The following is a 144179-nucleotide window of genomic DNA, read 5'->3' on the forward strand; positions in this document are numbered from 1 at the left end:
AAAGTCATCAGAGGCAACAGGACCAACCATTGCACAGGCTGTCTTCACCCCTGCTGCAGATGTCAGGGCAACACCTGGAAGTCTAAGGCATAGAAAAGCTAAGAGATTCTGATCACATGGGTGAACACATTTTGTCACTTTACAATCTGAAAATATATTCACTTTTACTGAATAATGTGCAATGGTGTCTTTCAGCTTCATTTACAGGCTTCATTAGTCGGCCCCCTGCATTCCCTTCCTCCCACTACCCCTACTAGCAGTTCAGCTGCATGCAGCCAGCTCACAAGTCATCCTGGAGGGAGAAATGTGTGTGTGTGTGTGTGTGTGTGTGTGTCTGTGTGAGACATGGCCTTTTGGTGCTTCGTGCGAGCACACTCTCATGCACGTGGATCTTTACCTCTCACACTCAGCTCAACGTCCTGAGCATTTTCAGTGCTGCCTGCTGGGGTTCTCTTTCAGTTGACCATCTGAGCTGACCTGCATCTCCGCCCACCCACAGGTAACATTCCAATGCAGTAACTGTTCTCACCCACCACAAGTCTCATTTCACTTTTGATTGAACAATTATGATACTGGTACAGCTTTTCTTCAGATCCCCTGTCCTTTCCCCTCCCCAAACACACATTTCATTTCCCCTATCACTGTTGACACCCCTGGCATCACCTTCCACAACCCCACCGTCACCTTCCAGCCACAACCCTTTTCTTTCAGGGATGTTCAGATGAATATGTATGTTCCCTACCTTCCCGAAAACCCCACTCCCATCAACATCAACCTCCCCGACCCCCTCCTTCCCAACCCCAGGATCCATATCTCCCTCTGAGTCCCCACCAACCAGCCTAGCTGTCCCTTCTACTGCTGCCGTTGGAACCTCAGCTTCCCACCCGACCGCCTCACGCTGCCCTCGGTCATTCTCACCAATCCCACGCTCAGTTCGTTCCCCAGGAGGCAGTCATCAACTCCACAGGCCCCTTCCTTGTATGTTCACCTGGACATCACCCCCTACGGACTCTTCCCCCTTTGGAACTCCTTCCCCCCTTGGCAGTCCTTCCCCTCTTAGGACTTGTCCCCCTGCCCCAAACTCCATCACCCCCTCCTTTGTTCTTCCCTCTTCCTGATTCCTTCCTCCACCCCTACTCTTACCCCTCTCTGGACTCCACATTTACTTCTTCCTCCAGCCTTACTTCTTCCCCTCCCTGGACCCCTCCCCTTCTCCGGAATCTTTCCTCCCCCTGGGGTCCTTCCCCTCTTTGGAATCTTTCCCCGCTATGAACTCCTATGAGCTCCCCACTTACACCTACCTCTCCAGTTGCCTTTTTCTCCTCCATTATCCCCTTCTCCCCCCGTAATCTCTAATCCCAACCTCACCTCTTGATGCTTTGTTTTCCCCCCCCCTCCCAACCTCACCCTCTGACACTTTTGTTTCCCCTCCCCACAAACTCACCCTACCTTGGCATAGCTTCCATTCCCAACCAAACACAGCTGGACCTTCCTCTCCATCCCCTTGATGATCATCCATTGCACACCATGGCCAAGACACTGAGCAGACTTTCCACCTTTCGTGAGCTGCTTCTCGGCAGAACCATGTCCATCAGAATTCAGCCAGCATGCGATGGGCATTCCTCCAGGGTCCAGTTGCTGTCAGACTCCAGCATCTTCTGCTTCTCCAATGTCCGCGATGTGAACAAGATACTGATGGTAAGTCCCGACTTACACACGTCACACCTGTCAAGATGTATTGGGCACCGACGTGTTTTCCCACCAACGTGGGTGGTAAATTTGAGGTGGGGGGAATGATGCGGTGAGCTAGGCTTATAATGATGTGCGGATGTATTACAATGTAGTTTCTGATGTCCGACAAGAGAAAATGTGGCCTGCCATTAATGGACGGAGTGGACGATTGCGAAATGTTTCACAAAGTTGTGAAACCGATTTTTGGTTTTCTCGCCATATTGTCTGCTCACACCGCTGAACGTGCCCGCTGCTAAAGGACATGGAAGATTCCTCCAAATATTTAAATTGAGAAAGTTTCTGCTCATCCAGTACTGGATGTCGAACAAGCAGTCTGATAACTTGACAACAGCGGATGAGCCCAGAGAGAAGATGGTGAAGGATAACTGTCAGAAGTGTACATCTGAAAACTCACAGTGTGTTTTCAGATGATGTCACAGCAGGGCAATATAGATGAGAGATAATTAAGAGGGAGCCAAGAATAGATCCTTGGGGAGCGCAAGATGTAAAAGTGCAGAGTGGGAAGTGGAGCCATTTCAAATGATTCGCTGGCTATAGAAATTAGATAGAAAGAATGATATCAGGCAAATGCAGTCCTACTCAACTGGACAACAGTGGAGAAATTGATGAAAGATGCTGTGGTGAACTGTGTGGAAGGCTGCAGATGGATCAAGAAGGATGAACAAGGATAGTTTACCTTTGTCACAATCACATAGGATGTCATTTGTGGCTTTGATAAGAGCTGTTCAGTAACTGTGGCAGGAACTTAATTGGAGGAATTCAAACATGGAATTGCTGGAAAGATGAGCACAGATTTGGGAGGTTGTGACAAGGGCTTTGGAGGGAAAGCAAGTTTGGAGATGTGATGGTAGACTGCAAGGGCAGTGGGACCAAGGGCTTGTTTTTTGGGGTACAGGGGTGGTGACAGCTGATTTTATTATTGTTTCATGGGATGTGAGCATTGCTGGCAACAACAGCATTTGTTGCCGATCACTACTTGCCCTTGAGAAAGTAGTGGTCCACTGCCTTCTTGAATCACTGCAGCCCATGTGGTGTAGGTACACCCATTGTGCTTTTAGGGAGGGAGCTCCAGGATTTTGACCCAGCCACTGTGCTGCAAGAGCAAGTCAGGATGATGTGCAGCTTGGAGGGGAACTTCCAGATGCTGGTGTTCCCATGCATCCGTCGCCCTTGTCCTTCTAGGTGGTTGACCTAGAAGGGCCGCTTGGAAGGTGCTTTTGAAGAAGGCTTGGTGATTGCTGCAGTGCATCTTGTATATGGTTCACACTGCTACTACTACTGAACCGATGGCAGAGGGAATGAATGATTAAGGTGGTGGATGGGGTACCAATCAAGCAGGCTGGTTTATCCTGGATGGTGTTGAGCTTCTTGAAATTTGTTGGAGCTGCACTCATCAAGGCAAATAGAGGATATTTCATAACATTCCTGACTTTTGCCTTTGAGATGATAGACAGGATTTGGGGAGTCATGACATAAATTACTGACCACAGAATTCCCAGCCTCTGACCTCTCTTGCAGCCTCAGCATTTATATGCCTGGCCCAGTTAAGATTCTGGTCAAAAGTAAACCCCAGGATGTCGATGGTGCAGGATTCAGTGATGGTAATGCCACTGAACATCAACATCATGGTTAGGTTCTCTCTTCTAGGAAATGGTCACTACCTGATATTTGTGTGGCACAACGTTACTTGCTGCTTATCAGCCCAAGCCTGAATATCGTTCATTTGATCATGGACTGCTGCAGTATCTGAGGAATCAAGAATGAAACTGAACATTGTGCAATCATCAGCGAGCATCCCCACTTCTGACCTTATAATGGAGGGAAGGTCATTGATGAAGCAGCTGAAGATGGTTGTGCCTAGGGCACTCACTTGAGGAATCCCTGCAGCAATGTCTTGGGCCAAGATGATTGGCCTCCAACAGTCACAACCATCATTCTTTGTGCTAGGTATGACTCCAACGAGTGAAGATTTTCCGCCCGATTCTCATTGACTCCAGCTTTGCTAGGGCACCTTAAAAACATACATTGTCAAATGCTGCCTTGTTGTCAAGGCAGTCACTCTTGCCTTACCTCTGGAATACCATTTTTTTGCCCAAGCTTGGACTAAGGCTGTAGTGAGGTCTAAAGCCAACTGGCTCCGAAGGAACCTTTCGGTGAGTAGGTTATTGCTGAGTAAGTGCTGCCACTGTCGATGACACCTTCCATCAGTTTGCAGATGATCGAGAGAAGCCTGATGGGATGGTAATTGTCTGGATTGGATTTGTCCTGCTTTTTGGGGAAATGATTAAAAGGGGAAAGGGTGTTGTGCCTGAAGTGAGACAACTAATACTAACATCAGCCAACATGAGCATCAGGAAGGAGAATTGGTTGGTCAACAGTTTAGTGGAGATAAGGTCTCAGAGATAAATGGACTTAGTGAGAGCATGAGAGGAAATAGAAAAGGAGCTGAAGAAGGAAGTAATTCAGGGCCAGGACAGTGCAGACTAGTGGAAAGAGAAGTGGCAGAAGCAGCTGATTGGATGATCTCAATCTTAGTGACAAAGATGTTCATGAGCTCCTCACACTTGTTGTTGGAAAGAGCAGCTGTCACAATAAACGATTCTGATTCACAGCTGCTGTGCATAACATAGAACAACACTGGCTAAAAACTGATAATTTACCCACATCTGACATTGTTTAGCTCAGTGCATTTCTGTGTGAGCTCCTACACATATGCCTGCTGTAAAATGAACAGGTTAATTGCTCAGACAGCAGATGATGTTTGAAAGCATGACAAGCTGTGCCATTTAGGGGGGGAGCCCATATTCATTTTCATCGCATCTGAGCAGTTAAATTAATGAGTTAAACTATCTTGTACAAATAACATATGGCACCCATTGGACTCTTGTTTTTTCACTATACCTCTCAGATCCTCCCCTCCAGAAAGCCACCAACTGCCTGTTGAAGTTATTCATACTTAATCATCTTCCATAGTCACGTATTTTACAACTGTCCAGAATGGGAAACTGTATTATAGAAGACACACCAGCTCTTTAACTGGAACTATCTACTCTAATTTTGTTTTCTCCCCTTTCCTGTATCCTTTTTATATTTGTACTATTCAACTTAGTAACTGGCTTCTCTTTTAAATACAAACATACGAACATACAAAATAGGAGCAGAAGTCGGCCATTCATTCCCCTGAGCCTGCTCCACCGTTCAGTAAGATCATGGCTGATCTGCTTGTGTTTCAAGTTCCACACTCCCATCTACCTCTGATAACCTTTAATTCCTTTGCCTAACAAAACTCTATCTACCTCTGCCTTAAAAATATTCAGTGACCCCACTTCCATCACCTTCTGAGGCAGAAAGTTCCAAAGTCGCACAACCCTTTGAGGCAAAAAAACTCCTCATCTCTGTCCTATAAGGGCCACCCCTAATTTTAAAACAGTACGCCCTAGTTCTGGACTCACCCACAAAAGGAAACATCCTTTCAACGTCCACCTTATCAAAACCATTCAGGATCTCATATCAATCAAGTCACCCCTCACTCTTCTAAACTCCAGCCTGTCCAACCTATCCTCATAAGACAACCCACTCATTCTTTAATAAAAATTATAATATGACAAAAATTATTATTCATAAGCATCGCTCGGCATAGAAGGAGACAATTCGGCCCATTAGACCTGTGTTGGGTCTTTGAAAGAGCTAAATTAGCTCTTAGTTAGTTCCACTCTCTTGTTGTTCACCATAGCCCTGCAACTGTCTACTTCTCAATTATGTATACAGCTCTCTTTTGAAAGTTACTGACCAAGGCAAATGGAGAGTATTTCATCACACCCCTGACTTTTGCCTTTGAGATGGTAGACAGGATTTGGGAGTCATGGCATGAATTACTGACCACAGAATTCCCAGCCTCCCAACAATTCATTGTACAAAAACAAAATCCTCACTTGCACCCTGGAACTTTTGCCAATTATCTGGTTACTGATCCTCCTTTAATATTTATTAATGTTTCTTTCCCTTAGTACTTGATCCCTTTGTCACACTAACCTATCCAGTTGGGTGTTACAGATGTTTTGTACACCTGTGCTTACATGATTTAAAAGCAAAGGGGAAAAAAATGGATATTATTAAAACTATTCAGCTGTTTAAGCCCGGTCCATCCATTATATCACAGCCTCTGCCAAGTAAACTCAGAACGTTCTCCCTCTGGCTGTTAAAACAGCACAATAAGACTTTCAGACAAAAGATTGACCATCTGAAATGTTAACTCTTTTTATCTCTTCGTATATAATGTTGAGTATTTCTAGCATTCTCTATTTTTACAACAAAACTAATTATATTGGGGTAATTCTACAAGGCTTCTTTCTGGGAACTTATCTGGAGGAGCACAAGTCACCAAATTGACTTTATAGTGGAAAGTCCTAACTTCCACCGACATTCCCATTTAGGATGCTCTGTGCCAGGAACAAAGACTTGAAAAATTACTCTCTTTATATATGTTGTAGAATTAAGGGTGGAAAGCGAGTGGTTATAGATTGACCATCCATTATATGTTTACCCAATTTTTCTTTCCATAGACTTCAATATAAATGAGAATCAGATTGGTTTTATAATGGCCGACTGATCCATAAATGCCAATTTAACTACTGTGGCCAAAATGAAAATTTATCCCCATTGACAAATAATATGGACAGTATTTTAGAGGTGTAATTACAACTGAATTTGTTGAAAAATAGCATTGACAGTCCCTGTTTTTTATTCTTTATATTTGCAGGAAATGGAGTGCATTAGCATAGAGGGCATAGAAAATAATGGAATAAGTAGGCCGAATACTGTCTGTGCTTTGGGTGACCTTTCAACTTTGATGCCACAATGGAAAATCTTAGCTTTGATATGCCAGCCAGTCTGATGTTTCATTAAATCTTAGGACAAAGTAATATGCATATTGAAGTATGCACTTAGCTCCTTTTTATTCATGGTTGATCTGCAACCTAAAGCCAAACATTTAATTTTGCCTCATATGGCTTAATATCTTTGCTTAATAGACCTATCAATGTCAGATTTGGACAGTGAAGACCATCCCCATGGAACTCTGGTTTTGCGATGTGGTCAGCTGGGGTTCAGACTAAATCCTAGAAGACGAGGAGCTGAAATTCTTCCTGAGGAAGACAGCATTTTGAAGGGCTTTGTGACAGAGGTTGCTGATGTCTATGCTGACTGGACTGCCCAGTCAACTTGTAAGATCTGTGTTAGTTGTATCTGCCATTAAGTGTGTAATTTATAGTTTATAGTCCATCGCAATTAGTCTGTTTAATTCACGTTTAACTTACATTGATTCTGGCTGTTAGAGTATAAGTGGTACCCAAGACAGCATTTAATGTTTGCTTTGCTTGATTCTTGCATAGTTAAAAAAAATTGGTTAAAACTATGGAATCTTGTAGCTTCATTCTTTAATTAAAGAACTGGGATTTCAGATATTTATTTTCTTAAAAAAAAAGCTACTGGTCTCAACCAAGATCATGGCATTATTTTCTACATCTATTCATGGCATTTTAATGATTGAAATACATGGATTGTCAAGTCTCTTTAAATCTCAACCATTTCTAGTTTTTCACAATGTAGAAACTATTCTGTTCTATCATTTCTAGCTTCAAATTGGATGACCTCACATTTAACCAGATTGAAATTAATTTGATACAACTTTGCCCATCCACTTAGTCTATTAATTTCTCTCCGTAATGTTATGCTTCCGTTAAACTGCTTACAATGCCAGCTATTTTTTGGCATTGGCCAACTTGGATATGCAGCTTTCTATCTTATCATTTTAAGTTGTTAATAAATACAGTGAAAAGTTAAGGCCCCAACAGATCCTTGCGGGTCACCACAAATCACATGACACCAATTTGAGTACCTGCCCATTGTCCCTACTCTGTGGGTAGAATTATCCATGCCCGCTGGCATCGGGTATGCTCGGTGGTGTGAACAGACATTATAGCGAGAAGGCCAAAAACCGGTTTCATGATGTCATGAAACTGGTTTGCAATCGTCTGCTCAGCCTGTTGATGGTGGGCTGCGTTTCCCGCATCGGACGTTGGGAACCTCATTGTAATGCATCAACATATCATTATAAGGCTAGCCCACCAGACTCATCTCCCCCTCCCCTAGAGCCCCGGATTGTCCGTCTATGTCGGCGTGATTGCATGCTGACATGCTTCAAAACAGCATATAAAAGGCGTGTGCTTGGTGGGCTGCACTTTGAAGAGTCTTGGAGGTGAGTGCACAGTAATGTTGGGGAGGACTCATGAGGGAGGCCTGTTGGACTTCAAGGCTGAGGCGCGTTGTGAGGGACAAAGTCTGCTCTGTGGTTTTGTGGACTTTGGAGGGGGAGGTGTGGGGGGGAAGGCTACCCTGAGGTTGAAGATAGCACACAAGCATGTGCGGGGTGGGGGGAGTAGGTGGGTGGGGGGAAGCGGCCAGGTATTAAGGACACTTGTATAAAGTAACCATTCCTCTGCACTTGAGACATTTCAGGTGCAGCTATATTGATATGCATGAAGTCGGGCCTCTAGATTATCTGCCCACTCAGACAATGCAGGGACATCAAAGCGCCACCAAGTGCTCCACAGCTTATCACCCCCCTGGCACAGACTGCAAAGTAATTTTAGCAGACTGCAGAACAGTTGGATGGCTGGACACATTGTTTAACCTCCTTGCTAAAGCTGCCCATGGAGCAGTCACTGGTGAAGGCTTCACAGCCCTTTATAATGTCACCATTCTGGTTTAGACCAGTCTCCCCATGGTTCAAGCTAACAGTGCAGAATCACATTAAGGGTTAGGAGAATACTTGTGCCTGAGCTGAGAGCACAGTATGCAGTCCAATGGGCAAAGCTGCCACCAATGTGTCAGGTGCAGTGTGGCAGAGGTGGTGGGGTTTCAGGTAGACTTGCAGCACACTAAACTCTGGCCATCCAAGTTGTGGCCAGCACTCTCCGAGATGTGTTAAGGGGCCTTCAGGCTTAACCAAAAGAGATTCTTAGTGCACCCATGCTAACCACATGTTTATCTCTTTCGTGCTGCAGTAGGAGTACTTCAGGATCTTGGTAACCTAGCTGTGTGCCTCATGGCTAAGAGAGTGAAGTGGAGAAGAGAGCAACTGAGGCACCTGACTGCACATTCCACTTGACCGATTGGCAACAGCCTCCCCATTGGACTGCATGCTGTGCTCTCAGCTCAGGTGCAGGCGTTCTCCTAACCCACACTGCAAGGCTGTGCTGTTAGCTTGAACCATGGGGGACACTGACCCAACAGGAATGATGACCTTGCAAGGGGCTGTGAGCAGCTCCACCAGTGACTGCACCATAGCTAGCTTTAGTAAGGAAATTAAACAATGAGGAGCAGGACGCTCTGGAACAAGGGGTGGCTGGGGCTTCCGCACATGCTGCCAAAGAGCCACAGCGAGCTGTCGCTGGTCAGCACCTAGCTTGAGCCAGGGTCTACAGACTTTCATTCCTGCAGATGACCAAGAACCAGTGTTGCTGAAGACTGCGCATGTCTAGGGAACTGTTTGGACACATCTGCCAGCTACTGCAGAATTTGGCGCCATGGGGACATGGAGGACATCCACTGCCAGTGGCCATGAAAGTGACCATCGCAGTCAATTTCTATGCCAGTGGTCCTTTCAGGGCTCCACAGGTGATCTCTGTGGGATATCACAAACCTCCACCCACAAATGCATCCATGAGGTCACGGATGCCATCTTCATAAGGGCACACAAGGGCATTTTGCCCAGGACCGGAACAGCCAGGATGGAAGAACAATTGGATTAGTCCAGATCTCTGGTTTCCCACAGGTGCAGGTCATTGGCTGCACTTATCTGGCACTCTTATCTCCATCGCAACACGTGGTCAACTATGTCAACCACAAGGGATTCCACTTGCTGAATGTTCAGCTGGTGTGCGACCACATCAAACACATCCTGCAGGTCTGTGCATGGTTTCCAGGGAATTTCCATGACTGTTACATTCTCAGTTGGTCACGGTGCCCTGATGTCTTCCAGGGTCCACAAAAGCTGCAGGGTTGGCCCCTTGGGGACAAGGGCTACCCGCAGAGGACGTGGCTGATGATACCCATGCGGTGGCCTCAGACTGCAGCAGAGTGACACTATAATGAGGCTCATGCTGCAACTCACAGTTTGGTAGAGCAAACCCTCAAGGTGTAGAAAACGCAATTCCGGTGCCTGGAACGGTCTGGTGGAGCTCTGCAATGCAGTCCGCAGAGGGTGTCATGCATCGTTGTCACCTGCTGCGGCCTTTACAGCCTGGCACTGCAACAGGGAGAGGAGCTGGCTGAGGAGGGGATGTAGGAGCTGGATGTCTCCTCCGATGAGGAGGACGCCTATGGTGATGAGGGCGAGGAGGCCCTTGAAGGCGAATATGACGGCAATGAGGCCTTCACATGGGCCAGGTGAAGCAGGTGCGCTCTGAAGGCACTCTTGGCTGCTAGATTTGTGGAGAATGATGATGACATGCAGTGAGGAGACATCAAAAGATCTTCACATTGCAGCTGTGAACATTTAACTCAATTCTGGCTTATGGTAGCACACATACCCTCTGTGATAATGCTCCTGTCATGGAGACGCAGTGGAGGCCTCAAGAGTCGCTCAATTGCAGGAGGATGGTGACGACCTGCAGTGAGAACACTCCATAGATCTTCACATAGCCTGTGAGAATGTCTAACTCCTGTCTGGTCAAGGGCAGCTCGCTTGTGCTCTGTGATCAAGGCCATATCATCGACACGCAGCTATGAAATTTTTGACCCCTTCAGGAGCACAGCTTCACCAGTCACAGGTGCTGAAGATATCGGGGCCAGCCCCACCTAAAAGGTGCTGAGAGCATACAGAGAGAATGACAAAACTCTGTGATGCCTGCCACTACATTTTGGCAGCAATGACAAGCACCATCGAGGTGCAGACATCAATAATGAGGCCGGACCATCAGATTGGTGTGAAGGCTGCACAAAGCATAGGGAAGAGGCCCTGGACTGAGACACCTGCCTTTATCTTGTGCAGAAAAGTTTCACATCTGAGTGACATGAATACTGCTCATCAGAACAAGGAGGCATAGGCAGGGAGACATTCTTGGGAGTTTATTGACAATAATGAACATTATGTACAATGATTAACACCTGTCCCCAGGCTGCGCAACTAATTCTCCTTCACATTACTAACCCTGCTGCTACGTCTTGCTGCTCCCCGAATATTCACAGTGGTGGTGGAGGCAGCCTGCTGCCTGCTTCACCTTGTCTGAGATTAATTTGACAGGTGTCCTATGGAAGGCAGGGACCTGAAGGGCCCCGGCCTGCCTTCGGTGTCCTGCTGTGTGGCAGTGGCACCCTCTTTGAGCTGTGGAGCTGGAGCTGCTGGGGTCACAGGAAGTGGGGATGTGGATGGGCTGGACACTCCCAGAGTCACCTAGGTGGATGGCCCCGGTGTGTGCACCTACTGATACTCCTCCCAATGGGCGCCCAAGAACCTCTGGCTGACTCCCTGACGAAAAAGGGTAGCTGGAGTGAGATCAAGATGCTCCACTCCCCTCTCATGTACATACTGTTGAAGGCCAACTATGACATTAGCAATGGAGTTCAGCCTGCATAACAGTGCAGGAGGGACGTTCTGGACAAAGGTCTCCATGGAAGTCGCCATCCTACCAGTGTTGAACTTGGTGCATTGGCATACCGGTATTATTGCTCAGTCTGAAGCGGATGGACACCTCCATTGTGCCTTGCAGTCTGAGGAATGCAGCGGACATCCCTTCCTGATGTTCCTGAGCTTGCCTTTGCAGCTCCAGCAACTGTGATGGGACCAAGTCCAGAGGCTCAGTATAAGTACTCTGAGTGCCGGACTCCTTGGGAAGTCCCTGCCCTCACCTGTAGTGGATCAGACAGTGTGATGTGCTCATCATCTTGTGATCCCAAGGCTATTCTAAAGTTAGGTCCCACCGATGTGTGTGTCTCAGTGCCGGTGGAGGGTGTGAATGAGCACTGTGACAGGACTTCATGGAGGGTGCCTTCAGATTCCTCTTCAGAGGTTTCTTCGGGGCTTGATTGGAGGCCCTGGGTCATGGACTCCGTGGACTGTTTGGCAGATGTGCCTGTGAAAGCAAGGAAGGATAATTAGTGCATGGCAGTGGCCTGTGAAACAGGACACATCACTCACAGCATGGTTGACTTATGGATATTGCACTGCTGGATCCTCACTTGGTAGACCAGAGCCGACCTCACCATCAGCACAGGAACTGTCCAGGTCATCGACGGCCAGCTGGATGACTCTGTTTACAAAGTCCGTGGGGACCTAGATTTCAGGCATTCTTCCACTGGTAAGCGACCTCTCCATCTTATTATGTGTCAGCTTGTCCTGCATGAATAGAGATGGAGAGAGTGTAAGCAGGGTGCCTGCCAGGCTAGTTGATAAGTATGCCTGGCATGTGTGGGTGGTGAGTGGTCCAATGGATGGGATGAGGACAATGAAGGTGTGTGTGAGAAAGTGAATGCTGATGTCCCTTGTACTGGCAGTGAGTGAAGGCCCTGTGGATGTGTGATGGGTTTGTGAGTGTGTGCATTGAGAGTGCTGAAAAGAGTGACTTACCCTGGCAGAACGGAGGAGATCATTCATCCTCTTGCGGCACTGGGTGGCTGTCCTCTTTTGCAGTGCATTTTCACTGACCACCATTGCCACCACCTCCCAAGCCAGATTAGTGATGTTGCTGCCCATCCTGCGGCCAGAACTGGGGTAGAGGACATCACGGTGAGCCTCCACTGCATTCAAAAGGCGTTCAAGGGACACGTCATTGAATCTGGGGCATGCAGTTTTCTTGCCTTTCAGGGTCATGTCTTCTTTGCAGCAATCCTGGGCTGGAAGCACAGATAGGTGTGCACCCAGCTGCACTTTAAAAAGGGGCCCAGCGTGATGAAGCAGCGAGGCGATGGCATGGCGGACGAATGAGAACCTGCCCACCATGGAAATGGCGTGTTTCCTGGGAATGCATAATGCCCACCCTGCGGCGGGTTTGGGACCAATCTGATATGAAAAGCCGTCATTTTGGCCGATGGGTAAAACATCATTTTACCCGTCTCTACCGCACTTAATGCAAATCTGGGACGATTCTGCCCTGTGCCTTCTGCCACTCAGCCAATTTCCTAACCGAGGGCGGGATTTTCTGTAGGGATCATCCAGCCTTGCTGCAAATCAATGGATTTCTGGCTGGGCCACCGAGTCTTGGCAGGTTCCATCACAACGGGGCCGAAAAATTCCGGCCCAGGTCACTAGCCTTCATTTGAGTCGGAGTGTGATTTTTGTTAAGTGGTATACCAATAAGATATCAAACTTGCAGCTTTCCTCCTGTATTGATGTTCCACTCTGGCTCTGAGTACAACCAGCTAAAGCAATCTGTTAAGGTCTGAGTACTAATTATCAAAATCATTGGAGAGCAGCTAACATTGATTTGTTTTCAAGCTAACTTTCACAATATGCATCAAATAAGTTCAATGTCTGCTTGTGCACCTTCCTCAGGAATTCTACCATGCTACACTATTTATCAGCTTTGTTAGCAACTGTTCAGTCATAGGGCGGAATCGTCCTAGATTTGCACAAGGTTTGGTAGGGGGCGGTAAAAAGTTGTGTTACCTGCTGGTCGCATTGGCGGGATTTTATGCTATATCATCCCATTCCCACCTCATTAATTATGCAGACACAGGAAATATGTTGTCTTGCTGGAGGGCAGCCTCCGGTTTGCCCGCTTCCTCATGCAGGGTGCCACCTTTAAACTGTAGCCACACGCAAACTTCTCAATGCTTGCAGCCCAGGGCTGTTCTGGTGAAGGCATGACCCCAAAAGCCAAGAAGAGTGCAGCACCCCGATTTAGTGACACATCCCTGGGACGCCTTCTGGACTCCGCGATGCCCCCTACCCCTGCTCTGGCCGCAGGAGGCCCATCAATCTCACCACTCCGGCTTGGGAGGCAGTGGCAGAGGCGGTCAGTGCCAATACTGCACACAAGAGGTTGGCCATCCAGTGCAGAAAACAGATGAATGATCTAATTCATGTCGCCAGTGTAATGCAACAATCTTATCATCCTAAACTCACACAATCTCGAGGCCATCACACATTCACTGGCATCTCATTCACTGCCAGCACAAGTGGCATCATCACACTCGCTCACATACACCCTCAGATTTCCATCTGGCCTCATTTCCTCTGGAGACTGCCTCCTCAGCCCCTACCCTGTGGAGGCCACTTCCACAGATCGACATGTGCCCCCACACACACCCTGGGATACCTCCCTTTCCCTGTACAGCCCTCACCCCGCAGCCTCTCCCTTTGCCTGAGGCCACTTCTTCCCCTTCCCCAAGCCAACCCTAGCCCTGCAGCCATTGAAAAACCATCCCCACCTTACGGCTAGTCTGGTAGGTAGAGACTTGCCTGTGAGCCTTTCTAAAAGTGATGTGGTGTTGCATGCGAAGCCTAGCGCTGATGACCGCAAGTGCTGCCCGAAGCAAGGTAGGCAAACAAACCTCGAAGTCCCAACTGAAGCGCAGCTCACCAGGTGCACGTCACTTATGTACAGTTGTGAGACACATTGGCTTGTGCTTGGATGATCCCGCGTAGGGGGATGATTCCAGTGAGCTGGGTTTATAATGAGATGCTAAAGTATTGAAATTATGTTCCAGGCGTGTGGCGACCGGAAAAGCGCCATTGAATGTGGAGCAGACAATCGCAAGCTTGTTTCATGATGGCGTGAAACCGATTTTGGCTATCTCACCATGTTGCTATCTCCCACCCCCCCCACACCCGCCATGATGCTCAACACCAACAGGGGCATGCAGCAAACACTGATTACTTCAATGAGTACTGTCAGCTGTTGGTTCTGTAATCTTCCCTAATTAACTGCAACCAAAAATGCCATCAGCCAGTAATGAGATCCAGGTCTTGCTAGAGCTGAACTATTAATTTGATAAGTAGGTAGCTACAATGATATGAACAATCAATGTGCTAAAGAATGCTAAAAAAAGTTAAGAGAAATATCAGCAGAAATGTTAAAATTAATTCACTGTGAGACCAGGAATGATTTACTGGACTTAATGGCCAACTGGATTAAGGCTTTGAGAACCACCAAGCAGTGAATCGTGGAGACCAACAGGACTTCTTGTTCAGGTTGTTTGGTCTCCTTTGGTTCTGAACAGAAGAGCCACAATAGCAGAGAAGTTTAAAAAATGAGCCAAGGATAGTGTTCATGACTCTGCTCTCATAGCTCCTATTTAGAAGAGTGTTCACACACACTGGGTGAGAAAAGAATCAAGCTTAGCCTTCAATGGCCCCCATGGTTGAGCAACATTTCAAAGCCCTTTTCAAGCTTCACACGTGAAGAAGGCCATAAAAGATGGCAAGAGTGGGGCTAGAGGAATATTTGAAACCACATTCCGTCACAAATGAGAACTTCAACAGAAGTTGGGAGTGAAAATAAATACTCAAGGCTGTGAGAGGAACAACTGCTATTCAAAATGGTTGCACATAATGATATTCAAATACCCTGAAGAAAGGAAAACCCACTGAATATGAAGATTGGAATAAGATTATTCCATATGTACTGGATGAGGTTTTCTATTAAGTAATCCTGAATCACTTGAGAAAGTAACGCAATTTGTATTAACAGGAGGGCAGTCAGACATTTCAGAACCTTCACTCATGCAAAGAACAAATTTTAAGGTTGCATAATACCCTGAAATAAATGGATTTTCATCAATTTTTAAATGCTGAAATTCATTAAATTTATAATGACTTTCAAAAACATCCACAGGCTAGTTCATAAAATGATGTGCACATTTCATGGTGCGTTGATTCCATAGGATGGATGATAAAAAGAAAAATACTTAACTGGTGAAGTTGTGAAGCCCAGAGTTTACAGAATTCTTCCAGAAAGAAAATAAGCCAAGCTAAAGATCATTTTAGAGGAGAAAAAAAGCACAAGCAGTACAAACTTGAAACAGAACAGGAAGTTCAGACGTACATTTCTCACATTGAACTGTGTTAGGACTTCAAATGAAAGAAAACTTAAAAGGAGCAACTCATTTTATTAAGGTTGGAAATGAGGTGGCAATTCACTCTGACAGGCTGGGTGCATTGGGAAATTGAGTTACAATATTGTAGCCCTTTTATTTGCAGGACCTGAATTTTCACCCCATCAGTGGGGAAATTCAGGAATGGGCGTGTGGAGGCACTTCTCCGATCGGCGCCCCCTATCGGGGCCGCGCCACCATTTTACATGGGCCGGCCAGTTAAGGCCCGCCCAGCGTGGCATCCGCAAGGAAGTGCTATGCACTCCCTGTGCGGGCAGGGGGAGGGGATTCCATGAGCTGAGAGTGCGCTCTTTTGCGCATGCACACGAAAGAGAGCACTCATCTCCCTGAGGCTAAGCGCTGCCTCAGGGAGATCAGCTCCACATTGAAAAATGTTAAAAATAGGAAAATTAATTCCCTGACATGTCCCGTCATGTGACACTGTCACATGAGTTGGGACATGTCCATCACTTTTCGTTACTTTCTTATTAAAAATTTAAAAACCTACATGAAACCTCATCCCGCCTGTGGATGAGGTTTCGTGCTTTATCTTAAGCCCGCCAGGGCTACCAATCTGCCCGCCAACCTTATGGTTGGACCGGCAGGTCTGTTAATAACGTTAAGTACTTTGTCAGTGGCCTTAATTGGCCATTGACAGGTTGGCGGGTGCACAGCTGATTTGGCTGAGCCTCCGCTGACCTGAAAATTGAAATGAGTTCCGCCCGACATCATCCCGCGTCATTTTACACATCGGTAAGCGGGCCCCGCCCCCCCGCTCGCTGACTGGGAAATCCTGGCCCAGGTAAACCCTTTGATTTTTACAATACCAGCATGATTCTTAGTTCTCCCTCTAGTGTCTGGATGACTACGCTACAGGCCATATGTGGAATGAACCAGTAGCTTTAGGCTACTGGAAAGGTACAAGGTGTGGTTAAAGCAACAGATGGGAAATAGTATTGGTGTTGTGAATGTTAAATGACACTCAGAGCCACTCCCCAGTTGGAGTTTATCACAAAAGCCAATTAAGTGCATCAACATCACAAAAACATATCTGGTCATTGTCACTTTGCTGTTTGTAAGACCTTGGCTGGGATTTTCCAGCCCTGTCATGGACGGGACCTGCTGTGGATGAGGTGGCGCGCCTGCCAGAAGTCCATTGACTTGCGGCGGGACCAGAAGATCCCAATGGTAGGCGGGTGCGGAAAATCTCGCCCATTGCTATGTGCAAATTGGCTGCTGCATTTCCTACATTACAACAGTGACTACACTGCAAAGGTAATTAATTGGCTATAAAACCTTTTGGGATATTTAGAGGCTGAGAAAGAAGCTATACAAATGCAAGTCTTCCTTGTTATGTTGCATTTTCCAGAGCTATTTTTGCTATCAAGCAGGTATTATATAATCCTGCAGTTGCAGATATAAAGTTTCATATGAGGTAATGTGGAAATGGTGGGCTAGTAATCCAGAGGCCCAGGCAAATGGTCTAAGAACATGGGTTCAAATCCCACCATGGCAGCTGGTGGAATTTAAATTCCATTAATAAATCAGGAATATAAGGTTAGACATGATGGTGGTAGCCATGACAACCATCATCGATTGTTATGAAAACCCACCTGGTTCTCTAATGCCCTTTAGGGAAGGAAAACTACCATCCTTACCTGGTAGATAAGGGTGACTCCCACAGCAATGTGCTGTGAAATGTTCAGTTCAAGGGCAATTAGGGATGGGCAACAAATGCTGGCTTTGCCAGTGACGCCTGCACCTCATGAAAGAATGAAGGAGTAATTTCCCGCAAGGGAAAAGGACATTGAAACTACGTAAGTGATATTAGTGTATAAATTGCTTTTGTCTGAAATTTCTTTTTGTGCTATTTCTGCAGCGATGTCAACCCATTCATAATGAATGAGTTGAAAGCAGTTTTAAAATAGAAGCAGTGGGGGAAATTCCGATTGATGTATGATTTGCTTGCTGGTAACTTCAAGATCCATGCAAGTCATTTGACTGGATCAGCAGAAGTGGTCTTTCTATTCTTGAAGTGATTTCATTTGCAAATGCAGCAATTATGAGATTAATTAACACTGTGAATGAGAAGTTCGAGAGAAAACTTTAATATGTGGCAAAAAAAACTCATAATTGCTGTCTATGTAATATCCAAAACCACCATCTCTACAGTCAGCATAATATGCCAGACTTTTAATGTTTAATTTATTACTCCATATTGTGGGGCTGAATTAATATATTTACATATAATTTTTTAAAAATGATAGCAACAGCATTTTTCCTGAGTGGTTCACACTTTTGATGCTGGAAAAAAAAAAGCTGGAAGTTTAACACAACTGTCTGGAAATTTGTCCTGTCCTTCCTGTCACTTGCCTTTTCAATTCATCATCTTGCTCTCATGCTCAAATTTCTGTCCTCGGCCTGTTGCAATATTCCAGTGAAGCCAACACGAGCTGGAGGAACAGAACGTTATCTTCTGATTGAGCACTTTATAGCTTTCTGGACTCAACATTGAGTTCAACAACTTCATACAATGAAGTTTGTCCTCCATTTTAATTTTTTCCCCATGAGCTAGCCTGTATCTTGTTCTCATGCTTTGCTTGCAGACCCGGCTGACCTTTATTCTGCTGTTAACACCTACTCCGAACCAAAGTCTTACCCCTTAATATTATCATTATCACATCCTTTATCTTATGTTCCATGACATCTTTGCCATTTAATACCTCCTGCCCTCCAACCTATCCCTGACCTTCTATTTTGCTCCACCTGCCCCTCCTCACTCTTTCAACAGCATAAGACCCATCACATTTCTATCTCTCTGCAGTTCCAAAGAAGTGGCATATTGGAATCAAACATATGCTGTAACTTCCGATTTCCCCAGCATCAAATTTAGGAGGTACACTAAATGTGTGCTTGGGAATCTCTCTCGGAAGTTCCCAGGTAATGGTTTGCACAGCAATTGCTCAGAAGTGCACACTTCCTCTGGACAACCTGGGACAACCTACTCTGGGAACCATCCGAAAGTGTGGTTTAAATTGCCAACTTCAGATGATTCCGCAAGGGTTAACCAGTAGTTACTCAGAAAAAGTAAAAGAAAGAAAAGTAAAAGTAAAAGTTAAAAAAAAGGGAAGAAATAAAACCTTTTCTAACTTCTGGGTAGTTAGACCAATCCCACAGGACTCCCTCCACTCCAGTACCAGCCCCCCACAAAAGGGACTCCCGCCACATCCCCAACCTGTGACCCTCACCTCCCCCATCTCTGGCCTCCAACCCCACATGCCCCTGACCTCCAAACCCCCATCACCCACCCTGGGTCATCAATCCCCTCACCCCCCCAACCTCCAGTCCCACCTGTGCTTCAGCCCCTCCGACCTCTAACTCCTCCAATGCCCTGCCCCTGACCTCTGACCCCCCAATACCCCACTCACATGATCTCTAAACCCCCACCCCCAACCTTCGATCCACATAGCCCTCACCCTCCTGACATTCCCGACCGCCTCTACACATCTCAGACCTCTGAACCTTCCACCCCTCTGTGCTCCAAACTCCCCAAACCCCAACCCCCTGACTTCCAACCCCCCCTCACAACCTGATCCCCCCAAATCTGGTCCCTCTACCCACCCGCCCTGCAAACCCTCCACCCCACAAATTCTATCCATTTACTTTTAACACTAACCTTTTCCCTGGCCTGCCAATTTCACTGGCCCTTTAAACTTACCTGCTCTACAGCAACTGGTGCTGTAAAAAAGGGGGCGGGGGCATCCTTGAATCCACCAGAGCTGCAATTCGCTGGGGCCTGCGAGGGGCCTTTCATACAAACATACAAACAAACAAACTAAGAGCAGGAGTAGGCCACTCAGCCCCTCAAGCCTGCTCTGTCATTCAATAAGATCATGGCTGATCTGACTGTAACCTCCACTCCGCATTCCTGCTTACCCCCAATAACCTTTTACTCCCTTGTTAATCAAGAATATATCCAGCTCTGTTTTAAAAATACTCAAAGACTCTGCTTCCACACACCTTTGAGGAAGAGAGTTCCAAAGAGTCACTTACCCTCTGTGAGATAAACGTTCTCTTCATCTCTGTCTTAAATGAGCGACCCCTTATTTTTAAATGGTGACCCCCAGTTCTAGATTCCCCCACAAGAGGAAACAGCCCCTCCATTTCCATCCTGTCAAGATCCCTCAGGATCTTAAAGGTTTCACTTAAGTTGCCTCTTAATCTTCAAAATTCCATTGAATACAAGACTTGCCTGTCCAACCTTCTCTCATAAGACGACCAGACCTTTCCTGGTATTAGTTCCTTAAACCTTCTTTGAACTGTTTCTAATGTATTTACACCTTTCCTCAAATAAGGAGACCATTACTGTACACAGTCCTCCAGATGTGGTTTCCCCAGTGCCCTGTACAACTGAAGTATAACCTTTCTACATTTGTAATCAATTCCCCTCACAATAAACAATAACATTCTATTAGCTTTCCTAATTACTTGCTGTACCTGCATATTAACCTTTTGTGACTCATACACTGGGACACCTGGATCCCTCTGAATCTCAGCAACCTCTCACCATTTAGATAATAAGCATTTTTATTCTTCCTGCGAAAATGCAGGCCCCACGCAGCTCCGGCAAATGGAAGTGTCAGCGTAATTCTCAAGGGCAGGTAATTTCTCCTAATTCCTGCAGGCCATCTCTTTTCGATGCTTGTTGGAAGTTACAGCCCGTTAACTCTACTTTTCTATCCACAGATGCTGCCAGACCTGCTGAGTTTTTCCAGCATTTCCTGCTTTTATGTCTGGAAATTTGCGTTGTCTGTTAGTGTCAGTGAACTTCACTAAACAGGCATGTCTTTGAGCAGCAGTGACTCTCAGGAAGAGTAATATGTTAATATGCAAGCAAAACATTCTGGGCAACACAGATATTTTAACATTTGTAGCTGTGGATTTTGCAGCAAGGTTGCTCCAACTTGCCTGAAGAGTTTCTCTGCACTGTAGGGTTCCCTGTAAATTTCTACACTTGTCAGTAAGAAAACCTATTGGGTAATAAGTCATTAAAAGCAAGATATCCACTTCATGTAACACAGCTCCCCCATGGTTATAGCTGATTATGAAAATCAGGAAATGCAAGGTTCAAACCTGGCCTAAGCTGTCTGGCTGATCTCAGATTGGGCATATACAGGACAGTGCAGTCAGCTAAGGTACCACCCGGCTAGATCCTGAAAACTATCATGTGCATGTGTGCATGCACATGCATGTGTGGCTATTATGGCTGTCATGTTTGGGCTCAGCAGTGAAGGTTTTTACAGTCAAGCAGCCTGCTGACATAGAAGGCTGAGTTTTCATTCCTGAGTCCCAATCCTGCCATCCAAATGAAAAGTGGGTCGGGAGCCTTGACATACCAGTGGCTGGACTCTGAGGGGATAGCCATCATTCCCACTCCAGCCGGTTGTGCAAGATTGCTGGCACGTGCACCTCTGGTCTCGCCTCCTCTGCCCAATGAAAATTCAGCCCTCTGTGTGGAATATCTATTACCAATGCTGCTCTAAGGCCACCTCAGAACGGGGCTTGGAAAGCCCTTCTACTCATGTGTGGATTTTTCAGTCTGCTTGGTCACATGATCTGATGGCTTGGCACTTGCAAGCATCAATAAAGTTGACACACTTAGCAGGCTGTAATTTTACACGCCCCCACTGAGTGTGTATTGGGCAGGTGTGGTCACATAAAGTAGGGCTGGAGCCCACCCCACCATCTTCCTGCCCACTCCTGATCTCAGCACCATAATGTGCCATTGGTGTACAAAATTATGAGAGGAATAGATAGAGTGGACAGGATAAAATTGTTTCCCTTGATGGAGAATTCTAGAACCAGGGGACATAGATTCAAGATAAGTGGCAGAAGGTGTAGGGGGGACATGAAGAAGAACTTTTTTATGCAGAGAGTAGTGTCTGAAATTTGCTGCCCAAGTTGGTGGTAGAGGCAGAAACTTTAAACTCTTTTAAAAAGTACCTGGATCTGCACCTAAAGTGCTGTAAGCTGCAGGGCTATGGGCCAGGTGCAGGAAGATGAGATTAGAAAGGGTACCTAGGTGTCCTTGGGCTGGCATGGACAAGATGGACCAAATGGCCTCCTTCTGTGCTGTAACTTTTCTATGGTTCTAATATTGGAGGTGGACAGGCGCCAAAATCAGCAGCCCGCGCACCATATTGAAATAAGTAATCAAGGATCAATTAAGCTTGTTTGGCAAGAGCAGTTGGGTTGGAGTGGGCAGCCTGATTTTTTTAAAAGCTTCTTCAAAGGGCGAGAAGGGAGATGGGATTCACTCTTAGGGGGCTGCTCTTTGCCGATCACAGGGAGACCCCTATGATCAAACGCCCTCTTCCTTCCTACCCGCCCGCAGCCTCATACCCACTCCCCCACCTTGCTCCCATCCCTGACCACCCAAACCCTCCATGCCCAAAACCCTGGACTTATCTGCCCCAGGGTTCCATGGACCTTCTTCCTTCTTCCCCTACAGTCCCAGCTGCTGCCACTGACACGCCCTTGTCACTGCCGGGACTGATGGCACTTCAGAGGACCGGACCTCCTCCCCTGTGAAGGGTGTAAGTCATACCTAGCTCTCATTTAATGCCCTGCTATTCAGGTTGGCATGGAATGGGTCAGCTCCACAGCAACGTTGCTTCCAGGGGAGTGAGCCGTCCACACCCCCGAAGTATTCAGCCCAGTGTATAAGTACACTATTAGCTAGATGCTCCGTGGTTGGTCCTGAGTGTCTGTCTTCCTCTTCCCCATGTCTCTCTCTCTCTATTCCTTTGTCTATGCCAGTTTATCACATTAAACATTAATTTCCTGCACTGCTGGTTCACCACAACAGCCGTATGTAGCATCTACAGCAACACACCTAAGCTATTTTAACTGCACTTTTCAAACCCGTGACCTGTACCATTTAGAAGGACAAGGGAAGCTGCTCATGGAAACCTGCAAAGGACCCCAATCTGCCACATCGCATTCCATTCTGTCTTGGAAAATTCCACCTTTCCTACATCACTGTGATTAAAATCCTGGAACTCCCTCTCTAACAGGGAGTGCCTACACTGCACAGCCTGCAGTGGCTCCAGGAGTTGGCTTACCATCACCTTCTCAAGAACAATTAAAGAGGTGCAATAAAGGCTGACCTTGCCAGTGGTGCCCACTTTCATGAAAGAAAAATATCGTTGATGAGTGTTACGACCAGGGGTGAACTGGCTCCCTTCTATTCAACCTCTCCTATGGGTCACAACAAAGGTTTAAGTTTAATTTTCACAAGAATGTGCCCTTTCCAAATCAAAAATGTGTCTAAGTATTTGAGCTGTGAGCGATAAAGAGCAAATCAAACAAGTTTTTCTTGAGTTGAAGATTTACTAACCACTCAAACTGAGAAAAAAAAAATAAAAAAGCAACGTCAGGCATTCGGCCCTCATGTAGTCATTCAGGCCCACACACATACAAACACACACACTGTCTCAGAAATAAGGGGAGTAAGAGTCCAATAAAAAAAGGTAAAATAATATACAGTTCAGTGCCCTTTGATTATCCTTAGGATATAGATTTTAAATGCTGCGGCCCATTTAGATTAGCTGGTTTCCTGGGTGTGGTCAAATGTAGAAGATGCTACAATTATTATGAGATCTTTGTTCATTGTTAGGTTTCTGATAGAATTGGCTTCTCTAACCGGGCCACACTCTTATTCCATAAGAGAAAGAGAGGGAGAGGGAGCAGCCTCCTGCCTGTTTCCTCTGCTAAAGCCTTTTTGACAACTCCATAGCAAAGGTGCCGCTAGGTAGCAGCGATCTTAATATGATTGAATTTTACATTCAGTTTGAGGGAGAGAAGAGTGTGTCCAAGACTAGTATTTTAAATTTAAATAAGGCCAATTATGAGGGCATGAAAGCAGAGCTAGCTAAAGTGAACTGGTAAATGAGGTTAAGGGGTACGTCAACAGGGATGCAGTGGCAGTCTTTTAAAGGGATATTTCAGAATGCATAGATAAATTCCAATGAGAAAGAAAACTTCCAAGGTGAGGACCCAACTTCCGTGGTTAACTAAAAAAGTTAAAGACAGCATCAAACTTAATGAAAAAAGTATAAAATTGCACAAAGACGGCTGGCAGGTCAGAAGATTGGACAGAATATTAAAAAAACAAGCAAAGAATAACTAAAAGATTAATAAGGAGGGAAAAATTAGAGTATGAGAGGAAGACAGCTAGAAATATAAAGAGTTTCAATATATGTTTAAATAAGGAGAAAATTGTTAAAAAGTGAGCATTGATCCCAAAGAAAGTATTTCTAGGGAATTAATAATAGAAAGCAAGGAGATAGCAGATGAATTGAAATGTTATCTTGTGTGAGTTTTTGCTTTCTGAATATAAGCAACACCCCAGAAATCAGGAAATGGAAAGGAGGGAGGAACTCAGAAAAAATTATAATTATCAGAGAAGTGTTATTGAACAAATTATTGGAGCTGCAGGCTGTCAAATCACCAGGTCCTGATGGACTTCACCCTTGGATCTTGAGAACTGGCTGGTGAGATAGTTGATGCATTGTTTTACTCCTCCAAAGCTCTCTGGATTCGGGGAAGGTTCCATTAGATTGTAAAATAGCAAATGCAACTCCTTTATTCAAAAAGTTAGGGAAACAGAAAGCAGGAAACTATGGACTAGTTAGCTTAACATCTGTCATAGTGAAAATGTTAGAAGTTATTAGTAAAGATGTTATGGCAGGGCACTTAGAAAAATTCAAGGTAATCAGGCAAAGTCAGCATGGTTTTGTGGAAGGGAAATCATTTTTAACCAATTTATTGGAGCTCTTTGAAGGAGTCACATATGCTGTGGATAAAGGGGAAATGGTACTTAGTTTTCCAAAAGGCATTTGATAAGGTGGCACATCAAAGATTATTGTGTAAAATAAAAGCTCATGATGTAGGGATAACATATTGGCATGGATTCGTGATTGGCCAGCTAACAACAAACAGGGAGTAGGCATAAATGGGTATTTTTCTGGTGGGTGGGGTACAATGAGTAGTGTGCCATAGGTACCAGTGCTGGGGTCTCAACCTCTTACACTTTTTATAAATGACTTGGATGAAGGGACAAATGGTAGGGTTGCCAAACTTGCTAATGACACAAAATAAGTAGGAAAATAAGTCATGAGGGTAAGGAGGCTACAAAGTGTAATAGATAGGTTAATTGAGTCAGCAAAGATCTGACAAATGGAGTATAATGTGTACAAATGTGAAATTGTCCGTTTTAGCAAGAATAATATTTTTAAAAATCTTATTATCTAAATAGTAAGAGATTGCAGAGCTCTAAGATTCAGAGGGATATGGGTGTCCTAGTGTATGAATCACAAAAAGCTAGTATGCAGGTACAGCAAGTAATTAGGAAAGCCAATAGAATGTTATTGTTTATTGTGAGGGGAATTTATTACAAAAGTAGAGAGGTTATGCTTCACCTATACTGGTGAGATCACATCTGGAGTACTGTGCACCTTATTGGTCTCCTCATTTAAGGAAGGATGTAAATGCATTGGAAGCAGTTCAGAAAAGGTTTACTAGGCTAATACCTGGAATGAATGATTTGTCTTATAAGGAAAGGTCAGACAGTTTAGGCTTGTATCTACTGGATTTTGGAGATTAAGCGATGACTTGATTGAAACATTTAAGGTCCTGAGGGGCATTGATGGAGTGAATGTGGAGAAGATGTTTCCTCTTGTGGGAGAATCTAGGACTAGGCATCATGATTTACAAATAAGGGGTCGCTCATTTAAGACAGAGCTGAGGAGAAATGTTTTCCCTCAGAGGGTAGTGAGTCTTTGGAACTCTCTTTCTCAAAAGGCAGTGGAAGCAGAGTCTTTGGAACTCTTTTTCTCAAAAGGCAGTAGAAGCAGAGCCTTTGAATATTTTTAAGGCAGATCTTGATAGATTCTTGATAAACAAGGGTGTGAAAGGTGATCAGGAGTAGGCAGGAATGTGGATTGGAGTTACAACCAGATCAGCCATGATCTTATTGAATGATGGAGCAAGCCCGAGGGGCCGAGTGGCTTACTTTTGCTTCTAATTCTTCTGTTTGTATGTGTGTATCTTAATGCAGCCTTAAGCACTTTGTCCAGCAGTTACGAGCAACACTTTAATTTCAGATGATGGATTCCTGGGAATGTTGTTTCGTACAATGAGACCTGTCACCCTCATCCCTGATCTCCATCTAGAACACACTTGGATGCTGCTTCCCTCACAGCTGTTTGTTATTGGTTGGGGTGGTTATTCCGATTGGTTGAACTAACCATGGTGACTACTCCCCTCTCCATAGGTTGAAATTGTAATGCTTTCCCATGGTGCTGAAATCTAGAATTTTCATCTGTTTTAAACTCCCTTTCAGCAAGCAATCAATAAGCAATATCCAAGGAGGTAAAGCATACCCAATGATCAAAAACACTTGGACAATCTGGTTTTTGTCTCAACACTTTACCAACAAACACACATCCGTACACCAGTTGAATAAAAATATTGAAATCAAAAGCCCAATAATGGTGTCTATTCCGCAATTTTTATTTACAATGCTATGAGTCACACCTGGTTTCCAAATCTGCCACATGTAGCTATAATGGTTCATGTCTTGGAGAAAGAACACAGCACAAAACCATGTAGCGATTTACACTGCCCAACAAAAAAGTTTAACAAAACATTGCATTGAGATTCGCCCCTTTTGATAGACATCTTACATTTTCAGCTTGTTTCTGAGATAGGTTTTGCAGCTAAAAATTGGCATAAACATAAAGCTGTCACAATTTAAAAGTAACAGCAAACTAAACTGACAAAGTGTAAAAACTACAGAGCAGTGCTCTACTCCAAGTTGTCAGAGCATCAGTTAAAGCATTTCCAGCAAAGGTTGCTCATTCACATCAAACTGATGTTGTCTTTTAAGTGGTTATACCTTTCATTCCTGCAACAGCTCATTCAAACACTTTGGAACTCTTTTCCTCAGCACTTCTTTTCTGTCAGCTCCTCACCTTCACTGTGATTACTCCCTCCTTTTGCCCAACCCTCGTTTCTTTCTCCCTCCTGTTGTGTTCAACTTTTTATGCACTTTCACTTGAAGATAACTCTCAGTACATGAGAAAGATAGTAAAAATGTTAGTTGTTGTGCTAGAGAGAAGTTTCAAATTAAATGGGGTGTTTTCAGTTATCAAATAAACACAAAGATTAATGTCTTCCTTTATCTTGAACACATTCAGTATCTATTGGAGATTTTAGAGATTTTTTGTCTTTGGCTCTGTCTCAGAAGCAATAAAGATGAAGATTTATCTAAACATTTCTTCCCAACACTGGCCTTCTTTATTTAGTGCACATTCCTTGTCTACACACATTTTCCCCCACCTCAAGAAGTTGATGCAATTTAGGAGAAATTAAATAAGTGCATGAGGAAAAAGTGTTGGAAGTATATGTTAATAAGGAAAGATGAAGCAAGGTGGGAGGAGTCTCACATGGAGCATAAACACCGGCTTAGACCCATTGGCCCAAATAGTCTGGTTTTGTGCTGTCAAGTTCTATGTAATTCTATTCATGAATTACTCCTGTCCTTACCAGAAAGCTGGGGAAATATAAACTCAACCACTGAGAGTTGTTGAGTGTCTTGTCAATGTATCTTTCCAGCGTGAAGTAACATAGTGAGGTGGATTTTAACTGAAAATAATTGGCGGGTTTGGGTTAGATGGTGGGGGGAAGTGGGGACAGAAATTCTGCCACCTGACCCAAACTCATCTCCAACCTGACCACTTCAGGCTTTAACACAAGGACACAGGTTGGAGCTTTAATATGATAATGAGGCTGCTACATTTGCATAGAGCTTTTGTGAGTACAAACCTGCTGTACTGTGAGCAGTTTCATCTCTTAAGGTAGGATATACTTGCCTTGGAGGCAGTACAGCAAAGGTTACTGGATTGGTTTCTGAGATGAGAGGGCTATCCAAAGATAAAAAACTACTTCTATACTTTCTGGAGTTCTGAAGAATGAGAGGAGATCTCACTGACATAAATAAGATTTTGAAGGGGCTTGGCAGTCAAGACACTGAGAGGTTGTTCCCCTTGGCTGAGGAATCTTGAACATGGGGGCTTAGTCTCAGGACAAGGGATCAATCATTTAGAATTGAGATGAGGTGGAATTTCTTCACTCAGAGGGTTGTGACTTTTTTGAATTGTTTACCCCAGGGAGTTGTGAATGCTCCATTATTTTAAATATTCAACAGTGCTTTTCAAACTTATGACCTCTAACACCTAGAAATACAGGCCCAGCAATTGCAGGTTCCCCTTCAAGTTGCTTACTGTCCTGATGTGGAACTGTTCTGCAGAATCTAATAGACACTCAACAGAGAGTTGACTGTAGGTAGAATCAGCAGCAGTTCTTTATGTCGTACAAGTGTGCGCACATGGGAAATGCTCTTTCAGAATGTTGTAAAAGGCAATCAAAGTTATGTCGTTTCTGTTGGTTATATATACAATTTTTGGGATAACTAATCATTTACTTACAATGTTCTTATCTTGTATGTCTAATTGTTACATCCCTAATCACAAATGACTTTACAGCATAAACATGGAATGAGCTGTTCATCCACAGTTCCGGAGGAATTTGTAAAACAATCAGGGAATGACCTGACCATTAGCTAATCAATCTTGATATTTCACTGTAGTCTCCAGCATTCTGCATATCTTGACCCTGAGGTCAAGCTATCAATGTATTACACCACAACTCAGACCATTCATCAACTCTCTGGAACAAAAATAAAAATTGCTAGAAAAACTCAGCAGGTCTGACAGAATCTGTGGACAGAAAGACAGGGTTAATGTTCTGAGGACTCAAAACATGACAGATGCTGTCAGACCTGCTGAGTTTTCCCAGCAATTTTTGATTTTGTTTCAGATTTCCAGCATCTGCAGTATTTTGCTTTCATCAACTCTCTGGCCTGGCCAGAAGGTTACATTCATTCTAATCTTTTTTTGCTGCCAACACTTGTTAAAATTTACAATCACACTTGGCCAAGCTTGAGTAATCCCATGATGTATCCTAATATGTCCTGCCAGGAACTATAGCATAATTTCTTCACTTTCTCTGGGTCAAAACCCCAGAACTCTATCCTTAACAGCACAGTGGGTGCACCTACACAACATGGACTGCAGTGGTTTGAAATGGTGGCTTACCACCTTCTCAGGGACAATTAAGAATGGGAAATAAATGCTCGCCTAGACAGTCACACTCACACCCCAAAAATGAATATGTAAAAACCATTCAAGCCTGGGTAGATAAACATTTGCTCTCCCAGGAAACCACGAGATATGAAAAGCAGGCAGGAAATTGGAGTTGAAGCAGAAGATCAGCAATAATCTTATTGAATGGTGGAGCAGGCTAGATGGAGCATATGGTCTTGCTCACATGTTCATAAACTTGGCAGCTGAAAAGAAAGGAGAAGGATGGAACCCACAGGATAAATGCCTTTACAGCACAGCTTGTGGACCAGGAGGTGCAGGATTGTATTCTCCAGACCCACAAAACTACCCAAGAAATCCTCCCAACACTACACATCTGTCTCCTCTCAGCCCTTCACCATCTGACGCCATGACTACCATGGAGCCTACTGACAACAATTGGACCCTTCCAGGAAAGTTCTTGCCCCCATCCACCACACCCCCCCCCCCCACCCCCAGCATGATAAAGATTGGACAACTCCTTCCAGTGAGAAAATTAGAGTTTTTTTTGATAAAACCTAGTCAACTTTGCACTTACCTTGTAACTACACTTCAATGTTAAAGTAAAGTTTATTTCAGTTTCAGTCAGGGATAAATAAATTCACTGCTGGAGAGGCAGCTGCAAAGGGTTACTTAGTTCAAAAAAGCCATAACCCCCTGAGTGAAGCAACTGGTTTCTCCAGCCAACAGTGTCTGACTCAGCTCTATAGAATTTAAGCTAGTGTAAAAACAGATGGCCTTGCTAAGCACCCAAAGTAAGCAGCCATAAAGATAGCAGCTTGAGACTGAGTGCAGCTTGAGACAGAGTGTAAGCTTGGGAATTTGGTATTGAGGGAATTCGGTGCATCGCGGGAGGAGGTGCTCCTCTACAAAAAAAGGGGTGGTCTGATAGAGGGAGCCAGAGACCAGCAATGGGACATGAGGACTGAAGGGTGAAATGTCTAGCCCTGATTTGTGAAATAAAAGATTTTAAAGATGGAAGGGCAGGTAATGTGCAGTAGCTGTAGAATTGGGGTTCTGGTGGACACCTGTGTGATCCACAGCAACGACATTTGCAGTAAATATCTGCAGCTTGAGGAACTTTCATTCAGGGTTCATGTGCTGAAGTCTGAACTTCAGACACTGCGATACATCAGGGAGGAGGAATGCTACCTGAGCACTTTGTTCCAGGAGACAGTCACACCGCTTAGGCTAGGTGCTTCAGATTTGGTCTGTGGTCAGGGACAGGTGGGTATGACTGTAAGTTACACAGATATGGGGATCTAGAAGATAGCATTGGAGGAGCCACAGCCTTGCAATTGGATGAGAGCAGGGACTGCAGGGGTGATGTGCCAACTAACCATGCCATCATGGTCCAGGGTGCCATTCAAGTGGGAAGAGTTAAATAGAATATAAATGTGGAGGCGGCAATATAGTTACAAGGATAGGTACTGTTCTCTGCAGCCAAGAGTGTGAGTCCCTAGGGCTGCATTGTCTAACCGGTGCCAGGGTTAAAGATAGCTCCTCAGCTGGAGAAGAACTAGGAATGGGAGGGAAAGGCTCCATATATTGTAGTCCACATGGGTACCAATGACCTAAGTAAGACTAAAGAGTTCTGCTAAGGGAGTATGAACATTTAGGAGCTAAATTAAATAGCAGAACCACAAAGGCAATAATCTCTGATTACTACTTGAGCCATGAGCAAATTAGCATAGGGTAAATATGATTAGAGATTTGAATGCATAGCTCAAAGATTGATGTGGAAGAAATTGATTTTGATTCATGGGGTACTGGGGTGAGACAGAGCTTACCATTGGTATGGGCTTCACCTGAACTGCACTGGGACCAGAGTAATGGTGAATCATGTAACTAGGGCTGGAGAGAGGGCTTTAGACTAAATAGCGGGGGAGAAGGGTTTATGTGAGGGGAGATTTGGAAGGTTAAAGAGAAAGGACAACACAATAATGCAGGATGTTTTATATGGGTAATGATGACCAGACTGCAACAGAAAGGAAAAGAATGTAATCATAAGGGTAAGCCAGCAAATAAAGTCAGAGTAGACAAAAAACAGTAAAAAGACTGAATTAAATGTTCTTTATCGGAATGCTTGCAACATTCATAACATGGTTGATGAATTGTTAGTACAAATAAAACTAAATTAGTATGACATAGCCATTGCAGGGATGTGGTTGCAAGGTGACCAAGGCTGGCATCTGAATATTCAAGGGTATTTGATATTTTGGAAGGACAGCAGGAATTGAAAAAGAGATGGGGTAGCTCTTTTAATAAAGAATGGGATCAGTACAATAGTGAGTGTGATATTGATTCTAAAGATCAAAATGTAGAATCAGTTTGGGTTGAGATAAGAAATAGCAAAGGAAAATAAGCCACTAATGGGAGTAGTTTATCGGCTTGCTAACAGTAGCTACATAGTAAGACAAGCATACATCAAGAAATAATGGAGCCTTACAAGAAAATACTGCAATAATCAATGGTGACTTTAATCTTCACATCAATTGGACAAATCAAACTGGCAAAAGTAGCCTGGAGGCTAGAGTGTATTTGGGATAATTTCTTAGATTACTATGTTCTGGAACCTACCAGGGAACAGGCTGGTAATGTGTAATGATACAGGATTAATTAAAGGCATTATAGTAAAGGATCCCGTAGGTAAGGGTGATTATAAAATGATAAAATTTCCCATTCAGATTAAGAGTGAGAAATTTGGGTCCATAACTGATAAGTTTCCACAACCTGATGGCAATCAATAAAGTTATATTCCATTGAGGAAGAAAGACCTTTCCAGAAGCATGCAATATCTGTGGCTAACTAAGGAAGTTAGGGTGGTATCAAATTGAAATAAAAGGCGTACAATGCTGTGAAGATTAATGGTAGACCAGAAGATCAGGAAAGCTTTAGAAACCAGCAAAGGATGACTCAAGGAAAGGGGGAGAAATTGGAGTATGAGAGAAAACTAGCAAGAGATATAAAACAGAAAATAAAAACTTCTACAAGCGTGTAAAAAGGAAAAGAATAGTTAAATTGAGCATTGGTCCTTTAGAGGGTAAGCCTGGTAAATTAATAATGGAAATGAGGAAATGTCAGATGCTCTGAACAAGTATTTTGTATCTGTTTTCACAGTAGAAGACAGAAAAAACATTCCAAGAATAGTAGAAAATCAAAAGGCAAAAGGAAGGGAGGAACTTAGAACATTCACAATCACTAAATAAAAAGTAATGGAAAAAGTAATGGAACTTAAGGCTGACAAGTCCCTTCAACCTGATGGTCTTCAAATAAGTCACTGCAGAGATAGTGAATGCATTGATTGTAATCTTTCAAAATTTCCTAGATTCTGGAAATGTCCCAGCAGATAGAAAAATCACAAATGTAACAGCCCTGTTCAAGAAAGGAAGGCGACAGAAAGCAGGGTACTATAGATCAATTAGCCTAATGCCCATCATTGCCAAAATGCCTGAATCCATTATTAGAATGGTAGCAGCAGTGCATTTAGAAAACCATAATACTATCAGGCAGAGTCAAGATGGCTTTGTGAGAAGGAAATTATAACTGACAAATTTTGTTGGAGTTCTTTGAGGCTGTAACAAGTGGAGTGGATAAAGGGAAACCAGTGTATTTGGATTTCCAAAAGACATTTGGTGCACATAAAAGTTACTACACAGATAAGTGCTTAAAGTGTTAGGGGTAATATATTAGCTTAGAAAGACGACTGGCTAACTAACAGGAAATAGAGAGTCAGGATAAAGGGCTCATTTTCAGGATGGAAAACTAATTAATGAAGTGTCACAGGGATCAGTGCTGGGTCTCAATTACTTATCAACTACTTGAATGACTTGGATGAAAAGACCGACTGTATAGTAGCTGAATTTTCTGATGACACGAAGATAGGTAGGAAAGCAAGTTGTGACGAGGATACAAAGAGCCTCCAAAGGGATATATATAGGTTAAGTGAGTGGGCAAAAATTTGGCTGATGGGTTATAACCTGGGAAAATACGTGGCTGTCCACTTTGGCAAAAAGAATAGAAAAACATAATATTATTTAAATGGAGAGAGACTACAGAATGCAGCAGTACAGGGAGATCTGGGTGTCCTTGTAGAGCAGGTACAGCAAATAATTAGGAAGGCAAATGGAATATTGGTCTTTATTGCAAGGGGAATAGAGTATAGACATAGTGAAGTGTTGCTACAATTATACAGGGCATTTGTGAGACTACACCTAGAGTACTGAGCAGTTTTTGTCACCTTACTTAAGAAGGGACATACTTGCATTGTAAGCAGTTCCAAGAAGGTTCTCTAACCTGATTCCGGGGATGAGGGATTTGTCTAATACAGAAAGGTTGAGCAAGTTGAGCCTATACTCAAGAATGAGAGGTGACCTGCTGAACATATAAGATTCTGAGGGGGCTCCACAGGGTAGGCACTGAGGCGATATTTCCTCTGGTGGGGGAATCTAGAATTAGGGGGGTACAGTTTAAGAATAAGATAGAGATGAAGAGGGATTTCTTCTCTCAGATAGTTGTTACTCTTGGGAATTCTCTTTCCCTGCAATCAATGGAGGCTGGGCCATTGAATACTTTCAGGATTGAGCTGGACAGGTATTTGATGAACAAGGGAGTCAAAGGTTATGAGAGGCAGGCCACACTATGCTTACCTGATCTCCTAACTTGCAGCCTTGCACATACTTCTTCACCCAAAGGGCCTCTGGCCTACCAATCTGGCTGCCGGTGCGTCGGTATCCGACAGAAACAAATTTAAAGGAACTCTGTGATTGAAAGTCAATTCTTCCAGGTTTCCCAACATTAAAACAGTTGCCCACATGGAACTCAACTCTGGACTAAAATCCAGAAAGCAGACAGATTGACCAAAGAGATCAATTTAAATGGATGAGCCCATAATGGAGTTAAGCGTGCACTGGTATTTAAAAATTAATCAGCATGAGAACAGCAGTCATGCACCAGGGATCTGTCAGTTAGACTGAGATGAAAGCTGGCTCATTGCTAACCATGTGAGACACATTTAGGATCACCCCACTTTATATGGAATGGATAGAGTGATACTTCTCTTCCTAGCAACTTTGACATAACACCAAATGGCAGAGCCTGGATTATGTCTTTGTTTTGTCTGCAGCATGCATGAGTATTTGGTCACCTGTCTTGCCATTGGGATATTTTCTGGGAACAATAGCTTGCTTTTGGATATTCTCTGTCCAGCCTTTGCTGCAAATCATCATCTTTTCCCCCACATTTTACTGATGGCAGCAAAAATCTATGAAGCAGAAATTTGGATCTTGTACTTGTCAGTCTATGATTTCTGCTCCCTGTAAAGTGAATGAATGAAAAATTGTGTGCTGACAAGCGAAGAATTGGAATGTCCACCCATATCGATTGAAATTAAGGAACCATATATAAGCTCAAATCCAAACCAGCATTCAACTTGCTGCCTGAGTTTAAAACTGGTATTGTGGATTGGACTCATGTTATCGAAGCTGCCAGGTGTACTTTTCCATTGATGTCACTGAGAATGGTAATTGACAGTTTCTGTATTGGACTATGCTAGTTCTGCATTTGGGCAGATTGCGAGAAAAGTTCTATTATGATTCTCCAAAAACTCCAAAGATAATTGAGAACCACTCTAAGTTTAATTAGTATGTTATTCATCCTTGATCAATCGACAGCATCGCTAATTTCATTAACTAATTCCTTAGCTCCATATTCTTGATACCTTTACTTATCAAATATCTCTTGATTTTCCAATAGCTTAATCATCGAAAATCTGTATGGATATGACAATTTCCCCCTGAAAATGATGACTTAGTTGACATACATATGTCTGCTTGTGTTGTCAATATTTGATGAACACCGCCCCCACACACAATATGAATGCGTCAGATTTCAGGTGAACTGATTTGGGCTTAATTCCAGTACAGGGGGCGGTCCAGGGTTATCAAGCCTGCAACATAATGATACAATGAAAGAAATTACAAACCTATTGAAATGTATAGAACCTGTGTCTTTTTTTACAATCAGAAAGAAAAATATAGGTCAATGGGTCTCACTCACTTGGTGAGCAGCTTAACTTCATGTGCCATTTCAAGAGCACAGTCAGTTGCTATTAAGTGATCATAAAACATTAGAAAATTAATAATTAGTGTTTTTTTTATATTCATTCATGGCATGTGGGCATCACTGGCTAGGTCAGCATTCATTGCCCACACCTAATTGCCCTTGAGAAGCCGGTGGTGCCATTTCAGAAGGTATTTTGAAGTGTCAGCTACATTGCTATGGGTCTGGAATCACATGTAAGCTAGCAGATTTCCTTCCCTCAAGGACATTAGCAAACCAGATGTTTTTAATGACAGTCATGGTCATCATCATTAGACTAACAATTCCAGAGTTTTTTTTTTAAATTCAAATGTTACCATGATGGGATTTGAACTCAGAACCTTACCCAATATCACTCAATTACTAGCCCAACAACAATACCACCACACCACTTCCTCTCTTTTAAAGATAGTATGCTCTCACTGTGTGGCAAAAGTGAGTATAGGTTACTTGAGGATAAATGGAAATAAAAGCCTGAGCTCTCAGAATGATTTCAAAGTATTTTGCATGCAACAAATTCATTTGAAGTGCATTATTGTGGTTATGTAGGTGAACACAACAACCATTTTTCACCTAGAAACCCCTCCAAATGGAAATGTGATGAATTTTGTTGGTGTTGGTTGAGGAAACAAATGTTGGCTGAGACTCTGAGTGAACTCTTTGCTCTTCACATAACGTCTTGGGTTTTTTAATATTCACCTGAACCACTGGAATAGACAAACAGGCCATTTTGATTTGAAAGTTTCTTCCAAAGGACATCACCTCTGACAATACAGAACTCTGCCAGAAGTGCTCAGCCAGATTATGTGCTCACAAACTGGAGTGGCCTTAAACCACAATGTAAATGTGATAAAATGATGCATGGATTTTCTTCTTCCTCAATCATGAAACACCCAGCCCTCCCTAAATAACTAACCTAATTACCTGTAAGGGACATGATAAAGAATTTTGTTTATCACCTTGAACTTCTGGGTATTGAAGATAATGCCAAGTTACATTTATCATTGGACTTACTTTCTATTAATCTTTTCACTGAACTTTTCAGGGTGACATGCTTTTATCATTTTTTCTTATTTATTGTGTCAATTCAGAATGGTTCACAGTTGTCATAAAACTGCAATAAACTATGAATTAGAATAAAATCTAATTAAATTTAAAATTCAATTGAAGTGCACACTTATACTTAAGCATGAATTTTAGGGCAACTGGCAAATATTTTTCTTGCATTCTTTCTGAAATTGGTTGGGTTTGCTCAAGAAAGCATTGATTTTTGTGCATAGTCATGTTAAGTCTAGCCAGTTTCTCATGAACTACTCTCTATTTTGTTTGTTGATGATGCAAAATAGGGACAAAGTTGAGCAAAGTATGAAACAATCAAAATGTCAGCTAGCTCTTTGCTTAACAGATTGAGTAATGATATTTTAAATGGGATAATATATAATGGTTTGCATACTTATATGCTCATCTGATTTTTAAAACTCTTCTTGCAAAGCTTGTATAATCAATGTTCAATGTTCAATATAATCAACAGGTGTAGACATGAGTCATGAAGTTAAGCCCCAAGGCTGAATTTCAACATATTCTGACATACAAGAACACCAATGGAAACTCAGAGTCTTGTGTCAGATGGTGGCAGTCTGCCAGAAAAAGATTTGCTGCCAACTGCACCTGGTGTCCATGCTTTACCACTGGCTTCAAAGTCACCACTGCCTTCTACTAATGTTAATTGTATTGTTAAGGTTAGGGATAGACTGATGGAGCGTATTGATTAAGTATCTATAAAGGGGACTGCTGGGAACCTGGTTCAGTAGATAGGAATTAGACAAATGTAATTCTGCATTCATTATGTAAACAAACTATTAGTAGAAGGGTTTGTATCTAATTTCATACTTCACTATCTGGCGTGGGATCCATTTATCACCCTCAACATCTTTACTTCTGGACTCTGATAAAGTTCAGCCAGAGATATTTTCAGGGTCTCGCAATTGCCGGTCCATAAATGCATAAAGTAGGTAACTGATGGCCTGTTTGCCAGGGCGGGCAATTATGTCAATTTGGCACTTCAGAATCCACCCATAGTATGGGCAAAAGCCAGATAATGTTGTTGCTGCTTATCATTCCATGTGCCATTGAAGTGAGAATTACATCTATAAAACTAGAATTCAGATTAAAAGTATGTGCAAATATTAAGTTAAGCCATATGTAGTCATATGTAATTATTAAATTACCAAATAAAAAGGTATCATTATGGGTTGTACTGTGAATCGGCTACCTGCTGAAAAGTTAACACGTAATGATACACCTGCTACTTGTATTGGAAACAAAAACAGAATTACCTGGAAAAACTCAGCAGGTCTGGCAGCATCGGCGGAGAAGAAAAGAGTTGACGTTTCGAGTCCTCATGACCCTTCGACAGAACTGGAAATCAAGTCAGACCAGAAAGGATGTAAATTTAAGGAATGCACAACAAGGTTGTGCCAATTACCTGGACAAACTCAGCAGGTCTGGCAGCATCGGCGGAGAAGAAAAGAGTTGAAGTTTCGAGTCCTCATGACCCTTCAACAGAACTGATCTGTTCTGTTGAAGGGTCATGAGGACTCGAAACATCAACTCTTTTCTTCTCCGCCGATGCTGCCAGACCTGCTGAGTTTTTCCAGGTAATTCTGTTTTTGTTTTGGATTTCCAGCATCCGCAGTTTTTTTGTTTTTATCTTAAGTTTGTGTCAATGGTTGGCAGCACAGTAGGTGGTCAGAACTTCACGACAAGGTGTCATGCTGCTTTCCAGATATTTAAATGTCCTCCTTTTGTTGGTACTACAATTGGTGGCAATTCATAGCAAGCAATAGCCAACAGCCTGATTCTCTGCGAATATATCCTTTAATGTCTCTGGCATTGCAAATAAATTTGTCAAAAGATTTTGGAAAATACCAAAGCATTTTTTATTTCAGAGATCTACCTATTACTGAATGAGCTCCATATATAATATTATAATACATCTGTGAAAAACAAAAACTAATTGAAGAGGAAAATAAATAGATTTGCAGAATTTTAACATTTACACTTAAATGATTAGAAACTGGTACATAGGCCTGGATTTTTTGGAGAGGACAGGGGTCACGCCACCAGAGCCAAAAGCAGGGTGCCAGAGGTTGACCCTGCTTCAGCAGCTGGTGGAACCCCAGGCCGTATTTTATAGGTGGCAGTTAATTAAGTGGTTAATGCCAGGCCTGCCTTTCAATTAAGGATGGTGGCCCACTCCAAGAGCTACCGCTCCAATCAGAAGGGAGCCAGTAGCAAAGCCACCTCTGGTGGCAGCCATTCCTGAGGCTGCAACTGGAAGAGGAGAGCACGTCAATGAACATGCGCCCTCATAACCAGGTGTGGGCTCTGGGGGCAGGCAGGTCCAACGAGTGCAGGGGAAGGGAAACTGAGGGCAGGGGTTGCGATGTCAAGGGCGAGGCCATCGCTGCCAGTGGGCCCCTTCACGGGCCAAAGAATGCCCAAGAAGGAGCCCGCGCTATTCTGTAGCCTGCTGAGGGGATGCTAGAATTTACCTGTTGGTTGCCCTAAAAGTCAGAGGGCCCCACGCTGCTGGTAAAATGCAAATGGAGGTGGGAAGAAATCCTTAATTGGCCACTTATTTGGTTCAATTGAGCTCCAGGCAGATGGGCGGGTCATCAGCCACCTTTCCCATTGTTTGGAGATTGGTCCTCTTGTCTTGGACTCTAGGCATGGGACTTGGCTAATTGACAGACTGTAGACATACTCTGGTATCTGCTGAATACTTGTTTATTAGCACTACTTCTCAACAGATTACAGAGTAAGCAAAAGCAAAATACTCCAGATGCTGGAAATCTGAAACAAAAACAGAAAATGCTGGAAAAACTCAGCAGGTCAAACAACATCCGGGAGAGAAAAACAGAGTTAATGTTTCGGGTCTGTATGCTCTTCTTCAGAGTAGGCATGTTGTGCCTCGGCATCATTCCAACCTTTCTCTTGAAAGAGAGTCTAGATATGGTTGACTGGTGTCAAAAGTGAATCATCATTTACGTCATACATGAGCATATCCCATCTGTTAACCCTTTACATGACAACACCCCCAAATATGTTATCCTACTTTTTAACAACATGAAGCTATGGGCAGAATTTCCCATGCGCATTGTCATCGGGTGTGTTTGGCGGCATGAGAGGACAAAACGGCAAGAAGGCCAAAAATCAGTTTCACAGTGCCACAAAACCAGTTTGTGATCATTCAGTCTGCCTGTCACTGGGGGGCTGCATTTCCTGCCATCGGATGTTGGGAACTTCATTGTAATACCTCTGCATAACATTATATGCCCTGCTCATTGGAACTATCCCCCACACTGGATCATCCAAAGTGTACTTAAGTGATGTGCACCTGGTGAGCCACTTTTTGCTTGGGACTTCGAGGTTTGTTCGCTTACCTTGCTTCAGGCAGCACTTGCAGTCATCAGTGCCAGGTTTTGTAGACAGCACCACATCACTTTAAAGAGGTCTCATGGGCAGGTCTCTATCTACCAGACCAGCCATAAGATGTGAGTGGCTTTTCAATGGTTGCAGGGCTAGGGCTTGCTTGGTGAAGGGGGAGAAGTGGACTCAGGCAAGGGAAGAGGCTGCAAGGCGAGGGCTGTACTGGGGAAGGAGGGTAACCCAGGGAGTGTGTGGAGGCACATGTCGATCTGTGCAAGTGGCCTCAAGATGGTGAGGGCTGAGGAGGGATTTCCAGAGGAGGTGAGATCAGATGGAGGTGTGAGGGTGTGTGTGAGGGAGTGAGTGGTGATGTCAGCGAGTGAGATGTCAGTGAATGTGTGATGGGCTTGAATGTGTGAGCTTAGAGTAATGAGATGGTTGCCTTACCCCAGCAGCTTGGATGAGATCATTTGTCCTCTATCTGCATTGGATGGCCAAAATCTTCTGTGCAGCATTGGTACTGATCACCATTGCCATCGCCTACCAAGCTGGAGTGGTAATGTTGCTGGCACTCCTGCAGCCACAGTGGAGGTAGAGGATATCACAGTGGGCCTCTATGGTGTCCAAAAGGCACTTGCGGGACACAGCACTGAATCAGGGGCCTGCTGTCTTCTTGCCTTTCAGGGCTATGGGTCTTCTTGTGCAGGAGCCCTGAGCTGGAAGCATTGAGAGGTGTGCGTGCGGTTGCACTTTAAATGTGGCACATGGAGAGGTGACAGTGTAGCGAGTGAACTGGAACCCGCTCGCCATCGAAACAGCTTGTGTACCGGGAATGCATGATTACAGAGGCGGGATGGGGATGATATGGCGTGAGAAGCTGCCATTGTGGCTGGCATGTAAAACATTCTTATTTCTGCCAGCCACCGCACTTTGTGCAAATCAGGGATGATTCTGCCTTATGTCTTTAACTAATTGCATTACGTTTCTGTGACTCCAATTCTACAACTACTGATTCTAGCCAATTCCAACTCCTACTCTTCCCCTCCCCAAGCCACTGTCCTGGGTGGGGGGTTCAATCTCCCACAGTATTCCCGTTCCTTTGGGAAGACGTCTTGGAAACATGAGAACCTTCTTCTGCATCTGATAGGACATCATCATCTGCAGAATAGGATAACACTTTAGTAGCATTGCTGTCAGCATTGCTGGGAAGCAGATTGAAGTTGCAGGATGACTGAACTACATGGGCAATGAAGATTTGTCAATAAAAGACTGATCCAAAGGAAAAGACTGAAGAGATTAGACCTTTGGACCCTCTGGGACTAGAAGAGAAGGACTCAGGACACTCTGAGGAACCTGATGTTCCCTCAAAGGAATCTGGGAAGAAGATTCAGAAGAGGAATGATCTTCAACTCCAGGGAAGACTGTCACACCTGTATCAGAGACTGCCATATCAAAGACTGAAAAGGCATCGAAGGTCTGAGATTTCAATGAACTTAAACAATGAAGGAAGAAAATGGCAAACTTCCTGTAAGACTCTCAGGAAAATAAGAAGAAATGATTTCCCAATGACATTTCTAGAGGGCCATCTACTTTCTGTAGGCAGTGGTAAGAGAGTCACACTTCTCTCTGTATGAAGTTGCTCCACTATGGGCAATGGGAAGAATTGCTGAGAATATGGAGATAAGACAGCTTCATCTTTTGTAATGAAAAACATTTCCTACAGACATCCACTCAGGGAGAAAATTTTATTTTATTTTTTTAATTCATCCATGGGATGTGGGCTTTGTTGGCTGGGCCAGCATTTATTGCCCACCCTAGATTGCATACAGGATTCTGCAGCTTCCGAAGTGCTAAAGATTCTGGCACAACTTCTGTGCTGACCTCCAGCTCTGAAGTGAAGAAGACTTTCAGCTGAGATTGATGCATGGGTGTCAATTGACTTTCACCCTGGGAAGCTAATAGCTCTTTAGCAGTGCAATCCTCTGTGGACTCTAACTTGGACTCGGGCAATGCATTCACTGTGGAAGACTCTTCATGAATAACAGGAAATGGGCAAGGCAACACGTTAATAGATTCAGTGGAACTAAGATCTGAATGCTGATCAGCCACTAAAAGCACAGCTGAATCTTCAAAAAAAACAGAGACTTCATAAGGTGCATTCATCGATGAGAAAGATGACTCATTCTTTAGGACCTCAGTCTCCAAGAGGTAATTCAGTATAGCAAGGAATTCTTCCTCATCACTGTCTAGGAAGAACCAATTCAGGCCCAGCGGGTCATCATGTGGGTGATCTCCAACTGCTGCAGTGCCTTCTATATCTGTTACCTCTGGCCTTACTTTGTAAAGAACTGAGAGATTAATAACTTTCGTGTCTGCCCTGGGTCGTTGTGGTGTCTCTGTCTAAGAAAGGAACTCACTGCTGAGTGTATAGCTCCCTGAATTTTTGGAGGCTGAATTTCCATTGCTTCTAGGTAACGGGCAGAATTGTTGCAGATTTGCACAAAGTGTGGTAGTGGGCGAGAGAAAGGACATTTTACCTACCTGCTGCAATGGCGGCTTTCACACCGTATCATCCCATTCCCGGTGCATCCCACCTCATCAATAATGCATTCATGGTAAACACACTCGATCGCTGGCGGGCAGGCTGGGATTTGCCCACAATGCCGTGACCTCAGCACTTCATTACTCCGGGCGCCATATTTAAAGTGCGCCAGATTTATGTCTTCAGATGAGAACTGCTCCAGGGGACAGATGGCCCTGAAAGCAAAGAGGACGGCAACCCCCAAATTTAGTGACGCCTCCCTGGAGCGCCTGCTGGATGCAGAGGAAGGCCGCCACAATATCCTCTACCCCTGTTCTGACCGCAGGAGGTCCACCAGAGTCACCAATCCAGCCTGGGAGGCAGTGGCAGCAGCAGTCAGTGCCACTGGACCAAAGAGGAGGTCAGCAGGAAGAGGATGAAGGCACTCAACTGATCCGCCAGGATAAGTCAACCATTTCATCACTCTCAACTCATACACTTACAAACTCATCCAGATATTCACAAGGATCTCAAACCTCAAGGGACAACACCACTAACTCTCACACACGCCCTCATATCTCCATCAGGCTCATATCCTCTGGAGCTCATGTCCTCATCCCAGTCCAGGGCTCCACTCCCCACACAAACATTCCACTCAGTGCCATGCACCCTGCAAGAGGACTCCTCTTCTGTTGAAGTGCTAGAAATAAGCAGCCAGGAAGACCTGTCACAGCGCTTACCCACACCCTCCACCAGCACAGAGACACATACTTCGGTGGAACCTAGATCTAGAGCAAGATCAGGTTCACAATCTAGTGGTCACTGCACAGACTCGTGTCCACAGCAGGAAGAGACAGGTTCAGCCGAGCTTCCCGGTTCTAGGAGGCATCTATGGAAGTTCGAGTCAGATGACAAGCCTCTGGATTCGGCCTTCCAACTCATTGTGGAAAGTCAGCAAGAGGTGGGGGAACATCACGCAGAGCTGTTGGAAACCCTGAGAGGGGCACATAAGTTGGAGGAGTTTCTCTGCCTGCTCTTGGATGAAGTGGTGCCCAATTTTGTGGGTATGGTGGTCTCGATGAGAAGGATGGCAGACATCATGGAAACTCTGGTCAAGCAGAATGCTGAGGTGCACGTAGAGCTGCACTCTATCGCGGTAGCCATGTGTAAGCTCCTACAGTAGCAACACAAGAGGGAAACAGGGCACCACAACATCCCTCCAGGTGCTCTTTCCCCTCAAGGAGTCTGGCCGGGGCCTTTGGGCATCCAAAGGGAGGATGAGAGGCAGCTGGACACCCTTGTATCAATTACTCAGGAATCTCAGAGGACAACCTCTCCTTCCAAGTCCCCTTTGCATGTTATCCCTTAAATCTCATCCTCTGTCACCGCAGAGGGAGCAATTGGCCCACTAGGTGACAGCCAAAGCAAACCGGAGCCCTCAAGACCTTGACTCTCTAGAAGACACATGCCAAAGTCATCAAAGGCAACAGGGCCAAACAAGACTGTTTCCACCCTCACTGTGGATATCAGGGTAGACCTAGAAAAGTTAAGAAATTCTGATCACAAGTGGTTGCATGGGTGAACACTTTATAATCTGAAAATATATCCACTTTCACTGAATAATGTGTAATGTTGTGTTTCAGCTTCATTTAGAGGCTTTGCGAGTCCTCTCCCTGCACCCATCACCACCCACTAGCAGCTCAGATGCACGCGCGCAGTCAACATGTACATTCCCTAGCTTCTTGAGAACCCCATCCCCATCCACAGTGATCTCCCCGGCCTCCTCCTTCCCAGCCCCAAAGTCTTCGATATCCCACTAACCACTCTTGCCATCCCTTCTACTCGTTACCTCACTCTCCCACACTTCCAGTTCACTCTGCCCCATCTCACACTCATCATTCCCTCCTATCACGTTCACCCTCAGTTTGCTCCCCAGTAGGCAGTCATTGACTCCACAGAACCCTCCCTTGCATGTTCACCTGGATATCCCCCACTCATTCCTCCCTCCTCTACCTTTTTCCCTCCTTCACCCTTATTCTTTACCCCCTCCAAACTCCTTACCCCCTCTGAACACCTTCCTTTCCACTTTCCTCCTTACACCTACCTCCCCACTTGCCACATTATCCCCATTACACCCTTCTCCCCATACTGCCTCCTCCCCGCTCCCAACCTCACCCCACCCCGATACCATCGCCCCACCCCCAACCTCACCACACCTCTGACACCATTGCCCCACCCCCAACCTCACCTCACCCGTGACACCTTTGGTCCCTCCTCAACCTCACCCGTCCAAAACCTCTGTTTCCCCCCTCTCCCCAATCTCAATCCCCCGGTAAACCTTGTCTCCCAAACAAACCTAGACCTTCCTCTCCCACCACCCACCACCCTCCCCCCCAAGTACACCTTCCTCTCCTACTCACAGCTGGACCTCCCTCTCTCCCCTGCTCGGAACCATCCGTAGTAGCCCATAGCCAAGACCGTGATGTTCCGACGCAGACTTGATACATTAACGGAGACCCCCCCATCTTCTGAGGGCTGCTTCGTGACAGAGCCATGTCCATGAAAATCCACCCAGCGCATGATGCACGTGTTCCTCCAGGGTCTGGTAGCTGTAAGGCTCCAGCATCTTCTACTCCTCTGATGCCCATGATCTGAGCAAGGCTTTAACGGTATTTCCCAACTTCTGCATGTCACACTTGTTCGGACATGTTATGAGCCGACATGTTTTCATGCTGGCGTAACAAAAATCTGGCCTGGGGCGACGATTCTGGCCGGGCCCCTGGATGGCCGGATGCCATCAAATGATCCCATTGTGCTTTCACACTGGTGTGAAACCAATTTTGACCTTCTCGCTATTGTATCGCCCTCATCGCCCCCCCCCCCCACCCACCATGATGCCCGATGCCAACGGGGCTGGAAATTTCCGGTCAAAAGGTTGAAGATGTTTCGTGAAAGATAGTGAGTCATTCAAATGATGAGCATTATCTGTTTTTTCTAGGATTCCTAGAAGTATGTTAACTTCACCACTCAATAAGGATGTACGTTAAATGTGAAGAACAAAGTGAGAATCAATGATTTGTTACCCCTTGCCGCCACGGGGAACAACAATCCTACCTTTGATTGGAAGATCAATGCTGCTTGCTCCTTGTAATTTGATGCCTAATGGATGAAGGGTCATTGGTTGAAGCTAATCGAGGTCATCCCCTAATATGTTAACAGCCGCTTCAATATCCATTTTAAAAGTAGTATCGAAGCCTTTAACTAGGACTGTAACTGATCAGCAGCCTGAATTAAGATTATTTACTTGCCCTATGAATTCTGTAATTTTGGGCAGCATTTTTCTCTTGTCAATCAGGTGCGCGCCTGACCCAAACGAATGTAAAATGATGTGAGATGATGTCGGGCAAGTGTCCCAGCGTCATAATGCACTTCAGTGATACATTTATGTCAGCGGGCATGTGCGTGAGTCAGCAGCGCCTGCCAACAATTAAGCGCCCTTCATCAATTAATTGACTAGAATTTTTCACTCGCCATCCAACTGTTCTGTTGGTGAGTGGGCGAAAAGGCCAAGCGGCCTTTGCATTTTTGGCTAAACCTCATCCACGAGTTTCGACCAGTGATTTAAAAATAAATGAAACCTTTTAACATTCATATTTAGCATGATAAATATGAGTTTCAAATGAGGAGACATGTTTTCATTATTTTTAATATCTTTATTTTTTATTTTAAAAGTTTTCAGCTCCTTGAGGCAGCTCTGTGCTCGAACTTCAGCACTCGCACTCCTCCCGTCCCCACTCCGGCAGCGCTGAGTGTTGAAGTGTGTAATTCAAATTGACTGGCCGTTAATTAGCCAGCCAGTGTGAAATCTCGATCAGTGCCCGATCACGGGTGGCGGTCGGCTTCCCGACTGCTCCTGGGCTCACCCACTGAGCCCACCCAATGACTGCAAAACGTAAGGCTAAAGCATTTGCCACAATCTTCAGCCAGAAGTGCCGAGTGGATGATCCATCTCGGCCTCCTCTGGAGGTCCCCAGCATCACAGATGCCAGTCTTCAACCAATTTGATTCACTCCACGTGATATCAAGAAACAGCTGAAGGCACTGGATACTGCAAAGGCTATGGGCCCTGACAACATTTCAGCAATAATACTGAATACTTGTGCTCCAGAACTTGCCCGCCCCTAGCCAAACTTTTCCAGTACAGCTACAACACTGGCATCTACCCAGCTATGTGGAAAATTGCCCATTTATGCCCTGTACACAAAAAGCAGGACAAATCCAACCTGGCCATTTATCACCTAAGCAGTCTACTCTCGATCATCAGTAAGGTAATGGAAGGGGTCATCAACAGTGCTATCAAGCGGCATTGCTTAACAATAACCTGCTCATTGATGCCCAGGTTGGGTTCCGCCAAGGCCACTCAGCTCCTGACCTCATTACAGTGTTGGTTCAAACATGGACAAAAGAGCTGAACACTCAGGTGAAGTGAGAGTGACTGCCTTTGACATCAAGGCAGCATTTGATCGAGTGTGGCATCAAGAAACCCGAGCAAAACCAGAGTCAATGGGAATCAGGGGGAAAACTCTCTGCTGCTTGAAATCATACCTAGCACAAAGAAAGATGGTTGTGGTTGTTGGAGATTAGTCATCTCAGCTCCAGGACATCACTGCAGGAATTAACTACTACTCAGGGTAGTATACTAGGCCCAACCATCTTCAGCTGCTTCGTCAATGACCTTCTTTCCATCATGTCCAAATGCAGCAAGACCTGGACAATAACTAGGCTTGGACTGACAAGTGCCAAGTAACATTCGCACAACACAAGTGTCAGGCAATGACCATCTCCAACAAGAGATAATCCAACCATTGCCCATTGACATTCAATGACATAAAATAATGAAAACATGTCCCCTCATGTGCCATCAATGGAATCACCCATTATCAACATCTTGGGGGGTTACCATTGACCAGAAACTGAACTGGACTAGCCATATAAATACTGTGGCTACAAGAGCAGGTCAAATGCTAGGAATCGTGCAACGAGTAATTCACCTCCTGGCTCCGCAAGGCATGTCCACCATCTACAAGGCACAAGTCAGGAGTGTGATGGAATACTCCCCACTTTTCTGGATGAGTGCAGCTCCCACAACACTCAAGAAGCTTGACACTGTCCAGGACAAAGCAGCCCGCTTGATTAGCACCACATCCACAAACATTCACTCCCTCCACCGCCGACCAGAGTAGCAGCAGTGTGTACCATCTACAAGATACACTGCAGGAATTCACCAAGCCTCCTTTGACAGCACCTTCCAAACCTATGGCCACTTGCATCTAGAAGGACAAGGGCAGCAGATAGATGGGAGCACCACCACCTGGAAGTTCCCCTCCAAGTTACTCACCATCCTGACTTGGAAATATATAACCGTTCCTTCACTGTAGCTGGGTCAAAATCCTGGAAGCCCCTTCCTAACAGCACTGTGAATGTATCTACACCACATCGACTGCAGCATTTGAAGAAGGCTGCTCACCACCACCTTCTCAAGGGCAACTAGGGATGGGCAATAAATGCTGGCCTAGCTAGCAAATCCCACATTCTGTGAATGAATTTAAAAATAAGTTAAGATTGCGAAAGAGGCCATTCAGGCTAATTTGTCTACGCCAGCCATGAAAAGAGTAAAAAGAAGCTAGCTGCTTATTTTTAATCCCACTTTCCAGCACCTGGTCCATAGCCTTGCAGGTTTCAGAACTTCAAATGCAGATCCAGGTACTTTTAAATGAGTTGAGCATTTCAGCCTCAACCACCAAGTTACGTAGTGAACTCCGGATGCCCACTACCCCCTGGGTGAAAATGTTTTCCTCATGTCCCCTCTAATCCTTCTATCAATCACCTTAAATCTATACACCAGGTAATTGATCCCTCAGCTAGGGGAAACACTTCTTTCCTGTCTACCTCATCCTCTTAGGTTCTAAGGAAAACAGCCTATCCAATCTTTCTTCATAGCTGCAGTTTTCCAGCCCTGGAAACAATTTTTATAAATCTCCTTTGTAATCTCTCCAGAGAAATTATGCCCCTCCTATAATATGGTGACCAGAACTGTACACAAAAATCCAGCTGTGGTCTATCGAGCATTTTATACAGTTCCTTCATTACATCTCTGCTTTTCTATTCAATAACTCATCCAATAAAGGAAAGCATTTCATAAGCTTTTTATATCACCTTCTCCACCTGTCCTGCCACCTTCATGGGCCTGTGGACATGCACTCCAAGGTCTTTCACTACCTCAACCCATGTCAATATATTCCCACTTATTGAGTATTCCCTTGCTTTGTGTGTCCTCCCCAAATGCAAGGAAGCCATTCCTCCAGTACTTCCTCTATCATTATGCATATTGTATCTGATATCTCGCACTCTTCCTTTTTAACTAGGATCATTCCTCTCTGTAGTAAAGGCAGAGCCAAAGTACTCATTGAGAATCCTGCCCACATCTTCAGCATCAAAGTTACCATGTACATTTCTAATAGGCACTACCCTTTCCTTAGTTATCCTCTGGCTTTTTATGTACTCGTAACATATTTTTGGGTTTTCTTTGATTTTTACCTGCCAATATTTTTCATATCGTTTCTTTGCTTTCCTAATTTCCTTTTTAACTTCACCCCCATACTTTCTATGCTCCTCTAGGCTTTCTACAGTATTAAGATTTTTGTGGCTCCATAAATTGCCTTTTTCTGCTTTATCTTACCCTGTAAGCTTCTGGATAATCAGGGGGCTTTAGATTTGGCAGTTGCATCTTTTTTCTTTGTGGGCACATGTCTACACTGTGCCCATAGAGTCTTCCTTTTCAATAATTCCCACTGATTTGACACTGTTTTCCCTTCTAGTAGCTGTATCCAGTCCATTTTCACCAGTTCGCTTCTCAGCTTTGTAAAATCTGTCTTCCCCAATTTAGAACTTCTATCCCTGTTCTACCTTTGTCCTTTTCCAAAGTGATGTTAAATCTAACTGTATTATGATCATTATTTCCAAAATGGCCCCCCACTGCTACTTCATCCACTTGCCAAGCTTCATTTCCTAAGACTAAATAGAGAACTACAGCCTTTCTTGTAGGCTTGTTACATGCTGGCTGAAAAAGTTCTCTTGCATGCAGTTCAAGAATTTTGTGCCCTCTTTGTCCTTTACAATGTTTGTGGCTGCCATATTTTTTACTTTTGAGCTCCACCCATATGGCCTTATTTGGTACTTTATTTGGTATATCATCCCTTCTCACAGATGCAATTGTTTCTTTAACCAATAATGCTACGCCCCCAACTTTGTTATCCCCCTCTCTATCCTGCCTGAAAACTCTATATCCAGGGATGTTGAGCATCCGTTTTGACCCTCTGTAAGCTAGATTTCCATTATAGCGATGATATAATGCTGCCATTTATCTATCTGTGCCCTCAGCACATCGGCTTTATTTGCTGTACTCCTTGCACTTACATATACATCTTTTAACACTGCCAGATTTCTGTGCTATACACTTTTTAAATTGTGCTTCTTCTGACTTTTAGAGTCACTCACTAATTCTTCATCTCCTGTTCCCCCTTCAGAGTTTGCCCTCAGGTTCCAGTCCCCTGCCAATCTAGTTTAACCCCCTCCCACCACCAGCACCAGTAAAACTCCCTGCGAGAATATTTGTCCCAGTTCTTTTTAGGTGTAACCTGTCCAGCTTGTACAGGTCCCACCTTCCCCAGAATTGGTCCCAATGTCTCAGAAATCTGATGCCCTCCCTCTTACTTCAGCTTTCCAGTCACATGTTTAATTGCTCTATTCTCCTATCTCTATGGGCATGTGGGACTGGGAGTAATCCTGATATTACCGCATTTGAGGTCCTTCTTTTCAATCTCCTCCCTAGCTCCCCGAAATAGGCCTTCAGGACCACATCCCCTTTCCTATCTAAGACATTGGTACCAACGTGGACCATAATCTCTGGCTGATCACCCACACCCAGAAGAATTTCCTGCAGCTGCTCTGTGACATTCTTGACACTGGCACCAGGGAGGCAGCACACCATCCTGGATTCACGTCTATGGCCACAGAAACACCTGTTTGTTCCCCTAACTAACAAATGTAATGAGGCAGATTTGCTAAGGGAGCTTAAGGTGAAGGAACCCTTAGGTGGAAGTGACCATAATATGATAGAATTTACCCTGCAATTTGAGAGGAAAAAGCTGGAATCAGATGTAACGGTATTACAGTTGAATAAAGGCAACTAGAAAGGCATGAGGGAGGAGCTGGCCAGAATTGACTGGGAGATGAGCCTAGCAGGAAAGCCAGTGGAACAGCAATGGCAGGAATTTCTGGGAGTAATTTGGGAGACACAGCAAAAATTCACCCCGAGGAAGAAGAAGCATACTAAAGGGAGGATGAGGAAACAATGGCTCACAAGGGAAGTTCAGGGACAGCATAAAAGCTAAAGAGAAAGCAAACAACGGCAGAGAGCAGTGGGAAACCAGGGGATTGGAAAGCCTACAAAGAACAACAGAGGACAACTAAAAAAAATATAAGGAGGGAGAAGATTAAATATAAGGGTAAACTAGCCAGTAATATAAAAGAAGATTGCAAGAGTTATTTTAGATATATAAAGGGTAAGAGAGAGGCAAAGGTGGACATTGGGCCACTGGAAAATGATGCTGGAGAAGTAGTAGTGGCGGAGGAACTGAATAGGTATTTTGTGTCAGTCTTCACGGTGGAAGACATGAGTCACATTCCCAAAGTTCAAAAGAGTCGGGGGGCAGAGGTGAGTATAGTGGCCATTACCAAGGAGAAGCTGCTAGAAAAACTGAAAGGTCTGAAGGTGGATAAATCACCTGGACCAGATGGATTACACCCCAGAGTTCTGAAGGAGATAGCTGAAGAGATAGTGGAGGCGTTAGTGGTGATCTTTCAGGAATCACTGGAGTCATGGAGGGTCCCAGAGGACAGGAAAATCGCTAATGTAACCCCCTGTTTAAGAAGGGAGTGAGGCAAAAGACAGGAAATTACAGGCCGATTAGCCTGACCTCGGTTGTTGGTAAGATTTTAGAGTCCATTATTAAGGATGAGATTTCAGAATACTTGGAAGTGCATGGTAAAATAGGGCAAAGTCAGCATGGTATCATCAAGGGGAGGTCATGCCTGTTAAATCTGTTGGAATTCTTTGAGGAGGTAATGAATAGATTAGACAAAGGAGAGCCAATGGATGTTATCTACTTGGACTTCCAGAAGGTCTTTGACAAGATGCCACACAGGAGGCTGCTCAGTAAGATATGAGCCCATGGTGTTAGAGGCAAGGTACTAGCATGGATAGAAGATTGGCTGTCTGGCAGGAGGCAGAGAGTGGGGATAAGGGGGTCCTTCTCAAGATGGTGGCCAGTGACTAGTGGAGTTCCGCAGGGGTCAGCGTTGGGACCACAACTTTTCACTTTATACATTAATGATCTAGATGAAGGAACTGAGGGCATTCTGGCTAAGTTTGCAGATGATACAAAGATAGTTGGAGGGAAAAGTAGTATTGAGGAGGCGGGGAGGCTGCAGAAGGATTTGGACAGGTTAGGAGAATGGGCAAAGAAGTGGCAGATGGAATACAACATGGGGAAGTATGAGGTCATGCACTTTGATAGGAAGAATAGAAGCATAGACTATTTTGTAAATGGGGAGAGAATTCAGAAATCTGGAGTGCAAAGGGACTTGGGAGTCCTAGTCCAGGATTCTCTTAAGGTTAACTTGCAGGTTGAGTCGGTAATTAGGAAGCAAATGCAATGTTGGCATTTATTTCGAGAGGACTGGAATATAAAAGCAGGGATGTGCTGCTGACGCTTTATAAGGCTCTGGTCAGACCACATTTAGAATATTGTGAGCAATTTTGGGACCCGTATCTCAGGAATGATGTGCTGGCCCTGGAGAGGGTCCAGAGGAGGTCCACGAAAATGATCCCAGGAATGAAAGGCTTAACTTATGAGGAATGTTTGAGGACTCTGGGTCTATACTCGATGGAGTTTAGAAGGATGAGGGGGGGATCTGATTGAAACTTACAGAATACTGAAAGGCCTGGATAGAGTGGACGTGGGGAAGATGTTTCCATTAGTAGGAGAGACTAGGACCCGAGGGCACAGCCTCAGAGTAAAGGGAAGACCTTTTAGAACAGAGATGAGGAGAAACTTCTTTAGCCAGAGATTGGTGAATCTATGGAATTCATTGCCACAGAAGGTTGTGGAGGCCAGGTCATTGAGAGTATTTAAGACCGAGATAGATAGGTTCTTGTTTGGTAAGGGGATCAAAGGTCACGGGGAGAAGGTGGGAGAATGTGGTTGAGAAACCTATCAACCATGATTGAATGGTGGAGCAGTCTCGATGGGCCGAATGGCCTAATTTCTCCTCTTATGCCTTATGTTCTTATGGTCCCCTATCACTGCTGCTCTTCCCCTCTTCCCTCTAACAGTGCACTCCATGCACTTATCAGAATGACATTCAATTTTAACATTAGATTTGAAGATTGATTTTGGTGGCATGCTCAATAAAAATAATCATTCTATAAATATTGCAAGATGATTCATGATTGTTCAATATTTTATTGCTAACAATAGTAATTCAATAATTAATGTTTCACAAAATATTACCCAATGATTCAAGAAAAAGGAGCAAAATCTTTTTGATATGCAAAGAATAGTACTTTAGTTAAAACTTTATTTGTATGCCTGGCCTATCATTTTGAGTTAACTGATAGATAATGTGTGAATGCAGTTGTGAACTTATTGTGAGGCACTAAAATTAGCCATTTTTCTTCACCTCTGAAGAACTGATTCAGATAATCAGGTAAACAGAATCTTACTGATAACCATTGAAGAGGAAGTAGAATTGAGTCTGTTTTAATATTTTGCTATCAATGCTAAATCAAATGCAATATATTGGATTATAACCAGCTTCTTCTATGCCTTTCATTTTGCTGTGAATGGCACTGAGAGCATCTTCTGAATTATCAGTTTATCAAATTTATTCCAGCCAATAAGGACTTGGGAAAATGAAGAATATTGATAGCTGTGGTTGGGTGATCTATCATGGTGATACTCAATTCATAGCAATTTTTGAAAGAGCTCCAGCAGGGCAGCTCGAGAAAAAGTAATAGCCTGCATGCAGCCAAGGGCACTATGCATTAGATTCAAGTCAGCTAACTTTCAACAGTTCAGAAGGCTCAGCTCTGTATAACCAATGTTATAATGCTGTAAGTATAATGGGACAAAAGCCTCTTTTTTAAAAAAATTCACTCATGGGGTGTAGGCTTCACTGGCTGGGCCAGCATTTATTGCCAATCTTTAGTTGCCTTTGAGAGGGTGGTGGTGAGCTGCCTTCTTGAATCGCTGCAGTCCACATGGTGTGGGTACACCCACAGTGCTGGTAGGAAGGAAGTTCCAGGATTTTGTCCCAGATAAAGGAATGGTGATATATTCCCAAGTCAGGATGGTGAGTGAGTTGCAGAGGAACTTTTAGGTGGTACCTGTGTCCTTCGAGATGGTAGTGGTCGTGGGTCTGGAAGGTGCTGTCGAAGGAGCCTTGGTGAATTCCTGCAGTGCATCATGTAGACGGTACACACTGCTGCTACTGTGCATCAGTGGTGGAGGGAATGAATGTTTGTGGATGTGGTGCCAATCAAGCGGGCTGCTTTGTCCTGGATGGTGTCAAGCTTCTTGAGTATTGTGGGAGTTGCACTCATCCAGGAAAGTGGGGAGTATTCCATCACACTCCTGATTTGTGCCTTGTAGATGGTGGATAGGCATTGGGGAGTCAGAGGGTGGGTTACTTGTCATACTATTCCTAGCCTCTGACCTGCTCTTGTAGCCATAGCGTTTATATGACTGGTCCAGCTCAGTTTCTGGTCAATGGTAACCTTCAGGATATTGATAGTGGGGGATTCAGTGATGGTAATGCCATTGAACCTCAAGGGGCAATAGTTGGATTCTCTCTTATTGGGGATGGTCATTGCCTGATATTTGTGCAGTACAAATGTTACTTGCCACTTGTCAGTCCATGCCTGAACATTGCCCAGGTCTTGCTGCATTTGGACATAGACTGCTTCAGTATCTGAGGAGTTGTGAATGGTGCTGAACGTTGTGCAATTATCAGTGAATATCCCAACTACTGACCTTATGTTGGAAGGAAGGTCATTTGATGAAGCAGCTGAAGATGCTTGGACAGAGGACACTACCCTGAAGAACTCCTGAAGTGATGCTCTGGAGCTGAGGTGACTGACCTCCAACAACCACAACCATCTTCCTTAGTGCTAGGAATGACCCCAACCAGCAGAGAGTTTTCCCCCTGATTCCAATTGACTCCAGTTTTGCTCGGGCTCCTTGATGCCAACTCTGTCAAATGCTGCCTTAATGTCAAGGGCAGTCACTCTCACTTCACTTCAGGTGTTCAGCTCTTTTGTTGATGTTTGATCCAAGGCTGTAATGAGGTCAGGAGCTGAGTGGCCCTGGCGGAACCCAAATTGGGCGTCAACGAGCAGGTTATTGCTAAGGAAGTGCCGCTTGATGACCCCTTCCATTACCTTACTGATGAACAAGAATAGGCTGATGGAGCGGTACTTGGCCAAGTTGGATTTGTCCTGCTTTTTGTGTACACAGAGTTTTGGACAATTTTTCACATGGCTGGGTAGATACCAGTTTTGTAGCTGTACTGAAAAAGCTTGGCTAGGGGCTTGGCAAGTTCTGAAGAACAAGTCTTCAGCACTATTGTCGGAATACTGTTAGGGCCCATAGACTTTGCAGTATCCAGTGCCTTCAGCCATTTTTTGATATCACATGGAGTGAATTGAATTGGCTGAAGACTGGCATCTGTGATGCTGGGGACCTCCGGATGATGCCGAGAACAATCATCCTTTCGGCACTTCTGGCTGAAGATTGTAGCAAATTTTCAGCTTTATCTTTTGCGCTGATGTGCTGGGCACTTATATCTTTATTGACCCAAGATGTAACATGCCACTTCCCCTATTCTTCATATTGATCAATTGATTTTCATCAGTTCGTTGAGTTCCTGCCACCCTAAGCAGTCAATCACTTTTTTCTTCCATCCAACAAAAGTTTATCTTTCTAATTTGACCGAACAGAACAATCCTGCTTTGTAAACACATAGAATCATAGGCTGGAATTTTTCAGTACTGCCAGTGGCGGGCATCATCGTAGGCAGTATGAGAAAATTTGGAGAGCGGTGAAAACTCTGTGTTACCTCATCAACAAACTCAATCAAGTTAGATAAACATAATTAGCTCTTAACAAATCTGTGCTGACTTTCCTTAATTAATCAGCAATCACCCAAGTAACTATTAATTTTGTCTTGATGCTTCCTTGTCACCAAGGTTAAACTGACTGGCTTGTAGTTGCTGGGCTTATCTTTGCACCCTATTTTGAATAATGGTGCAACATTTGCAATTTTCCATTCCTTTGGCATACTCCCGAATCTAAGGAAGATTGGGAAATTATGGCCAGTGCCTCAGCATTTTCCATTCCTGCTTCCCTTAGTATCTTTGGATGCATCCCTTCTGGTCCTTATGCTTTATCAACTTTAAGTGCAGACAGCATATCCAATAACTCCTCCTTTTCAATTTTAAATCCTTCAAGTGTCTGAACTATTTCTTCCTTTGCCATGACCTGCACAGCATCTTTACCTTGGTAAAGACAGATGTCATGTATTTGTTTAGTATTCCAGCAATGTTCCCTGCCTCCATGCATAGAACACCTTTCTTGGACCCAAATCAGCCCATTCCTTCTTTTACCACACGTTCACTATTTATATTCCTATAGAAGACTTATGGATTCCCATTAATGTTGGCTTTATGTCTCTTCTCATGCTCTCTCTTAGTTTCCCTTAATTGATGTTTCAATTCACGTCTGAACCTTCCATTTTCAGCCTGGTTCTTTGTTGTATTATCCATTTGTCATCTGTAATAGGCACACTTTTAGTTCTTCATCTTGATCGCCATCTCGTTTGTCAACCAGGGAGCTCTCAGATTTGTTCGCTCTACCTTTCCCTTTGTTGGAATATACTTCGGCTATGCCTGAACTGTTTAAAGGCAGCCCCTTCTTCAGTTACAGTCTTGCCTTTCTAACCTTTGTTTCCAGCTTATCTGGGTCAGATTCATTCTTACCCCATTGAAGTTGGCTTTCCTCCAGTTAATTATTATTATTCTGCACTGTTCCTTGTAATTTTGCATAACCATCCTAAACCTTATGATATAATGATCACTGTCACCTAAAGGCTTCCATGCTGTCTCTTGATTCACTTGTCCCAACATATTTCCAAGAACCAGTCTAGCAGTGCATCCTTTCTCATTGGACTGGAAAATTACTGCTGTAGAAAATTCTCCTGAACACACTCCAGGAACTCTAGCCCCTCTCTGCCCTTTACACTATTACTATCCCAGTCTATATTTGGTTAATTAAAATCCCCCATTATAACTACTCTACAACTCTTGCGCTTCACTGTAATTTAAAATTTGCAAATTTGTTCTTCTACATCTTTCCCACTCGTTGGTGGGTTATTGACTAAGCAATGTAATTGCACCTTTTCCCAGGAGTTAAGAAGAATGAGGTGATCTCATTGAAACATATAAAAGTCTTGAAGTGTTTGACTGGGTAGATTGTTCCCTTGGTAGAGGAATCTAGAACCAGCGTTGGACATTTGGAATTGAGATGAAGAGAAATTTCTTCACTCAAAGAGCAGTGAAACTTTGGAATTCTCTATCCAGAAGGCTGTGGATATTCAGTCATTGAGCATATTGAAGGCAGAAACCAATAGATTTTTAGATGCTAAAGGAACCGACAGATATGGGGATCATGCAAAAAGATGGAATTGAGGCTTTGCTAGAACTTGGATCTCTTCATCAACACGAAGATGGGGAGGTGCGATAGTCCTTGATGGTGCACTCCTGCTCTTCCTGGCTCCACAAGAACATTGTTTGCTTTTAAGAAAAGAAAATGAACTAAGCTTTGGCTAGTGGCTGTTAGTGAAGAATCCTGAGTGGGGCAGGATCCACTGACTAACTTCTGAATGGAATTGTTCAACAGGAGCTAAGCTACTCATATGAAAGCCAGCCTGGTTGGCAGCCTTAGCTCCCTGTCATTTATTGTAAGGGGAATGGAATATAGAAGTAAGGATGCTTTGCTACAGTTGTACAGGCTGCAGGTACAATCATCTGTGTCTGCTGGCGTATGGTGTGCTTGGCGGCATGAGCAGACAATATGGCGAGAAGGCCAAAAATTGGTTTCACGATGCCGTGAAACCAGTTTGCGATCGTCCGCTCAGCCCATCAATGCCGGGCCACGTTCCCCGCCATCAGACATTGGGAACCTCATTGGAATACATCTGCATATCATTATAAGGCCAGGCCGCCAGAATCATCCCCTCCCCCCCACCCCGTCCACGTTGGCATGATTGCATGCCGGTAGAGAACATGTTTTGACAAGCATGGCGTGCAGAAGTCAGAACTTACCGCCAGGGCCTTGCTCACATTGTGGACATCTGAGGAGCAGAAGAAGCTGGAGCCTGACACCAGAATCACAGAATCACAGTGCAGAAGAGGCCCTTCGGCCCATCAAGTCTCCACTGACTTCTGAGAAACACCTGACTTACCTACCGAATCCCATTTACCAGCACTTGGCCCATAGCCTTGAATGTTATGACGTGCCAAGTGCTTATCCAGGTACTTTTTAAAGGATGTGAGGCAACCACCTCCACCATCCTCCCAGGCAGTGCATTCCAGACCGTCAACACCCTCTGGGTAAAAAAGATTTTCCTCACAACACCCCTAAACCTCCTGCCCCTCACCTCGAACTTATGCCCCCTTGTGACTGACACTTCAACAAAGCTGCTCCCTATCCACCCAGTCCATGCCCCTCATAATCTTATACACCTCGATCAGGTCACACCTCAGTCTTCTCTGCTCCAACAAAAACAACTTAAGTGTATCCAGCTTCTCTTCATAACTTAAATGTTTCATCCCAGGCAACATCCTGGTGAATCCCCTCTGCACCCCCTCCAGTGCAATCACATCTTTCCTATAATGTGGCGACCAGAACTGCACACAGTACTCCTGCTGTGGTCTCACCAAGGTTCTATACAACTCGAACATGACCTCCCTACTTTTGTAATCAATGCCTCGATTGATAAAGGCAAGTGTCCCATATGCCTTTTTCACCACCCCACTAAAATGCCCCTCTGCCTTCAGACTTCACACTGGAGGAACGTCCCGTCCATGGCATGCTGGGTAGGTTCTCATGGACATGGCTCTGCTACAAAGCAGCTCACAGAGGTTGGAAAGTCACTGTTGAGGGTCTGCTCACAATGGATGATGGTCGAGCAGGTGGAGAGGAAGGTCCAGCTGTGTTTGGGAGAGGAATATGTACCGGGGGATGGAACAGGGAGGTCTAGGATCGACCTGGAGAGGAAGTGGTGTCAGGATTGGGTGAGGTTGGCTGGGGGGTGGAATTAAGTTGTCACGATGGGATGAGGTTGGGGGTGGGGGGGTGCAATGAAGGAGTCAGGATGGGGTGCGGTTGGGAGCGGGGCAATAAAGGTTTTGGGGTGGAGGTTGGGAGGAGGGAGGGACTACAGGGGGTGGAGGGGGTTACAGGGGAGAAGTTGGCAACTGGGGAAATAGATGTAAGGGGGGATGGAAGGTGTAAGGGAAGGAGTTTGGAGGGGGGATGGAGTGCGGAGAGGGGAGGGAGCACATGGGGCATAAGGAGTGTGGAAAGCGGATGGAGTAAAGCTGGAGGAAGGAGTCCGGCAGGGGGAAGGACTAAGGGTGAAGGAAGAAGTAAGGGTGTCTGAAGGAGTCAGGAAGGACTGAATGGGGGATGGAGTTCAGGGGTGGAGGGTCCAAGGGTTGGGAATCTGGGGTGGGGTAATGGGTTCCAAGGGGGGCAAGGGGTTCCAAAGGGGGAACTCATGTGGGAGAGGTGGGGGGATGTCCAGGTGAATGTGCAAGGGAGGGTTCTGACGAGCCAATGACTGCCTCTTGTGGAGCGAACTGAAGGTGGGTGTGGAACAAAGGGATGGTAACAATGACCGAGGGTAGAGTGAGGCGGTAGGGTGAGAAGGTGAATGTTCAATGGTAGCTGTCGAAGAGATGGCGAGGCTGGCTGTTGGGGCTCAGAGGCAGACATGGATTCTGGGGATGGGAAGGAGGAGGTCGGGGAGGCGAATGCGGATTGGGCTGGGATTTTTGGGAAGAAAGGGAATGTGCACGTTCACTTGGACATTGCTGAAGGTAAACGATTATGGCTGGAAGGTGATGTCAGAGGGGTCAATAGTGATGGGGGAAAGGAAATGGATGACAGGGGGCAGGGAAAAGGCAGGGAGTTTATGAAAAAGCGAATCAAGACCATAACGTCCAAATTGAAAGTGAAACAACAGCCGTGGTGGGTGAGATCAGGTGCTGCATGGGGGGGAAAAGATGCAGATGGACAACTGAATGCAGCAGGTAGCATTGAAAATGCTCAGGACATTGAGTGAGTGTTTTTCCTTATTTGTTCATGGAATGTGGGTGTCATTGGGTAGGCTAGCATTTATTGCCTATCCCTAAATGCCCTCTGCACAAGGGTAGTTCAGAGTGATCCATATTGCTGTGGGTCTAGAGTCACATGTAGACCAGGCCAGGTAAGGATGGCAGATTATCTTCCTAAAGGACATTAATGAACCGAGTAAGTTTTTATGACAATTGGCAATGCTTTTGTGGTCATTATCAGCCTTTTAATTCCAGATTTTTATTGAATTCAAATTTCACCTTCCACCGCGGAAGTTCCCCAGAGCATTACCCTGGACCTATGGAATACTAGCCCAGGAACAATACCATTATGCCACTGCATCCGCAACTGATACATGAAGGATCTGTGTGCATGGGAGAGTGCTTGCATGAGGCTCTGAAAGGCCCAACCACACAAACACACTTCTCCCTCAAGGATTACTCATTGGTCAGCTGCACTCTTTGTGGTGACAGAGGACAAGGTTTAGAGGCTCAGAGGGATTCAAAGGGAAAGGACAGCCTCTCAAATTCCTGAATGGATGATCTAGGGATGTCCAGCTGCTCATTCTCCTCCCTTCTGGTGCCTGGGAATCCCCGGCTTGGCTCCTCGAGGAGAGGGAGCACTTGGTGGGACATTGAGGTGCTCCATTTCCCTCTCACTTTGCCACTGCAGGAACTCACCCATAGCTCCCATGATAGAGGGCACGTCTGCGCATTCTGCTGGTCTAGGGTCTCCAAGGCATCTGCTGACATTCCCATGGAGACCACCATACATGCACATGTGGGCACCGCTTTATCAGAGAGCAGGTGGAAGCACTCCTCTGACTCGTGTGCCACTCTGTTTACAGCTTTCAACAGCTCTGCGTGATGTTCCCGTGCCTTCTGCTGACTCTCCAGGATGAGTTGGGAGACCAAATCCAGATACTCATCATCTGACCTCACAGAAGCCTGATCCCCAGTAGCCCTCCAAGTGCCGGGGAGCTTGGCCAAACCTGCCTCTCCTGCTGTGGACACGTGTCCATGTGGTGACCACCAGATTGTGAACCCAACCCTGCTCTACATGTAGGTAGCACCGGGTGTGTGTCTCTGTGCTGGTGGAGGGTGTGGGTAAGCGCTGTGATGGTTCTTCCAGGTTGCTTATATCCAGCTCTTCAATGGAGGAGATCTCCTCTTGGCTAGAGGTGAGGACCTGGCTAGCTGAGGATGTCAGTTGCTTGGCAAAGCTCCCTGTGAGCCAAAGTAGAGATAAGTAGTGCATGATAGCACAGTCAAAAGCAGGAGATACAGCACTCACATTTGTGTTGAGAGAGGGATGAAGTGGTCCAGAATCCTTACGAGGATGTTCGCCACTGACCTCACCATCATAGTGCATGCCCTCACCAGTCAACACAATGACACGCTCCTCAAAGTGAGTGAGGGACCTAATGTGGGCCACTCCACCCTGGGTCTGGGACCTCTTCCTGCTGATGTGAGCAGGCTTCTCCTGCATGAAAACAGATGAAGAGAGTATGAGCAGGACACATGGCACTGCGTAGAATGTTTGTGTGGTGAGCAGAGCCATGGACAGGAATGAGGACATGAGCCTGAGAGGAATTGGGCCTGATGGAGATGTGAGGGTGTGTGTGAGAGTTAGTGGTGTTGTCCCTTGAGGTGTGAGATCCCTGCGGATGGGTTGCTGTCCCCTTTTGCAGGGCTTTGGCACTGGCCACAGCTGCCACAGCCTCCCCAGCCTGGTTGGTCATGCCACTGCCAATCCTACAGCTGGAGCAGGGGTAGAGGGCATCACAGTGGGCCTCCATGGCATTCAAAAGGTGCTCGAGGGACACATCGCTGAAATGGGGAGCTGCAGTCTTTTTGCCTTTTGGGGCCATCCTGTCTTCAGTGTGGCAGTCCTGGGCTAGAAGCACTGAGAGGTGTGCACGCGGCTGGCACTTTAAAAATGGCACCCAGCGTAATGAAGCGGCAAGGTAATGGCATGTTTCCCAGAAATGCATAATTAAAGTGGTGGGTTTGGGATGATACGGCTTGAAAAGCCACCTTTGTGGCCAGCTGGTAATATATTCCTTTACCTGTCCACTACCACACTTAGTGCAAGTCTGGGGCAATTCTGCTCACCATATTTGGAGTGCTGCGTACAATTTTGGTCACCCTATTTAAGAAAGTATATAAATGTGTTAGAAGCACTTCAGAGAAGATTCACTCAACTAATACCTGGGAGGGAGATTATCTTATGAGAGAAGTTTGGACAGGCTGGGCCTGTATCCATTGAAAGTTTAGAAGAATTAGTGGTGAGCTTAGTGAAACATATAAGATCTTGAGGGAACTTGACAGAATGGATGCTAAAAGGATATTTCCCATTCGTGGGAGAGGCCAGAACTAGGGAACACAGTTTAAAAGTAAAGGGTGTTCCATTTAATATGGAGATAAGAAGATATTTTTCTGAGGGTCTTGAATCTTTGGAACTCTCTTCCCCAGCGGCCATTGGAGGCAGGGTCATTGAATATTTTTAAGGCCGAGGTAGATAGGTTCTTGACTAACTTAGATGGAGTCAAAGGTTAATGGGGCTAGGTGGAAAGTGGAGTTGAGGCCACAATCTGATCAACCATGATTTTACTGAATGGCGGAGCAGGCTTGAGGGGCTGAATGGCCTTTTCCTGCTCCTAATTCGTGCGTGTGTATGCGAGGAATTCTGCAGAAGAGGCCATAGCCCAGGAGCAGGGAAAGATTCCCTACTGTTCAAAGTAGACATTGCAAGGAGGTGTGGGTAGAGCGCTGTTTGGAGGGTTGGTGGGTGATTGTGGATTGGGAATTGGAGAGAGATCATGGGAACACATGAGGAATCGGGATGGGGTGTGATTAAAATTGGTGGGAGTGGGGGGCGGTGGGGGTGAGATCAGTGGCTGTGGGGGTTGTCCGTTCGTGAGTGGGTTCTGATCATGATGATGTCCAGTCACAGTGTGGGAAGTCCAATAGTGGGAGATTCTGAACGCATGTAGGGAGAGAAAGGTTGCTAGGAGGACTGAGGAGGAAACATGCCTCTTCCTCCTGGTCCACAAGCAGCACTAGAAAAGCTGTTCCACGCAACAGTCCTCACCTCCCTTTAGCTCCCAGGTTTCCTGGGGCTTGCCAACTTAAAAGTTGGTGGAAAATTAAAATGTGAGGCATGTGCATCATTCAAATATTTAAATTAGCCATTCCCCACAACACATTGGCCCTCGATCTCCCTCCCTATTCCACCCCCGTTAAAACCAGTAGTGGGTGGGTTTGAGGTAGATTGGTTTCGGGTATATTACAATTAATCATTTGGCTATCCCAATGCCATCTGTTTTTGAAGGTGAAAAGGTCCCTGGATGACAATACAAGTGTAATGGAACAGTCTAAAGAACTACAATGACTGGATATCAGTGTAGACGTGGAAATTGATCCCATAGTCTTACTGATTTCTGTGAGGTAAGAAGAGAGCAGGAATGGACTTGCTGCCAGGAAACTCCGGGAGTACAGATTTGCCACAGGCCCTGCTGAATTTAACAACAGGATCTGTCATAAATTATGATAGATTGACAGTTTGTCTGTCTGCTGGATGAGAGGCAGACGGGGAGTGGAAAAGACAAAAATCTAAAATGAAGCCGAGGTACTAAAGTCAGGCATGAGTGGGGGAGATAGCAAATTCTGGGGGCCATTTTATGGGATGGAGAATCAGTCCATTGCATGGAGATAAGTGGTCCAGTGGGGGAGAAGCTACTCTGCTCTTCCTGGCCCACAAGCAGTTGATAGATTGATCTGGCCTGACATGACTCCCTCAATGTTCCTGGGTTTGGTGAGGCTTGGGAAGCAGAGTCTTCAGGCATGAAAGTTAAAAGTTAAGATAAATTGTGACTGGTCAGCCTCCTTAGGGCTGAGTACCCATCTCACAACTTGTTAAAGCAGGAAGTGGGTGGGTTGGAGTCATGTTGCCATTTTGAACCTTACTGGTAGTTATTTCAACACCTTCCTTTCCCCCATTATTCAGCTGGAGAATCCTAGTTAAAGTCTCATGCATAATGCAAGACTCTGTCAAGGGTCAGAAAGGGTCGAAGACATGATAAATCAAGAAATACCAGCTAGGTGATTCTTGTTCTGTAAAAGGATATTGATGTGGGATGAAGGAAAGTTGAAGAAGGTAAGGAGCATCAAAAGAATGAGTTCAAATAAGAGATTGTGTAACAAATCTTGATTTCAAGAGTGAGGTTGTTGAAAGAAGTAAAAGCATGTGGCTCTGTGTACTTGCAGGTTAAAAAGACCAAAAAGAAATATTCAGAGAAACTGTTAATATATTAATATCAATACCACGATTTGACCTGACATGTAAACCTTGCAGGAACAGGCAAAAAAAAGGATGTCAACTGACTTTTGTCCTTTCTGATCATCCTTTTCCTTTTGTGATGCAATAAATCTTCTCTCACCCCTGTAATCCACCTCTCACAATACAGCTTTCACTATTGCACCTGTTGTTTTCACCAGCACAGCAAGAAAGTAATAACTGTGGACCAAAGGATAGTAATCCTTTAGATTATGGACAGCTTGAATCTAAATTCAAGACAGCTATGCTCACCCATGCAAGGAATGCTTCCCACTGTTTGAAATTCTATCATCTTGACAGAGAACTACTGGAATGCAGCAAGACGGAAGGGCATTAAAATCTTAGCAGCTGTAAAATCCTTTCACTGATCTGTGGCTGGGAGCCAAGACCTCCACCACCTAGGCCACCGTGTTATCCTGAAGGGAGATTGTAGCTTCAGGGAGAAGTGCTGCAAAAGATGGTGAGTAGTCACTTCAGATGTTCCAAATAGTTGCTCAATTGCTAAATAATTCAGACTTTCGCTGGAGTGATTGGGGACATTTTCCCATTGGGTGGAAGTGGGACACTTGTGGCCTGCAAATTATAGGGAATAGCTCACCAATTTCAATCCAGCTGACTTCATCCTGAAGGAGGCCTAAAACCTGGTCCTCTGCTGGGTGCATTTCCAGCAGCTACCAATGCTCCCACTGTCACCCTATGCAATAGAGAGCCGCTGGCCTCTGACTGGCTGACAACTCTCAGGGAGGGTATGATTTCAAGCTCAGAGTCCTTGCTCCCAGAGGAGGGTATGCTGCTAGTTGTGGCACTTAGTTTTGGCAGGCCTTCCCCACAGGATGCAAAGTGGGGCTCTCGTCGACTCTCTCGCTGCTGGGTGAGACCCCCATTGACTGGATTAAATACGGCCTGCAGTTTTAACCAGCAGTACTGCTGAAGTGAACCAAAAACACTGGCCCATATTTTGCATTGAGAATAACAGTACTTACAATTATATTGGAGTTAATCAGTCAAAATGTCCACAAGACATGCATGTGCAGTTAAGCATAGAAATCAAGACATTACAGTCCTAGTTACTCGGCTCCTCCATAGGCTGCATACATCAGTACCTCACAGATACCCTTGAAATTGCGGTCTTATCAAGAGCATGAAGTTGGGTACTTACCCAGTACTTGCCCACCAAGAGACCAGAAAAGGTTTGGGCTGATACATTCAGGTTTAAGTTAATTTTTAAAGGCATGATATATCATAATTATTGCCAAACCACTCCTCTGGCACTGAAAATTTAATTTAAGAAGCATGGAGCCTCATTCCCTCAGAGCTTAATCAGTGTTGGAAATTTTTAAGAAACAAGTTAAACTAATTTCACAGTGGAAGTGAGATGAGGATAGTTTTGGGGAGAAAGTTCCTTCACAGCACTGGTTATGGGCCATGTAGATCCAGACTGATTCCTACCCCCTGCCTCAGTCCTCCAAGCTCGCCATAAGACACCCCCCCCACCGCCCAATAAAATGGCCCCTGAGATCAGGGGTCACCCTATTGCTTGCTCAGATCACACATGCCGTAGATTCCCCTGTTGAGGGCACTGGGCTGGACCAGATAACTGATAACAGCAAGTACTCCAAATGCCACAAAAACTCTGTGGGGAAATAAAAAGCTGGTCTCAGTAAAGGTGACCATAAAACTATTGAATTCTTGTAAAAACCTTGTCTGGTTCACTATTGTCTTTTGGGGAAGAAAATCTGCTAGCCTTACCTGATTTGGCCTATATTGACTCCAGACCCATAACAATGTTGTCCACTGAAAAGGCTAGTAAGTCATTCAGTTGTATTAGGGATAGGCAACAAATGCTGGCCTTGCCAGTGACACCCACATCCCATGAAAGAAAAATAAATTGTTAGCATCATGAATGGTGAACCGTGTTCCCTTGCTGCTGACCAATAAAATCAGGGCCATTGAACAGGTTTAAAATGATTTTGATGGGGCCAGGAGTAACAGCAGTGCCTCACAAGAATAAATTATGCTTCTTCTGCTGCCTCGGAGCTGCTCGTAACATAGCAATGATGCCCATCCCTGCCCCACCACTGACCCTGCCACTCACCAGGTTGACCCTGGACACATGATACAGTGAGTGACAGTGGGTTGCAATACTGTAAGGGATAGTATTATGTCCCGGCCTTTAAAATGAACACTGGCCCTCTGCCGGCAGAATCACTTATCCATATGGCAGGTTCCCTCTGTTCACCACTCAAAATGTGCACCACTCAGATACCCTTGAACTATCGGATTGAGGGGAGTTTTGTATTGTGCATTAATGCCTACAAGGAAGCGGATTGAAATGGCTCAAAGTCATCCATGTAGAATGCTTTCAGCTGGCAGACAGGTACTTTCAGCTCATTGGCTGGAGTTGCATTGGAACCCAAGACAGCTGAATGTTTTGTTTCCTTTTCACACCATTTTTTCAATTGGCCACTCAATGTATTAAATCACCAAAGCAGCAATTAAAGTCCGTCATTGTTCCTGTTTTATCCCTATCCTGTTCTTTTCATCTCAAAGCCTACAGTCAAAACAAAAGGAAGATATTGATTAAGTTGTGATAAAATATTGATAGATTTCAATAGAACTGGTAACACTTGGCCTTGTTCCTGGATGTTAGGAATTACATCTTAAGCTAATTCTGCATAATTGGCAATCTATAAAGTGATAAACCTTCAGAATCTAATTAAGTTGGCAAAGGATGTGGTTTGAGAAAACCTCTGTTTGAGTGTTCATGCTGATATGAGGTACATGATTACAATAGTGTATTGAAGCAGTTGAATGCAAATTAGATACAGCACAGAGTGCTAAGTGGTTGAAGACATAAACTGCAGTTAATTAAGAGAGGACCTTTGTACGGTGTAAAGGAAGAGAAAATGGTAAAATTATGACTGATAATTAGATTGTGCAATAGATACAGATGAGGAAGACCATCTGGCCCATCGTAACTCATCCATCTAGAATTAAAAAAAAACTTATTTTCTTGCCATTATATCATCTAACTGAATTCACAGATCCAAGATATGTACAACCTACCAGGAGGGTCACTTTGGCTGTTTGTTCCTCTTGCACAGCCTTGCCCGTGCTTAGGTGGCTCTGGAAAGGAAGCATATAGTGTCAACCAGGATGCTTGAGGAGTTCCCCAAACAATGGGTACCACAAGATCTTTGTTGACTAATTGATAGATTCAACAGAACACTGATGTAATTAAAACCTCTATTGTATTGGTTTGATTAAACCTAGTTAGATTATTTTTAGTGATGCCCTCTTAAATGGGACATCTGTGGTACTGATTTTTTGACCGGAGACAATGGAAAACCTGGAGCCACCTTCACCAGTCTATTTAAAAAAATGCATCACTCCATTGGTTCTTGAATGGATATGATTTTTTTCCTTAATCATCCTAGCAAGAAACCCATTTCATGTATTGATCATTTTTTTTGCATGAAACACTACTTTTTGTCATCTGCCTTATATTTCCCCTTTATCAGTTTTAACCAAAAATACCACATTCTAGTATCTGGGCATATTTAGAAGTAGTTCTCTGAATTAATTGTAATTGTCCCTTGAACACCTTCTGCACTTGTACATAATTCTCCTGTTGGTTGTCTTCTTTCCAGGCCAGAATACATCAGTTTCTCCAGTCATAATTACAGCCTTTGGCAATAGAGATAATGGGTTTCCCCTGCCATGTCTTAAGTGTTTTCCTTATGTCTCAGAGGTCAAATCTGAACACAGAATTCAAGATGTAGCCTGACCCTACTGTCATAGCAATACAGGATCATTAGCAACAGGAGTAGGCCATTCAACCCCTCCAGCATGTGCTGAACCTAGAAACATAGGGCAGAATTTTACACCAACAGGATTTTACAATCTTGCTGAAGTCAATGGACTTCTGAATTGATTGACGCATTTTACGACCCCATTCCCACCGCAATGAGGCCGTGAAATCCCACCTATGGAAAGATAGAAAAGAGGAACAGGAGCAGGCCATTCGGCCTTCGAGCCTGCTCCGCCATTCAATAAGGTCATGCTAATCCTCTATCTCAATGCCCTACTCCTGCCCTCTCCCCATTCCCCTTGATGACTTTAGAGTCCAGAAATCTATCTATTTCCTCCTTAAATATATTTAGTGACTTGGCCTCCACAGCCCTCTGTGGTGGGGAATTCCACAGGTTCACTACAATCTAAGTGAAGAAGTTTCTCCTCATCTCAGTCCTAAATGGCCTACCTCGTATCCTGAGACTGTGATCCCTTTTCTGGACACCCCCAGCCAGAAGAAACATCCTTTCTGCATCCAAACTGTCCATCCAGTCTGTCCAGCTCTGTCAGAATTTTATGCGTTTCAATGGGATCCCCTCTCATTCTTCTAAACTCTAGTGAATACAGGCCTAGTTGGCTCAATCTCTCCTCAAACGACAACCTTGCCAACCCAGGGATAAGTCTGGTGAACTTTTGCTGCAAGTATATACTTTCTTAGGTTAAGGAGACTAAAACCAAGGCCCTGTACAGCTGCAATAAGACATCCTTGCTTCTGTTCTCAAGCCTTCTCACAATGAAGACCAACATGCCATTTGCCTTCTTAACTGCTTGCTGCACCTGCATGCATGATTTTAGTAATTGGTATACAAGGACACCCAGATCCCTTCATACACTTTCCAATCTATCACCATTTAATTCATACTCTGCCATTCTGCTTTTCCTACCGAAGTGGATAATTTAACACTTATCCATGTTATACTGCATCTGCCATTTATTTGCCCACTCACATAACTTGTCTAAATCGCCTTGAAGGCTCTTAATATCCTCCTCACCACTCACATTTCCACCAAGATTCCTGTCATCAGCAAACTTGGAAATATACTTTTCTGTCTTTTCTGTCCTATCTTTGTTTCCCTCTCTTGTGTCTCCCCACTCAGGTTCCCATCCCCCATCACTCTAGTTTAAACCCTCCCCCACAGTACTAGCGAATTCCCCTTTGAGGATATTGGTCCCAGTCCTGCTGAGGTGCAACCCATCCAGCTTGTACATGTCCCACCTTCCCCAGAATCTGTCCCAATGCCTCAGGAATCAAAATCCCTCCCTCCTACACCATCTCTTCAGCCACATATTCATCTGGTCTATTCTCCTATTCCTGATCTCACTAGCACATGGCACTGGGAGTACCCCTGAGATTACTACACTTGAGGTTCTGCTTATTTATTTATTTCCTAGCTCCCTGTGTTCTGCTGGCAGGGTGCCATCCCTCTTTTTACCTATTTCATTGGTACCAATATGGACTACAACCTCTGGTTGTTCACTGTCCCCCATCAGAATGTCCTGCAGCTGCTCAGTCACATTGTTGACCCTGGCATCAGGGAGGTAACATAACATGCTGGAGTCACATCTGTGGCTGCAGAAACTTCTATCTGTTCCCCTTTTAACAGATTCCTTATCACTCTTTTTTTTTTCTACCCCTGTGCATCTGAGCCACTCGTGGTGCCACGAACCTGGCTCTTGCTGCATCCCCCTGAGAAACCATTACCTCCAACAGTAACCAAAACAGCAAATCTGTTAGAGAGCAGATGGACCCAAGGGATTCCTGCATGGCCTGCCTAGTGGTTTTACTCTGCCTGGCGGATACCCATTCCCCTTCTGCCTGTGCACTCTTTACCTGCGGTGGGGCCACCTCACTGTACATGATATCTATAAAGATCTCATCCTTGTGGATTCTCCACAGTGACTCAAGCTGCAGTTCCAGCTCTGGAACGTGGATTGCAAGCAGCTGCAGCTGCAGACACTTGCTGAACACATGGCTACCCTGGACACTGGAAATGTCCCTGACTTCCCACATAGCACAGGAGGAGCATTCCGCTTAGCCGAACTGCCCTGCCATGATTTATCCTTAAATTACCCCATTTACTTTTACTTCCTTTAGTTTAGAGAATATTAAGGACATAAGAAATGCTCATCAGTTCCCACATACCAAGGCTGCCACTCTTCTTACTGAGAAAAGGTAGAAAATAAAAGGATCCCTCCTTCCCTCTTCATCAAACTCCCTCTCTCACCAAACTCCAACTTAAGCACTCAAATGCAGCCCAAAGCAGCACTCCAGGGCAGAGAAAGGCAGCAATGTAGATGGCCTTGTTTTGTGTTGTCTGACTGTAGCTTCTGAAAACCTGTTTAAGTCAGTTATCTAATTAACTAGCTGCAGCTGCAAGCAGAGTCTGTATGATCCCTGTTGTAAAGCTGGAATAAAACTCAACTTCTCCCAACCCAAAGAGCACCTTTTAGTTAGTTGCTAAACTAAAGAAAGATTAGACTTTAGATAGAAATTAACTCTTAAAATTTCCTCTCTCACCAACTCCAATTTAAGCAGTCTAATGCAGCGCAAAGTAGCACTCCAGTACAGATCGTGAAATCATGGCTAACCTTTACCTCAGCTCCATTTACCTGCTTTTTCTCCATTTCTCTTGATACACTTGACAAATCTATTGATCTTCATTTTGAAAGCATCAGTTGTCCTAGCACCTAAAGCCATTTGGGGAAGAGGATTCCAGATTTTTACTAACATTTGCACAGAAAGGCACTCCCTAATTTCACTCCTAAATGGCCTTGTTCCAAGTTTAAGGTTACTTTTTGTTCCAGATTCCAAATCAGGAGGGCTTCACAGGAGCATCGTCAGACAACATTTGACTAGCGGCAGTAGATGGAACCAAAATGAAGGATTGGGTAGAACCCATATTAGACTAGAATGCCTTTCTAATAACAAAAAAAAAAGCATGGATCATATCACAATGCAGCAAACAGAAATTGATGGTATGTCAATTTAAAACCTGAGAGTAAAATATTTCTTGTTTTCCAAAGGTGTGAATGGATATACGACAAAGGCCCATTTCATATAATATGAAGTTAATCATATAATAAGGTATTAAGTCGCAGTTTGGCAATGATTTCATTGAATGGCGGAACAGGCTCGAGGGACTGAATGGCCTACCCCTGTTCCTATGTTCCTATATTCCTAAATCTTACCCCACAAGTTCGATATATGATGGATGAAGCAAAATAACAGTCAAATCTTGATCATAATCTGTTTAAAAATCATGTAACTTTACAAGTTATAATCACAAGAGCTTCTATCAGGTAAAGTTGGACAAAGTTCAGAGTTATATCCATCTAATATCTATGACAACAATCAAATTCTGCTTCATTCAAAGTTACCATCGAGTATATCCAGAACAGGAATCAATTTTAAATGATTTCATGCCATTTTAATTCAGAGGTAAGAAAGCAACCTACACAATAGTGCAGTAAAGTGCAATGGCCAAATTCTACTGTATATGTTGAAAGTCAATAAATTTGTGTGTTTTAATCAGATGCAAGTCGCAGTAAATAGCTTTGAAATTATGCTTCATTGTAATAGTGATGAACATATTCATAAATTTGTACAAAATTCTTCTGCCCATTATTTCATCAAAGGCATTAGGCTTTATTAGGTAAACTACTTAAACTCTTTATTAAATAGGAGACAGCAATTTTATGAATACAGCCATTACTGATATCTTACAGTGCAACTTTATGCCAGACTACAGCAAAAATTGAGAAGAAACAAAGCCAGTAACCAAAATTAAGCAACATTTATAACAGAGCTGCTGATATATCTGAAAGCCTTATAGTGCAGGATAAGATTTTCCACTTATAGGATTCTCAATAGTTTTTAAGCAAATAATAAGAAAATGTGCAGGGTACCCCATATATACAATTTCACTACAGTGGGATTAAATAAAGTCAGCTGTACTATTGTCTTGTGCCCAGACTACTGGATTCAAGCATCATCATCCAGCAGGACCATGCTCAAATATATGATACCCTGGAACAAAAGAGAACAGACTTCATTACCTGGCAGAACAACTCAAAGTTGTAACTCAAAGAAGGCAGCATTCTAACAGTTCAAGCCTGACACCCAAAGACAAATCCAGAAGATAAAGGACACATGGTGTGAAGAGAAAGCCCAAGAAATCTAAAGTTATGCTTATCATCATGACATGTAAAGCATTTGAAGCCATCAGGGCCATCTATAGACCAAGGGCAAATGGTCAAAATCCCCTTCATTCGCAGGATTGTGTTTCTCTTAAGGATGTCAATATCATCTGTCAATGCTGGAAAGAACATTTTGAACAACTCCTCAACCACAAATCCACAGTGGCAGCTGATACTCTCCAGGCTATGCTCTGATACCCTGTGATAGAATCCATCAATGAACCATCATCAATGGGAGAGCTGCAATAAGTAATCCAAAGAATTAAAAGCATCATAGCCTGTGGCTCCATTAGTATTCCAGCTGAGGTCTTCAAAGGCAGACTTATGCTCACATTAAACTCCACGCACTCATCCTATAGATTTGGAAGAAAAAAGAACTCATGCCCCATTCCCTGACTTCAGGAATGTAAAAAATTGTAACAATTTTCAAGAAAGGAGATGATTCATGCTGTGGAAATTTTCTTGTTGTCCAGAGTAGGGTAAACCCTCACACACATTCGCCTGAATCGCCTACTTCCTGTGGCTAAGGAAATCCTCTCAGAAAGTGTGGCTTTATACATTCTACAGGAACCTCAAACATGGCCTTTGTTGCCAGACAAATCCAAAAAACATGTCCAGAACAACACCAGGAACCCTTCATTGCATTCATCGACATGACCAAAACGTTTGACTCAGTAAATCTCAAGGGTCTGTGGATTGTGCTCCAAATGTTTGGATTTCCAAGAAACTTCATCACAATGAGAAATCTGAAACAAATACCTTCAAATCTGGACCAGTATCAAGCAAGGCAGTATGATTGCCCCACCTGACAGTGGCTTTTGACCTCATCAAATATCAACTGCCCTCTGGTGTGAGTATTAAATATTGCCCAGTTGGAAACTCTAACCTCAGTCACCTCCATGCCAAAAATAAACTGACCACCATAGATATAAATGATCTACAGTTTGCGGATGACTGCATTGTCATTGCCCACTCTACACCAAATTTGAAAGCCACTCCTGATCTCTTCAATTCTGCATTCAAGAACATGGCCTGTCCTTGAACATTGTCAAAGCAAATCTCATACATTAACACACATCTAGCCAACCAAATATTCTACATTCCATATACGTTGAAGGAGAGGCTCAATATTTGGCAGCCACCTCTCTCAAAAGGTCACATCAACAAAGAGATCCAACACTGAATCAACTGCACAAGCCCAGCCTTCTACAAATTATGGCAGTATGTGTTTGATAACAAAGACCACCTAAATGGTGGGTCAGTGCTGTCAACGATGGGGTCCTGGGGGTTGAACTGAGGGTACTATGCAGAAGACGGATGTGCTAGGATAGCAGGTCCAGGATCATGCACGGACATTGGATGATCTCATGGGGGGTGGGTCACAGAATTGAACAAAACAGGTGGCACGGATAAAGAGAGGGGACAGGGTGGCCATGGGGCTGGTAAAAAGTGTAGGCTTAGAGGAAAGAAAAGGCATGTGGATGGTTATTGGGTCAAGGGTAAAAGGGGAGGTTCAAGGGTAACAGAGGGGAGAGGAATGGTTAAATTTGGTGGATCATGGGTGATGGGGGAGATGGTGGGTGACCAGGGGTGGGCAGAAGGTGTGGTACCAGTCTAAAATTTGATACACACCATTTCTTTAAGGTCATATTGAAAATACAGTTGCACTGAAAGTGCAATCCTTCGAAGTGGGAGGTGGGTCATTTTGGGTGGGTGGAGTTAATGGTGTGCACAGTTGGCCGACTGAAGGGCCATCTTTAAAATCATGAGTTAAGTGGATGAGAACCATGGTCAGGGAAGTTCTCATCTCCATGCTAACCTCAAATCACAGTAGTATTGCTGCCTGATCCATGGGTTTCACTCAACCGAGATCCCAAGAAGGTCAGGGGGAGGAGGTGATGTGCAGAAGGGCAGCTCCTGCTGACCAAGGGAGAATGGGAGGGAGGCGGCAGCTCTATGATCTCTCATGGAGGTCGGAGGGAGGATACGGGGCCATGCAAGGAACTTTGATGTTGGAAGACCGTAGATGCAGAATGATTGTGGGGAGCAAGGTACATATTAGGAAGGTTATTCCCAAATTCCTGAGACCTGAGGGTAACTTTGGGGAGTTCAGTGATGATACAGATGCCAGCATGAGAGCAAAGTAGAGAATTAAAATGAAAGCACCCCCACCCCACCACCCACCCCCCTCACCCCACCCCCCACCCCGGTCCCCCAGCATCACCCTGATTTTTGGGGTCATGTTTGAGGACTGGACAAGCAATCATCCAGTCTCTGTTGGGTCACCACAATGTAGAGCCGACTGCACTGTGAGCTGTGAATACTGTATACTCAATTGAAAGGGGTATATTTAAATCTTTGTTTCACCAGCAAGGAGTGTTTGGGGCCTCGGACAGTGAGGAGGGAGGAGATAAAAGGACATGGTTACATCTCCTGTGCTTGCATGGAAAGGTGTTGTGGGAAGGGTATGGGATGTTGGGAATAATTGAGGAGTGAATCAGGGTGTTGTAATTGGAATGGTCCTTTTGGGACGTTGAAAGGCGAATAGAGGGGAAGCTATGTTTGGTGGTGGCATCATGCTGGTGGAATCATGGCCCTGAGTTTACAGTGACCTTTTAAATTTAATTCTCCTCCTTGCTCTCATGCTGACTTCTCTGCCCTCAGCCTACTGCACTGTTCCAGTGAAACTTAATGCAAGTTTGAGTTATGGCAACTTGTCTTTCAATTAATAGCCTTATGGATTCAGTAATGAGTTCAACAATTTCAGAAGATAATCTCTGCCCAATGTTGTTTCCTTTTCTTTCTATGTTTCAGCCTTTATCTTGTTTTTCTCTTGGTTCGCGGTTGGACTGCAATTGTTAATCATTCTGCCATTCACACCTCCTTTGGACTCATCTTCTGTTTCTTTACTTGTCCCATTGTCACTCCCTCTGCCTCCACCCCATCAACTCTGTCTATCACCTTCCACCCAGTCGCAGACCTTCCATTTCATTTGCTCCATTCTCCCTCATATGACTTATTCTACTTTTCCCAGTTCTGATAAAAGGTCATTGACCTGAAGGATTAACTGTGTTTTTCTCTCCATAAATGCTGCCAGTTCTGCTGAGTATTGTTACGTTCTTCTCTTTGATATAAACATACCAATCACATGGTAAGGATTGGTGAAACATTAGTGAAGATAAGACTATTTTCTTTATTCATTCATGCGGTGTGAGCATCTCTTGCTAGGCCAGCATTTATTGCCCATCCTTTGCCCTTGAGAAGGTGAGGTGAGCTGTCTTCCTGAACCACTGCAGTCCCTGTGGTGTAGGTACACCCACAGTGCTGTTATGGAGGGGGTACCAGGATTTTGATCCAGTGACAGTGAAGGAACGGTGATACAGTTCTGAGCCAGGATGGTGTGTGGCTTGGAGGATAACTTGCAGGTGGTGGTGCTCCCATGCATTTTCTGCCCTTGCCCTTTCTGGTGGTAGACTTCACAGCTTTATAAGATGATGTCAAAGGAGCTGTGTTGTGTACATTAAAAGAGTTAATTGGAAGACTGTGGATAGCGCACCTGTCATGGGACTCTACATCACATTATGTCAAAATGGTAATGATTGACATCTGTTTAAGACTCGCTCCCTTAAAGATACAGATATATCATATCACAACATCCCCTTTTTTTCTAAACTAATGGTTTATCTTCAAAGAATCAAACTATTTACATGACAGGAAAAGAAAATCACATTGTGTTTGAATGAACCATTATACGAAAGCAATAAATTTGCAAGTCTCTGAAATTTATCAGCCATCTGCTTATTCATCCAGACTTAGTTACAGTTTGCTGGAGGCTGCTGTGCACTTTCAGAATGCTGGTTAGCGATGTTGTGCTTGTGTTGCATTTAGACCATGTTCTGTTTGCAATAGGACTGCTCAACATGTCTGATTGTGGCATTGTTCTGATTTGGCATCAGTTTAATCGCACTGCCACGCCGTTTGGTATTTGGGTTTGGTGTGATCTTGGTACTGGGTATATGCTGACGACTTTTTGCTGGATCCTCCCACCATCAGCTTAGTGTTATATTCGAACTTTCTGTCCAATAAGTAGGTTGGGTAACTCATTACCCGCATGCCAGTCATGTGAATCTTTCATATTCCCCTGTTTTTCAAACAATGTGTTGCATAATCCCAGGAATGTCAACAAATGATGACTGGGAGGTTTTTCTGCACTTGTCTGTGGAATAGCAATTCCACATTGGTTCCTTGGTACCCTGAAGTGTGCACTTTCAAAATGGGTATAGATATTCAGTTCAAACTGTGCCACTCAGACAGTTGGCTAATGATCTATGTTGCAGAGTTAGGTGATCTTCTCCTAGTGTGAGCACAGAGTTTCCAGTAGCGTGCCTTGTGGCCTGTGGTCTTGGTCATTGTCTTGACGATTTCGTGGATGGCGACCAAGGCCAGGTCCTTGCACGCCAGCAGGCCTGCGATCACTGGACCCATGGTGTCTACAACGTTAAATACCTGAGGTGACCAGGGTGAGTTTTCGTAGTGACACTTGAGTGTAATGGATTCAAGAAATGGAGTCTCTGAGCCATTGTAAGCGGCGAGTTTGGTATTGGTTGGTTGAAGCATGGTCTGCCACTTCTATGGATACATACATTTCAGTATGCAAAGTGGAAAGATGTTTGCACCTGGGCCAGTATCCAGTTTTGCATATAGATTTTACTGTCCCTGCATCTATGGGTATATGATCTGGACAGTGGCAAGGGCTTCTGTTGGTACCACTCTGCCAAAACATTCTTTGAAGTTCACCGTGCTGAATGACTGCTCACTGTGTGTCAGTGTTCTGAAAATCCTCATCATCTGATTGTATAGCTGGTTAGATATTTCTCGTCTTGACAATGTTTGGTATGAGTTCTTGGTTGGAATGCTGTACTTGGCTGGCATCTGGTTGCGGCTCCTCATGATGCCGAACCATTTGTTTTGGCCTTTGTTTTCTGCATTGGTGCTTCCAATGTCACCTGGTGCCACATGGCTTTCACACGACATTAAAAGCTGGGCATTTTCTGGGTGCATGTATGAGACTGCACCATCTACATTGCTTAATAGGCTTTCCTGCATTGGCTATCGTACTAATGGTGGATAAATTATACATAGCCAGTAGACTCTGTCTGCCCATGGTTATGGCTTTGTACTTGCATCTGCTTTGTGGTAGTGCTTCTACAGTGTAACTTTTTGGGCAGTTTCATGAGGTGTTTTTGGAACAGCTCGATTGGTGCTTGTTGTGGCAGATGGTAAATAACAAGCTGTCCAAATTCCAGAGGAAAACTCGAAGCAGCTGCCATAACTATTTGAAATTTGTATTTATTTTGAGATGTGGGCTTTGAATTCAGTAAAAAGAAGGCCACCAAGTCTTATAGGTTTCTTGCAAAATTAAGTTAAACCTTTACTCATAGAAGAAATGATTTTAAGCACATACATAAATCTACAAATTAATACTATGATAACTTCTAAATCCCCTAATTAACCTAATCCCCAGTTACACCTCTGTTAAAGCAATGGTGAGACAAATAGATTTTGAAAGACCCAGGCAAAGTAACACACAATACCCTGAACAGTCGAATTCAAAGTGAGTTTTTCTCAGCTTCAGTTCCATGTAGACAGCAGCTTGAGGCTTAGATGCTGGAGACCTTTCATGCTTGCGTTAGATCTTAGATTGCCTGCCCTTGCACACAGCCTTCTCTCCTTTATGCATATTTTCCCCTTTGAATGCAAATTCCCAATGTCATTGGACTTTTACCTCTCTAATAATAAAAATCTATCATAGTACCAATTTTACCAGTAATCTATGGAAAAAATAGACACACTGTTAACTTCTCCTTACTAGGTGAAACATTTCACACACCACCACCCCTCAACCTCCCCACCTTTTGAATTCAAGCTAGTCTAGTTTATTTAAAAATGGAAATGTTCCCTTTACACCTTACATTCTAAAGCTTCCCCCATGTTTATCTACTTAACATTTGAAATCTAACGTATCTTCTGATACATCAAAACCTTCAGACCAGCTGCCATTAATTCAATTAAGCCCCACACACAGACACATAGGGCAGAATTTTGCCGTCGGCGAGCAGGGGGCGGGGCCCGCTAGCTGATGTGTAAAATGATGTCATCCCGCCCCATTTAAATTTTCAGTAAGGTGGACCCACAGCAAAATCAGCTGTGCGCCCGCCGACCTGTCAGTGGCCAATTGAGGCCATTAACAGAATCATTGAAACAATTAAACCTTTGCAACCAGCTACAACGCAAACTCTGGGAACAAATGGCAATTAAATTGGCCCCAAAATATCTAGAAGTAATAGTTAGGTCATGCCAAACCCATTTGTTGAAATCCTGGTCATTATGGCGAGGGGAAGATTGAGGAAAATCAACAATTCTACAACGTTGAAAAGTATCACCAAATGTGCAAAAAAAAAAAACTGCAGTGGTGACTGGAAACAGAAACAAAAAAAAAATCAGAAAATGCTAGAAACACACAGGATGTTACTCAGTTTCTCTGGAGGGGACAGACAAGTTAAAGGTAAAATCAGATGTGAAAGATACTACAAATGGGCAATCTCTAAAGAGGAGCACAACAAAGTGTCAGAGGTTTGGGACTGCAATGAGAGAAATCATAGATCCTGTCTGAGCTGCTGAGTGTTTTCATCACCACGTGCTTTTGTCCATAGCTTTGATGTTTTGGGAAGAATGAGTGAAATAGGAGAAATTGCAGAGGGTAATGTTGGCTTTGGGTGACAGTATATAATGGGAAATATCAGATCAACCATCAACAAAAGCCAAGGGTCCATTTTTTTTGGGTAGGTCAGAGCCATGTCTGGGTTCGAGCCCCACTTGCGTCACCAATGCGCCCTCTTGCACAATCTTACAGGAGCTGGCCAATCAACAAGTTGGCTCTGCATTTGTTATCTAATTATGGACATGGAGGGAAGGGGGATGTTGGGGGCAGAGGGGGAGGTGTTGGGGGTGGGGTGGCTGTTGGGGGTTAACCGATCAAGGACCTGAAGTGAAGAGCAGCCATCAGCTCCAGCTGTGTGCCATTCAGATGGATACAGCAGGAGATGGCAGTCCAAGATGGAGGTATGCACAATGTGATGCAATTGGCAGCCAATCCTTCCCACCCTGCATGGTACAGTGAGGCACAGCCATTTTCAGACATATGGCTGGAGGATTGTCACTTTCGGCCTTGGCAGTTAAATCCTCATCTCGCTCTCATGTTGCTCTGGCTTCCCACTCTGCTCTCTCCCTGCATGGGTGGGTGAGCTGCAGACAACACAGGGGTCTAGTGGTCAAATATGGCCACTAATGGGCTCAATAATCACTTTAATAGTCTTCCCGCCATTGACAGGCAGGTTGTCATCAAGCTTGCTACTCCACCTGGGGGAAAAGCGCTGGCCCTACACGTCTCTTTCCAATTGTGCCTAGCCAACCACCACCAAGGCCATCTGCACAGGGCTGAGGAAATCCTGGCCAATGATGTAACTCTTTCGAGTACAAACACGTTTCCATCTGTTTTTCAGATGAAGTTACATTGTTTCATAGTTTGCCATTGTGAGATTTGAACTCTTGATAATCTTTTTTTAAATGTGATTTTCGTGGTTTAGCATCTCTTTCTTTTGTAACTCTTTCGAGTACAAGCCCGTTTCCATCTGTTTCAGATGAAGTTACATTGTTTCATAGTTTGCCATTGTGAGATTTGAACTCTCGATCTTGGGGTTACAAACCCAGTACCATAACTACTTGGCTATTTAGGCCAATCCTGGCCAATGATGTATTTAACATAAAAACTGGAAGAGCTGAATAGTGGGCAACTGATCCTATATTGCTCGTTTAACACTATTGAACAAAATCAAGATTACCCCAGGTTGAGTCAACTTAGACAGAGAAAAACCATCTGGAATGGAGTAATTGGAGATTGGGTGGAAGAGGAGAAAAAGGATTCAGAGGATCAATGACCAGAGCATGATAGCTGAAACTCTTGTCTTTTTTTAAACAAACTTTGTTCTTTGTTTTCTCCCAGGGCTGCTCACTTTCATACAGCTTTCTTCAGCTGAAATCACAAGCAAGTCACCCTAAGCTAGCCTGAATGCCAAGACAGTGTCATCCAACTCCCTGAACATGAGGCAGCTGGAGGGGGAGAAATGAACATTAACAAGAGGACAAATTAGATTTTCCTCATTCTGATTCTTGTGGATCATCACTGGAATAAAGACTAATAAAGAGTGATTATAAACACAACACCAAATAAAAAAATAATAATTTATATAGAGCATGATACGCCATGAAATTGCATTAAAATGACAAAAGGTTAATAATTTTTCTGGTGATATGTCATATTTCAGAGCTCTGCTGTCATTTCCTCCTGTGACGTGAGGGTAGGTGACAAAAACAAATGTAACGCTCTGGATAATTGCTTCCCCCCTGTCTTTATCACATCACCAGAATCAAAAGCTTCTGTCATATCAATTTTTTCTTTATTTATACTCGCCTATTCCTGGCTTCAGAAAAAATGCATAAGATTTGAAACAGCTAAAGTTTCCAACATAACACATCAATCATTTGCTGCTCCTTCTATCATCTAAATATCCACAAACTGTTTATCAAGTGGCTCACCATGTTTTTGGCACCTTCATTATATTTGGTTGACATTACTGAAAACTTAGTAAAACTAGCAGCTTGAAGTTCTAAATGAAATACAAAACAAAGTGAGAGCCCATCAGTTATAAAAGTCAAATAAGACTATAACACCAACTAAAGCATATTTTCAATGAGAGGGATGGCATAATTTCAAGCAGGCAAATGTGTGTATATTTCCAGTCAGATTGTTACATGCGGTCTTTGGGAAGGACACAGGGGTAACATTTGATTGGTGTCCTCTTTAGTAGTTCAGGCTCTTGCTGTTGCTGGAAAAATAGTCTGGGGCCATTTTCCAGGGCAGTCCTTAGTGAGTAAAGAACTCAGCCATTCCAAAAGCGTCCAGAACACTGAAGCACCAACTGGCCTGATATTTTTTTCTCTTTATTCTCTCATGGGATATGGAGTGTCACAAGGTCAGCATTTGTTGCCCACCCCTAATTACCCTTCAGCTAGCTGGCTTGCTGAGGGACTTCAGAGGGCTGTTAAGAGTCAACCACATTGCATTGAGTCAGACCAGGTAAGGATGACAGATTTCTTTCCCTGAACGGCATTAGTGAACCAAATGTGTTTTTATGACAACAGACAATGGTTTCATGGTCACCATTACTGAGACTAGCTTTTATTAAATTACAATCATTTTATTTCCTCTTATGGGATGTGGGTACTGCTGACAAGGCCAACATTTGATGCCCATCCCTGATTGCCCTTGAACTGAGGGCAGTTAAGAATCAACCACTTTGCTCTGAGTGGGAGCAGGTAAGGATGGCAGATGTCCTCCCCTAAAGGGGCATTAGTGAACCAAATGAGGTTCTTGCTACAACTGATGATAGTTTCATGTTCACCATTACTGAAACTAGCTTGATATTCCAGAGTTTGATTAATTGAATTTAAATTCCACCAGCTGCCATAACAGGATTTGAACCCCCTTTCACCAAAGAACTAGTGTGTCCTCTAGATTACAAGTCCAGTGACATTACCCCTATGCCAGCATTATCCTCAAGTGTTGTACCAATCAGTGTCTTAAACAGTTAAGCCATCCGGAAACTCAATTCACATAATAACCATAACTTTGATTCTAAGTTCTGAAGAAATTGAAAAGAAGCATGATATGTACTTCTCAAATTACAAAAGAAATGGGAAATAAGGATGAAGTAGAAGAACGAGATGAGGATAAAATTATGAAGTGTTACACAAGCCTCGAGATTGGAAAGAACTTTTTTTTCCCCCCAATCAGGTTTCTAGTTGACTATTTTTTGCCTGAACAACATGTTACTGACAGTACAGTAACCAGAAAGCAAAACATCCACTCCCAGCCCGCACTATCCCCACAGTTGCAATCGTTTAGTATGACTAGATTCTTGCCATTTTTGGTGAAACAATTCTGAACATTTAAGGGAAAGGACATTTGCTTCATGAAAATTTGAATGTTTTTATCTGCAACTTTGGCACTCTCACTCACAGCAGATTAACAATGAGGGAAACAGGGGAAAACTCCTTAATTCTGAGGCAGTTTTTTTTTAAGAAGTGTGTTTGGGCTTTCAGTGCACAAAGAGATTATCTATTCAATCTTAAAAAAAAATTGAAACCAAGCCAATTGCATTTCAACCTGTTTGAAATGACAAAATTCACATGGGACAATATAATGCTTTCCATTTGAAAACAACTTCAGTGATCTGGATCTAAAGCCAGTACAGACCAATTGGATCAAGTCTCCATTTCTTTCCCTCTTTCTGGTGACTACGGGGACACCTAAAATGTGATTTGATAGCCTTAACCCAATTTCTCGAGGGCACGCTTATTAATTGCCAATTGGTTTCCTGTTAGAACCTATTGATTTTAGTTAGATTCCCACCTGCCCTCAGCAGAACAAAGCCAAGGCAATTTTAACTGGCAGGCCTCAATCATATGCTGCTGATCCAGGCAGGAATTGAGAGGAAAATTGAAGCCGGCCTGTGGAAATTTGGGTTGGCTTCGGCCGCCTGCTGGTAAATGTAGGAATAGGGATGTGGGTTTTGGGTGCCTCCGAAAAGGAAAGGGGAGGACTAAACTTTCCTTGAACAGTCTTTTCTGCTTCCACTTATCTTATAACTTGACTTCACATGTCAGGAAAGCCACAGTGGTTTCCCTACACAGGCCAGAGTTAAAGTCGTGGTTGGGGGGTCCAATGATGTCAGCTGACCCTGAACTGCATATTTAAAGTAGGAAATCACCATCTTCAGGCAGTTTCCTTTGTCACTTTCTCAGGCTATTAAAATTGAAATCAGCCAGATCCAAGTGGAGCATCAGCAGGCAAGTTAACTGCAGCATTTTAGTCATCTACCTGCGCAGTTTCCACTAAACTGCTAGAGATAAAAACAACCCCAATTACAAAAAAACCCCCCTGCTCATTGTTTAACACTAATTGGCCATCTTACTAGGGTTTTGTACAGGAAATGGGATGACTGGTGAAACACTAGATATTTTAGTGAGGACGAGATGGGATTAGGAAGCCTACAAAGACCAACAGAGGACAACTAAAAAAGAAATAAGGAGGGAGAAGATTAAATATAAGGGTAAACTAGCCAGTAATATAAAAGAAGATTGCAAGGTTTTTTTTTAGATATATAAAGGGTAAGAGAGAGGCATAAGTGGACATTGGGCTGCTGGAAAATGACGCTGGAGGAGTAGTAGTGGGGAACAAAGAAATGGTGCGGGAACTGAGTAGGTACTTTGCGTCAGTCTTCATGGTGGAAGACACGAGTCACATCCCCAAAGTTCAAAAGAGTCGGGGGGCAGAGGTGAATATGGTGGCCATTACCAAGGAGAAGGTGCTAGGAAAACTGAAAGATCTGAAGGTGGATAAATCATCTGGACCAGATGGATTACACCCCAGAGTTCTGAAGGAGATAGCTGAAGAGATAGTGGCGACGTTAGTGGTGATCTTTCAGGAATTACTGGAGTCAGGGAGGGTCCCAGAGGACAGGAAAATCGCTAATGTAACCTCCCTGTTTAAGAAGGGAGTGAGGCAAAAGACGGGAAATTACAGGCCGATTAGCCTAACCTCGGATGTTGGTAAGATTTTAGAGTCCATTATTAAGGATGAGATTTCAGAATACTTGGAAGTGTATGGTAAAATAGGGCAAAGTCAGCACAGTTTCATCAAAGGGAGGTCATGCCTCAGAAATCTGTTAGAATTCTTTGAAGAGGTAACGAGTAGGTTAGACAAAGGAGACCCAGTGGTTGTTATCTACTTGGACTTCCAGAAGGCCTTTGACAAGGTGCCGCACAGGAGGCTGCTCAGTAAGATAAGAGCCCATGGTGTTACAGGCAAGGTACTAGCATGGATAGAGGATTGGCTGTCTGGCAGGAGGCAGAGAGTGGGGATAAGGGGGTCCTTCTCAGGATGGTGGCCGGTGGCTAGTGGAGTTCCGCAGGGGTCAAAGTTGGGACCACACCTTTTCACTTTATACATAACGATCTAGATGAAGGAACTGAGGGCATTCTGGTTAAGTTTGCAGATGATACAAAGATAGGTAGAGGTAGTATTGAAGAGGCGGGGACGCTGCAGAAGAATTTGGACAGGTTAGGAGAATGGACAAAGAAGTGGCAGATGGAATACAACGTGGGCAAGTGTGAGGTCATGCAATTTGGTAGGAAGAATAGAGGCATAGACTATTTTGTAAATGGGGAGAGAATTCAGAAATCTGGAGTGCAAAGGGACTCTCAAGGTTAACTTGCAGGTTGAGTCGGTAGTTAGGAAGGCAAATGCAATGTTGGCATTTATTTCGAGAGGACTAGAATATAAAAGCAGGGATGAGCTGTTGAGGCTATATAAGTCTCTGGTCAGACCACATTTAGAATATTGTGAGCAATTTTGGGCCCCATACCTCAGGAAAGATATTCTGGCCCTGGAGAGGGTCCAGAGGAGGTTCACAAGAACAATCCCAGGAATGAAAGTCTTAACATATGAGGAGTGTTTGAGGACTCTGGGTCTATACTCGATGGAGTTTAGAAGGATGAGGGGGAATTTGATTGAAACTTACAGAATACTGAAAGGCCTGGATAGAGTGGACGTGGGGAAGATGTTTCCATTAGTAGGAGAGACTAGGACCCGAGGGCACAGCCTCAGAGTAAAGGGAAGAGCTTTTAGAACAGAGATGAGGAGAAACTTCTTTAGCCAGAGAGTGGGGAATCTATGGAATTCATTGCCACAGTAGGCTGTGGAGGCCAGATCACTGAGTGTATTTAAGACCGGGATAAACTGGTTCTCGACTGGTAAGGGGATCAAAGATTACGGGAAGAAGGCCAGAGAATGGGGTTGAGAAACTTATCAGCCATGATTGATGGCGGAGCAGTCTCGATGGGCCAAATGGCCTAATTTCTGCTCCTATGTCTTATGGTCTTATGGTCCTATGGTCTTATGAGAACATAGCAAAATTTGGAACAGGGCAGAGGAAGCATTAACTAGGCCTTGACCAGGAAAGGAGGGATATCGACAACAGGAGCAGAAAGTGGAAAATGTTCTACTTCTAGTATTGCAACCCTTCACCATCATGAGGACTAAAGACCATCGGAACAAATAAACTACTTGGTGCAAATCAAAGGAGTTTTTGCTTTAATTCTTTTGAACATCTTTCCACCATCACTCATACTCTATAATACAGGAGAAGCAAATAACCAGGAATAGAATTTCAAGAAGTTCATGCTGGAAATAGTAAACTGCTGTTGCATAGTTTAAAGCATGCATGCATTATAGAACTGTCCAGTAGATGGGGCTATACACCAAGGTAAAAGCTAATCTTTTGGACGCAATTTCATGTTCACCAAGAGCAAGAAAGCAGGTGGTCCTGCTGATGCTGGTCCAGAATAGCAGAAAAATATGGATGAGGAGATTGCCAAACTTCAACGGCTCTATGGGGGAGGAGACCTCACCAAATTCTCAGATTTTAAATTTGAGGAACCGAAATTTGACGAAATCAGCAAGTGATTAGGATCTTCAGAAAGGAAGGGACTATCTGTTCTTCGTTCATGTCCCCTGGGACTGTAAAGTTGTAACTTAATAAATTCCTTTGGATTAAAGTTAAAAACAAAAAGGTTGATTAACCAGCCTGCTTGTGGTGTGTGTACTCTGTTCAGTAAGTGATATGATTTTATTTCTACTGTTATTTCTAAAAGCAGGCTACATTCTAGAGGCACCTCTAACAATCTGTAAACATTCCACCAGGAAGGACCAATCTAAAAAATAGTATTTCCACTGACAGAATTATTAAATCCCGAGGAAATCAAAATGAATAATAAGGCATTTTAATATCTCAAATACTACTGCCTGCTGTTTGTCATTGTGACTTCAGAGCAAATTAATTGACTCGTCGCACATTCAATCTCAAGGCCGAGAAATGGTACAATTACCATTGCACCCAGGATACAGTTAGATCAGTAATCCTCAAAGCCTTCTTCGGGCATGCTATTCAAACCTGGATACAATGCTGGGCTGCAAATCTGATAAACCATCAAACCAGATAGATTGTTTCATAGATCAGAATGGAATAAAGAAGGAAAGAAAACTAACACCATTAACCCCAATCAACCTTCACAAACTCAAGACATCCCAAAATGCTTTACAGCCAATTAATTGTAATGCAGGAAACATCAATGAATTTGTGCACAGCAAGGTCCAGTAAACATTATTGCGATAATCTTTGTTATTTGTTCATGGGATGTGAGCGTCGCTGGCTAGGCCAGCATTTATTGCCCATCCCTAATTGCCCTTGAGAAGATGGTGGTGAGCCGCCTTCTTGAACCGCTGCAGTCCATATGGTGTAGGTACACCCACAGTGCTGTTAGGGAGGGAGTTCCAGGATTTTGCCCCAGCGACAGTGACAGAACAGCAATATATTTCCAAGTCAGGATGGTGAGTGACTTAGAGGGGAATTTTGGTGGTGGTCCCATGTATCTGCTGCCCTTGTCCTTCTAGATGATTATGGCCATGTGTTTGGAATGTACTGTCTAAGGAGCCTTGGTGAATTCCTGCAGTGCATCTTTTAGATGGTACATACTGCTGCTACTGTGCATCGGTGGTGGAGGAGGCTAGTCCAGTTCAGTTTCTGGTCAATGATAACACCCAGGATATTGATAGTGGTGTGTCAGTGATGGTAATGCCATTAAATGCCAAGGGAAATGGTTAGATTTTCCCTTGTTGGAGAAGGTCATTGCCTGACACTTGTATGAGGTGAATGTTACTTGCCACTTGTCAGCCAAGCCTGGATATTGTCCAGTTCTTGCTGCATTTGAACATGGACTGCTTCAGTATCTGAGGATTCACCAATGGTGTTGAACATTGTGCAATTGTCAGCGAACATCCCCACTTCTGACTTTATGATGGAAGGAAGGTCATTGACGAAGCAGCTGAAGATGGTTGGGCCTAGGACACTACTCTGAGGAACTCCTGCAGTGATGTCTTGGAACTGAGATGATTGACCTCCAACAACCCCAATCATCTTCCTTTTGTGCTAGGTATGACTATAATCAGCGGAGAGCTTTCCCCCCTGATTCCCATTGGCTCCGGTTTTGCTCGGGCTCCTTGATGCCACACTCAGTCAAATGCTGCCTTGATGTTAAGGGCAGTCACTCTCACCTCACCTCAGGAGTTCGGATCTTTTGTCCATGTTTGGGCTGTAATGAGGTCAGGAGCTGAACTTAAATTGGGCGTTAGTGAACAGGTTATTGTTCAGCATGTGCAGCTTGATAGCCCTGTCGTTGATCCCTTCCATCACTTTACTGATGATGGAGAGTAGACTGATGGGGCGGTAATTGGCCAAGTTGGACTTATCTTGCTTTTGGTATACAGGACATACCCAGGCAAGTTTAATGCTCTGGGACCACCTTGGCAGCTGGTGGAATTTTAATTTAATTAATAAAATCTGGAATTGAAAGCTAGTCTCAGTAATGGTAAAACAAAAACCCATCTGGTTCACTAATCCTCTTCAGGGGAAGAAATCTGTTGGCCTACATGTGACTCCAGATCCACAGCAATGTGGCTGACTTTTAACTGCTCTCTGAAATGGCTGAATAAGGCATTCACTTCAGGGGCAATTAGGAATGGGCAACAATGCTGGACTTGCCAGCGATGCCCATATCCCATCAAAGCTTTTTTTTAAGAAGTCTGCTTTAGTGTTGTTGTTTGAGGAGTAAATATTTGCCAAGACAACAAAAAGATCTTTTCTGTTCTTCTTCAAAATAATGACACGGTATCAATTAAGCCCAACTAACAGGGTAAACAGGGCTTAGTTTAATGTCTTATCTGAAAGATGGGATCTCTGACAGTAAAGCGCTCTCTCATTGCTGCACTAGGATGTCAGCCTACATGATGTATTCAAGTCCCTGGATTGAGGCTTAAACCTACAGTCTTCTGACTCTAGATAAGAGTAATCCCGGTGATCTCAAAGTACGTGAACAAGGAGCAATAAGAAATTGTTAATTCATCTTATTGTAACATATAGGTTAGAGACCCACAAGATCAACATGCTTTACTGAAGTGTTTTGTGATTTCAGTATGTGATTTGGTAAACCATTTGCAATGTCATCTTTGTTCAGTTGGTAGAGTTCTTGAACTTGTGTCAAAAGCCTGTAAGTTCAAACCTCATTTCAAGCCTTGAGCATATAATTTAGACCAACATTCTAGTCCAGTGCTGATGGACTGCTGCATTGCTGGAGGTATCCTTCTCAGGTGAGAGATTAAAATGAAGGGGTGTGGGTAAGCGCTGTGACGGGTCTTCCAGGTTGCTTATTTTCAGTTCTTCAATGGAGGAGGTGTCCTCTTGACTGGAGGTGAAAACTTGGATAGAGCTGAGGGACTGGTTGCCTGAGGGTATCAGTCACTTGGCAGTGCTCCCTGTGCACCAAAGTAGTGATAAGTAGCACATGTCAGCAGGGTCAAAAACAGGAGAGAGAGCACTCACATTTGTGTTGAGAGAGGGATGATGTGGTGCAGGATCGTTATGAGGGTGTTCGCCGCTGACCTCACCGTCACCACAGACATGGTCCATGTCCATGTGAGCACTGGCACACCCCTCAAAGCGATTGAGGGACCTAAAGCGGGCCACCACACCTCCGCTCTCGGACCTCTCCCTGCTGATGTGAGCAGGCTTCTCCTGCATGAAAACAGATGGAGGGAGTGTGAGCAGGATACATGGCACTGGACAAAATGTTTGTGTGGTGAGCGGAGACATGGACAGGATGAGGATGCAAGCTCGAGAGGGTATGACCCTGATGGAGATGTGGGGGCATGTGTGGGGGAGTTAGTGGGTGTTGTCCCTTGGGGTATGAGATCCCTGTGGATGTGCGATGGGTTTGTGAGCGTGTGAGTTGAGAGTGATGAGAACAGTGAATTACCTTGGCAGAATGGGTGAGACCATTCACCCTGTAGCGGCACTGGGTGTCTGTCCTCTTTGCAGGGCATTGGCACTGAACACCGCTGCCACCACCTCCCAAGTCAGATTAGTGAGGTCACTGCCCATCCTGCGGCCAGAGTGGGGGTAGAAAACGTCACAGCGAGCCTCCATTGCATCCAAAAGGCACTCGAAGTACGTGATATTGAACCTGGGGACTGCAGTCTTTTTGTCTTCCAGGGCCATGTCTTCTTTGCAGCAATCGTGAGCTGGAAACATTGAGAGGTGTGCACGTGGCTGCATTTTAAATATGGCAGTCGACATGATGAAGTGGCGAGGTGATGACATGGCGGGCAAATGAGACTCTGGCCACCATGGAAACAGCATGTTTCCCGGGAATGCATAATTAATGCGACGGGTTTGGGACGATACAGCGTGAATAAAAAGCCATTGCGGCCAGTGGGTACCCACCTGCTACCGCACTTAGTGCAAATCTGGGAAGATTCCACCCAAGGTAGTGTGTACCTTTCAACAGTGACAGATCTGCTTTGAAGTTGGCCTGTTTGACAAGCACCAAACCCCACCCAGCCTCCCATGTTAAAAGCCCCACCCTTGAAATGGCTGCTAGTTTTTCATTCGTAACAATAATTGCTGAACTCCAAGAGGATTCATAGCTTTGAGATGAAATCTTGTGGAGCTACTGGATGATTGTAAAAATTCCTTCCCAGTTACCCCATTAAAGCTACAGCTCAGCTTGTGATGATGCTACACTTTCCAGGAGAATTATTTTCCAATCTGGAAAATTAGCTTTTTTCTGGACTATATAAGGAATACAAAACAGTCAGATGAAAAAGGACTAACTGCTTCATCGTGCCTTTGCCTTCAGCTATGTTGCCACTCGGAAAAAAAATGTGCAATAATCCCCACCCAAGAGGCCAACATATTTAAGAAAAAAACCTAAAACTAAAACAAAAATTGCTGGAAAAACGCAGCAAGTCTGACAACATCTGTGGAGAGAAAGACAGAGTTAACGTTTCTCCACAGATGCTGTCAGGCCTGCTGAGCTTTTCCAGAAGTTTCTGTTTTTGTTTCAGATTTCCAGAATCCGCAATATTTTGCTTTTATATATATAAAAAAACCTAAGCCTGTTCAGGGGCCAAAGAATTCTAGGAACTTCTATTGTGATCAGCTAAAGAAGTTCCAAAAGACCAAAGTGCCCATGAGGTACTTTACCCAACAACACTTTGCACAGGGTGGTAACCTTTCCCAAGAACATGCCAAGCTGCCTTTTGAATGCTTGCAGTGAATCCTCGACCACTGGGTGGATTTTAATCCAGCCTTCGGAGTGGACTGGGAGGCTTGGGGTGGCGATGGGTGGACTGCCCGTTGGCTTCCCATCTCCGTCCGATACAGTCAAGGGTGGGGAAGGTCAAGGACGGCCTTCCTGCCCGCTGGCCAGTTAGACACTTAGGTGGCAATTAGTGACCTCATCCTGCCGCTGCTGATATTCTATGTCATGTGGGGCTGTCATCCGGTAAAAGTTGTCAGCCTCATTATCGCAATTGGGCAACCCATGGCCCATGGAGAGGAACCCTCACCCCTACTCCCAGAGCCAAGGCCACCCCCTTGTAAAGACACTCATCTGTCCCCCTCAGCAGCAACCCCCCCCACCCCCACATCAGAGTCTGTCTGACTGGTTACAGCAAGCCTGGCACACTGAGCGGAGTTCTGGGCCCTCCTCTGTTGGCTCTGCTGGACTGAAGAGCCACCGGCCTTCCGATTGGCTGGCAGTTCTTGGAGGCAGAACCTTTGCCCTTAAAGGGATGGAAGTCCCGATGCCAGGCAGCTCACTGCATTATAGTCACACAATAGTTATCAAAACCCCCAGAAATCACAGCAGGCGTGTTGCCCCTGTTTTCCAGCCAGTGGCCAGGGTCAATGCCAGCACCATTAAATCCGTAATACTCAGATCCATATGGCTCTGAAGAAGACTCATACGGACTCGAAATGTTAACTGTGTTTTCTCTCCACAGATGCTGTTAGAACTGTTGAGTTTTTCTAGCATTTTCTGTTTTTGTTCCTGAGATCTAATCTAGTTTTATGCTGGACAGGGCAGTGGGAGAAATATAGATTGTGCAGCTGTGTTCAATAGTGGCAACTTGTGGATTTTGGGATTCAGATTTTGGCTCTAATTTGTGCCAACACTTCAGTGTTGAGGGAGTGCTGCACTGTTGGGGGTGTTATCTTTTGGATGAGATGATAAACCAAAGCCCCGTCTGACCTTTTAGTTACACAAAAAAGATGCCATGGCAATATGTTAAGAGTCTGGGAGAGCTCCCATTGCCCTGGCCAATATTTATCCCAAAACAGATTATCCGGTTGTTTATCTCATTTTTTGTTTGGGAACCTGGGAAAATTGGCTTTTACATTTCATACACAACAAGAATGTCTACACTTCAAAAGTAATTAATTATCTGTTAAATTGTTCTGGAGCGTCCTGCAGTCATGAAAGGTGCCATATAAATGCAGGTTCTCCCTTCTTAAGATGTCAATCTAGACTGTTTGTTTGCTCGAGCTCATAAACTTGAGCCCATAAGTTCTTAGCTCAGAGGTAAGCATGATATCAATTGAAAACAGATAACACAACATTAAATAGAACTGACATGACTCACTCCATGAGGCAACAGATCGTACATGCCTGATGAGCTGAAAGGCTTTTTCATCTCCCATGTTTTGTTATGACTTTGTGGAAACAGCAGGTGGGGACGGAGTCAACCTTGGGTTAAATGTCAAATAGCCTGCTGACATACAGCCTCAGAATGCACTGTTGGGGTATGGGTCATTGGAAACTGGGTGAAGGAGTTAGCCCCGTAGGCCTGTGTAAGTCAACGACTTTAGGGAAGTCGGAGAGAAAAGGAGGAAAAAATTTGAAAAGAAAAATTAAACACCTACCCATGCTAAACACGCTTATGTTTTGTTTCAACAACCATTGAGCTCAGACTGCTGCTACTGAGAGCCGCCTCCGACAGTCTCCTTGGACACTGTGAACAGAGTCCGTTTGCTGACATTTCCTAATGCTATTGTCTTCCTCCTCAGTCCCAATTCATCTCAACACACCCACTTGTGGGTTTTGCTTTCCTTTTATTGTCAAATTCCCACCAGCAAACACTATTTGTGTTAAACCTTCCTGCACATACACAACCCACTATCATTTTCTTGTCACCTTAACTTAATCACTTCATTGAGGGTTATGAAAAGATTTTTTTTTTAAATGGGAGTTCATGCAACTATTAACTCTGGATATTATTGTGGGAATTAGCACAATGGAGTAATCATTTTGAGACCTTTGAAGAAGCTATACATCTGCAATGAAAAACAGCAGCATACTGATTATACAACTACACAGAGGCTCCACAGATGCAGGATTCTGTTTTTTTTTTTGCTTTGTAATATATTCATAGGATGTCTCAATGTCTTTTGCTGTTCAGTCTCCTGCAGCTAAAGGAGTCAGCTGTAAGTCTTCACTCTTCCTTCTAAATGGGTAATGGAATCAAACATTCAGCCAGACTGCAGTCTGCAGTCACTGCAGAAAACAGCTTCCATCGGACAGCTTTTACTGTAAAGTGCTTTATCTTCAATGTCTCTGTGGGGAAACCAAAAGATGGACCTAGTCTTGTCACTTGTTGATTATTATTTTGTTTGTACTTGCCTGGGGCGGTAATAGCAAGGAGATAATGAAAGTTTCTCCACTGCGGTAATTTGGCTGTAATCAGGGCATAAACCTGAACCTGGTTAATGGAGTCAGCATTACGCTCCATCCCCTCCTGGCCTTTTTGGCTCGTTTATTTAATTGATGGTTGTAATTTGTTACAAAACCACAGCAAAGCAAATGACAGAGCTGAAATATTGTGCATCAGTGGAGAATTTTGAATTTTGTTCTTATTGAAAGGACAAGCAGGAAACAAAGAGAGAATTATTTAATTGAAAATTATCCTTATTCTGAGGCTGAAGTTCCAGGCAAAAGATGGATTTTTGCAATGAGGGATTATCTGACACAAATGGATTAAGAGGGACAACTGGTTAGCATAATCATTGCTGATTTCTCCTGTCCTCAGCCTGGAGCACTGTAGACCATTATAACCCTCTAACCACCTTCTTGGGTGAAATCAGTTAGATTACCACAAAGTGAAGGTAACTGCTTGGGCCTGCAAAATTCTGGTTCATACTGGGCAGATTTCAGGGTCATAGTTCCAACCTGATGACTCCTTTACTCCCTTAGCTTAACTTGACTAACTATAGGAAAATAACTTCACAATCATAGATTTAAACTTGGGCCAGATAACAAGGAATTCAGGGGCCAAAGCGGATGGTGATCCACCTGGCTGACCTGAAAATGAGCCTCTCATTAAAACTGACGCCTGACTGAAACCAGTTGGAATGATGCCCACATCAGCAGGCAGGAGTGGCAAGTCAAGTGAGGCAGCGGGGTCAACGTTTGGGATGGTTGTTGGCGGGGAGGCATCAGGATGATCAGGAATAGGTCCCCAGCTGGCACAGTTGTTGAGGAAAGATGGAAAATGATTAGGGGTAGGGAGGAATGAGGGAGGCTCATAGTATCCCTGCAGGGTTTGAGGGAGCAGTCCTGCATGAGCATTCCTTAAAGTTACTTCTTTACAGTTACCTTGACTTCTCCTGGCACTCTGGCACTCTTGTCATGGTTCAGCTATCAAAGCTAGCACTGTACTGGCCTCCTGAATGCAGATGTTAAACTGTTGTTGTTCCTCTGATGATGGGACGCAGTGGTTTAAATTTGTCTCTGGCCAGCCCCCAGTTGCTGGTGAAATAAAATGCCACTGGGCAGGAATACTGTGGCACAAAAGGAGGTTAATTGCCCCTCTAAAACACAAATTAACTTTTTTCCAGCTTCCTTCCCTTTTCTTTACTGTTTTATTTTATTTCCAAGCATTTATTCACTTCTTCTTTAAAAGTATTGATGAATTTTGCTTCCACCATGACTTCTGGCAGGGCATTCTGTGTTCTAACAACGCTTCATGTAAAAGATAAAATTTCTCTCAATCTCTTCTTCTTTTGATGAAGGTTTTACATTTATGTCCTCTTAGTTATCACCTCAACAACCAATGGAAGTAGCAGCGGCATTCTTCAACCTCCACTTTAAAATAGGCATGAGGTTAGCCAGCACCCAAAGCCGCCAGCAGGAAGTTTAAACCAAGGTTACCTGTGCCTCCATTAGTGAGCTATGAATGTCAAACAGGAGCCCAGCTGGAGATCTTCTCTCTATGCCTTCCAATCTCATAGATCCCAACAGTCCACATCTATCTCCTTCTCAAGATGAACAAATGGGACTGTTCTTTGTAGATCCATTGTTTCAGCCTACCCTTGGCCGAAGGGACTGATTTCTTCCTATATCAATTCTATTTATGGTCCCCTTGTCTAGTTTCATCAACCGAGTATTCCCCTTCACCATTGTTAACAGGGCCCTCAACTGCGCCTGTCTCATTTCCTATGCATCGGTTCTCACCCCTTTCCCTCAGAAGCACAAAACCCCCTTACCCTCACCTTGCATCTTCACATTCAACTATCATCTTCAGCCACTTCTGCCACCTTCAGCTTGATGCCACCGTTAAACCTTTCCTCTCCCTTGTCAGCATTCCAAAGGGTCTGCTCCCCCCACAAGACCCTAGTCCACTCTTCAATCACTACCAATACCCCTCCCCTTCTCACAGCACTTTCCACAGCACTGTACAAGGCAGGAGATACAATGACTGCCTTGTTTGCTCCTCCCTTCCCAGGCCCACAAACATTTTTTTTCCCAGGTGAACAATGACTTAAATATACTTGTTTCAATCTAATGTATTGTATGTTTAATATATTGTATATGCTACTCATGGTGCAATCTGCTCTCTTCAACAAGTCATATTTATGTATTGCCCTTAATGTAATAACACATCCCAAGGTGCTTCACAGCAGCAAAACAAAACAAAATATGACAACAAGCCACGGAAGGAGATATTAGGCCAAATGGCCAAAAGCTTGATTAAAAGAGGTAGGTTTAAGGAGTATCTTAAAGGAGCAAAGTGAGGTGGAGAGGTGAAGGGAGCTTATCTTAATCCTAACCCTAACTCCTGAGCCTCATTTAGATCCATCTGGCCCATCCTACCTTTCACTTTGGGAAGCTGTGGAATATTACAGCCTGGGGGCCACTTGCCAACATCAACACCATGAACAGGCCTAAGGCTATCGCTTTCAACTCTGAAAAGTGCTCAGTTTACCTCAGTCTACCCTGGAAGGGCAAGGTATCTCAAAAATTTGAGCAACATGTGAAGCTAGCTGTTTCATGCTGCTACTATGCCGTAGTAACACGAGTGGTATTCACCATTAACAGGATGCTGCGGTCAAGCCAAAAAGATGTCCTGCCTATCACACAAGTGAGTAACGTGGTTTATGAATTTAAGTGCCAGCGTGATGCTAGGTATGTAGGCCACATGCCCCAAAGACTGGTGGATCATATCAAACAGCATGTCCTGGCCGGTGTTTGCAAGAGGCAAGATACAGGCCATACCCATCCAGCCCGTGCTTGCAAAACTCAAAACACAGTGTCCAACATTAAATGTGATTCTGCAATTGAACGTTTGCTAAATAATCCTCAGTGTGCTAAGAATTATGCTGACAACCCGATTGTCAGTCGGGCTCGCATTTGCATATACTGGCTGCTATGTATATTAATACACAGGGCCCCGTTCTTTGCAGACAGAAATAACTTGTATTTGTTTTGTGCCTGTTTCAGCTAAACAAAATAAGTGACAACCATTCACCGACTCATTCCTCAGGGCAATGCCTTGACCAATCAGGGTCAAGCTGCTTGGTTTAGATTTCAAACATCGTTTAGCGGTTAACTGTCAGTCACCATCAATTGGTGCATTCTCCATGGCAATGCCCTGACCAATCAGAGTCCACTTACCAACCAATCAGCACCATCTTCTCATACAGTATAAATTGTTATTCTCTCCTTGTATTGGTATTCTTGCTCTTTCCAAGCTAACTAGTCAAGCTGACCGCTTTCTGCCACAAGGCTCTGCCAGGATCACAGATTTCTTCCACAAGCTAAGGCATTCTTCCTGCTGCTTTCCCTCTTGAAACCCAAACTGAACCGAACTGCCTGTTTCTGTCAGCAAAAACACAGATAAATTAAACAAAAGACCTTTCTAACCAAGACTCCACTCTGAATCACTATCTTTATGGCAAAATGGAATGCTTTGGGATGATTCAAACAGCAATCCAAACAAATTATCTTACCTTCAACACAACTCTTTTATTGTCCAACCCATATAAATAATTCATATTGCTAAAAGTTTTATGACACTCCTTCCCACATTTTATGGAGATATTCATATATATCTGGCTCTATCCAGTCATTCGGAAACGGGTGACCATTGTTTAAGAATTTTTTGTCACAATCAAACTAACCTTGTAAGATAAACACAGGTCAGCTTTTAACTGTAATTAATTCCAAGCTTGTTTGAATTGCATTTTCTTCAGGGTTGCTTACCAGTTTCACAATCAGATGTCCCCATTTATGCACGGTGAAAACATTAATTCCTAAAACTAAATAAAAGTTATATTCTAAAACATATGAATTCTGAACAAGATATTTGCAACACATATTTTCTTTGCTGGTTTGTTTCCTTTCTCTTACCTCCCTTATTTCTTATACTTTGGATTAGGATGGCAGCTGTGCTGCCATTCAAGTCACCTTTAGATGCACCTTTTGTTTTGTTACTTGCCCCGTTACCATTTCTTTTGGCCTTGTATCTTGAAACCTTTTGTCATTTAATGCCTCCTGCCCTCCACCTTATCACCGACTTTCCCTTTTGATCTACTTCCCATCTTCCTGTTACACCCCACCACCTCCACCCCTCCCCGTCCCATCCCCTCCGCCCCCTGCTCCAATTGCCCAAAACCTATTACATCCCTAATATTTCCCAGTTCTGATGAAGGATCACAGACCTGAAACATAACCCTGCTTCCCTCTCCATAAGTGCTGCCAGACCTGCTGAGTATTTGCAGCATTTTCCACAATTATTTCAGATTTCCAGCATCTCTAGTATTTTGGTTACATATATTTATTGAGAAAAGGTATTCTCCATCACCAGGCAAGTAAATCTGGGCTGCTACCAAAATTAACAATGAGATCCAAAAGAGCCATCATTTACTGAGCTTTTTAATTCAGGTTTTAGCGATGAAGTTTTATGAAAGCATCAACCTAAGATAAAATTCATCGTGCCCTTTTGAAAAGTATCCAACATTCAATCATAATGATCCATATTTATTCTGCCTGGATTTAGAAATCAAGCTGAAAGGCCCAGACCATGTTGCAGAATATCACTAATGCTAAAAAGAAAAGGAGTGAAAATAAGAGAAATGAAGAATTCCTAGTTCAGTGATAAAACACTTGAATTTTAAAATATCAAATCAGCAAAACAATTATGAATTATTGCAGTAAGAATATTTTTCAGGTGTAACGATAGGATATAAGCTGCAGCTTAACATAATGGTTTGCTAATTATAGCACTGTTATTAAATATGGAGGCCTCTTGCTAAGTTGAACTTGTTTCACCAAATAACATCAGTGTACCTTCACCAGATACTTTTAATTGCTTTGTTGAGGACACTTATTATGGGCTGATATGTGCGCCACACAAGTGTCAGGCAATGATCATGACCAACAGGAGAGAATCCAACCCTCGCCCCCTTGATGTTCAATGGCATTACCATCGCTGAATTCCCCGCTATCAGTATCCTGGGGGTTAACATTGACCAGAAACTGAACTGGACTAGCCATATAAATACTGTGGTTACAAGAGCAGGTCGGAGGCTGGGAATTGTGTGTTGAGTAAATCACCTCCTGACTCCCCAAAGCCTGTCCACCATCTACAAAGCACAAGTCAGGAGTGTGATAGAATACCCCCCACTTGCCTGGATGAGTGCAGCTCCCACAACAGTCAAGAAGCTCACCATCATTCAGAATAAAGCAGCTCGTTTGATTGGCACCACATCTACAAACATTCACTCCCTCCACCACTGATGCACAGTAGCAGCAGTGTGTACCATCTACAAAATGCACTGCAGGAATTCACCAAAGCTCCTTAGACAGCACCTTCCAAACCCAGGGCCACTACCATCTAGAAGGACAAGGGCAACAGATAGATGGGAACACCATCAACTGGAAGTTCCCCTCCAAGTCACTCACTATCCTGACTTGGAAATATACTGCCGTTCCTTCACTGTCGCTGGGTCAAAATGCTGGAACTCCCTTCCTAACAGCACTATGGGTGTACTTAGACCACAGGGACTGCAGATGTTCAAAAAGGCAGCTCACCACCACATTCTCAAAGGCAATTAGGGATGGGCAATAAATGCTGGCCCAGCCAGCAAAGCCAACATCCCCTGAATGAATTAAAAAAAACATACCTCTACCATTTGGTTGCTGTTGCATTTTCCCATGCTAAGAATTATGAGTAATTGACATTGTTGAGAATTTGCAGTTCATTATTGCAGTCTCTTTTTTCATGTTCATTCTCAGGATGCAGATGTTGCTCACACAGCTGCCAATTAATGTCTACCTCCTCATTTCCCTGAGAAAATGGACATGAAGACCATAAGCCATAGGAGCAGATGTAGTCCATTCAGACCATCAAGACACCTCTGCTGTTCAATGAGATCATGACTAATCTGATAAACCTCAACTCCACTTTCCTGCCTTTTCCCCATAACCCTTGGTTCCCTTACTGATTAAAATCTGTTTCATTCTGGAATATACTTAAAGCCCCACCTCTACAGCCCTCTGTGATAAAGAATTGACTACCCTCTGAGAGAAGAAATTCCTCCTCATTTCTGTCTTAAATGGGTGACCCCTTACTCTGAGATTATGCCCTCTGATCCTAGACTCACCCACAAGGGGAAACAACCTCTCAGCATCTACCCTGTCAAGCCCCCTAAGAATCTTATATGTTTCAATTAGGTTGCCTCTCATGCGATAAACTCCAATGAGTAGGCCCAACCTACTCAACCTCTCCTTATAAGATAATCAATCCATCCCCGGGATCAACATAGTGAACCTTCTCTGGACTGCCTCCAATGCCAGTATATCTTTCCTTAGCTAAGGAAAGGGGACCAAAATTGTTCACAGTATCCTAGGTGTTTCTAACTAGTGCCTTGTATAGTTTTAGCAAGACTTCCCTATTTTTATACTCCATTCCCTTTGAAACATAGGCCAACATTCCATTTGCCTTCCCTATTATCTGTTGAATTTGTATGCTAGCTTTTGGGGATTCATGCACGAGGACCCCCAAATCCCTCTGTGCTGCAGCTTTCTTCAGCCTTTCTCCATTTAAGTAATGTTCAGCTCCTCTATTCTTCCTGCCAAAGTGCATAACCACACATTTTCCCACATTATATTCCATCTGCCACGTTTTTTCCCATTCAGTTAACCTGTCTATACCCGTCTGTGGGCTCTTTGTGCCATCCTCGCCACTTGCCTTCCCACTTATTTTTGTGTCATTCGCAAACTTGGTAATAGTGCATCCATTTCCCTCATGCAAGTCATTAATATATATTGTAAATAATTGTGGCCCCAGCACTGATCCCTGTGGCACTCCACTAGTTATAGGTTGCCATCCTGAAAATGCCCTCCTTATCCCAACTCTCTGTATTCTATTAGTTAACTGGTCCTCTATCCTTTCTTCTTACGCTGTTTGTGATTTGATACCAAATGACTTGCTAGGCCATCTCAGAGAGTTGTTAAGAGTGGACCACATTGATGTGGGACTGGAGCCACATATTGGACAGACCATGTTAGGGCAGGTTTCCTTCCCATTGGGGAACATTAGAGAATATATTATTGAATACGTAAATGAAGCCTGTAGAGAAATAATTGATCCATGATTCTCAGTGTAAAGAGGAGAATGTGAGGTTGCACAGAGTGCTCTGGGCAAAGGATTTTCAAACAGTAGATAAGAAACTAAATAGAACAAAAAAGGAACGCACAAGAATCCACAATGGCTTTGTAGATAAAACCATGTCCTGATATAACATAAAGCAATTAAAACCTGTCAATCCCAAGTTTGTGCCAAATTAGCTGGGAGGCCGATTTAGGATCTACAATTAAAACATCTTGGAGTAGAGAAAGAAAAATGTGACTGCATTCTGTGACATGTTCCCTTCCTGCAAAATGACCTGACATTTGCCAACACTGGACGTCGCCCAGGCTTGTTTTTGCCTTTTTGTTATGTTTTTATCAACCACTTGAGGTCCCTCTGTGCTAAAAGATTTCCTAGCTGAGTGGGCGGGCAGCTCTCTGCCAATGCACACTATAACCACCCACTGAAATGTAAGAGTTGGCCACTGATGACGCATCCCAATAGTTCTCTTTGTTTCCTTGCCCTAGCTACATTTAACACCTCTCTTCAAATATCTGTGAATAACAACAGCGCTATCAGGGCACTGCAATATTCTCAGCCATCAAGGCAACTGATATCTCCTCTGAATATTTATCAAGAGGGAAATTTGTACTTACCTGAATTGTTGCACATGCTATATATTATATTTTACAATAAATCTTTTCCACTTTTCTCCCCTCTGTTTTGAAGTCAGTGACTCACACTGGGGAATCATTTGAGACAATACAGCAGAAATTCTTAACTTATAAAGCAAGACATTTATTAACTTTCTCATACCTTGCTCCCATGTTGATTTTGAAAGTGTTCTAAATTAAGCATTTATCTTCCATTCAGTGCCTGATATATCTCTAAAAGATTACATATCCTTCATTTGCCTTCAAAGCTGAACTCCTTAAGTTTTACTAACATTTCCTCATTATATAGCCCTCAAATTCTAGGAATAATGGCTTGCCTCCACATTGCTTCCAGAGTTGGGACTATACACTTATGCTTACAGGCCAGGGCTGTATGCAATACTCAATATAAACATTTAGAATGATGTACTAATTTAAAATAAAAAGAATGTACAAGCATATTTTACATTGAGAAATTCTGCAAAGTCTTGTGGAGTCATAATCCTCTTCAACCTTTCATCAGTAAAAAGATAGTTAATGAAGTGTGGTCCCAGCGAGTGAATGGGTTTAAGTGAGTAAAAATTGGGCCAATGATGTCCAGTGACAAAATCACTACTCGATTGATCATAACATTTAGTTTTAATGATAACCTTCCAAACTTGTGACCTCCACCACCTAAAAGGATAAGGACAGCAGGTGCAGGGGACACTTTCGGCCCCAAGTTGCCCTCCAAGACACAAACCTTCCTGACTTTGACAAATATTGCTGTTCTTCATTATCACTATTCCTTCATTATCATTGAGGCAAAATCCTGGAATTTTTGACTAAAAGCACTGTGGGAGTGTTTTCACCACAGGGACTGATGCAGTTAAAGAGAAGGTTCACCACCTCTTTGTTAAGGCTAATTAGGCACAGGCAAAACATGCTGGCCTTGCTAGTGCTGCCATATCCTGGGTCTTGAATTTAAAATAAACAGCTTTGGCAGCTGGAGGCACAAGCTTTATCCTGCTTTTCTTCCTCTTTCTTCTCCTCTTGTTATGTTGCTTCATCAGGCTGAAGGCCTGCTTGATGATATTTCTGGTGGCATCATCTTTCTTTGTAGATCAGCTCTGCCACCATGTGCAAGTTCCTGACAAATGTCATAAACCATTTGTTTAAATCATGGGATATTGGCATCGGCATTTATTGTCCATCCCTAACTGTCTTGTTCAGAGGGCATTTAAGAGTCAACCACAGCTATGGGTCTGGAGTCATGTGTAGGCCAGACCAGGTAAGGATTGCAGATTTCCTTCCCTAAAGGACATTAGTGAACCAGATGGGTTTTTACAACAATTGACAATGGTTTCATGGTCATCATTAGACTTTTAATTCCAGATTTTTATTGAATTCAAATTTCACCATCTGCTGTGGTGGGATTTGTGCTCAGGTCCCCAGAGCATTACCCTGGGTCTCTGGAACATTAGCCTAGTGACAATACCACTACGCCATCACCACTCTTTAAATGTCTAGAGAGGATGGGTCTTGTTGCCCGTTAGACAGCCTTATGACTTGATGGCCTCATTGTAATTATACGTAGCATAGAGGACGGGTACAGGATGAATGAACCATGACTGTTGTTAGGAAACTGGGTAAAGGCCTGCATGAATTAGAAGGGGGTGGGGTCTTTATTCAGGAAAATGAGACAATGCTGTTGGGGCGCAGGCAAGGCAATGCGGGTACAGTCTATGACAACTCAGACCCTGGACAAGCTTCGATACAGATGAAACCTCATGCTCTCTTATCCAGTTTGCTCATTGGGAAAGTGATATAGGTGTTCCTACTAAATGTAGGGAAACTTGATGACCTCCATGTTACAGTAGGTCACAGCAAATTGGGATATGTTGGTGATGTTACGTGGTGCATAGAAATTTAGGGATCTTGGGCACATTACCAGCTGCAGATAGTACTGTCCATGCTCTGGTTTGAAGTTGACACAGCTTGGTGAGATTCCCTTGCTAGAGCAAAGCATTTAGCACATTGCTCCTGAGTCTCGTTAATGTAGGAGATGAGTTGTGCTCCCTAAAATCTTCCTATGGCGTCCTGCACTGTGCCCTCATTTTCCCTCTTCTCCCAGCTCTCTCCTGTCATCATGGCTGCTCCTTCTTCTCCTTCAGCCCCAAATGAATGGACCATGACTGTTGCTAGGAAACCAGGTAAAGACCTGCATGATGTAGGAGGGAGTTGAATCTTTATTCAGAGGTATGAGAGAATGATGTTGGGGTGCAGGTAAGGCAATGTAGGCACAGTTTGACGAATGGGGATGTGGTGGCATAGTGGTATTGTCACTAGGCTAGTATTTCAGAAACCCAGGATTTCTGGAAATGGTAAAATTTGAATCCAATAAAAATCTGGAATATTCCAAGCCCGCTGGTGGTGGGCATGATAGGTGGTGTGCCCGGAAAAGATGGCGGGACCCACTTCACGATGGTGTGAAGGCAGGTCGCGATCATCTGCTCAGCCTGCCGATGGCAGGGTGTGTTTCTCGCCATCAGTCAGCGGGAGCTAATTGTAATACATTAGCATATAACTAAAAAACCATCCCGCCAGGGTCTTGGAACCCCGCCATATCGTCCGTCCACGTCAGCGGGAAAGCACACAGACGTGTTTCACAACAGCACGCAGGTGACGTGCACTTGGCGGCCTTCAGCTTGGGGGAACTGAAGTGAGTGAGCAGCTGCGTTCTCCAGAGCTCGCCTGTTGTTTACAGGCCATAGAGCCCCCAGGGGGTGGGGGAAACTGATGCCTGGCCCCATTGGCAACTGCTGAGGGATGGGGGGTTGGGTTCAAGTGCTGCCCTGGAGCTGCACCCATGCACAGGTGGGGGGGCAGGGTAAGCAAGGGAAGTGGCCACACATCAAGGACATCTGTATAAACTGACAATGCCTCCAAAACTAAGAAAGATCAGGCGCAGCCACAGTAATATGATTGGGGTCAGGCTTCTAGTCTGTCCGCCCTTGCAAGAACCACAGAGGCATCAAAGAGCCACCAAGTGCTCCATAAGTCACCCAGCATCTTCCCCGCCCTCCCCCCACCCCACCACCACACCGGCACAGACTTCAAGTCCGCCGCCACTTTATTGGACTGCGGAGCAGTTGGACAATCTCCTTATCAACACTGGTCATGTAGCAGTTACTGCTGGAGGTGCTCACAGCCCCTTGCAATCTCAGCATCCCGGTTTGGACCAGTGTTCCCCATATCGCAGGTTGACAGGGCAGCCATGCAGAGCACTCATCTCTGGCCATCCGAGGGGTGGCCAGCGTTCTCTGGGAAGCATTAATGGGTGGTCACACCGGGCCAGGAAAGGTGCTAAGTACATGACAACCATGTCTCTCTCTCTTTCATGCTGCAGGAGGACAACGTCATGATCATGGATCCTGGTGACCCAGCTATGTGCCTGATGAACTACAGAGACCATAGAAGATGGAGGAGAGAGTGACTGAGGCTCTTGGCTGCACAACGGAAGGAGCAGTAACCTCATGAAGAAGGGTCAGCAGGGGCTCCCACATACACTGCCGAGGAGTGACAGCGAGCCGTGGCTGGTCGGTGCCTAGCGACACCCAGGGTTTATAGACACTGCCTGCCATTCCTGCAGATGACTGAGAACCAGTGTCACCGATGACTGTGCATGTCTGGGAACCTGGTGTCTCACACCTACCACTTACTGCAGGACTTGGCGCCAAGGGGACATGGAGGGCATCCACTGGTGGTGGCTGTGAAAGTGCCTGCGGTGTTCAATTTCTATGCCAGTGGCTCCTTTCAGGGCTCCACAGGTGACCTCTGTGGGATTTCACAATCGGCCACCCACAAATGCATCCATGAGGTCACGGATGCCATCTTCTCCATGGCACACACAACTTTGTGCATTTCACCTGGGACCAGGTCAGCCAGGATGCAAGGGTCATTGGATTCACCCCGATCTCAGAATTCCCACAGGTGCAGGGTGCAATTGACTGCACTCACGTGGCGCTTAGGTCTCCATCGCTACACTCATCAACCACAAGGGCTTCCAGTCACTGAACTTGCAGCTGGTGTGTGACCATCGGGAATGCATCTTGCAGGTATACGCACGGTTTCCAGGGAGTGTGCACAATGTCTACATCCTGATTTGCTCGCAGATCTCTGCAGTCTTCCAGGGTCCACAGAGGCTGCAGGTTTGGATCCTCGGGGAGAAGGGCTACCCGCAGAGGCCGTGGCTGATGACACCCATGCGGCGGCCTCAGACTGCAGCAGAGCTGTATAGTGAGGCTCATGCTGCAACTCGCAACTTGGTGGAGCAGACCATCGGGATGCTGAAGATGCGGTTCCAGTGCCTGGACCGGTCAGGTGGAGCCCTGCAATATAGTCTGCAGAGGGTTGTTTGCATCTTCGTCATCGTCTGCTGTGCCCTTTACAACCTGACGCTGCAACAGGGTGAGGAGCTGTCGGAGGAGGAGATGGAGGAGCTGCATGTCTCCTCTGATGAGGAGGACGCTTATGGGAAGGAGGGCGAGGGGGTCCTCGGTGGTGACGATGACGGGGATGAGGCCCTTCCACTGGCCGTATGAGGCAGGTGCACTCAGGAGGCCCTCATAACTGCCAGATTTGTGGAGGATGACGACGACATGCAGTGAGGCGTCCCCCTAGATCCTCACATCACAGTTGTGAATGTTTGACTCCAGTCTGGCTTATCGCAGCACCAATACCCTCTGTGAGAATGCTCCTGTCATGGAGATGCAGTAGAGTCCCTAATAGTCGCTCAATCGCAGGAGGAGGATAACAACATGCAATGAGCACACTCCATATATCTTCACATAGCCTCTGAGAACGTCTGACTCCTGTCTGGCTGAGGGCAGCTCGCTTGCGCTCTGTGGTCAGGGCCATCTCAAGGATGCAGCCATAAAACTGTAGATGCATCTGATGCTGTGTCTGCCTTCAGCACCTCAGCCTTTCAGGAGCTGGTGCACAGCATCATTGGTCGCAGATGCTGGTGTGATGGGGGCCAGCCCCACCTTAGAGGTACTGAGAGCACACAGAGAGTATGAGGGAACTTTTTGGTGCCTGCCCATTACATTCTGGTAACAATGACCAGTGCTGCCGAGGTGCAGGCATCAGTAAGGTTTCCAGGGAGTGTGAGGCTGGACTATAACTTTGGTCTGAAGGCTGCACAGAGCACAGGGAAGAGGCCCTGGACTAAGACACCTTCCTTTATCTTGTGCAGAAAGGTTTCACATCTGAATGACAAGAACACCGCTCATCAGAACAAGGAGCCATAGGCAGGGAGACATTCTTTGGGAGTTTATTGACAATAGCGAACACTATGTACAAGTGATTAACACCCAGGCCCAGGCTGAACAGCTAATTTTCCTTAACTTTCCTAAACCTGCCTCTACATCTTGGTGCTCCCTGGGCAACCAGAGTGGAGGTGGAGGAGCCTGCTGACTGTAACGCCCTGCCTGATAAGTTTGACGGGCGTCCTCTGGAGGGCCGAGACTTGGAGGGCGCTGGCCTGTTTTTGGGGTCCTGCTGTATGGCAGTGGCACCCTCCTCAGCCTGTGAAGCTGAATCTGCAGTGGTTACAGGAATAGGGGAGTCAGATGGGCTGGCCACTCCCAGAGTCACCTGGGTGGATGGCCCTGGAGTGTGCACCTACTGATCCTCCTCCCTATGGGTGCCCGAGGGCCCCAGCTGACTCCATGAGTGGAAGGGGTACCTGGAGTGAGATCGAGCTGCCCAGTGCCCATCTCACGTGCACACTTTTGGAGGTCAACTATGGCATTGGTTATGGATTTAAGACAACGTAGCAGTGCAGGAGTGACGTCCTGGACCAAGGTCTCCATGAAGGCCACCATCCTGCCAGTGTTGACCTCGGCGTGTTGACGTGCCGGTGCTATCACCTCAGCCTGAAGACGGACAGACTCCTCCATTGTGCCTTGCAATCTGAGGAGTGCAGGAGACAGCCCTTTCTGTTGTTCCCGAGCATGCCTTTACAGCTACAGAAACTGTGACATGACCGAGTCCAGAGGCTCGTCATCTAACTCGGACTCAGCAACGTTCTGGCCTCCAGCAGCCCTCCGAGCACCGGGAGCTTGGGCAGTCCCTGCCTCCGCCTGCTGTAGATCAGCAAGTGCAATGTGCTCACCAGATTATGATCCCAAGGCTAATCTAAATCTAGGTCCCACTGAAGTGTGTGCCTCTGCACTGGTGGAGGATGTGGGTGAGCACTGTGATGGTGTTTCAGGGAGGGTGCCTTCATATTCCCCTTCGGAGCTTGCTTGGAGGCCCTGGGTCGTGACTCTGTCAGCTGCTTCCCAGGTGTGCCTGTGAAAGCAAGGGGAGATAATTAGTGCTTGGCAGTGGCCTGTGAAGGAGGACACATCATTCATGGTTTGGTTGTCGGATGGATGTTGCACTGTTGGGATCTCACTTGGTAGAGCAGCACCAACCTCACCGTCAGCATAGGACCAGCCCTGGTCATTGCTGGCCAGCTGAATGGCTCTGTTTTCAAATTCTGTCAGAACTTTGAGTCCCAGCATCCATCCACCTAACTGTAACTTTTCCCTCCTGTTGTGCACCAGTTTGTCCTGCATGGATAGAGATGGGGAGAGTGAACAAAGAACAAAGAACAAAGAAAATTACAGCACAGAAACAGGCTCTTCGGCCCTCCAAGCCTGTGCCAATCATTTTGCTCGTCAACTAAAATATTTTGCACTTCTGGGGTCCGTATCCCTCTATTCCCATCCTATTCATGTATTTGTCAAGCTGCCTCTTAAACACCACTATCGTACTTGCTTCCACCGCCTCCTCTGGCAGTGAATTCCAGACACTCACTACCCTTTGCGTAAAAAACTTGCCCCGCACATCACCTTTATAGTTTTCTCCTCTCACCTTAAATCTAGATCCCCTAGTAATTGACTCTTCCACCCTAGGAAAAAGCTTCTATCTACTCTGTCCATGCCACTCATAATTTTGTAAACTTCTATCAAGTCGCCCCCTCAATCTCCATCACTCTAGTGAGAACAATCCAAGTTTCTCCAACCTCTCCTCATAGCTAATAACCTCCAGACCAGGCAGCATCCTGGTAAACCTCCTCTGCATCCTCTCCAATGCCTCCATATCCTTCTGGTAATGTGATGACCAGAATTTCACGCAATATTCCAAGTGTGGCCTAACCAAGGTTCTACACAGCTGCAGTATGACTTCCCAGCTTTTATACTCAATACCCCTGCCAATGAAGGCAAGCATGCCATGTGCCTTCCTGACTACCTTATCCACCTGCGTTGCCACTTTCAGTGACCTGTGGACCTGTACACCCAGATCCCTCTGCCCGTCGATGCACTTAAGGGTTCTGCCATTTACTATATAATTCCTGCCTGTATTAGACCTTCCAAAATGCATTACCTCGCATTTGGCTGGATTAAACTCCATCTGCCATTTCTCCGCCCAAGTCTCCAACCGATCTATATCCCATTGTATCCTTTAACAATCCTCTTTACTTTCTGCAACTCCTCCAACCTTTAGTGTCGTCTGCGAACTTACTAATTAGCCCAGTTACATTTTCCTCCAAATCATTTATATATACCACAAACAGCAAAGGTCCCAGCACTGATCCCTGCAGAACTCCACTAATCACAGCTCTCCATTCAGAAAAGCACCCTTCCACTGCTACCCTCTGTCTTCTATGACCAAGCCAATTCTGTATCCATCTTGCCAGCTCACCTCTGATCCCGTGCAACTTTACGTTCTGTACCAGTCTGCCATGAGGGACCTTGTCAAAGGCCTTACTGAAATCCATGTATATAACATCCACTGCCCTTCCATCATCGATCATCTTTGTCACTTCCTCGAAAAACTCGATCAAGTTAGTGAGACATGACCTCCCCTTCACAAAACCATGCTGCCTCTCACTAATGTGCCCATTTGCTTCCAAATGGTAGTAAATTCTGTCACGAAGAATCTTCTCCAATAATTTCCCTACCACTGACGTAAGGCTCACTGGCCTGGATTATCCTTGCTACCCTTCTTAAACAATGGAACAACATTGACCATTCTCCAATCCTTTTGGACCTCACCCGTAGCCAGTGAGGATACAAAGATTTTTGTCAATGCCCCAGCAATCTCCTCCCTTGCCTCCCTCAGTACTCTGGAGTAGATCCCATCTGGTCCTGGGGACATATCCACCTTAATATTCTTCAAGATGCCTAACACCTCCTCTTTTTTTATCTCAACATGATCCAGGCTATCTACACACTCTTCCCTAGACAAATCGACTGCTAAGTCCTTCTCTTTGGTGAATACTGATGAGAAGTATTCATTTAGTATCTCTCCCATTTCTTCTGGCTCCACACACAGATTCCCACCTCTGTCCCTGAGTGAGCCTACCCTATCCCTGGCTACCCTCTTGCTTTTTACATATGTATAAAAGGCCTTGTGATGTTCCTTAATCCTGGTTATCAGTGACTTTTCATGACCCCTTTTAGCCCTCCTGACTCCTTAAGTTTCTTCCTACTTTCTTTGTATTCTCCATGGGCTTCATCTGTTCCCAGCCTTCTAGCCCTTACGGATGCTAACCCTTTTCTTTTTGACTAATCAGGTCGCCTACCAGGCCAGATGATAAGTATGGCCTGTGTGGGTGGTGATTGGTCCCAGGGATGGGATGAGGACAATGATGGTGAGTGTGAGAGAGTGAATGGTGATGTCCCTTGCACTGGCAGTGAGTGAGGGCCACGCGGATGTGTGATGGGTTGTGTGAGTTGGGAGTGATGACAAGAGTGACGTACCCTGGCGGAACCGAGGAGATCATTCATCCTTTTGCGGCACTGGGTGGCTGTCCTCCTCTGTAGGGTGTTTGCGCTGACTACCATTGCCACCGCATCCCAAGCTGGTTTTGTGACATTGCTACCCATCCTGCTGCCAGAGCAGGGGTAGAACAGATCCCGTCCGGCCTCCACAGCATCCAGCAGCCGTTCAAGGGGGCCTGTTGTTGAAGCGGGGTGGGGGGGGCGCTGCAGTCTTTTTGCCTTTGCTGGCCATGGCTCCTGGGCAGAGGAGGTGAGCTGGTGGTGATGAGCACTTTTCTAGCGGCTGCCTTTTAAAGATGGCGGCCAGCGTGATGCAACAGCGAGGTGATGGCAAGCGAGTGAATGAGAGCCCTCCCGCCATGGAAACGGCGTATTTCTCGGGAGTGAATATATAATGAGGCTGGCTCGGGAAGATAAGGCGTGAAAACTTGCTATTTTCATTGGCGGGTAGGACTCCATTTTACCAGCCTGCTACCGCACTTATTGCAATTCTGGGAAAATTCAGACCATTTGATGATAAACATGAAGCCATTGCCGATTAACATAAAAGCCCATCGGGTCCACTGATGTCCTTTAGGGAAGGAAGCCTGATATCCTTACCTGGCCTGGCCTACATGAGACTCTTGATCCACAGCAATGTGGCTGACGCTTAAATGCCCTCTGAACAAGAGCAATTAGGGACAGACAATAAATGCTGGCCTAGCCAGTGACACCCACATCCCATGAACAGATAAAACAAAGTCCAGATGTACTAATGCAATAAAGCTGCTTTGACACCAGGCAAAAGCAGTCCAGCAACAACAAAAAGTTTTAACAGAATTGTTGAATGCTGAAAATAGCACCAAAAAGTGGTTCAGTGAATAACCAACACCCTATGAAGATAAGAAGCAGCTAACCTGTAAAGAGTAAATGAATTCTTGAAATAGCATTCCTGCAGGACCCTTACTGCCTGTAAGCACCCATGATTTGTAGGGCAAGTTTATCTCATGCTGAGCCTGATGAACTTTACAATAGGCGCCTGCGGAAATGGTAGGGCTCTTATTTAAGTATTCTAACAAGTGTTTTTTAATGCTTCCACTTCCCTGGACATCCAGGGGGAGCTAAGCCCTATATGGCAAGCAGTGCAAATCTTGTATGAAATGACAACCCACATCCCCTCTGCTACATTGGAAACCAAGAAGCCTGTAAGACATGTGCAGTATGATCAAAGTTAAAGGCCATAATATCCCAAAGTTATATGTTATAAAAATGATACTGTTCCTAAGTGCTGCTCTGTGGCATCCAATGTCTCCAGCGTTCCATGAGGGCCAGATTTTCCAGACCCACTGCGGTATCAAAGTGCTTCAGGCAGGCTTTAAAAATGGTGGACGGGCCAGGGTCTGGTATTCCCAATTCCATTTCCAGTGCCAGCAATTTTCATTGGAGCGGGAAAGGGGGTGGGTCTGTAGGTCACACTCTGTGGTCCCAGCATTGCAGGCACCATTACAGAAGTGGGCATTTCTGAACTTCTACAATTTTGATGGAGCTGTGCACTTAAATCACTCAGCAGAGAAGCATTGTGAACCATTTAGAGATGGGAGCTATTTGAAAGGTCAGCACAAAAGGTGTTACCTATTTCACATGCCATTATGAAATGCTGTAGCCTAAGTTGTATCTATTTTTACCAAAGTGAGTATTGATTGTGCTGTGATTTGAAAAGTTGTGATCTTTGAAGGATGTGGTTGTTACTTCTGACAACTGGCAAACAGACAAGGGAAAGAACTGCATTGCAGAAGGAAAAATCTTCAGATGAATTAGAGTAGATTATCCACTTGGTAAAGTGCTATTCTGCATTGTGTAAGATTCAATTTGAAACCCAGAGCTGATTGTGAGAAATGTCCCTATTGCTTTCCTATTTCATTTTCCTCTTTTAAGTTCAGCTCAGACACTGTTATGCTGTTTCAAAGTTTTGACAGATGTTTGAGTTTTTGACTGTCTTGAAAGTCTCTAATGGGTTTTAGTCAACAAGATTTATTTATGTAGTTGTTCAGGGGAATGTTAATTTGAGTGCTTGGTTGCCTTTCAAACCATTAATGGATTTTGCTCAGCAGAATTTGTTTACACAGCTTTCCACAGGACTGTGGTCTCATTTATTTTGACAGATTTGTGAGCTTCTGAAATGAATAATGTTTTCCTTTTAAATGGCTATTCAAGTAAAGTTTGTTTATTTTGACAGGTTTATTAACTTTTGAAGAGATAATGTTTTCTAATGGCTTTTTAAGCACTCTTTGTTTATCTTTTACAGAATTATGAGCTTTTCAAAGGCTTCAAAATGTTATTATAGAGTTCATCAGTTCTGCTTATAGTGGATACTGGGTTGGGTTGGTTGAGGGGGTAAGGGAAGTATGGGAAGGTTGGGGGTTTATGGATAAAGGGATTAAGGGTGATAAGTAGGGAATGAGATGGGTATTGGGGGTTGAAGAGGTTTGGGAGCAGGTGTTGAGGGTATTTGAGGTTAATGGGAAGTGAGGGAGTAGGGGGTACTGAACAGGTTGAGGGGTGGATAGGGGTGAGGGTCCGGGGAGTCTCCCAGTGGTCTGCAGAACTGGACTGATGTCTCTATGAAAGGAGGTGGACCTTTTAACCTGGCCACCATGATATTGGTCCTCCTTCACTTTGTTTCCACCGGATCAAAATCTCTCCGGCCAGCGCTCCCGGGACGGAGGTGGAATACAGCATTGGGAACCTTTCCGATTCCAGCTTCCTGCCTCAAACATGAAAACCTGGCCCCTAAAGTGTTTGTCATGCATTTATAAGGCTGGTTACTTGACTGCCCGACTGTTGTTGCTCCTGTCAGAAAAATGCAAGTGATTATGTAAATAGGTGCAAAGTAGATTTGGAAGCAAGTGGAGCTTGTGTTGGTGTGCTAATTTAAACAGCGACTCATAGATAGCAGGGGCCTGTGGTTAAGCTAAAAGGCGCATCATTTATTAACTTCCTTTCCAAGATAACCCAGTTACACTTGGAGAGCCCTTGAACTTTAAAGTTTTAAAGCCGAAAGTGCTTCACAGAAAAAAAAAATCCTGTGTTCTGTTAATTATAGATACAACTTTTACCCATTGTGCCCAAATGTAGCCAGCTAACCTTTGCTCACATCAGTATTGAAACCTGATGGTCCTCACTTTGCAGCCAGTGGTGAATGAATGGCATTTGACATTCACTGCGATTGACAGGCTTAGCCTCCAGCTAATTGAGGAGCACTCTGGGGCAGATCACAACTACAGGTAGGGAGCCTGCAAATGCTCGTGGGAGTGTGAGGAAAGGATGGGGTTCGGTATCCTTAGCACAGGGGGATCCTATTCCAAGTGGGGTGAACTCTGATCCGGGGAGGGGTCCGATCTTGGAGTGGGGCGGTGGGGAGGAAGTCTGATCCTTGAGCAGGACTGAGGGGGTGGTTCAGTTCCAGAGAAGCAGGTAATCCTGGGTGTTATGGGTGGAGAGGTTAGCTGCGTCTGAAGATTCTCCCAATCTGACATTGCTGTGCATTTCTTCTGGGATCTTCCAATCCCAGCTGATAAATGAATGCACAGTGCAGTATCTGCTGGGGATCTGAATCATAATGGAATAGATCTGGGAGAAGAGCGGACATGTCCCCTTTTTAAGGCATTAGCTGCCATATTCAGGTAAATTTAAAGGTCCAGTCTTTGAGTGTGGGATGAGTGAATTGATGAATAGGAATGAGTGAGTGAGGTGGATCATTGGTTGAGATGGGCAGTGGATAGGTGGGTGAGTGGGTAGGAGGATGGTTAGATCACAGAGTGAGTGGGTGGGTGAGTAGTGTGGTCATCAGGGGGTATTTAGGTTGGGTCAGCAGTTAGTAGGGTAGGGCTGGCTGTTAGTTGGGTGGTCGTGAGGTAGTTGGGTCTGGTTTGAAATGGTCAGTTGGCGGGGGGTGGGTGGTAGTCAGGTCGGGTCAGGGGAGAGGTAGTCTGGTGTACAGGGTTATTGGGTTGGTTATGGAGAGTACTCATTTGGTTAGCAATAGTCAGGTCCAGCCTGAGGTTGCCAGTGGGGTGGTCATCGTGTCGGGAGAATAGTTGGGTCTGGTTGGGGTTGGGGAGTCAGGCTGGGCATGGTAGTCGGGTTGTGACGATGAGGGTAGTTCAGATGGTCAGGAGTTAGTCCGGTTGGGAGGTAGTCGTGTCCAGCAGGGATGGAATGACGGGTGGCCCAGGGGTGGCCAGGCTGTGTGGCAGGGCTGATCGAACACAATCACACACTAAATACAATGCCTTTATTGAGAATTTTAAACAAAACAGTTTCAATTACTCTCTAGCATAAAGTTACCCCACTGATGGTCAATCTGAGATGATTGTAAGTCATTTAGGAGTGCCAACTGATAGAGATCTGTTTGGTTCGAAAGGACTTTTCCCACCAATCATATCTCCTATCTTCTTTCTTTAAGTGCTCCCTCTGTCTTTCTTGACCACTACCATGTGGGACTTCTAGATACAGAATGCAGTTTGTAAAAGAGCTCATGCAGAATCTTCTTCAGGGTGTATATTGGTTAGTTTGGTGCATTATTGGCTGTTGGTTGGTTAGCATATTCCCCAGTTCTCTTCAATTGGCTTAGGCACATTAGGATTTCTCCCATCCCACTGTGACTACCTGTCTGGTTTAAACCAGGCTTCACTGACATCAACAAGTTTGCTGTGATTAATAGTTCTATTTAATTCAAATTGTTCTATTAAATTCAGTACTATCACTATAAGCATTGATGTAATTGTCAAGTATCGTGCCCACCCAATTTCCACGTAACAGACACTGCTCTGAACTAGTAGCCAGTCCCTTAACCTTTTTCTTATGGTGTTATGACCTCAGTAGAGACCAGTAACTCTTCTTTAAAAGTAGAAAAAATTAAAAATTCCAATTCTGTAATAAAAGAAGGAAGACACATGATTCCACAGCTAAAAATTTTTTTTTACTACACAAGAGACAACAAACACTAAATATTATCTATCCTATATCCTAACAACCAGAATTACAATGAGTTAAGCATGAATTAATAGGCAAATTATGGTTGAATATAAACTGGACCTTAAATGGCAGATGCAACTAATGCAAAGCTCATGAATTAGCTCAGCAGCCCACTCAGATTTTGGTAATCACACTCAGTCACAAAGTCCTTCAAAACACTGTCTTCCTCACAAAGAATTTCAGCTTCTCACTTTCTAAGAGTTAGTCTGATCCCCAGCCAACAGCAGCGCACAACCAACCCAAGTTCCACGGGCATGGTCTTCACAGCAAATTGCACACGTCTGCAGAACCTGCACAACAGGGTCTAAATGGGTAGACCCACCAATGTTATCTTCCCGAAACAGAAACAGCTGCAGCAACTTCTTGATCTGGTCGCTGCCTTCTTCAGTCTTCTTCAGCTTGCCTGTACTGGACCAGTGGACTCATCAATTTGTACTGCTCAGCTTGGACTGATCAGTGTCCTTTGATATTTTTTAAACAGCTTTAATTTGCTAGAACCTTTGATGCAGAATTTTACGCTCCCTTGCCGGTGGGTTTGTAGGGCGTAAAATTTCTTGGATTGCCTTCCCGCCAGATCCCACCTAACCCAACCTCTCTGTAATTTAACACTTGGAAGGGCGAGGCTTAGGCTGGCCCATTTGCCTTTTCCTCAATTGAGGCCCTTAAGTGGCTAATTATTGACTACTTGGGGGCCATTGCCCACTCAGCCTTTTTCAGCCTAGCGGGAGGAGTTCCAGAGCAGGGGGAAGGCCTCAAAATTAATCAGGTGCAGGCTTTGGGCAGGAAGTTTGGAGGGGAGGGCACCTCCACCAGCAGCCTCCTTTTAACACCAGGTGCCCCCCCTCCCTTCAACAAGAAGGCCCAACACTTGTATTTCCCCCATTCCAGATTGGCTGGCAGCTCTCTGAGGTGGGATTGAATGAAGGGCGGGAGTCCCATTTCCAGCCAATTAACGCCCATTGGGGCATGAAATGGCCACAGGGCAATGAGTATAATGAGGTTCAGGGATGTGTTTGTTGCTAGCTCCTAGGTTAGCGGGGAGTGAAACTCCACCAACCTAAAAACCCTGGCCCGGGTTTCCAAACCGCAGTTTGTTTTTGTTTCCTTAGAAACTGGGAGGGTCAGTTTCCTTTCCATATTTACTTGTTCTGTTTCCCTTTCTATTCCTTTTATGGTTCAATTTCTGTTTTAGTTAGAGACGGCCTCAAAAAAGTACGAATTAAATTTAAAGACGCGGAGTCCCTCACAACAGCAAGTTTATCCAATGAGGAGTTGACACAAAATAGGAACAATCATGGTTCTACTTCAAGGGTGGAGTTTTCCCAGACTTGCAATAAGTGCAGTAAAATGACATTGTACCTGTCGGCTGCAATGGCGGGATTTCACGATATATTGTCCCAAACCCGCCTCATTATTTATGCAGTCCCGGGAAAAACACCATTTCCATGGCGAGCAGGCCCTCATCTGCCCACCCGCCTCACCCCACTGCTGCATCATGCCAGGCCCCATGTTTAAAGTCCAGCCACAAGCACATACCTCAGTGATTCCAGCTCACCACTGCTGCACAGAAGACATGGCCTTGAAACTGAAGGAAACTGCAGCCCCCAGGTTCAGCGACGCTTCTCTCGAGCAACGTTTGGACACCTTGGAGGATGGCGGAATGTCCTCTACACCCGCTCTGGGCACAGGATGGGCAGCAACAGCACTAACCCGGCTTGGCAGACCCTGGCAGCAGTGGTCAGTGCCAACGCCCTTCAGAAAAGGAGAGCCACCCAGTGCTGCTAAAGGATGAATGATTCCCTCCATTCCACCAGGGTAAGCCACTCATCTCATCACGCAGTTCACATGCTCACAAACCCAGCATACATCTATGGGGCCCTCACTCACTGCCAGTTCAAGGGACATCACCATTCACTCTCTCACACTCAAGGTCATTGCCCTCATCCTGTCCATGGGACCACTCAACACTCACACAGGTCAGGCATACTTGTCACCTGTCTTGGTAGGCGTCCTGCTTACACTTTCTCCATCTCTATCCATGCAGGACAAGCTGGCACACAACAAGAGGGAGAGGTCGCAGACAGGTGACGGAATGCCCGAAATCAAAGGCTTTATGGACTTTGAAAGCAGAGCCATCCAGCTGGCCAGCAAGGATCCAGGCCGGTCCTTTGCTGATGGTGAGTTCGGCGCAGCTGTACCAAGTGAGGATCCAGCAGTGCAACATCCATCAGACAACCGTGTTGTACGTGATGTGTCCTGTTTCACAGGCCACTGCCATGCGCTAATTATCTCTCCTTGCTTTCACAGGCACATCTGCCAAACAGCCGATAGAGTCCATGACCCAGGGCCTCCAATCAAGCCCCGAAGAAACCTCTGAAGAGGAATCTAGAGGCAGCCTCCCTGAAGTCCCATCACAGTGCTCACCCACACCCTCCACCAGCGCAGAGACACACACCTCGGTAGGACCTAGCTTTAGAGTAGCCCCAAGATCACAATCTGGTGAGCACAACACACGTTTTGATCCACAGCAGGTGGCAACAGGGACTTCCCCAGTGTCTGGCATTCAGAGGATTGCTGGAGGCCAGAAATTTGCTAAGTCCGAGTCAAATGACGAGCCTCTGGACTCGGTCATGGCACAGCTGCTGGAGCTGCAAAGACAACCTTGCGAGTATCAGGAAGGGATGTCCGCTGCACTCTTCAGATTGCAAGGCATGATGGAGGTGATAGCACTGGCATGTCAACGCACCAAGGTCAGCACTGGTAGGATGTTTACCGCCATGGAGACCTTGGTCCAAGATATCGTTCCTGCACTGCTGATTGGGCTCAACTCCATCGCTGATGCCATTGTTGGCCCCCAACAGTGTGTATGCAAGAGGGGTGCCAGGAAGCTCGATCTCACTCCAGCTACCCTGCTCCTCAAGGAATCATCCTGGGCCCCCAGTCGCCCATAGGGAGGAGCTGCACTCTCCGGCCCCATCCATCCACGTGTCTCCGAGAGTGTCCGGCCCATCCAACTCCCCTCTTCCTGTAACCTCAGGAACTCCAGCTCCACAAGCCGAGGAAGGTGCCACTGCCACACAGAAGGACCCTGAAAGCAGGCCAGGGTCTCCAAATCTCAGCCCTCCAGAGGAGGCCCGCCAAAGTCATTACAGTCAGGGCTGTGCAGTCAGCAGGCTGTCTCCACTTCCGCTGTGGATGTACGGGGAGCACCTAGATGTAGCGGAAGGGTTAGGACAGTTAAGGAAAATTAATTGCAGTGCCTGAGCATGGGTGTTAATCACTTGTACATACTGTTCACTATAGTCAATAAACTCACAAGAATATCTCCCTGCCTCTAGCTCCTTGTTCTGATGAGCAGTGTCCTTGTCACTCAGATGTGAAACCTTTTTGCACAATATAAAAACCAGGGTGTCTTAGTCCAGAGCCTTTTTCCTGTGCTCTGTGAAGCCTTTAGACCAAAGTGATGGTCCAGCCTCACACTCCCGGGAGACATTACCGATGCCTGCACCTCAGCGGTCCTTGTCATTGCTGCCAGAATGTAGTGGGCAGGTGCCACAGAGTTCTCCCATTCTCTCGATGTGCTCTCAGCAACTTTAAGGAGGGGCTGGCCCCCATCTCTTCAGCATCTGTGACCACTGATGCTGTGCTCCAGCTCCCGAAGGGTTTGGGTGCTAAAATGCAAACAAAGCACCAGATGTTTCTAAAGTTTCATGGCTGAGTCTTTACGATATGACCCTGATCATGCAGCACAAGCAAGCTGCCCTCGGCCAGACAGGAGTCAGACATTCGCAGAGGTTGTGTGAAGATCAATGGAGTGCCTTCACTGCATGTCGTCATCATCCTCCTGCAACTGAGTGATTATTAGGGCCTCCACCCCCTCTGCATGACAGGAGCATTCTCACAGAGGTTATTCTCGCTGCCATAATCCAGACTGGAGTAGAACATTCACAGATGCGCTGTGAGGAACTAAGAGGTCACCTCACTGCATGTCGTTATCATCTGCCACAAATTTAGCAACTATGAGGACCTCCCTAGCACGCCTGCCTCACCGAGCCAGTGCGAGGGCCTCATCCCCGTCATTGTTGCCTCCAAGGACCTCCTCAGCCTCATCCCTGTCGACATTCTCCTCATTGGAGGAGACGTGCAGTTCCTCCATCTCCTCCTAAGCCAGCTCCTCTCGCCATTGCAGCGCCAGGTTGTAAAGTGTGCAGCATACAATGATGATGCGTGACACCCTCTGTGGACTGTATTGCAGGGCTCCACCAGACCAGTCCAAGCACCAGAACCTCATCTTCAGCATCCCAAAGGCCTGCTTCACCGAGTTGCGAGCTGCTACATGAGCCTCATTATAGGGTTGCTCTGCTGCAGTCTGAGGCAGCCACATGGGTGTCATCAGCCACGACCTCCGTGGGTAGCCCTTGTCCCTGAGAACCCAACCCTGTAACTACTGTGGACCCTGGAAGACTTCAGGGATCTGTGACCGACTGAGAATGTAGGAGTCATGCACACTCCCTGGAAACCATGCGCACACCAACTGCACATTCAGCGAATGGAAGCCCTTGTGGTTGATGTAGCCCCATGTGTTGTGACAGAGATCTGAGCACCACATGAGTACCGTCAATCGCACACTACACCTGTGGGAAACCCGAGATCTGGGCGAATCCAATGGCCTTTGCATCCTGGCTGTCTCGGCCCCAGATGAAATGCACAAAGTTGTGTGCCCTCGCAAAGATGGCATCCCTGACCTCATGAGTGCATTTGTGGATGGAGGCTTGAGAGGTCCCACAGAGGTCACCTATAGAGCCCTGAAAGGAGCCACTGGCATAAAAATTGAGCACCATGGTCACTTTCACAGCCACTGGCAGTGAATGTCCTCTAAATCCCTGTGTCACCAAACCCTGCAGTAGCTGGCAGATGTGACCGACCAGTTCCCTCAAGATGAGCAGTCTTCGGTGACACTGGTTCTCGGTCATCTGCAGGAATGAAAGGCGGCGTCTATAGACCCACAGCGATGGCTCACTGTGGCTTTTTGGCGGCATGTGTGGGAGCCCCAGCCACCACTTCTTCCTGAGCTGCTTGCTGCTCTTGCCTCTGTGCAGCCAGGAGCCTCAGTCGCTCTCTCCTCCGTCTCTGTAGGCCATCAGGCATACAGCTGGTTCACCAGGCTCCATGACCCTGAAGCACTCCTCCTGCAGGATAAAAGAGAGAGACACGTGGTTAGCATGGCTGTACTGAGAATCTGTCCTGGTTAAGTGTGACGGCCCCTTAATGCTTCCTGGAGAGTGCTGGCCACCACTTGCATGGCCAGAGATTAGTGCGCTGCATGGCTGCCCTGTTAGCTTGAACCATGGGTGAGACTGGTCCAAACCAGGATGCTGACATTGCAAGGGGCTGTGAGCACCCCCAGCAGTGACTGCTCCATGGCCAGCTTTAGCGAAAAAATTGTACAGCGCATGCAGTCCAACTGATCTGCATCCACTAAAGGGCTCATGAATTTGCAGTCTGTGGTGGGGGTGGGTAGGGGCGGTGTTGGTCGAGGTGGTGGGAGGGTGGTGCGGCAGGTGGTGGGGAGCTCTGGAAAACTTGGTGGGACTTTGATGCCTCTGCGTTGCTTGAATGGGCAGATAAGCCTTGCCCCCCAATCATATGAACGTGCCTGCGCCTGAACTGCCTCAGTTACAGAGGAATGGTCACTTTCTATAAGCTTCCTGAATGCGTGGCCACTTCCCTCACCCACCCTAGCTCACTCCCCACCCCTCCACCAACTCCGAATGCAATGTTTGTGTGCTATATTCAATGGCAGGGCTGCTCTTGCACCCCCCCGCCCCCCCACCCCCACCCCCCCCCCCCCCCCCCCACCCCACCACCCACCCCCCCGCCACACTCCACTCCCCCCTCATCTTCAAAAGTTACCTCTGGGGCAGGGAGGCATTTAATCCCAACGCCTCCAGTACCCCTGAAGCCTGCAAAGCAACAGGCGACCCTAGCGAGCTCTTCAGAACATTGCTGTGCCCTCACCTCCAGTTCAGGCCACCAAGCGTGCCTCACCTCTGTACTGTTGTGAAACACATCAGCATGTTTTCCCACCGACATGGACGGATGATCCAGCAGGGGTGGAAGAGCCTGGTGGGATGGCTGGATAATGATGTGCTGATGTATTGCAATGAGGTTCCTGATGACTAATGGTGGGGAACGCGGTCCGCTGTCGGCAGGCTGAGCAGATAATCGCCGCCTGCCTTCCTGCCATCGTGAAACCGATCGCGCCATAGCGTCTGCTCATGCCGCTTGTGGTGCCCAAAATTCCGCCCCAAGTCTATGCTGAACTAGTGGACCTCAACTCAAGTGATAGTCAGGCTCTACTCGAAGTTTGTCACTGTAGAGTTGGGGCAGAGCAGGATTTGAACGAGTCCTGATGTCCTCTAATTATTAAGAGCAGGGTGAGGTTCACCTTTAGTGAGATTCAAAATGATCACTAGTGGGTCACTTTTGTAACAATTTTTGTATAACCTAAGCTCAGTAGAAAAGAAAATCAGGCAGGGTGGCCAATCCATTGCTGCCCATTTTGTGCCTCTGCCCAATTTGATTATCACCCCACAGGCTATCAACACTCACAGCCTAAGAACATGCATGAGTAATAGAGGGCACAGTGAAATTGAATTCTCGTGAAATGTTATCAATTTCAGGAGGGATAGGGAAAAAAAATTGGGAAGACAATTAATTAAATTGCCACAACATATTGAACCCTCACACTGCACTGCCATAACAGTGGTACAATGCAATTTTTCACTCATGCTTCAAATAGCCCATTCCTGATATTAGCCATGTTATCATAAGGAGGCACCTCACTCGAGCTTAGAGTGAAGCTTTATCTCTACTCATCCAGCCGAACTCGGTCAAGTGGGCATTTATAATCAGATAAGGTTAATTACCCACCAGAAACTGTTTGGAGGTAGTTGCCTATTGCTGTCAGGTGGGAGGTGAGCCGGTGACATGTTAATGAGACATGTGCAGGTTTCATGCTGTTGAGTGGATGGATACTGGAACTGAAGGTTTAATTCGCTTTCACAAAAATCCCACCTAAATGCAAGATGGAAAGCAATTTGAAGACGTTTAATCTTTAAGTTGTCCAACGTTTAGGGGTGCATGATTGGTGATAGCCCCTTGGATGTGGTGAAGAACAGAAAATATCTGAAGGATGGCTCACTCTCAAATATGTAGGGGATAGCTTTTAACTGCAACAAGGGAAGAAAAGAGGCATGACAAGATTGACTACCCATTGTGCATCCAATTTATTTTTTCTTTCTAATGGACTTCAACCCAAAGGGAATCAAACGGTCAGGATGTACAAGAGGCAGACAATCTGAGACTTCCAGTTTAAACCTTCTGCTGAAGTTGAAAATTAGCTCATGGTCTTGATTCCTCTTTCTACATTCAGAAGGTTTCTGCACATTACAGGAGAAAGGGAATATTAAAAGAGTTAAGATTTCCACAGCTTGAGGACAGATTGAATCATAGATACAGACAATGAACTAGGACCAATCTGAACATCGTGAGGCTGTGGCATGGAAATAAAATAAGGAAGAGTTTACCTCCAATAATTTTTCACTCACCTTATTCCAGATTTCTTGCACTGCACATATATATAATTTTCTACGAAGTCTCTTCTAGTAGTAAAGCCTGTTCTTATGGAATTTACAATTTTCATTTTGTTGTCGCTCTTTCATTCTTCCTCAGCACTTCAAAAGACTGTGACATCATGGTGGTTGCTGATAATGTTTTCTCTAGCCTCTAAGTGTAGACCTCCTTATATTCATAAGTATGAGATCCTGGATGACCTCTGCCCTTGCCTTTAGATTTATTTGCTGAGTCAAGAAGTTGTTTCCCATTAGCATCATGAATTTCCCTCCAATGGAAAGTAATTTCCATTCCATCTTCTTTAATTCAGGATAATTAAAATCATCCATGGGTAACATTCCTCCTTTTCACAGAAGTCCCTTCTTAATCTCTTTGAGCAACTCCATATCAATTTGATTACTTTCCCATGGAAGTTATTGCAATTCCCTCTGTTAACTTCTTAGCATTGCAGTTACAGACTTTTATCCAAATTGGCTCTGACAATTGTCCCATTGAGGATATATCTATACTTTTGTTGATTGTCAAATCCATTATGACCAGATGCACTAACGTTTACTCAGTTTTGTATTTATGTTTTTTATTGTAATCCATGCTTCCATTTAACTGATTATATCAACTACATGCCCAGTTAATGCATTTAAAGAATTACCATGTTATTTTGCATTCTCCTTCACTTTTCAAAATTATAAGAGGTTACCCACTTTTATTAGTTACTTCTTTCCTTTAATATAAATTTACTTGTGGGCAGTTAAGAACTCCTTCTTTCCCTCTAATTAATGTCTCCACTTTCATTTTTAGGAATCCTCTCATCACCTTGTTGCTACTCTGACTCTTTATCATGTATCCTTGATTATTTTGTACAGTTTAGTTTTGGCTTGCCTGGCATACAGATATACATGGAAATACATAGATAAATGCATGGAGGTGGCAACATGGAAAAGGGCTATTTGGCCCAAATAATTTGTATCGCATTTATTAGCTACACTAGCAAATATTTATTGCTAATTGCAAATATGTTTCCTATTCCCCTTGATCTTTAGTACATATAAATGTATTTATACGTGCAATCAAATCTTGAATGTTGATGTGGTTTCTGCCTCAAATCATGCCCAAAAATGAGGAAACAGTAAAAACTGGGAAATAAGAATACTGGTCTGAACTGGCCTTGTATACTTAAAATGGAACACCAGTATAAACTGGAAAATAAGAGTACTGGTCCGACCATTTTTTTTCCCAATTGGGTAGTGATAAATTGTGGGTGTACACTGATGCCAAATAGCTTGGGAGTCACATGATGATCTGATTGCAAAAGGCATTAAAACAAATGAAGTTTCATACCAACCCCACAAACAGGATAAATATTTTATGCAACTTTGACTTTGTGCTACTTGCAGTATGACTGCTATTTGGTACAACTGCACAGTTGGAAATAGTCCAGGCAGTGCATTGGAAATTTTAAGACTTCATATGAAATCTTTTCAATGTTAGGATGAAGCGGATTCTCCACTTTCACATTATCTAAGCATGATCTATTGAAATTGCGTTGAACTCACACACTGGCCTGAGAAAATTAGCTGCAGGTATACTAAAACAATGTGCATTTATATAGCGCATTTAATTTAGAAAAATGTTTCAAGGCATTTCACATAGTCTTAACTAGACAAAAAAATGATACTGTGCTTAAGAAAGATATGTTAGGAGGAGTGATTAAAAGTTTGGTCAAAGAAACAGGCCATAACATGCTGCCAAATATAGAATTTCATGGCTTTCAAATGAAAGAAAACATACTGGGGAATCATAGGCACCATGAGGTCAAATGCACCAGATCACAGACATCTGGGGATCATAGGCACCAGGGGCAGAATTTTACATCCTGCGGGTAGGCACGCGCCCGATCAGGCTTAAAATCGCACGCGATGATGTTGGATGAGCATCCGGACGTCATTGTGAACTCACAAGATATTTCAGTCGGCAGGCAGGCGCGAGAGCTGGCAGTGTGTCCGCCGACAATTAAGAGGCCTATTAAGGCCTTTAATGTATTAATTAACCTGGATTTTTCACTGCCCATCCAACGTCATGGCTGGTGGGCAGGCGAACCTGCCAGGCTGCCCTTGCATTTTTGAGGAGACCTCATCCAAGTGGGGAATGAGTTTTCCAACATTTATTAAAAATAATAAAAACGGTCGGACAGAATTTTTATAAACTGGATGTTTAAATGAGTGAGTCCGAAATGTGAACATTTGTTTTTGCATTTTAAAATCTTTATTTGATGGTTTTAAATTCTTCAGCTCCCTGAGGTAGCTCTCTGTCTTCAGGGAGCTTTCATTGTGTGCTCTCCCGCGCCTCTGCTGACTTCAGCCTTCACCCTCCTACCATCCCCACCCCGGCAACACTGAACTTTTCAGCACACCTTTCACGCTGACTGGCTGTTAATTGGCCAGCCAGCGTGAAATCGCGGTGGGGGCCGATCGCAGGCGGTGGGCCGTATCCTGGCCGCTCCCAGGCCCCCCTGCTGCACCCGCCCGACGACCTCAAAATTCTGCCCCAGGAAGATAACAGGCACCAGGGAGACTACAGATATTTAACTGAGTGGGAAGAATATACCCCTGTCCCGTCGGTGGAGAAGTTCAGGATCGGGCGCACATGGGCGTGCCTCCGATCGGTGCCCCCGATTGGGGGGGCACCGCCATTTTGTGTGGCCCGCCCAGCATGATGTCTGCCACTCCCTGTGCAGGCAGGGGTGGTGGTGGGGTGGGGGGGAGTCCCTAAGCCTGAGTATTGCCTCAGGGAGATCGGTGCCAAATTTAAAAATGGTGCAGGTGGAAAAATAAAATTTCCCTGACACATCCCCCCATATGACACTGTAAACATGAGTTGGCTCATGTCCGTCACTTGTAATCAAAGCTTATTTATTAATTTTTTAAAACCCATCATGAAACCTCATCCCTGCCATGGATGAGGTTTCGTGCTTTTTCTGAAGCCCGCCCGGTCTCCCGGCCTGCCCGCCAACCTTGTGGTTGGACGGGCAGGTCCATTAATTATTTCAATTAGCTTTTATATGGCCTCAATAGGCTGTTGACAAGTTGGTGGGCGCACAGTTGATTCGGCTGTGACCCCCGTCAACCTGAAAATTGAAATGATGCAGGGTGACGTCGGGAGTTTTGGCCAACATCATTTTACGCATCGGCAAACGGGCCCTGCCCCCTGCTCGCCAACCTAAAGATCATGGCCATTATCTTACATGTGCCAATATGCCATGAACCATATCTGTAGAATTCAGCACACCAAATTTGCAATGGCTCAGGATATCTGACTATTCACTTTTTGGCTCTACAGGGAAACGTTTATGGAGCTGTGACATCTGCCACCAACTTGGAAAGTGTGAACCTGAGAATTGCAATCAAGGCTTCAATGCTCTTGACTTTTCTGACTCTGGCTGTTCCCAGGATGACATTGGGATCATTTGTCATATCAACCAAGGTGATACCTAATCATGTAGCAAACAAGTGAATAATGCCTTGGTCAGAATGGCCAATGGAAATTGACAATGGGATCTGAACATGGATAATCAATTTCATTGTCTTGCTGCATTGCTAACTGATGACAGCCATGCAGCAATGCAGGCATCAAATTCCTGCCCTTGTCCTCACTATATACTCATGGTTATCTGTGCAATGTGACTTGCTCATTGCAACCTCCTCAACCTCACTAACTCTATACTTTGCATGACATGCATTACCATTCGGATGCACGAAAACTTTAGTAAGTGTGTAGTGTGATGTTCTGGATCATCCAAAGTGTGGTGTGCTTCTATTCCAGATCTATGATGGGATGAAAGCTAAAACAAAATGTTAGAAAACAGAACTCATTTGCTAAAAGCTCCTTGGGACATTTTGTGGCCTTGTGTGAGGGAGTATATAAGGAATAGCAAGCACTGGATGATGATATGATGAAACACTGGGGTTATCCTTATGCAGTCTCTGTCTGAGTCTAGACTAACTGATAGAGACTGAATAGTTAACAACTCTCGTATCACTGTATCATGTGACTGCCAGGATAGTACATGGAGAACTAGAGGAACCTTTATCATTTAGCAATTTCTATGCTCCCATGGGCTTGGAGGGAAGCTATGACTTCACCTTCCCCTAAGTCTACTGTGTTCATATGTCCAGAGTAACCTCCTCAAAGGTAATAAAAGGTTTGTAACTTTTGGGCCCTCCTCTTAGTCAGATCTTGTATTATATATCATTATAACCCATAAGTAAAAACAGTGGATTCACGCAGTGCACTCCTGCATTATATGCCCAGAGACACTGTATTCTGCTTCCACATTTGCAGTTCTGCCAACTAGCTTTATCAGCATTTTCTTCTACACAACACACTATTTGGAAAGTCAAGAAAAATTCTTCACTACAAATCAACTTTGACAGTCAAGATTGGACATACGGCCTTCTACTTTTAAGTTGCCCAATGTTTTTAAATGCATGCTGCAGTCTCTTAAGAGTTGTAATAGTGCTAGACATTCTGAGCCTTCCTTACTCATAGTAACAAGCCAAATTCAAATCAGGAGGCCACTATGTACATCAAAGAAGGCTTAACCTAGAAGGACTGGCAAAGTCCGTAGTGTCCAGCATTTAGGGAGAAAGTGTCAGGCTGTGGCTCAGTTGATAGCGCTCTTGCCTCAGTCACAAGGTTTTGGCTTCAAGGGCTTGAGCATAAAAATCAAGGCTAACATTCCAGTGCAGAGCTGAGGGAACAATGCATTGTAGGAAGAGTTAAGTTTTTGAATGAGACTTTAAACTGGGACTTCATCTGCTTGCTCAGGTGAATGTAAAATATCCCACGATACTATTTCTAAAGAAAGCAGGGAAGTTGTTTGAAGTATCCTGGCCAATATTTATCCCACAATTAATATCTCAAAAATATAGATTATCTGGTCATTATCACATTGCTGTATATGAATTGTCCGCTGTGTTTCCTACATTACAACAGTGACTACGTTTCAGAAGTATTTCGCTGACTGTAAAGAGCTTTGAGGGGTAAGGTGGTCATGAAGAGTGCTATATAAATGCATTTTTTTTTCAGAAGAGGCACAAATCTGCCACAAAGTTCTAAAATGAAGATTGAGTGGTATTGCTTAACATTCAGCATAGAATAGACCGTACTAAACATTGCAATCAAAGAGCAGCGTTGGAAAAACAATTTTCATTTACAACATATGCAGCGCCTTTGACTTGTCTATAAAAATATATGGCTAGAAAATGCTTTTGATGATGATAGCTTAAAGTGTTGATTTGAATTACTCTGCAAATTTTACCTGAGGCTTTGACCATTTTCATAAATTGTTCAAGGGTGGGTTAAATGAGTAGACAGATAAATGTTGTATGAATATAAGCATTTATGAGCTGACAATGTCAGGAGTCATTTTTATGCATAGGTGGCAAATTACCAATACCCCGAGCTCATGCTTAGTTTGATATAATATTCATACAGCCATAAATATGAAAAGCATAAGCAGTCCACAACTTGGAAAGGAAAGGCCAAATACACTGCTGTACAAAGGAAATTGACATCATTTTCACATGCGTTTTGTTGGCTACGAGTACTCGTAGAGCTCCGAAACATTGTTTGCCTCATGCACATGCACATATTTGTCTGATGAATTCCACTAAAGGCCATACCCGTGAGAGTGTTGACACATACCCGGAAGTACGCAGAGCAGGCAGATCATGAGATCAATCAGCATGTAATGCTGATTTGACAACAGCACTGCCATCTTGGAGCTCAATACTCCAGCTAACACTCTCTCTTAACCTCTCACAGTTAATTGTACACTTAGCAGCAGAAATGACACCGCTACCAGAGTGGTTTAAATGGTCATCAGCCACTTACAGTTAGTTCCTGGTTGATTTATTTTAGCTGTTGCTTCAATTCTATAAGTAATTAGTGTTTTCTACAGTCGTTTTAAAGTTGAAAATGTATTCAGGGGGTGATGTGACAGGTGCTGAAGGTTTTTTTTTAACTGATTTTAAAGTACCTGCACAAGCCATTTGCCCCCGGATATTTCCCTTGAAATACAGTATGACACAGAGGCCTAACAGAACTGGGAGAGGAAGGAGGAAGAGCTCAGCAGAAGGGCCCTCCATTGGATGCTATATCTGCCCAGCAATTTTCCTACGTCAACCTCAGCTGAGAACAATGTGTGAGATGTCTGGGCTTTGAAGGACATCATCAGTATAATCTGCTGCAGCCACAACAGCAACCACAGAGCAGGATAAGGACCACATTACCATGGCTATGAGGGTGACCGAGCCCAGGAACTTATAAGTCTCTGGCTCCCTCCAAGCTGGAGCTGGGGATATTTGAAACACCTCACACTTTGACATTTACTGTTAACTAAGGGAGGTCAATGAGGCTCTCGAGTCAATGAGAGCCAATTACTTTCTTTCTCTCTTCCCAGAGAGGAAGAGGTGGAGCGGGCAAATGGTTTTGCCTTGTTTGCAGGATCTCCCACAGTGCAAGATACCATTTGCTTTGTGGATGCTGACCTGTACCAGGACAGAAAGGGATTCTACTCTCTCAACACTCAGCTGATGTATGACTATAAGCAGTAAATAATGCACGTCCTAGCAGCAGTCATGATGCCTTCATTCTGTGGCACTCAGCTGTACTAGTTGCATTTGAGCTACAAGACAAACCAAACAGTGGCTACTGCTTGACAAAGTCAATCCACTGACGATAAGGCTGATGACTCCTCTGTGCACCCATTCTGCTTTGGGCAAGCAGCCTACAGTGAATGCTATGTTGCCACACAAAATGTGATAGACAATAGGTTCTTCAAACAAGGCTTCAGGCTCCTGAACCACTCTGAAGGAGCCCTGAAGCACTTGCCAGGGCAGACATTAAGATTTGTAGTGATCTGCTGCATGCTATACAACCTTGCTGTCAGAAGGTGACAGTCCTTTCCACCATCTGTACAGTGGGTAGCTGAGGAATAGGGCCAACAGGAAAAAGATGAAGAGGAGAGACAACCCACACAGCTTTTTACTGGACAGGTTCTCTATGAAGACCTTATGTGCGTTTGATACCAGTGACTGCAACCCCAATTTAGGAAATGTGAGATGGTGTAGTGGTATTGTTGCTGGACTAGTAATTCAGAGATCCATGGGGGATCCTGCCACAGCAGATGGTGGAATTTGAAATCAATAAAAATCTGGGATTAAAGACCTAATGATGACTATGAAACCATTGTCAGTCATTGTGGAAACCAATCTGCTTCACTAAGGCAATCTGCTTCCTTACCTGGTCTGGCCTACAAGTGACTCTAGACTGCAGCAATGTGGTTGACTCTTAAATGCCCTCTGAACAAGGGCAGTTAGGCATAAATAAATATATAATAAATGCTGGCTAGTAGTGGCCTGGCCAGTGATGCCCACATCCCGTGAACGAATATATTGAAAAAAAATCCTCATTGGCCAACACTGCCACAACTCAACTTCCTTCTGCCATTGTCCATCACAGTGTCCACTTAGCCACAAAGTAAAAATAAAAAGTGTCACTAAAATAAACATTCCAAGCTAAATGTATTAATTAAGTCATGGCATCCTGCATACAAACATCAACCAATCACCCTGGTGCATTCCCCTTGTGCCTGTCATCTTTGTGTCCTTGCATGTCCTAGTGCTCCAATGCAGTGCTACCCCAAAATAATGGAAGGCTGCTGACTTTACATTGGAGGAGACTGAGATGGCTGTGGAGGATGTCTTCTAACAGCTCTGGTCCCAACTGTGGACTGGATCCTTTCAACATGGGTGGCGGCAGTTTGGACTAGCTGATTGACATGGGCATTTGAAACATGGGCCAAGATTTTACAGACCCTTCCGCCCGGCGGGGCATTACGGTTCCGCTGAACTGACTTAAATGGCTCGCCACATCTGTCAGGGGGAGACACACTGTGGTGGGGCTGTGAAATCCTGGCCATAGGAACGCAGGAATGGGCGTAGGCCATTTTGCTCCTCCAGTCTATTCTGCCATTGAATTAGATCATGGCTAATTTGGAAACTAGCTTCATATGCCCCTTATTCCTTAATACCTTAACAAAATTCCCTCAATCTCAGTTTTAAAATTAACAATTGACTGGCAGTGATGGGGGGACAAAGGCTGTCTCCCTGAGGGAGGATGCTAGAGTGGCTTCTCTACAATCCCCCTAATTTGTAGGAGGGCAGATTGCTGGACTGTTGTGACATGCTGCAAACCCCTTTTCAAACTGTAATCCATAGTCATGATGGCAGCATTCTGAGGCTGCCTGGCGATGAGGTGAACTTTGCAGAATAGCATTTCGAGCTTTCAGATATTGGGTGGCTTCCGCTTGTCTGCAATGGTAGCTACAACATCTGCCATCAGACCCAGCATCATGTTCTGGAAAGGGTGGGCTCCGAGGCCTGTTCAAAGTCCTGCGTCCAATTGGAGCTGGACTTCTTCACTGTTCTCCACATTGACCACAAGCTTCCTGACAGACTTCTCAATGCACTAAACATTTTGTTGTGTATACCCATAAGTGTTCATTTGCAGGTTTTCCCCATTGAAGTGCTCATATGAGACCTCTATAGCAGGGTTCATGTGCAACCATACCCTCTGACAAGCTATCACATCTGTTATTCTTTTCTCCCACCCCAGCTTCAGGCCACGTGCGCTCAGTGTCCCGCTATGTGCAGACTCTCAGCAGGATGTTCCGCTACCGCGATCTTCCAGTCCCGCCGCAAGTCAATGGACTTGTAGCTAGGGTGCTGCCTCGCCCGCGGTGGGGCCAGAACATCCTGGCCTCAGTCTCTTTGCCATCATTGAAATGATGTGCAGCATCGGCCTCTGAGTTTGTGATTGCTATTTTGAAATAGAGTGATGTTGGCCTGCATTTTCCCAGCCTCCTCCTGCCAGCGGGATCGAACGATCCCACCGGTTTATAGATGTTTAAATGACTTGCTGCATCCGCCCCAGGGGAAGCCACCGCAGCAAGGCTGGAAAATCCCGGACCCTTGTGTCTTCATCTTCGCTGTCTCCTTGCTTTCCCTGCATTGCCTTCATGCCCGAAAGGAGAAAGGCACAAAAGTAAGATTGGAGTGTGGGGAAGAGGAGGGAAAGTAAAAGGTGCATGTTTACATCTTCTGCAGCTTGAACATGAGAAGGGAGTGTGGGCTGACAGGGAGACGCGATGTGAGAAGGAGGCTGTCATGTCTGAATCGTTGCCAGTGTGCCTGTCAGCTGTGAGATGTGGGTGTGAAGCTTACAGAATTGTTAATTGGAATGTCAGTTATGGGTGATAGATGTGCATGAATGATGGGGGTGTAGCACTATCTGAGGCTAGTGGTGCAGTTGGTAGGATATGGCATTTGAAGATTCACTCACTGACCTTGATGGCTCATGTAGGGTCATTGAATTTCTTGCGGCACTGGATCTAAATCCTTGGTTCTCAGGGCTTGAAACGTGGCACTGACCTCAATGGATATCTGCTTCCACTGCCTGAGCCTGGAGGACCTCTTGGATTCTCACAACTACGGGACATATCTCTTCCTTTCCACCTCATCCACCAAGACCTCCAGTCCAGAATCCAAAAACCAGGAAACCTTTCTCCCATGTTGTGTCATCCTTCAATGCCTCCCAGGTCAGAGTTCTTCATGACTGCCATTACCTACTCTAGCCACAAGATGCCCCTTTAAGCTGTACAGGTTAGGTTTAAGTGGTACTGGCTACGGCCATATTGCCTCCATGCTGATGTATCCAACCAACCAACAGCATGGTTGGATGCTGGAATAAATGAAGTGAGAAGGCAACACAATGTACATGGATTATTCCTGCATCACAATCCCAAGCCAACTTTGGGGGGCTATGAAAATTAGCTTCTTTTTTTCGTGATACTAAACAGCAGGCAATTGGTGTCCTCAATATTCATGCCTTTCACGGAACACAGCCTTCAAGACAATTTGGAAATTCCTGAAGGCTGTTAAGCACCTAATGAGAACATATCAAGCAAATATTTAAATGTACAGGCTATCAGGAGAGAAGTCATGACATGTCACTACACTGTCAGATATTAATGGCGTAATTTTCTTCAATTTTTCATTGTCCGTCCAACCTTGCGGTTGGCCGATGGGCGAATCAGGCAGGCGGCCTTTACATTTTTCAGCAAACCTCATCCACGGACGGGATGAGGTGTCCGTGATGAAATAAAATAGAAATAAATTTCTGTGAACAGCATTTTCAGTAGCTACATTTTCAGGTGATTTATTATGATACATGGGCACTTGCTTTCAGCTTCTGAAACCTTTGTTTTAGATTTTTCAGGTCTTCAGCTCCCTGGGGCAATTCTCTGCCTTCAGGGAGCTTTCTCTCAGCGCTGGCCCGCGACCTCATTGACGTCAGCGCCCGCCCTCTTCCCGCTCCTACCCCGGCAACGCTGAGTTTCTTAGCAACTGCTTCATGCTGGCTGGCTGCTAATTGGCAGTTGGGGGCGAAATTGCAGTTTCCTGTTCCCCGGCTGATCCTGGGCCCGCCAATCATGCCTGCCCGCCGACCTAAACTGGTGTTTTGGCAATGCTTTGCCCGTAGCTCATTTAAGCAACATCTCTGCATATTTCTCATGCGGGCTCATTGCAAACCTTTCACCAGCAATTATTTGACTGCAGCCCGAGAGTTTTCCAATCATCAGTCATGTGAAGCCTCAGATTTTTTTTTTCCCTGTATCTGGATCAAGATCTTCATTAGTTGTGTGAATTTAATTAGAGGCAAGGCAAAGCTGATTTAAAAAGCTGTTTCACTGAGCATCTGAATTTTTAACACGGTTATCAATTAACGGAAGAAACAGTTCTATTCCTCCACCCCTAACAGACATTAATCTAATGCTGTGTCACAAGCTATTTCTACATAGATTTTGCTGCATGTGGATCCCGAAGTTATGCCAGATGTCTTGTAATAAGTGGAGAATTGCCTAATAAGAACAAGAAAACTCAGATATAAAATTTAGGAGAAGCATTTAAAGGAGGCACAAAATGAGTACTAAATGTGCTTTTCCTAAACTGTTCACAGATCCTCCATGGAATTGCTTGTGCTGATGTTCATGATAATGAACTGTTCTACAAACAAGAAGATCAGTGATAAGCAAATATATGGTCAAAAAGATAGATTTGGAAGATGACTCTAATAGAGAGAAAAGTAGCAGACATGATCCAATTGGGAAAGATATTGCTGAACTCAATCACATGTAAAGGAGCAGCAGGGGAGGGGTCACAACTGAAGTATCATAGAGCGTAGAACATGTAATAAAGCTGAAATAGTCTACTCAGTAAGGGCACAATGAAGACGAGAAATGATTTGGAAATAAAAACAAGAGTGCCAAATTTATCGTCAATTTAGTACACTAGGAACCAGAGAGCATGGATGGTTAATGAGAATGGGGCTAATGAGCAAACAGAACTTAGTGCAGACAGGACAGAAGTGATTTTTGATAAGCTTAAGCTTGTCTCAAATTTGTGGAGGCACAATAAAAGTGTGACGAGAGGATTTCAGCGTAAGTGTAGTGATTTAAGGGAGCAAGCAAACAGTGCCATGTGGGTAGAAATACATAGTCATTGATGGCTAGGAGATGGGATTTGAAAAGTACTGACAATACCAAAAGGAATATAATTCTGAAACAAGAAATATTCATAGCTGCTCTGTGTCAGAGTGGATGAAAAAAAGGAGAATCAAAAAACATTGGACTGGGCTAAGACATTCCTGACTGCTCCTGACCTGGATGAGTGCAGCTCCTACAGCATTCATGAAGCTGGACACCATCTAGGACAATGCAGCCCGCTTGATTGGAACCCCATCCACAAACATTCACTCCCTCCACACCAACACACAGTGGCAGCAGTGTGTACCATCCACTATATGCACTGCAGGAACTCATGTAAGCCTCCTTAGACAGTAAGTTCTAAACCCACGACTGCCACCATCTAGAAGGACAAGGGCAGCAGATAGATGGGAACACCATCGCCTGGAAGTTCCCCTCCAAGCCACACACCATCCTGGCTTGGAAATATATCGCCGTTCCTTCACTGTTGCAGGGTCAAAATCCTGGAACTCAATCCCGAACAGCACTTTGGATTTAACTGCGCCACATGGACTGCAACACTTTAAGTAGGTATCTCACCACCATTTTCTCAAGGGCAATTAGGGATGGGCAATAAATGCTGCCCTAGCCAGAGACTCCCACATCCAATGAATGAATAAAAGAAACACAAAGTCAAATAGTTCAGGCCAGAGCCAATTCTCTGGCCAATTTTTAATGGAAGTGTTGCAGCTAAATGAAGTTAATCGGGGCATCTTAACTGCTTGTAGTGAGTCAGTCTGGCTTTTTAGTTGGGCTGTTGCTGCATGCAGGTATTATCCTGTATTGCAATCTCTAAGATGACTGGGTTTAAACTCACACTGCTTTCAAATGATGTATGAGTTTGGGATGCAGTACATAGATATGCATAGCTATGCCCTGTATTTAATCCTCTTTCAGGAGAACTGTAGAGTGCCTCAATCCATGTGGTACTTCTTTTCATTCTGAAACCAACTGGTTTGACACAATCAAATTAGGATTATTGTCTTCCAACATCACAAACCACAGGTTAGTGTTTGTGTAAAAAAAGGACAATAGGATGTGTCATGCATCATAACTTATTGGATGGTAATTATTCTTTATATTTGATGCTAATGGGACAATTAATTTACCTGATTATACATTCAAACTCAGCATTTCAAGTTTTCCAGCACTGCATTCCCAACTCCCACATTACTCAATAGCTGATTTCTAGTAACAATGCACTGCGAGTTCATAGCCCATTCAGGTTGGAGGGTCCACTACAGAATAGTACCTGCAACATCTGCACACAGTAACAGTCCAACAAGAAGGGGTGACTGACTCACCTCAAGAAACTCTACTTTGTTAAGATCCCCAGCTGAGATTACCCCTGGACAAACCTGATCCCAGGGTGGAACCCAGCTTGATAGATCCTGACTTTTATTTGTTTATTCCGCTACATGGAGAGTAGCTAATGAACAGTCTCCAGAGTCAGCTAATGAACTTTTTAACACAAGCTTAAAGCATTTATTCAACAAGAAAAGATGAACTATATTACAATACTCCCTCACCCACAATTATACCTTTACAGATATATACACATTTGTAAGGATAAAACAAGTTACAAAAGCTATCTTATACTCTAATGTCCATAGTAAGTACACAGCCTATGTAAACCATAGACACACCAGACTCTGAAACCAAGTAACAGATCCCACCTCAAACAAATGCTATGGATCTCCACTCAACTCCCCCCAAACACTTTGTCACACCATGAGCCAACCAGTCTCACTGAACTCCATCTTTCACATGAGGGTTTCCAATCTCCACTCTCCAAGAACTCGCTTTGGATTCTTCTCCCAAACCAATTCTTTCTCTCAGACACCTTTGGCAAGGGTTCAACTCCAGGGTTTCGAACTCTCCTTCTGATGTTCCTCTTCCTTGGGTTACCACGTGCATTCACACTGTCTTCTCTGTACTCTCAGTCACTGATGCAATCATCAACAGTACACAACTGCTTCACATGCCCATCGCAAAGAGTTACAGACCTTGAGCCATCTCCCAGAAGGAAAGAACTGTTCAGACCAGAACACTTATTTCCCAGTTTTTACTGGTGTTCCATTTTAAGATATACAAGACCAGTTTGGACCAGAATTCTTATTTCCCATCTCTACTGTTTTGTTTGTTCTGGTCTCTTTGGATCTTCTTGCCTCTTGCAAGCTGTTCTTGCTTTAAATCTGCTTTCTGCAGCTTTTGTCTCTTTAAATCTGAAGCTTGGGGATTTTCTCTCTGCCCCTCACTCTTATCTTCATTAACAGGACTTTTTCCAGGCTCTTGTCCTTCCTTTGACAAGAAGGCCTGCTTTGGACTTCCCCTCTTCCACTCCCCTGGATTTTTGGAGTTTTCCTTAGCTTGGGACTGGCTATCTGTCCCCTTCTAGGCTGATCCTGCCTGGCAGCTATCTCCAAAACCTGCTGAACTCTAACAGCTTCCACATCAAACTGCTGTCTTCCCTCTCCTGTGTGTCTGTGGGAGAGGCCTACCTCTCTGGCCCCTGATGCTAGGCAACAGTCTAATTATGTTTACCTTAGCTTAAATCGTAAAACTCTCATTAGAAATGCAGCACCTTCTTAAAGTAAAACTAAAACTCTGTTTGACCTTTCTTAACACACAGATACAAAAATACAAATCAAGCTTAAACTTTAAAGCTAAAACTCATTCCTAACACCTACAAATACCAATATAACCTACATAAGCTATCTCAATTTCCTAATAACTTGCACATCTTGGTTCATTCCCTGGAATGAAGGGGCTGTCTTATGAGGAAAAGTTGAGCAGGTTAAGCCTGTACACATTGGAGTTTGGAAGAATGAGAGCTGATTTTATTGAAACATATAAGATTCTGAGGGGGCTTGACAGAGTTTATGCTGAGAAAATGTTTGCCCTCATGAAGGAATCTAGAGCTAGGGACACAGTTTCAAAATATGGGTCTCTCATTTAAGACAGAAATGAGGAGGATCATTCATCTTTGGAATTCACCACCCCAGCAAACAGCAGAGGCTGGGTCATTGAATATATTCAAGGCTGAATTAGACAAACTTTTTGATCCATGAGGGAGTCAAGGGTTATCACCATGATCTTATTGGATGGCAGAGCAGGCTTGAGAGGCTAAATGGTCTAGTCCTACTTTTATTTCTTATTTTTTTAAGCATCATTAAATATTAACATTTTTCTCTTAACATTTTTATCAATAAAGCCCAGGGCTCATAATTATGATATGGCATTTTTTTTTTTACATTGAGCAGGGCATAACACAGTCTTATAGCATCATCTATTCCCAAACATTAACAAAATGCTCCAACAGATCATTATGCAACACAAGGACACAGTGAACCATAAAACCTCTAGTCTATACCCATTTTCTTAAATGACTTCATGATACAATTATGGATCTACTTGGAGAGTGGTGCTTGTAAGCTTTCATTCAGTATAAGCCATGAGAAGCCTGTGGCTATTTGACAATGAGTGTGTTCAGCAATGTCAGACCTGTCAACTTGGCTACCATACCATACAGTTGGATGCCCTTAATCAGTTGACATTACGTCGACTATTCATCAATAGATTTGGTGGAGCAGAATGTGTTTTTTGTCAGTAAATAAGTTGAAGGTTGCTCTGAGCATTCACTGTGCAAATTTAAATGGAAATAAAAAAGAAGATTTCTTCTGTTCATTGCATATAAAATGCTAATAAAATAAAGAAGATAAAGACCGAATAATGCTTAAATCAATGAAGTCATGTGTTTCAAGGTGAACTTTTTCGAATATGTTGACCTTCCAATCCTGCAGAGAAATACATCTGTTCAAACAACCTTTCCAGTGTCAAAACATTGTTGCCTCATGCTTAATTAGCTGCAGTAAAATGACAAGACGTGAGCTATTTTATGTAAATTAAATACAGTGAATGGTGCTACAGAAACCAACATTGACAGAAGTTGCATGTTCTTTATGTTTTCTTTCAACTTAAAGGTAACCTAAACACAAATGTGGCATGAAAAAGCATTCATTCAACAAATGAAAACATGGACCATACATACTATTATATCATTATACAAAATATAAACTTAAATATTTGGAACTTGAAACTATTGGAGAAAATTCTGAAGGAGAGGCGAGGTTTGATCAGGGTTAGTGAGCATGGCTTTGTCAGAGGGAGGTCATGCCTAACAAATTTGATTGAATTTTTTGAGGAGGTGACCAGGTATGTAGATGAGGGTAGTGCAGTTGATGTAGTTTATATGGATTTCAGCAAAGGCTTTTTCAAGGTCCCACATGGGAGACTTATAAAGAAAGCAAATGCACATGGGATACAGGGTAATTTGATAAGGTGGATTCAAAATTGGCTTAGTTGTAGGAGACAGAGGGTAATGACAGAAGGCTGCTTTAGTAACTAGAAGCCAGTGTTCAGTGGCGTACCACAGGGATCTGTACTGGGTCCCCTATTATTTGTCATTTATTTAAACAACATAGATGACTATGTGGGGGGCTGGATTAGTAAATTTGAGGATGGCACAAAGATTGGCTGGGTGGTTAACAATGAGATTGAGTGTCTTGGTCTACAGGAAGATATAGATGCGATGGTCAAATGGGCAGATAAATGGCAGATGGAATTTAACCCTGAAAAGTGTGAGGTGATACACTTTGGAAGGATTAATTTGACAAGGAAATATTCAATGAACGGCATGACACTAGGAAGTTCTGAGGAACAAGGGACCTTGGTGTGTGTGTCCATAGATCTCTGAAGGTGGAGGGGCATGTTAGTGGGGTGGTGAAAAAGGCATATGGGACACTTGCCTTTATCAACCGAGGCATAGATTACAAAAGTAGGGAGGTCATGTTGGAGTTGTATAGAACCTTAGTGGGGCCACAGCTGGAGTACTGTGTGCAGTTCTGGTCGCCACATTATAGGAAGGATGTGATTGCACTGGAGGGTGTGCAGAGGAGATTCACCAGGATGTTGCCTGGAATGAAACATTTAAGCTACGAAGAGAGGTTGGATAGACTTGGGTTGTTTTCATTGGAGCAGAGAAGACTGAGGGGTGACCTGGTCAAGGCGTACGAGACTATGAGGGGCATGGACAGGGTGAATAGGGAGCAGCTGTTCCCCTTAGTTGAAGGGTCAGTCACGAGGGGACATAAGTTCAAGGTGAGGGGCAGGAGATTTAGGGGGGATATGAGGAAAAACCTTTTTACCCAGAGGGTGGTGACGGTCTGGAATGCGCTGCCTGGGAGGGTGGTGGTGGCAGGTTGCCTCACATCCTTTAAAATGTACCTGGATGAGCATTTGGCATGTCATAACATTCAAGGCTATGGGGCAAGTGCTAGTAAATGGGATTAGGTAGGTAGGCGAGGTGTTTTTCACATGTCGGTACAGACTCGATGGGCCAAAGGGCCTCTTCTGCACTGTGTGATTCTGTGATTCTGTGATTTTCATTATCAAGTGTCAGCTTGGGGCAGTGATTGCACTGTCACCTTTGTGTCAGTATGGAAGGAGCCCTGAACTCCCTCAGTTCTGTATTGAAGTGTCAATGTAGGTTATGTGCTCAGGTCTCTTGAGTGGGGCATATCCTCAGAATCCAAGCAGGGGAATCGAAGGTCTAGAAAGGTACAATCAATGACTCCTTGCAAGAATCAATGACTCCTTGCATCTTTAACAGTGGAACATAGCTGAAGGTTTTCATGAAGGAGGTAGCTCTGAAGTACCCTTAGTTAATTGCAGCTTCTTCAAGCACTGCTGCTATGACATATTGAGGTCACTTTAGTACTAGAAATACACCTGCTGGCAGAGAGAAAAGGCAAGCGCAGGTGAATCCGACGGAAACGGATTTTCTCAGCTAGGAGCTACAGCTGCTGCCTCTGCTCCTCCTCCTCCATCTCCACATGGATGCCGGATCCATGCCCCATGACTGTTCATCCAGTAAATTGAGCAAAGAGACTGAGCGGTTGGAAGATTTAAATCAAATAAAGTTGGGGAAAAAATAGCATCATCAAAAATAGATATATCAGTAAAGAAACAAAGGGCATGGGAACATCAAAAAGCATTACCAGCTATCTAACAAAATCAATGCAAAGTCACCAGCAAACAAACCGTAGTAAAATCACATCGCTGACAGTTAAGACCACTCTATCCCCAAATTTCATTATGCAAGGTTCTTGCAAAGTTGCTGCATCAGCGTTAAACTAATATCATAATTTCTCATGATATTCTCAAATACCAAATCTAAACTAATTAGCAACCTTAATTGCAGTTATGGACACAATCTGAATTATTATTCAGCTCAGCAGTTTGAGTTAAAGGGGAATTTCAATACTGGCATCCAATACATATATCATCCCACCCTGCTATCTTTGTAACTTTTTCCTTTTCAGTCCTCTACCTGAAGGCGGGTCCGACCCTACAGCACTATAATCTCCACCACAGTTCGGGCAAGGAGGCAAGGGATCAACCCTGTGCTGTTGGCGCCAATCGATCCACATTAGGCTCCAGCCAACTGAGCCAACCAGGACCCCCAGTGACTCGGAGCTGCTGTGGCAACGTTCACTTTTACCGGCATGTTACAGCCCAGAGCTATGAATAGCGATGGCAGAGGCTCCAATTTTCTTTCCATCACATGGCTGACCAGGTATTTTTCCCAACCTTACCACCTGCTATTGGGTGTATGTTGGGAGGATTTACAGGTTAACAGTTAACCTGTTTTCTGGCCACATTATGAAGGCACCTTCCCTGACCATCAAGCCCCAGGGGCAAAATTTTACGCTGATCGAGTGGGTCTGCTCCTGACCCAATTAGACATGAAATCGTGCGAGATGATGTCGGGTGAGTGTCGTGACTTCATCCCGCGCTTGCACGATGTTTCGGTTTATGGGCACGCGCAAGAGTCAGAAGCGTGCCCGCCGACAATTAAGAGGGCAATTAAGACCTTTAATGGAGCAATTCACTCCGATTTTTCCTTAGGGTTGGCGGACGGATGAATCGGCCAGGCGGACTTTACATTTTTCATGAAACCTCATCCAAGAGCTGAATTCTCAGCTCGGTGGGCAGGCGCGATAGACGGGGCCCGGGAGCGGTCGAGGAACTGTCCGCCGACTGCAATCGGCCCCTGACCGCGATTTCACACTGGCTGGCCGATTTATGTGCTGCTGGGTGGGGGAAGGGAGGAGGGCGGGTGCTAACGTCAATGCGGGCACTGATGAGCCTGAGAGAATGCTCCCCGAAGGCAGAGAACTGCCTCAGGGAGCTGCAGACAGGGAAACCATGAAATAAAGCTTTAAAGGTCAGGATGAAAATGTCCAAGCATCTCAACCAGGCACCTGATCATGTAGATGATAAAAATACTGTCTATTGATTTTTATTTTTACCTTATTTAATAACGGAAAACTCATCCCGCTCTTGGATGAGGTTTCATGAAAAATGCAAAGGCGTGTGCCAGCCCGATCAGCATAAGATTCTGCCCAAGGACGGGATGAGATTTCCATATTGAATAAAATAAAAATAGAAGTCCACGGACAGCATTTGCATCATCTATATGGTCAGGTGCCTGATTGTGATGCTTGGACGTTTCTTTTTTTCTCAATTTTCAAAGCTTTATTTCATGGTTTTTGGGTCTGGAGCTCCCTGAGACAGCTCTCTGCCTTCAGGGTGCTTTCTCTCAGCACTTGCCCGTGCCCGCAGAGATATTATCGCTTGCCCTCCTCCCGTCCCCACCCCTGAGCATTTGGCTGGCCAGCATGAAATCGCGGTCAGGGGCTGATCATGGTAAGCGGTCCATTTCTCAAGTGCTCCAGAGCCCGCCGATCGTGCCTGCTCGCCGAGCTGAAAATTCAGGATGTGGAGTGTGATTTGGGCCCTGAGCGTCCGTCTTAGAGGCAGGGACGCTACTCATTGTGCCACAAGACCTCGCTATCTTTTCAGATCTGGCAGTAATCTTAGGATACATACTTTCAATCCCATGGATCTATTTTTAGTGTGTTGCTATATTGCATTTTTAGCTGGCCAGGAGGACAGTACCTCCTCTGGGGGCCTCCAGTATTGCTGATGCCAGTCTTCAGCCAATTCGATTCCCTCCATGTGATCTCAAGAAATGACTGAAGGCACCCAGGTACTGAAAAGGCTATGGGCCCTGACAATATTCTGGCAATAGCACTGAAGACTTGTGCTCCAGAATTTGCTGCGCCCCTAGCCAAGTTGTTCCAGTACAGGTACAACACTGGAATCTACCCAGCGATGTGGAAAATTGCCCAGGTATGTCCTGTACATAAGAATCAGGAGAAACCCAAACCGGTCAATTACTGCCCCATCAATATACTCTTAATCATCAGTAAAGTGATGGAAGGGGTCATCAGCAGTGCTATCAAGCGGCACCTGCTTAGCAATAAACTGCTCACTGACACTCAGTTTTGGTTCTGTCAAGGTCATTCAGCTTCTGACCTCATTACAGCTTTGGTTTAAACATGGACAAAAGAGCTGAACTCCAAAGGTGAGGTGAGAGTGACTGCCCTTGACATCAAAGCAGCATTTGACTGAGTGTGGCATCAAGGAGCCCGAGCAAAACTGGAATCAATGGGAATCGGGGGAAAACGCTTCACGGGTTGGAGTCATATCTAGCACAAAAGAAGATGGTTGTTGTTGCTGGAAGTCAATCTCCTCAGTTCCAGGACATCACTGTAGGAGTTCCTCAGGGTAGTGTCCTAGGCCCAACCATCTTCAGCTGTTTCATCAATGACCTTCCTTCTATCATAAGGTCAGAAGTGAGGATGTTCGTTGATAATTGCACAATGTTCAGCACCGTTTGTGACTCATCAAATACTGAAGCAGTCCATGTCCAAATGCAATAAGAACTGGACAATATCCAGGCTTCTGCTGACAAGTAACATTTGCGTCACACAAGTGCCAAGCAATAACCATCTCCAGCAAGACAAAATCTAACCATCACCCCTTGACATTCACTGGCATTACCATCACTGAATCCCCCACTCTCAACATCCTGGGGGTTACCATTGATCAGATACTGAACTGGACTAGCCATATAAATACTGTGGCTACAAGAGCAGGTCAGAGGCTAGGAATCCTGTGGTGAGTAACTCACCTCCTGACTCCTCAAAAGCTGTCCACCATCTATAAAGCACAGGTCAGGTGTGTGATGGAATACCCTCGGTTGCCTGGATGAGTGCAGCTCCAACAACACTCAAGAAGCTTGACACCATCCAAGGCAAGGTGGCCCGCTTGATTTGCACTCCAACCACAAACATTCACTTCCTCCACCACTGATGCACAGTGGCAGCAGTATTTACCATCTACAAGGTGCACTGCAGAAACTCACCAAGGCTCCTTAGGAAGCTCGTTCCAAACCCATGACCGCTGCCATCTAGAAGGACTGGGGCAGCAGATCCATGGGGACACCACCATCTGTTAGTTCCCCTCCAAGCCACTCACCATCTTCTTTGGAAATATATTGCCATTCCTTCACTCTTGCTGGGTCAAAATCCTGGAACCCCCTCCTTAATAGCACTGTGGGTACCTACAGCACATGGACTGCAGTGGTTCAAGAAGGCAGCTCACCACCACCTTCTCAATAGGTAATTAGGATGGCCAATAAATGCTGGCCTAGCCAGCGATGCCCACATCCCATAACCAAATTTTAAAAAATGACACTGGACTGGTAACCCAGAGGCCCAGACTAACATAAAGGAGATATGAAATCCCATGGTAGTTTTAGGCATTTAAATTTAATTAACCAATACCTGGAATAAAATGCTAGCCCAATTAATAATGGTCATGAAACTACCAGATTGTTGCTAAAACCCTTTTGGTCACTCATGTCCTTTAGGGGAGTAAATCTGCTGGCCTTACCAGCTTTCGCTTACTTGTGACTCCAGATCCATGGCAACGTGTTGACTCTTAACTGCCCTCTTGAAATGGGCTGAGCCACTTAATTGCAGGTGCTTCACCACCATGTGCTCAAGAGCAATTAAGAATGGGTAATAAATGTTGGCCTTGCCAGCGATGCTCTTACGCCAAGAATGAAGTGAGAAAAATGAGGAGAATTTCTGTGGTGAGGATATGATCATGGGATGGAGGACCCGAGAATTATGTTTCTGGTCTGCTTCCTGCTCAAAGATCAAAGAGTGCAGTTTTTCAGCCAGTCAGCAAATTTAATTTGAATGGTGATTGCACTGCAGTAGCCTCATTAATGATTTATAAATTGTATTCCTTACCTGGTGGCTGCATTTTCTATGGCTGGTGCAATGCACTGAAAATATTATGTGTTCCAATTTTGAAGACTGCACTCTTAAAAGGGGACTAGCAATTTGAACTATGTTCTTTTGCAATATC

Source organism: Carcharodon carcharias, chromosome 6 (genome assembly GCF_017639515.1).
Source record: "Carcharodon carcharias isolate sCarCar2 chromosome 6, sCarCar2.pri, whole genome shotgun sequence".
Taxonomy (NCBI): domain Eukaryota; kingdom Metazoa; phylum Chordata; class Chondrichthyes; order Lamniformes; family Lamnidae; genus Carcharodon; species Carcharodon carcharias.